The sequence below is a fragment of the Neltuma alba genome, unplaced genomic scaffold, assembly GCF_004799145.2.
Source record: "Neltuma alba isolate B1F8T4 unplaced genomic scaffold, ASM479914v2 tig00012143_pilon, whole genome shotgun sequence".
In the NCBI taxonomy this organism is placed as follows: domain Eukaryota; kingdom Viridiplantae; phylum Streptophyta; class Magnoliopsida; order Fabales; family Fabaceae; genus Neltuma; species Neltuma alba.
In genome coordinates, this window is record NW_021636692.1 from 70,986 (window position 1) to 212,090 (window position 141,105).

Genomic DNA, 141,105 nt, shown 5'->3' on the forward strand with positions numbered 1-141,105 from the left:
TGTCGAGTATTAAATGTGAACACATCTCCCAATAGAAATTCGAATCTTGGTTCGCAATATTGCCAGGAACTATCCCTTTTATTAGACCCAATCCATGTTGATTCTTTCCCCTTTTTTTTTAACAAACAAGTTTTATTATTTCTAAAGGTCCCTGGGGGCCCAACCAATTTGGAATGGGCCGAATCGAAGTCTTGTTGATTCAATGCGGCTTGCCTTCTCGTTGAAATTTCATGTTGTATATTTCTCTTTCTTCGGAACGGAATGGACGACTTGATTGGATGGTGTCAATTGTGGGAAATAAATGTAAAAACAATCAACTAGCTCTAAAATATATTTGTGGACTTGTTCATGATATTCCCGATTTTGAATTTTTCGCGTCTCTTCAAAAATTCGTTTTCACTGGAACAGCGAATGGATTTAATTAATTTATATACAAGATTGATTCAAGAGCCGGTTGGTGTAATATTTTGACCGTTTGACCATCTGTTTTAGACTTTCTTTGTTCTCTTTGTCCCCACATTAATTCATATTAAAAAAATATAGCCGTTGCTATAACGACGACTTCAAACATTAAGAACCTATAAGGTTGAAACTTGCGTTTACTCGTCAAGGAATGCGTATGGAAAAAGTGAGTTCGCTATTTATCTGTAGAATTTGGTTTGAAAATTACCGGAGAATGTTGTTTTCTTTGATATTAACAACCAGAGAAAACTATTAATTAAGTGATTACAAATTGTTGCATGCATGCATATATATATATATATATATATATATAAAGAATCTTCAAAAACGTCAATTCTGTGTTGGGATTTGAAAAATAATAATGGAATAACGCGGAAGCAGCTGCAAGTTACATTCGTCTTGGTTTGTTTTCTTACTATACTTAAATGGAAGGATGTGAACTTATGGTAATGTTTCTAAATAATTGGCTCACCAACATGTCAGGCCCGTCGCTTTTACTTGACAAGAAGCTAAGGGATTTCTCTCTTTCTCTGTCTCTCTACTGGTAATGGGGAATTAAAAGAAAAAGAAAAAGAAGGAAGGAAGGAGATATACTCATGAGTATCTCATTTTCAAGGTATTCTCCCAGGAGTTGAATGACAAGATACTAGAAGAGAAGAGAGGACAATGTAAGTGACCCAGACAACTAAAGGCCAAAAGCAAATCCGCTGAAAGAATGAGACCACACATATATATAAACTAAGAGGCAACAAGAAGTAGGGTATATATTGTATAATTTAGAACAAACTACACAGAGAACTCCAAGGGCTATATGCCCTTGTTTGTTATTAACAAGAGCAGGTTGTTACCTAATCAATTTCAATATTTCATATACAAGAGCCAAAAGGGTGTAGGCCAGGCATCAATTAAAGTGGAACTAGTAGTGGTACTTTTGTTGGATGATGACTCTGGTTGCCAGTGACGGATGACATAAAGATGTAGGGATGTGTTGCCACTATCTAATTGCGAGAACAAAATAAGGACAAGTACAAACTACAAATGGCATGTTCGTGTTCACTCGCTTCACATGTTCCTGCACGAAGGTTCCTCCATGTTTCCTGTGCAAGATACTATTACCATGCGTGAACTTGTTAACTAATTCCCTTATAGCTAGCTTACAATTTCTGTAGTTTCCGATATAAAAACTAATACGTTAAGGGTCGCCTCGGTGAGTCTGATTGTGAATGAGATATGCATGCGTCATGCCTAGACAAAATCTACGTGGCCACCTTTTTTGACTGTGTGTTTGATTGGTTAATTAGTATATATATATATGTGTGCAGTATATATTCAGGCATGACCCTCAAGAGGCAAAGAATTTAATTGGAACTCCTGATTGTGCAGTAAATTTTGATTATCTCGCATATATAAATATGAAGATTGCCATTTGCCTAATTGGAAGCTAATTGGATTTCCTGAGGGGTCTTTGCTTAATTTTAATCCTTTTGGAGCTGGTCAGGGCTGTAACTTTTTAATGAAACCAATTTCGATGCTCATCCATTTGATGAGCACTGTAAGCTCATCAGATTTGAATCGTTCATATCTTATTTGAACGGTTCAGATTTAAAATCTTTAATTAATTATTTTTAAATAGAGTAAATTATTTTTTGAAAGAATGATAGTTAAGAGATCATCACTATTTTAGATTCTATATATTAAAATAATTATTTTGAATAAATAAAAATGAAAATGAAATCAAATCTGAACCACCCAAATGAGATATATATGGACAGTTCAGATCTGATTAGCTTATAGTGCTCATCAAATGGACGAGCACCGAAACTGGTTCCCTTTTTAATGGCTGCATAATTGGCCAGATCAAGAATTAGGGAGCGTCTTGGTTATTATTATTATTATTGTAATTTATTACCGTATGGCTTCACCGTAAATTATGGAACAATCGTACCAAAGAATTCCCAAATCTGGTGGTTTATGTTTCCAACCAAACCATTAAATGTCATCTGAAATTCAAAACGAACTGAGAAGAGGACTCCTATGTATCTAAAATAATATTAGTCAAAGAATGATGTTAGCTGGCACATATCCTGATTAAATAGTTAAATGGAAATGCATTGTATAGTCTATCTCTGATCTAGTGGGCTTATGGATGTTTCCGGCAGATAAAAGTTTTTTCCCTTTATTTTTGAAATTTAAACGTGGAAAAGTTGATTGATTTCCATCATCAACTCACAAAACATATTTGCCAAGCCTACGGCTTATACAGAACTTTCGAAAGATTTGATCAGGGTACAAAGTAAACTTAGATAATTTGATTCCACTGACATATGTTAATTCCATGAGTGTACATATAATCTGGTTTCTAAAGTTGAATGAATATATCCTTTAATTTTGTTTCACATTTATTATTGTATTCTTAAAATATAATTTATTACCGCGTACAACTCGTGTTAATGACGTACGTAAAACTTGTCTGGAAATATAGAGGATATTTACGAAGAGCGTAAGTGACAAGGAAGAGAAGATGGAGAGAGGAGATTAAGAAAGGATAGTGGAAAGATAAAGCCACAAGATCCCAAGCGGGGGACAAATCACAATAAAGAATAGCGATATAAAAATTATTTGCGAGATAGAACAGCCGGCTGACAGAATACCTGTGGTCGCAAACTCGTGAAATTTTCTACTTTCCCTCTTGACTCTCCTTAGGTATTGACTATGTGCTTTATCTGTCTCTTGCTCAAGCCTTCTGCCTCTATAATACCCTCCGATCCTCGCTCTATGCCCACATCAAAATTCACTCTCATGGAATTCAGAAACCTAGAAGAGTCCAGGAGTTCCAGCGAGGAAACCGATGATACGATGGGGATTGGAAGATCCTACGAGTGCGTGTTTTGCAAGAGAGGCTTCACTAGCGCACAAGCTTTGGGAGGACACATGAATATACACAGGAAGGATAGAGCCAAACCCAAACCCAGTCCTTGGTCCTTCATCTTCAAGCAAACTTGGATCTCGGTTTCTGCTCTGCACGTCCTGGAAATAACTATTTAACACCTACTCCTGAGGTAGATAGTAATTACCCTCAATTCTATGATCCCAGTACAATCAGATCGTCTTCCCATGTACAGTTTGAAGATCGGGACGTGTTTGGACCAGATTGGAGGGCTCCAAGCTTGAGCTTGTATACTAATCCATTCTGCGTACGCGACAAGATACAAGACAATATACCGGAGGATGGGCTGGATTTGGAGCTTCGACTGGGCTATCAACCGTAGCGGCAGCTTTATCCACTGGTTTTAATATATGATATATTCAAGAGCTTAACTACATATATAGATGTCCGCTCGTGTCCTTATGTATTGTCCGTCGTACAGCTAGGAATTTGTCAGACACATGTTTCATTTCTGGTTCAGAAAGAGTACTGCCGAATCAACCTGATATATATTTATATATGTATGATGTTCATGATCATCCCGAGGATGTCTTCCTTTAGTATTATTCCTTTTTCCTATGTAAGTACATGCGGGCGCGCATATAGCATGGAATTGGATGCAGATGGAAGCTTGGAAGATGGTGGAAGCGGAAGGTAAAATAAAGTCCAAGGCTGGGGTTTATTTGGAAGCAAGGAAGATGATCGAGGACATACAATATCTGGATTCCAGGCTTGGATGAAGGTACTCAATGTTTCTTCTTTGCTACTCATCATTTTTGTATGCAGCTTCCTGCCTTCTGGCAATAAAAATTCGGTTATCTTTGTATGTAAATATTTATTATTTTATCTGTTTTTTTTTCACTATTTGTTAATTACGTGCAAGGATTTAAATCTCAATGAATCCCAAAAATGTGTCCATGACCAGAATGGCGAATCGCGTGATTCGTCATGCCTCTTGTCTGCGGATTAGAAGTGTGTAGCTGCAGAAACCAATATGAATTGCTATAAAATCACGGAAGATATAAAATGATTGATTAGGGAGAGAGTGCACCATGAGAGATTATAATTATTAGGCTAGGGTGGCAATATCCGATCCATCAACTGCCAATGGAAGACTAAATTCTGCTATCATATACACACGCTAGTGGTTAGTAGTAGTTACGGGTGCAGCCGCTGGTTGAAGATTACGCCCACTTAAAAAATGGCACTGTTTTGACAGTTGGGTAATTAGCATTTGACATAGCTCGTACTAGCGTCCAGCACTCGGAAAAACAATTTAGCATGATGATCCTTTTTCTCGGCGATCTATATGGGGCCGAGATTCTGTGCATCTGAAATGAATTCAATAGTACAGTTTTGAAACAAGCTTAATTATATATGTGTGTGCCTCTACTCACACTCAGGTTGGTTTGATGGATTTCCCGCACTTGTTTTATTCGATATCTCCGCCGATAAGGCTCTGAAATACCTTAATTAGGGAGCGAAGCAGACTTGACATATATCTGTGTGTGTATCGAAGTTATATGCTGCATCCTGGAGAGTGATGAATGATCCTCCTGTCGTGGGAAGCCTGCTCTCTTTGGTTTTAGATGTAGAATCATGAATTCAATCCTCTGATTATCTATATATAGGGCTTGCCTTCCATCATAGAATTGTTTATAGATTAATATCTGGTTGCGTTTTTCATTACTCATTTTAAAGTAGGTTTCCCAGCCATTTTTTAATTCTTGTCCAATTTAACATACCAGGCTTGGACAGACTACACACAGGTATTTTGCTCTCTCTTCTCTCTCTACGGACACACACGCACAGATATGAAAGATATATGCCCTTATTAATTATAAAGTGGTATAGATTGCTCGAGGTGCCTGCGTGTTATATATATTTATGAAACGTTCAAAGGGATAGTGGGCATATAAATATATTTAAAGGAAGATTGAACACTGAAGAGTGAAAAGGAAGATGCAGATGTGGTTCACCCTCTGCATATTATAGGAGAAATTGAGCAGGCTATGGCCGGACCTTGTGGTTGACTTGGTCATCAACGCAGGAAAATTTCACAGAATTTGTCGGGGCCAATTATGCCTTATATACTCCGTAATATTCTCCATACAACTTACACCTACAAGTAGCATGCGTGCATAAAATCTCTAAAGATATTTCATTTTCTCCGCACATTCTTGTGAGAATGAAAAATTTAGGAGCAGATGGACCGACACATATAATGGAAAAGGCACGTGAACATAAAAAATGGTATCATCAGAAAAGTGAACTGTTCATGACTTGCCTGACAAAATAATGCTAGAAATCCGTTTATCGTTTGGACTTGCGACGCAACTTCGGAACATCATATATACTGTCTGGCCGAGCCAATCAAATAGCACGAGTGGTGTAGTGCTGGAATGTTCGGTATATTGAGACTTGAGAGTTGATTCCCCGCCCCTCTTTTGGGTTTGAAACTTTAGCCCACAAGAGTATGAAAGCCCCCACGACAAATGAAAGAGCACTCGCACTCATACTCTTGTGATTCACATTTGGTTCCGCTTAAAGGTCAATGTCCTATTTGTTTGGACTTTCCTCATCATGTGAATCACCAAGCATAAACATACTACAGTTCTCTCCACCTCACAAATCCCCTGATTAATCTCAAGTAACATCAATACATTAACAAGTTACTATTATAGTTAGTACAATTTTTTCCCTAATTTTATACAACATACGAGATTGGGATCTAATCAAGTCAGTATGGATTGGTCAGATTGCGATAAGAAGATCCTGAAATAAGCATACCAAGAATCCGTCATTGCGAGGAGCGGCCATTGGCCGACGGTTCTAGTTTCATTGAAGTGGGCCAGGGCCCTGGGTTTTTTGGTGGACTTTTTTCTGAAAGCGGCATCGGCATCGGCATCGGCATCGTTGTATTTTATTATTCTTTTAAGATTTATTTTTATCAATTTAAAACACACATTCTTTCCATTTACCAATCATATTATTAGAGATTAAGCTGTATTCAGTATTTTAAAATATTTTTTCAGATGATTCAACACCCAAAAGTATTTTGTAGTGCATCCAGTGTCTGAAGTATCTTTTAGGTGCATCCAACACTCTGAATTTTTTTTTTTTTAAATCTTAGTGCTAGATGCACCTAAAAAATATTTTAAGGTATTGGATGCATAAAAAAAATACTTCATGGTACTGGATGCATTTAAAGAAGTACTTCAAGGTGCTGAATATACCACAAAATATTTTAGGGTATTGGATGCACGTGAAAAAATACTTCAAGATGCTGGATCTACCTTAACCCTATTATTCAAACTCAATTTCTTTTTATATTTTAATCTAACTTTATCTCCACTTTTTATTTCAAAAATATAAATTGTAAAATTTATGTTATTTTTTGATATCTCAAATAAATGTAAACTATAAATAGGTCCTTGTTTCCAAATTCCACTGTAACTTACCTCTCTAACGGTGGTTCATCTTCCCTTACAGAATAACATGCGCCCCTCCCATGGTTTCTCAAAACCCGGCTAAAACGATAAAATCCTTCTCTCCGTTTTCTGCTATGTGAAAATCCTCTCGCTCGCCGTCTCATGCAGTAACTTCATGCACGGATCATCGTCAACGGTCTTCGGAAAGAGGTCCTCTACGGTTCCACCATCACCAATGCCTATGTCGAATCGGGCTCTCTTCTGTAAGCCTCGAAAGCTTTTCTTCAAAACACGGCCAAGAACCTTTATTCCTGGAATACCCTCATCTCCGGCTACTTCAAGTTCAAATTTTATGACGATGTTTTATATCTTTTTAGTCGGATGCGAAGTGGGTTCTCTGGAAGCTTTATTCCTCGAAAGCTTCGAGAGATGCACGCCGAACTGCCCACAAGTTATTTGAACAATTTTCTCACAGAAGTTCTGTCATTTGGGTTTTGACGATCAAAGTGTATTTGGAGTTTTCTCAAGAGCCCAAAATGTTTGTGTTATGCTTTAATATGACTCATCATCCTAATTTTCCAAGGGTACGCTTACAATGGTGGGTCTGGTTCGAGCATGTTCGCATGTCTTGGCAGGGAAAGCGAAGGGAAAGCATCTCATGGGCTGTGTATGAAGAATAATCTTTTGGCTAATGCCTGTTTGCAGTTGCAGACGTCCATTGTCCATATGTATATGAAATGTGGGTTTCTTTCGCACGCGGTCAGAGTGTTTGAAGAAGATAATGATAAGCACGTGGTGCTACGGAGCACTGTCATAGATGGTTATGCTAAAAAAGGGAGATTTTTCGAAGCTATGTCCTTGTTCAGACAGATGTTGGGAAACTGAGTCGCTCCAAATCCGGTAACCTTGTCCAGCATCCTTCGTACTTGCTCAGGTCTGGGGCTCTATTTGAAGCAAAGACAAGAATGCGCATGGTTTTGTGATTAGAAACAGGGTTGACCTGGATGTGGTAAATTATACTTCTCCGACAGACATGTATGCTAAACGTGGATGTGTTGAAGCAGCTCACAGAATCGTCCCTATGATGCCTGAAAAAAATGTAGCCTCATGGACTACAAGGATAAATGGACTTGGAATGCATGGCTTATCTTTGGAAGTTCTTAGTACTTTTGATAAAATGAGATCAGAACAATTATCTCACTTCTCTCTGCTGTTAGCTGGAATGGTTCAAATGGGATGGAGGATTTTTAATTCCATGGAGGACTATGTCATTTCTCCAACAAAGGAACGTTATGCCTGTATGATAGATCTGTTAGCTAATGCTGGTCAAATTGAGGCAGCCTCATCCAACATGCCAATAAGCCCTGCTGCTAGAGCTTGGGCAGCTCTATTGACTGCATGTAGAATACATCAACGAGATGAACTAACCGAAGAATTAGCAAAGAGGTTTTTCATTCTAGAGCCTAGTAATACGTCATCCTTGCATATTTCACTGTTAAACATACTTGTTGAAGCTCCTAATTGGGAAATGGCGGGAAATACAGTGATAAGAAAGACTGGAGAGTTGCTTCTCAAGAGTCGTGACCTGGCCTCAATTGAAGTAAAAAATAGGTTGATTCTTCTCAGTTTTGATTATATTCTTTCCTAGGGAAGCACCAAAATTTATATATACGGAATTCTCCCTGCAGTGAAATGAGATGATGAGTTGTTTTAAGGAAACAGAAAACTGCTTGCACTCCTAGTACTGCTAACTGTTGATCAATGGATATTCCTGATGCGCATCAGGGTTCTTGCTATATTCCTTCAGTATATCTCAATGATCGTTGAAAAGATCAAATGAGATTATTTTGACACTTAATTATCTAAGTATTGTCAAGTTGCACTTGTTCGTGTCAGAAGTCTTGAAAATCTGAAGAGTATGCGAGCTCTCCTCTGTTATTTGCTCTCCTAGATTATTATACCCGTTTTCTTTTGTTTGACTTCTCAAATTCTGATGACTGATTCTGACTTTGATGAAGTCAAGACTATCAAATATTACAGCCAATCATATGGTGGATTAGCAGAAATCTTGCTGGATTTAGGGTGACGCCAAATATTGATGAGAACCCCCCCCCCCCGGGGGCTAAATCCAAAAATTAGCCAGCCACTCAACTTAGGAGGGATATTTTGAAGTTGGATTTGTCAATGTTGATGAAAATCTCAATATCTACAAAAGAAATACTTTGAATTCAGAGGAAACTGCTCAAATGCTTCACCCCGCAAAACCGAGCATAGCAAGATGTTAGTTGATTAAAAGATTATAATTTCTCAGAGCCTTCGAATCTGAAATGCTTCCCAGCAAGTCATTTGCAATCGATGTTTGGACATACATCGCGACGTTTCTTCCCCCCCCCCCCCCCGGGGGTGGTTGTCAAGAAGGATGGCGTCAGATACAGGGCAGAGGGCTAAAGCAAAAACACATGTTCTGAATATAGCTACACCTGCTAAATCCCCATTCAAAATTCACTGTGTGGTGTTTTTGTTCTAGATAAATCTGCAGACTGCAGACAGGTATTACAGGGGAAATCCATAGGAACTTGACGACACATGTCCACTTATCTGGTGTAGAATGGCTTTCACATTGAACTTTGAGGTCATATTGTGATGCAGAAGCTTGTCATTGCCATACAGGTAGAAGATTTTAGGGATTTCATCAATGCACAAAATCTCATATGTGGGTTTGGGTGATATTAATTGGTGGCACAATAGATCAGAATCAGATGTTATGTCATGCGTTGGCTGATCGGATGGATATACATGAAAAATGGATGTCGCTTCCTGCCCATCACATCAATCAGGTTCGTTAATATCTCTTGGTGGAAAAGATTGCCGGTGATGAACATTTATGGGCCGCTCTTTAAGGATCAATGATGATGGCATATTAGGCTTCTCCGATGTACTTCAAATAAATGGCCAATTTTCTTAGTCAAGGATGACGGAGCAATCTCAAGGTTCAGTTTCTTTCTTCTGCTTTTATGAAGGGCCTCCGTGTAGCATATACTCCCTATGATCATGGCCTGTTGGGCTTGGGCACCGCTGCCAACTCAGAATTTTTGCTCAAGCGACCTTTTTTTTCCTTTTTTTGGGGTAACATATATGCAACCGACCTTTATTTAAGCGCAAGACATACTCGTTTATAACTTTCATTTGCTGCGTTAATTTCGATGACATATGATCTGATTTCGAGGTGTTGACTTTCGAATTCTTAGAACGGTTTTTTTTAAAAAGAAATAAACTAGTATTTTCTGTGGAAATATTAATTATACTTTTTTTTAAAGATGATCTCTATTTAAAATTGGATACAAACTCAGAGCTTCCTTGCTCGTGAATGGGAGATCAGAATTGAACATGTTCCTCGATCTTGCAACACTGCAGCTGATATTCTTGCCAAACTTGGTCTCTCAGCCCCTTTAGGTTTCCATACTTTTCGTGAGATTCACTTTTTTAGATTTTAGTTAAATTAATTAATATAATTTTTTTTAAAATACTCTAAACATTTTTTTTATTTTCTTTTTCTCTTTTTTACTTGATTATTATTAAAAGAATATCAATAGTGTTAATGTAAAAAAATTATAAAATAGATTTTATGTATAGAACTATTACAATATTTTGTAATAAATATGTCTTATGAGGAAACAAAGACTTTTTTTTAATCACACTTCTAAATTTAATAAATTTTTAAATGAGAAAACGTGACAGTATCTTCCTCTAAGGGTATGTTTGGATAGAAACCAAACCATGATTTCAGAAGTGCTTTTACGGATTACGAAGTAAATATGTGGAGGAGATTATCTCATTTTGCGGAAAAGTGCTTCTGAAACCACGGTTTGGGGATACCCAAACAGGCCCTTATTACGCGAGCACACAATCTCGTACTGAGACGATGGACGCGGCTCTGTTGTTAAAAAAAAAAAAAATCTTTTGTAAAAATAGATTGCAAAATGCTTGAAAATCCTGATAATCATAAAAGAAACCGCATATTATTAATAGTTTACTCAATTGAAGAGACACATTAATATTTCAATGTGACGAGATGGTCAGGTGCAACAAGTAGCACAGGGAAACAACTGGGGCGCCCCCCGGGGGAGGGGTGTAATTAAAATGAAATGAAATCACTATCATGACTCCCCAAACGACAGTTTAGCTGTAATTTGTTTTCCGAAAGCGCAATTAGAACAGTGATGAACAGTATTATTAAATTGAAAGAGCTCAAAATGAAATGACTGGCAGGTGGCGGTTTGTGGGACTAAGCTTCTTCAGAAAAACGACAAAGAGCAGCAGTTCCCAGGTGCGGCGTTCGGCGCTAAAATACTAATTCATTATTCATTACGCTTCCAAACAATATGCAAAACTCTATCTCTATCCCACCCCTGCTTCTCATTCTATATCTTTTCTTGTTCAAAACCATGACCTCTGCGTCTTCTTTTTCTTTTCTTGTTTTTTTTTCCCTGCCAACAAGAGACCTCTACGTTTTCACTTACGTTATATAATACTACTACTAATACCATTTCTTTATTTTTCTAGTCACAGGAAAATGATTTTTAGAATTATATTTCTTTCAGGAAATGCGATCACACTTGAGCCGGGCCAAGGCGTTAAAAAAACTAGTGGCATATTGCATTTGCCATCAATAAATGTCGCCGTGGAACCCTACACGCGAGCCTGCCGTGTCCCCTATTCTCATTTCTTTATAAGAGGCCTCCCTCTTCCTTTATGTCCCTTGTTCCCAATGTCCCACTTCCTCCTCGCCATCATCTCCTTCCCTTGTTCCTGCACCATTTTCTAGTGTGCTCGTGTGCCTAAAATTTTATTCCCACTTCTCTTTTTCGCACTCACGCGCTTTCTCTCTCATCCATGGCTTCTCCTGCCTCTGGTTCTGGTTCTCCCTGCGGGGCTTGCAAGTTCCTCCGAAGGAAGTGCGCCGCCGATTGCATATTTGCGCCCTACTTCTGCTCCGATCAAGGCCCTGCTAGATTTGCTGCCATTCATAAGGTGTTTGGGGCTAGCAATGTTTCTAAATTGCTCCTGCATCTACCAGCTCGTGATCGCTGTGAGGCCGTCGTCACTATTGCTTATGAAGCCCAGGCTCGGATTAGAGACCCTGTCTATGGCTGTGTCGCTCACATATTTGCCTTGCAGCAACAGGTACGTAGCTCTGCATGTTTAACTCTTTCAAGTATCTTTCATCTTTTTTCCCTTTTGCTTCTCGGCATACTCCAAAGCAAGCAAATGAGGTCACTCATCAACCTTACCCGTGTCCTTTTCTCATTATGCTTATGTGAAGCTCCGCGAGCCAGTCCAAGAATATTATTTGATACTATATATCATCTTCCAATATATGCAAAGTTTCTTGTCACTGATCTTATGTCATTGATTTCGGCCTCCTTCTTAAAGTTTTTTTTTTTAATTGTTTGTTGGTGAATGTAGGTGGCGTGCTTGCAGGCACAGCTGATGCAAGTGAAGGCTCAACTAGCGCAGAAGAACCTAATGGAAAGCAGGAAACTAGAGAACCTGTCGGCAGGGAATCATAACATTGTGAGCGATCAAGCAATGAATGCATACAACACGAACCCTATATCTCCTCAGAGCTCTCTCGAGTCAATTGACCACAACATCGGTGATGGAATTAACATGCAAGACATACGAAGTAGAGAGGAATTTCCATTCCCTAAAAGGAGATCTTATAACAATGATTTGGGTGAGCTCCATCAGCTTGCACTCAGGATGATGAGGAACTAGCAAGCCTCTAATTCCTATAAATAGTCTCTTTGTTTTCCTCAAGGAATGCTCTTCTCTTGATTAGTTCTGTATATACTGATGAGTGTCAACGAGGAAGCTTACCATAACTGATGTGCCTATGTCGGTAGGCAATCAAAGTAGCCTTTTCTGTTTGTGGGTTCAATCCGAGTCTAGTTAAAATTTTTGCAGACTAGCATATTCTCTCTTCCTCTATCTCTTCTTCTGAGTGAGTCGCTGTGCTTACTCAAGTGAGGACGCGGTGGTTAACTTTTGCAGAGAAGAAAAATATAGCAGTTGATTATATGTGAACTGCAATAATAGAGATAGCCAGAACCAAAAGAGGAAGCCTACAAAGTAGCTAGGGATTTTCTTAAATTAATAAAGTATTAAGCATTCTTTGCCTTGTGTCAAAGTTCAATAATGATGCATGCTTTTGAATAATGAGGTGTCCTTGTCTCTTCCCTTCTCTCCCTCCTCCGCCTCGCTCAATGGATCTTTTTCTAACAAAAACCACACGCTTCGTTGAATTTTTAAATGACAACCCCGATTGAAGGAATCTCCCTCTCTAGGTTAATTTGGACTGGTGCATTATTGCTCCTGACAAGCACAAATATATTTTATCCCATCTTAACATCCACGTTTATTTTGAGTTATTTTGGATGGAAACGATGATATTATTAACGAATTCGTCCCCAAGGGACGCTCTTCTAAAATCTAGCTGTAAACTATTTCTTCAGCTGATAAGAAGGGAAAAAAGGGGGGCATCAAGAAGAGCCTTAACTAATCATATAGCTGAAATTTTGGTCCTTTAATTTACTATTTTTCTCTTTAATGGTGCGAAAATTTGGAAACGGACGAACTGATGAAGTCAAAAGTGGACACGCTGCTCCTGTTGCTTAACATGTTTAGACTGCATTTCTCTTGGGGTTATTGATGAGACACCTTTGGTGTGATCTTACAAGGGATGCTATTATTATCATTATATGCAAGCACAATGACCTTAGGGTGAGTACCTAATGGACCCACTCTTAGCCTAGCTTTATAATTTAAGAGGCAGATTCACCTAACATTAGTTTTCTAATCTGATTGTAATATCAATACACTATGATTTTGTATCCACGAAAGTAGACAAAGTGTCCCCTGGATTGAACGCACAGGCAACATCGCCAGTTTTGATCTTCGCCATCACAAGAAATAGAGACACCTTAGCGTATATCCTATTGAGGCATATAGTGTATGTTACCCAATGCATCCTACTGATGAATGACTATGAGCGTGGAACGAGTACTTCTATAGGCAATTTTCTATACTTTTTAACGCCCTTTTGCTTTTCCAAGCTACGTTTGGAGTGCCTTGTTTTTCGGTCAAAATTTCTGATTTTCTTAATCTTTACGTAATGTCGGAGGTTTCCCCCTTGCCTTTTGGCCCCTTACTTATTAATTAATTTCCTGCCAGGCAAATCTAATTCCCTCCAACAAATTAACTGCAAGACATCAACAGTTCTGATTACTCAGTCTTGCCCAGGTTTTGAAAGCATGCTTTCGTTTGATAAATCCGTTGATGCACTAAATAAGGATCGGAGTGCATAAACATAAGTAGTTTGAAAATGATATAGTGATCATAACAATAGTAATACCAGTAATAACAACAATATAATGTGCATCAGTAGTGCTGCCGTGTCATGATCTTGTGGGAGTCGAGTACGGTGCAAGCTCCAACGTTCTTTTAGGTTTCAGTTGACTTTAAATCACTAATCAATGTTTCGTCGCATGCCTAGCTAGTGAGCTATTAATGGTTAAATAAATAATAATTTGAAGGTGGCCAGTGATCTTCGAAGGAGGCACTGTAGAAGTGAACCAGAGTTCAGGAGACAAGCTAGGAAAGAAACAAGAGCATGAATATACGCCACTGTAGATATATGCCGTGACAATAATATTATTCTCAACAATTTAATTGTTGAGTCTATAGGCCATACATTCGGGGGACCATGCATACATAGAAACCCTCAATGGGAAGCATAACAATCCTGCTACACACAGCGGATTGCTAATTATTGACCCACGCCCGCAGATCTTCAGGGTTTTCTCGCCACTTTATCTTATACATCAGAATTAAACGTATCATCTCAAGGAGGGAAAATCCTCGAAAAAAGAAATTAAACCAGGTGCGTGCCATAAAATTTCACTAGTGTGAGTGGCATTAATCATGCGTTAAGAAGTCACTTCAAAATTACTTGAAAGAGATGGACCATGAGTTATAATAACCACAGTCGAGCCATAGTTGAATTTATTGGTTAACACTACCATATAATATAATATCCTTCGAGCCCACTGCCCCGATATAGCACATAATAAAGCCATTTTAGTCAAGGGCCAAGTTATAACTGTTCCATATTTTTGTGTTATTAACATTTGCTTTATGAAAAGACACTGAGAGTTGTAGTGTTGTTCAATATTGCACGGGCCACTCTGATAATTGATTAGTGTGATTAGAGAATATAATGGGAAGAAAAGGCTTTAAAACTGTAGACTTCGATTGGTACATGTCTTCCAGTGGGCTCCTATTACTTGAATCTGAGACAGCAATCATTCCAATAAGACCTTAGTTTAATATACACTTGATGGGTGATGATTAGCTGAACGTGGTCGTGGGAGAACAAAAGCTGTCCCAGAAAGTGGAATTATAAATGGAACCGACATAAAGCACAGACAAGAAGTTTTTATGGACCTAATGGCCTTTGCTTGTTAATTAATCGCCCGGGGGGGGGGGGTGTGGAAGAACAGAGACAACATTTAAAAATAGGTAAAAAGGAGAAGATTGTGGCTATTCTCTTCACACAATGATGATCAGGATCCAGCAAGTTCTTCATTAAGCATTTCGCATGTAATATATTTTATATAGGAACAGATATATATTTAGTTTTTTTTTTTCATTTTATTTCAACTATTAACTTTATTATCGAGTTTCATTTTAAACATGTCAGTTAAATTCTTTAAATGAGCTTTTAGTCAAAGTACCAGCATATAAAATTACTACTTTGTTAGCTTTAAGAAGAGGTGCACGTGAAGGATGAAGCCAAATGGTCAATGAAGTATTAATTAACGGCCGTTCTTAATCTGTAATTAGAGAAACTGAAAGGTAAAAGGGAAAGAGGTGGGAAGGTGTGGTCAGCCTCCAACTCCACCTACACATTATGGAGCTGTGTGCATGAGTAATGAGAAAATAACTGCTCTTTTCTTCTTTTCAATCAAATTGATTTATAGACTTTTTTTTAATTAAAAAAAAGTACATTTTATGCTGTAATCGATGCTGGAAAAAAAAAAAAAACTGCCCCGTTATCCAAGTCATAATAAAATAAAAGCACATTGGCAAAAAAAAGAGAGGGTAAAATGGCCACCATATTCGGCACTTTGCAGATGTCAAGGAACCATTTGCGAGTAATAATAAACGTTCCAAGTCAACTACTTCGGCATACGGTCATCAGAGATTCAGTTTCCAACGGTAACATGCGGGGTGGGCTTGTAGTTTTTTAGGTGCATGTGGGCTTTTATTCGTGAAAGAATGTTTGAACAATGATATGGCCCAATTTATCGAGCCCAATATCCCAAAAGAACAATTGGGTCAATGGGTCTCATCGCTCAAACATTTTCTACTGCAACAGCTGTCTTTTCGTACCCCAAAAAAAAAAGGACAGCTGTCATTCTGGGATCAGTGATGTTTCCTTTTGTAATGGGAGGATGTTCCAATGTTTTTTTTTTTTTCCCCGGCTGGGGTTGAGCATGATGTCGGAGTAATTTGATGACCAGAGGTCAAATATTCACGTTAAGAGAGGGACAGGATCTCTTTGCAGAGGGGGATAAATAAACTGAGTACATCAATTTTTTTACTTTTATTCTGGAAAAATACGCACATGTGCCCTCATACCAACATATCTAGTTTTGGCCAAAAAAAAAAAGCATTTATATAACTATCTAATATATGGGATGTTGATTATTCTGGATTCAAGTATTATTATGTTCACAATAGAATGGCATTTTAGATCGATATGATTTTTTGACCTATGATCTTGCTTAAGCGAAATACATTAATTTTTTCTTCAACTTTACCGAAATAGTACTCTTTTTTTTTTAATCTCGAAATAGTACTATTTCTCCAATATGTGTGAATATAGAGGATAATATTAATATTAATTCCTCAGTCCGTCAGCGTCAGCGCTCCGGAACATTTCAACATTGCAGAGAAAACGTAAATATTCACATGGAAGCCTCCGATTATCCTGGGAGTTCGGAGTCAACAGTCAAGGCCGAGTGACCTTGGATACTCTCTCCGCTCCACAAAATACATTATCTTAGCTAATTTGTTAGAATTTTAAAAAAAAAGGAGTAGTTAACTTATTAAACCTTTTTTAAATTACTTTTTTTTTAAATTTTGTCTATATTAAATGAGATTATGAAGGAGAGAGAAAAATATAAGGAGTTACATTTGCAAGTACTAATTGTAGGAACAAAATTTATTAAATAAGTATTAATTACTTTTTAAATGACTTATATTTTGGATCAAATTATTCTTTTAGAAATGACACAGGGGGATGGGGATTAATTAATAGTGTGGGGCTATTTAATAGAATACTGTTTTATGAATTTCATAACTTATAAATAAGCCCTTCAGAACATGACACCGTCACTCTTAATTAATTCGGAGCCTCTATATGTGTGTGTGTGTATTCTCCTTTCTGAACTGTCACTAAAGATTGTTCCCTTTTCATGACCCCAATATGTAGGGTTCACAGTTGTTGACTCTCTGGATCTTGCACATAAACTCATCTCCCATATTTGTTTTTGACGATTGCATGCTGATTAAAGACGAAGGGGATCCTTTTGAGTCCTCCATAAACATTCCAATTAAAAAGCGCTTCGCTTTCAGAGTTTATTGTGTTGATGAACTTTATGGAAGCCCCATCAAAATAAGCTTATTTATTTTAAATTTAATAGTTTAAAAACAGGAAAAAAGTGCATGTAATTCAACTGGCATAAAAAATATATATATACGATCAGGGCGACAGCATATATATCCCATCATCTGTAAATCCATGAATCTCTGAAAGAAGGGGACCACAGACTCGAAATTAAATTGGAGGGTGTCAGGGAGCAGCGTCATGAAGAAGTAGAAAGCTTGGTCAATTGAAAAGGGCCCCTTCATTCCTTCGGCTTTGAAAATCTTGTTCGGACAAGGTGACTAATAAGTGACAGAATGATATTATATGTACTGTTAGGCCACTCCAGAAGAAATATAGAAGGGATGCGAGAAAGATTACAGTTGGACTGGAACAAGCCAGCTACATGCATACTCCTGGGCATGTGATTCAGCTACGTGGTGTTTAGATTTCATTTGTCAAGAAGGGTCTTCTATGAATTCGGGGCCGATCGACTTTGGCATGTTTTTGATTTGAGGATATTGCTTAAAAAAGGTTATTGCGATGGGAGTGACCACTATATACTATATCTGGCCACAGAGATTTTATTTCTGAAAAAGACTCTCCATCAGTTTTCGATTACTCCGTCACCCAGATCCCTAGCTATTCTTTAGCTTTGAATTCTACTTTAAAATGAAAATACCATATTCGTCAATCGTCATCATCCGAATGCCTCAACACATTAACAGGTGAGGATACTGGAGGATAAACGGGTAGGATAACGTAAGCAATATACCAGCTAAGCATGTCAAGAAACTCATCGCAAACTCGTTTTCTCAATATACGATAGCGCCTTGATCGGTTCATATGGTGAAAATCCTAGACCACTCATAATCTCATTCGTTAATACAATACAAGAGACATTCAGGGAATAAGATAAGCTCAATCAACAAGAAAATACTGACATGTAAAAATCACCAAAGTTGGTTTTCCCACTAATGGTAAACAAACGGTGGAGAAGTGATGATACATAAACTTTTCAGTATCACGTTTCCAAATGCTTTATATGTACATCTATTATATATTTGTGTGTGTGTCACCTGGTTTTGACCTCAGGCCCATGTCGTGTGGCTGCCCAGCCGTTAAAAAACAAATTGTGGAGTGGGGAAAGCAACATCTGCGACATATACATCATTCCCAGCAGCAAACAAGGCTCTTGCCTGCTAGCACAACTCATTCAATGGACGTTGCACCAATTAGATGTAGTCTCTAAACCATATATATGCTCCCTGGATATTGTCCTTTGTCTCTCTATCTTTAAGTATTGCTAATTATTTCAAATATAAAAGGACCTAGTTTCTGTTCTACACGATGTAATCTCTTGAATTTGTTTATCGGTAAATACTTAGGGATTTAACCACTGAACTTTTGTTATTCCTAATGTGTTTCAATCAAGAGAGGTAAGCATAGAAACACTAGGGTGTCTGTGTTTTGTTAGGTCAGAATTAAGGATCGTCCGGATTTGATCCATGAACGAACGAATTATATGTAAGCTCATACAAAACATTAGTTTCGGCTATAGCTAAGAATTACACTATTATTCTTCTAATTACCAAGATTACACTAGATTAAACAAAACAATACTATTCGTTGGGAATCCGTTCAAACTTATATGTGTATGTAGATATATATAAACATTTCTAGGCTTCCTATCTTATTTTAACCACAGATCAGGAGCAGCGCTACACGGTTATGCAGCAGCAAAATTCAAAATCAACAGAAGTCTTCACCAATTCATTCATGAAGCCGATCGACTGAAGCCAAAAGCCACTGATTGAAGGTCATCAGCTTCATGAAAGCCCCACTGCTTGCTGTTTGCTTGCACGTCATAGGACATGGAGTTAGAAGCAGTCTCATCGAAGCTAGAAAATGAGATGCTTTCTTCCAGGGTTCCTGAATTTTCATAATTCCCGGTAGGGCTTAGATTCATGAAAGGATTGCTACTGCTACTCCCATAATGTTGTATTGTTGTCGAGGAATTATTAGATATGTTAGGAAGAAACTGATGAGGCCCTGCTGTGTCGGAAGTTTCGGTCTGGAACCAACCATGAAGGTCGTGAGGGAAAGTAGTAGTAGGTTTTCCACAGTACTTTTCATTAGGGTTTTCAGTGGCAGAGGCATTAAGAAAGTTTTGAGCTGCTTGTTCCCTGAGATAAGCTAGCTGTGCTTGTAAATTGACCACCTACAAACATCAAAAGGTAAAGTTAAGGTTTAGCCTTTCAATTACAGACAGAAATTTCCAGCGTAATTCATGAGAGAGGAGTGAAACCTGCTGTTGGAGGGCGAATATATGAGAAACACAGCCATAGATAGGATCCTGGAGCCTAGCTTGAGCTTCGTAGGCGATTGTGACGGCGGCTTCGCTCCGGTCACTCACAGGGAGGTGAGCAAGGAGCTTGGAAACATTGCTTGCACCAAACACCTTATGAATGGCTGCAAAATGGGTAGCTCCTTGCTCATGGCAAAAGTAAGGTGCAAAAACACAACCTCTCACACATTTCCTCCTCAAGAATTTGCAGGCTCCACAGGGAGAACCAGAGCCAGTCATCTTGATGAAGTGGTTTCTAAGGGATTTCTCTGTTGTTTCTGGCTGATGATTTCTTCAGCTTTGTGCGAATCACAATCATTAAACACCATCTTTTTATACAGAAGGGCAAGAAGAAGGGGTGGATTAGAATAAGGAATAATTAAGTACATTAGGTTCCCTTAATGGCCTACAGTGTTCATTGTTTTTTCTCCCATATAAAACACTATCATCAACCATTCTAAAATTTTATTCTCTGATAAACGAGATTCCTCTCAGCGTCATTTCCTTAGACGACAAAAGAACTCGAATTAACCAAACGCATATCTGTTTGCTTGATGATTGGATCTATCTTCTCCTGTTCTTTGATCTCCGATCGAATTATACATGTACATTAATTAATTAGCTGTACTAGCACCTTACATGGGACACCCCACCCCAAAGTATATATTAATAGCGATGCACGTATGCTTGACAGAAATATATGAGAAAATAGAATCACATACCTGGTTCATAATTGTTTACAGATTAGTAGTTAATTGTTACAGCCTTACTGTAAGATAACTCATCATTTAATTAATAATGTATATGTTGATTTCACTCTTTTAATAACATCTTAGTATCTGCCTCACGCTTGGAAGCGACAAGATTATCCGACATCGTGTGCCAAAGGATTGTTCTAAGAATGCTCCACGTACGCATGAACGCAAGAACTTTTCTTCCTTATTGCCGCCTATCACATAATCTATGTGATCATATGATATTATTAGTTATATGTAATTCCTCTATTTCAAAATAATTGTCACTTTACAATTTTACTTTTGTTTGGAAATAGTCATCACTCATAATTTTAATAAATATTAATATTTTTGTAAAATTTTACTCTTCAGTGATATAGGTGGTTACTATAGTGTTTTGATGCAAAGACATTACTTGCTTATTGTGAAAAGGGGAAAAAGGGGCCGGACACGTGCTTAAATGCGTCCCCTAGCAGGGGCCTAAGTACATTTATACTGTATGGGTTGTCTGATTTCGTTATAAGTCACTGGTCTGGTCTTATTTATGAATTATTTTTAACATGTTTCATGCAAATCAAGAGAAATCTTAAATTTATTAATTTATTTAAAATTTAACAACTTTTTAACTTTGCTCTATTTAATATAAATTATACTTCATGTACACAAAGTCAGCACAATAATAAATGAAGGATAAAATTGTATATCTACACGAAAAATTTCTCTTACTATCCTATAAATTAAAAAAAAAAAGTCTTCTCTTTCTATCTTTAAACAACCAGAGGGGTAAACCAAAACTAGAAAAATGAGATAAAACGATTAAAAGGCTTAATTATTCTATGGGTGTTGGCGCAAATTACTATGGTACGTGGACTGACATAAAGAGCAAAGTAAATTAGGCCTACAACTTTAAGAGCAATATTGGCATCTCAGATAAACAAGTTCAACCCAATAATTATCCACTTAGACATAACTATGAAAGGAAGCTTTTAACTGCCTCTTGAAGAGAGTCTCTCGAGGAGGCTAGTGGGGATCGGTGTTTTCAGTGAACAGACACTGATAATGTTAATTAATGACATTGATTAGAAATTAAATAAGCTACAAGTTACAAAGGATCAACATTTCCGGGTGGGTTCTTGTTATGAGGATAATAATTGTCCCGTTAGCTATGTCCAGGTAATCAAATCAAAGTGCTTTTTAAATAAAAAGGAATCATCAGATTCCCAAATATCGGAAGAAACAAGGGATGAAGACACTAGTTTAGAACACGAGAGGAAGTGAGAGAGAGGGGATGGGGGGAAGGAGGGAGAGAAGATATTGTTCCCTCCACGACTAGAATTGTTTAAGCATCGGAGGTTGCAGTTTGTCGATCAATACATCAGTATAATTATTCATTAACAAATACTCAGTGTGTGTCTATACATATAAATATATATATTCTCAGTCATGACTTTCAAGTCACTTTCCAATGTCTAGTAAAAGGACCAACATGTAGACCTCACTCAAATTGTGATCAGGCCCCACCCTCGCAACCCTAGCTAATAATGATGCCCCAACCATAAAGCCCCAAAATGAAAAGGGGTTTGGACAAATAAACGGCCAGAAATATAAAAAGGGGAAAACCACTGAGAATACAGCCAAATAATTAAGGATTCGGTATTTAATTTGCATATACCAATTTAAATACTGATCTATAGACAACCGGTTAATTTGCTTGACGGAAAATGGCTCGCATGCCAGCATTATATACTCTCGTCTTCAAAATTTACAGAGGACAATTATTCCAAATCCCAACCAGATTAACAACACACACACGTGTGTGTGCATATATATATTCTACTCAATATGGTTTGCCCTAACACACACGTATCATTATATTGTCGTCTAACCTAATTTCATCTAAACAGCTTGCTGAAGGACAGCTGTTGACCCAGACCTCTAAATTGGAATTACTATCAGTGATTTCGCAAGTCTATAAATACAACCGGACCCTGACTCCTTCACCCGTATCTTGCTCAACAGTGTGACAGACTCGGATCGTGCGGGTCTCAATCATCACACTGCCACATTATATATAGATTTTGCTGGATCAGGGTCGCGTACGTCAAACATCACCGCATATAACTAAGATGAAAAATCTATCCGCAAGGCAGAAAGTGTCCAGGAAACTTGATCTCATTAGAGCTTATAGGAACCATTACGGGGCTGTCCTGTTCGTGACACTTGATGAAATAGATCCGTAAGTACAAACTCACGTTTTTAACCTTGCATGGTCTTAAAATGAAAAACCATGCATCACCTCTCCGGAATGAGAGGAAAAACTTCTGGTAATCCATGCCCTTGTTTGCCACTCACTCGTTAGCGACAAGCTATAGCAAGAGTGCCCTAGGCAAATTTACCCCATTAATTAGTCCCTGCACCATTCATTATATATGTATCTTCGTTAAACATTAACCACGGATGGTGTAAATTAATAGTACTATTGCAAGAGGGACAGCATGAAAAGTTTCTAATTACATTATATTAACCCTCACTTTGGCAAGTATAATTAATTGAGAATTCCTCGCAGAACAGTGGCACACAGCCTTTTGCCTTTGCACAGCACTAAAAGGCTTAACCAAGCGTACGTGGAAGACAAGTCGCGCTGTCCGCTTATATGCTTTTAATTAGTGGCATGTAGCCAGCTCTGCTAGTTTCGTATGGACTAATAAGCGTTTAAATCTGAGTGTTTTCTTAATTCGACGGGGAAAGATGAGCATCTTCGTCCAGCTGACATCGAATTTGATGTGGATTTCATGGTCTTCCCATTCGAGAACACATGAATTCTAAATGACTGACCAACACACTTTAACTTATTCTTCTCTTTTCAGGTGTACGATCACATGACACTGAGTGGATCATCACCACAAATCTCATTCATTTAAATATTTATTTGATTCCTCTTTTCCAATGTTGTAAATTATTCATGATAATCCTTTGTCCATTAAGACGACAAACCAACATCCCCAAAACGAAGGAGTTAAAGAATATGATATTACGGCTGTTTTTTCCCCAATTAAACGCTATATATATGATTTAATATTTACGCTAGTGGGTGATAACTCGAATAATTATATAATCTCCCTCCAATCACTACTATAAAAAACTTTCTGCGTGTTCCAATATAACAAGTTTTGTTTAGAACATTAATTTTGCCCATTTAATACCCCTAATTAATTACATAAAATAGCTAGTTATTCAAATCAAAACTTAATAAAAAAAAAGGGACCTGATGATGAGATCAGATGCTGAATAAACCTCTTAGGAATCACCTAAATTTCACAGCAATATTATAAATACCATTGATAAATATATTTATGGTAATAAAAGTACGATATATATGTGGTGAAAAATATCAGCTTTACATTTACCAGTTGCTTAAACACTTTCAAGCTCACGGTAAATTTAGCATATATAGTATAGGCCGGCTAGTTAACGTTGTTTGATAACGAAAACTAGCGATGAATAATAAACTATATATCTGAAAGCATGAGAAGGTTCTCTGACCATACGTATATGTATGTCTTTAGCTGGTACATAATGTCCCACAGGTCACCACCAATATCATTTTGTGTAGAAGACGATTTAATTTGAGACCAACTCTGGTGCATGTTCTGCAAAATTTGTACGGGTGATGAAATATAGCGAATATATATATATTTATATATATATAAGGAATTGGTGTTGAGTTATTTTGTGGACTGGCATTAATAAACTGGAAAGGAGGCAAACGTATACACTTTACAGACGAAGATGCATTCCACTACCTCCAGCTGATTTTGTTTTGGCTGTGTCCAGAGAGGCACCCCACATTTCTTCTGCGGATGAGGCACTGTTTTTTGTTGCTATTATATATAGTCAACCCACTTTAATTATTGCCACCATTATCTCTGACAATTTCTTGTCTTTCATTTCTAGTTTTTGCTCCATGAAGTTGAACACCAGTTTTTGTCATTTCTACACACTTAATTACGTGTTTCTTTTTCCCTCTATATACCCGTCCCTCCATAGCCACAGTTTCTGCAATCTGACAAGTGGATTAGATGTGAATACATACATTGGACCATATTCTAAATTATTTATCGAGTGCAATTAATTTTTCACATCACGCTCAGTGTTTTTTTATTGTAAAAACTAGATGATTTATTGATGTTGATTCGTCGGGAAGATAGAGGGCGATGAACTAATAATATATTTACAGTTTAATCAAGCTTCTTAAGTTTGAGAAAGCACTAATGATTGAGGACTGTGCTGTTCTTAACTTTGTGCCTGTGCGGCTTCCGCCCCAGATCTTCTTTATTAATGTGACTCTACAATCTAACAATCAGAATTAGAATCTTCAAAATATAAAATAAAACCAAACCTTTGTGCGTTGGTCACTGTCACGGGAGAGGATTGGGCCCTATATATAAACCGCCATGTCATTCGTGCTGTGCCTAGATTCTAAAGTAAACTAAATCATGGAGTAATCGCAACACGATAAAACAAGGGTCAGCGTATAAGTTCTTGAGTATTTGAATCACGTAACACAGCCAATCCAAAATGACAATTATAAAGAAAACGCATAATTTGAAGTAGACTCATTCTATCTACTAGTAAAAAAAAAAAAAAAGTATTGCGGTTATGAACTCGAGAATTGAGATGTGTAAATAGAAACTGCCACCTGGGTACAAACTTTTATGCAGTTTTTTCATTTCTTCGTGGTCCACTACTATGTACATGACTTCTAAAGCATAACTATTATGATCATCTATATGCACATGTGGGTGTGTGGGTGTATACTGACTGAATGCGCAGATTTAAAACAAAATCAGCATTGGTCTTCGTACTGAACCTGCCTTAAGCAGGCCAGCTTATAAATTTATCCTCCTTAAACCCAAGTTTTCAGCCGTTTTGTTTAGAGAGAAATTGAATTATTTTATGATCATAATTAATCACAAGACTCGTGGACTTATTTTTTTAAAATGATTAAGATGCCTCGAAATATTTTTTTAGGTGCATACACCATTCTGAAGTATTTTATGATGCATCTAGTATCTTAAAATTATTTTTTAGATACATTCAGTATCTTGAAGTATTCTTTTTGCCTTGTTACTAGATACACCAAAAAATATTTTTGAATGCCGGGCGCACTGAAAAAATACTTTCGGATACTGAATGCATAAAAAAAATATTTGAAGGTGCTGGACATATTTAAAAAAGTATTTCATGATCTTGGATATATCACAAAATATTTTAAGATGCTAAATTCAAAAAAAATATTTTGGGGTGCTAGTGCTTCTTAACCTTTTTTTAAAATGCTCACATCGCATGCATTATATATAAAGACAAGGTGGTTCACACAGGCAGATAATTATAGGAAAGGACCGGTGGCCTGGAGGATTAGCTCCGTGCTGATTAGTAAATACGCAATGTGGAAGTGGATTTAGAAAGCCACTGATCTTTATTATAAGTTTTAAATAATTAATTTACAGGTAATAAATAATTAGTTAAAAATAATAAATAGGTTAAAAATATATTTTTGTTTTCAAATATGTCTTTGTAATAAATGACAAAAAAAAAGGAAAGAAAATGTGTGGAAAAATGTGATAAGAGAGATTATAACAAGAGAGAGAATAAATAATTAAGAGTAAAATTAGAAAAAATGTATTGAATGCTAAGATAAATATCAAATTGAAGTTTATAAAATGAACTATATTTTTTTTTTCAATTTGAAGGTTATAAATACGATTGGAAGAGGAAGTATTTTATATTAATAAGAAGCTAGGCATGGAAGAAGAAGCTGAGGTGGAGAGGAGCAGTGAATAGATAGTGATGTTTACAGCAAGCGCGGCTTGCAGTTTGCAGAGGGAGAGCGAGGAATGGACATTGGTCGGTCAAATGGTACGTAGAAGACAAAGATGGCGGGCAGACAGACAGCGCATCACAGACGTACGTGTGTTAAGACCGGTCAAACCGACACCGAGTGGGCCCGCTGCACGTGCATGCATGAATTATTGACGCTCCTGGCTTTTATTCTTAATTTATCCCCCCGTACTTAACTCCTCCGTTAAACCTATTTTTAATGTGAGGCGTATATAATGTAATTAACCAGATTTTTGAATTCTAATAATTACAGAAACCAAGACCATATCTCCAAAAAAAAAAAGTCCGCAACGATGAGACCTAATAATACCAACTACGTACAGAAAAAACAAGAAGTTGCTGAATGATTGAGAAACATAAGCTAAAAGCTTCATTTTCAAGTTTCAAAATTAATGATAATAAAAATGAATGATATAATTATAGCGGGATACTTGAGTATTTACTATTTAAAATTTGATCGCATGTAGTCTGAAGAGGAGGCAGTTGTTCAAAGCAGAACCATGAAATAAGGACTGGTTTCATCAATTTATTAGGTATGCGACATATTTAATTAAAAGCAAAGACATTTCTTAAACAAATTAATGTAAAATAATTCTCTCTTATTTAAAACCACTGTTTATGAATCACTATAAGTTGTTGGCATTTGGTTCTTATGTTATTCTATTTTCTCGACATTTTTCTCTATATTTTTTATTATTAAAGTATAGGTATTCTCCTGTATTTTTTTAATCTCATGCATTGTGCTCCATACTTCGTTACCAGTTGTAAACAACTGATCCAACATGGGAGCGTTGTGATATTTTATTGAGAGGCCAAACGCATTTTTTTAATTTGAATATTTCAAAACCTGCATGCTTATTTTGGGGGGGGGGGGGAGGTCATTTAGTAAAAGAGAACATGCGTGAAAAAAATGTCTAGTTATCTACAAATAAGAAACTGCAAAATTGAAGTGTATAAAAAATACCCCTTTGATCATTAACATAAGACCTATTTAACTAATTTGATTAGATTAAAAAAATTAGGTAAGTTAGTTAATTATAAAAAATATGATATGTTTTTCCTAAAACATCATAATCATCTTTCTTAATATTTTTTATCCCTCTTCTACTTGATTATGGTTGAGAAAATATTCATAAGGGTAGAAAAAATTAATAAATATGAAAAATAAGTCTTATATTTAAAATCAAGATCAATACAATAATTAAATCTTATATTAACAACTAGAGAATATTTAATAAAAGAGGGATAGGGATGGGTCGCCGCCAACCGAAGAAATTTTATGAGGCAGCAAATTCACAAAACCTAATGCCCCACCCATTTTGATGATTGTACTCATCTACTCTTCAGGCACTTGCGTTACCCTATCATTCATCAACAAAAAGCAGAGGAGCTGCCATGTTGATTATAACCAATCACCCACAGTATAAGAAACCGTATTGTTTACTGTAATATACAAGCTGTGAATTGAAAGCTTTGCTGCTGCAAATCAGCCCCGCAGAATGGAAGCTTTAATTTGTGTGCGCTACGAAGCTTTAGATGATGCTGCCAGCAGATACAGACGAAATTTCCATAGCGGTAAAATATAAAAATTGCCGATTAGATCACCAAATAGGTTAGTTCCCTGCCTTTACCCAATGACCTAGGCCGGTAATGATGCTCCAAATTCCATTGTTAATACTTAATTGCCCTAGCATAACAACAAAAACATTGCCCTCAAAAGCTTTCCTTCCCTTGCTCTTTAATACCCCAGCTCTTAGTGGATCCTCCCCCCTTTTAACTTGATCCATAGGTTCTCAATAATTTATTATCCTATTCCTATTCACCCAATTCTGTAGGATTCATCAACAGCACTGAAAAGAACATGGGCCTATTTCAAGAACGGTTGTCATTTAAAAAAAAATCCTCAGGGCCGCTCAATGACAATGCAACCTCGCATTGCTTTATTCTTCCATGATTTGGTGGAGACAGATAATAATTGTAAAAAACTGTGGTAATTGAAAAGTAATTATGATGGAGATAGGGATTAGAAAAAGTATAATGTGGCACCATAAAAGAAGATATTGCATGACGGGCTACTAAAAGACATATTACAGCTGTTTTAAAAGGCTCAGGTGAGATAGACCGTCCACTTAGACACCCCTGAACCACATGGTAGAAACTTTTCTTCAATCATTTGAATTAAAAACAATTGCCATTTTGTGCAGTCAGATCACTCCATGACAAACAAGCTCAGTTCAAATCATCATCATCATTCTAGCCAAGCAAGACAAGCAAAGGTGCATTGTGAACTGTGACCGCTCAAATATATCGACATGATGATTGGTGTATCACATCAGAGGCGAATCTCACCAAATAAAGGACCGCAAGCACACTAATAACGCGCCTGGAACACTATTTTCGTGCGTCTTATAGCTTACCATTTAGCCATTCTATACAAGCTATATTTCGTTGGTACATTCCATAGCTTTATAAATTGTCTACTGTACCGTGCCCCACAGGATATTAGTAGTTAAAGCAAAAGAATAGGTACAATTATCCATTATTCTTCCTTTTTGTTCACATGAATTAATGAACTTGCTATACTATGCAGTCCTTAACACCTGATCTGATTTCTAACTACATGACAGCAAAGCCAACATCTATATTTTCAAATTTTCGCAGCATCACAATAATAAATAAATAAAAGAATATTAATAAAAAGAAAAAGTTCGTTATCCGAAAATACCTTCCTCACCACACCAAGGCAAACCTTTAAGTACATCTCGTAAAGCATAATAATGGCTGTCGCATTTGTGGTCTGAGATCAAGTTGCTTGAAAGGATTATCCTCTGGAAATGCTCGCCAGGATGCCTCTTCAGTAGGGTGAAATATTGCTTTCCGCCTTCAGTTTGGGAGGCCGTGTTCCTTTTCAGACAGTAAACCATCCCGGGTATGAATAATTCCTCAGGTACCTTAGACTCGTCTCCCCGAGTTTTCATGGCAACAGAAGTCTCCTTCTGAATCACACGGGCTCCCGGAGCAACTGGCGACTCCTTGCCCTTGGAAGCATCTGTTTACACGCAATATAGCTTACATCAGAATATCTAATTCCATAAACAACCGCAAAAACAACTTTAGTGTACATTTTTTATAATTATTGGCAATTTAAACTCAGAATGATGTTTATATAATGTAACGACAAGAAAGACTGCAGACTACTGGCTTGCAGACTATTTGAAGTTCGACTTCGACTCAGGTTTGTGATGGCAATTCTTGAGGTTAGTCACCTAGGCTTGAGGCCCTTAGCTCAATTCGCAAGTGTTGAAGCAGAGCTGGGTACGTTTCAACTTCTAGATTACCACTCTGGGAAACTCTGAGCTAGCACAGAAAGGTCAATGGCAGCTTACCAGTTAAATTTTTGTTTCTCCTGAAATTTGCATAATCAACAAATTTGCGAGCCACATCTTGAACTGACAATACGACCTGCTTCGCATTTGTAACCAAATCTATGATGCTTTTCCAGTCTTCTTTTTCAATTACACTCATCCTATACAAGACAAAGCTTGAGTAAATCATTTGTTTGCTAGCCGTAAAATACTTCTGTAAAGTGCCAGGCTGCCTGCTACAAAAACAGAACAGTTTTTTTGGCTGCCAATAAATTATACCTCTTCCTTAACGTATGGGCTATTAGTAAATGGCCCCCTTGCAAGGAAATTAATGGACCGAGAACAATAAAATTGAAGAACAGTTACATAACGAACTGAATATGATGCATCAAAGCAAAAGGCGCCTCTTTAACAACTCCCTTCTTCAGCATAACAAAATATGATTATTAAAAATTATAGGAGACGAGGAAGAACCAAATAAACCAAAAAGCTTCGGGTCCAAGTTTGAAAGTGCTAAAGACTTTTGATATATTGACAGAGGCATCCCCCACCCTCTGTTTTTCTTCTCATGCAGGCACCGGCCAGTACTTGCACAAGGAAGATAGAAAAGCTGCTATTGATTTGTATTGTTCAAGCATTATAAGCTGCAATTAATTCCTTCGAGTTTTTAGCACCTTCTCTTGGACGAAATGGAGGGAGGTCTTGCTTGTTATAAGACTAAAGTAAATTTTCCTTACCAATCAGTTTCAAGAATTTCATTTCTCAGCCTTGTTAGGGAAGCTACACTTAACCTAGGTATAATGTCGTCCTGCATATAATCAAAAACCAAGTAGTTATATACCAATGGCCAGAGATGATAAAGACAAAAACTGGGAAAAGACTCTGGACTCATATTTGTGCGTATGCATGCGCCAATGAACAAATACCCACCTGCATGACTACTGTTGTTACATAGCTAGAGCAGCTTTCGGCAAGTTCTGCAGATACGCATGGTGGAGCACCAAATCCAACGGCAGATACAATATCAGGGCTAAAACCCAGCTCCTTAGATGATCTTCTGTGCATCATTATTGCTAATAAGGAAGCTATAGCACCTCCAAGAGAATGACCCACTAGTCTTAACCTAAATCCCTGTTAAAGAGTTGGTCACACTGACTAAATTAACAGGTAAACTACAAAAGGAGCTTCAAAATTCAAAAAGAGATAATTAAATGAATTACACTAATCTTCCTGATTTTTTTTATATATGTCTTATTATATACATAAACCTCCCCAGTAATGTAATTTCACTTGTTCAAGATGATGTGGAGAAGATTAATGTATACAAATGCAGGGAATACAGGCATAGGTTTTATAAATGTCAGCAGAGAAGGTCATTGCATAATATGAAACTGGACGAAGTGTTGGTTACACAAACTCAGGGAGATCAATATAATTTTTTCAATAAAAAATCAGGACAAATCCCACCTTATGTTTCTCCAAACATTGCCGTATGGTTCCAATTTCATGATAAAGAAACCAACGAGCAGATTCAGCAGTTCCAAAGTGGGTGGAATAGCCCTCAAAGGTGACTTCACCATCACTTGAGGAAACAACATCAGTGATAAGGTCAGAAACAGTTTGGGTGCCACGGATGCAAAAAATAACAAGTTTCTTACGGGTATCAACCCCTATATAATAGCCAGGCCTCATAACACTGGAACTTTTAACAAACTTCAAGACATTACTTTCTCGGAGCATGCTGTTCCTTGCAAGACCAGCAGCATTATCCCTATAAGCACCTTTAGCCAACTCAAGATAGTATACAAGATCTTGAACCTGAAATCCAACGAAATTTCCTAATAAGAATCAAGAGTGTGTCATGCCATAACGACTTGCAATGACAAGCCAAGAGTGCAAAATAAATAGATAACTATGCCAAATAGACATATTTGCTCTCTGAAATACAGTTTTAGAAATTACTATTGATTCTGATAAGATCTGGATGCCTTTGATATCTTCGAATATATTTCCAGAAGCTTGGTGAAGATATACAAGATATAAGCCAATCGTAAGGTCACTCAAACTCCAATCCTGGATTCCGACCTTGCTTCGTTGGATTCTTGTAATTATTTCCAAAAGGGATCGGTTGCTTGGTGGAGGATTCCTTCCATTTCTATAATTTTCATCTCCTGCATATCATTAAATGTAGGCTCGGGCTTCAGTGTATAATAAAACAGATTCTCACAGACTCGACCTTTGGTATCTTCTTTTGATGTTAATCATACTGCAACTTTCATATATTGTAGAAACTAAGCCCCTCGATATTATCCCACAGGTTCCAAGTGCAAGGGGCCCAAGAAAGAAAAGAATAGTTTACATGATGCATATGATCAGTTATGTTCAATTTTACCAATATAGTAAACTAAGTGATCTGTCAGTTAAAGATTGTTCGTATTCTGCAGATTAGAAGATTGACTCAGCATTCTATAAAAAGATACCAACAAGTAGTAACTATCTGTGTCGTACAATTTCATGAGATGAAACATGCTCTACAGTTAACAGACCTGATGGCAGAGCCCACCTACACAATTGCAGAGCTGGTTCAAGTGCCTTTGTGAGCCAAGCAAGCTCTAACTTCCACTCCCTATCAGCAGGATCTTCACCATCAGAGCTGTATTTGCTAACCCAGATATTGTTGTCTACCTTCTTCTCAAGAGAAGGTTCAGGTGTTTTGTCCATTTTTTTAAGTTCACCTCCAACCTTATCTGCTATTGACCTGTACAGTTGATTCCGCTTAACGATACCGTGCATATGTTTCCAATATGGTTCCTCTTTATTGAGAAGCGCTTTAGTACAAGCTGCAAAGTGAATTTAAAAAACGTGAATATCCAGAATCCAGATAGTATTTATTAGAAGGAGAACTGTGCGCAGATAAATCATTTATATGATGGAGACTTTAGAGCTGAGTCTAGCAACTAGTCCGCGGAATATTTGGACACAATCCAATAAGGCATTCAAAGGATGCTGGTTCCTTACGAGGCCTCTCAATAAGGTATATTAGAGGATTAAGCTCAAGACAAGATTGATCATTTTAACTGCGGCAAATTATGCAAAAATTGCACTCCCGATCCGGAAAATTCTGCTGTGAAATGTGAGAATTATCAGAGCAACCCACATTGCAGCAAAAATATATAGCAAGTCGGTCAGAGAGCAGGGTGTGTAAGAAGCCAAATGACCATAAATATTAATGCCAACATGATTAAAGCGATTCTTGCAGGGAAAAGCAGCTTTCTTTCCAAAGGGGATTCATGCTTTCTAATATCAGACATGAGGTGCTTTAATCTTGCGGAATTTATCATCCGAACAACATAACCATTAATCAGGGACTCATGTTCCCGGGGGGAAAAAATAAAAGTCGGAAAAAATCCTAGTAATAAATTTGGCACCCTGTTGAAAGTTTGATCAAATCGTTGGAATTCGGAAGAAATTCAGCACATTGCTTCCCGTTTACCGGTCATGAAGATTGCTGCTGTTAATTGCAGCATTATAAATCAAAGGAACCACAATAATAAAGCGGTGGTAATACACAAGACAAGTAGGAGAAAGAGGAATGGTGTTAAAGCAGATATCAAGGAGGAAAAAAAGAAAGTTGAATAAAAGAAGGAAGGTGTTGAAGAAGGGCCCGAGGGGCAAGGAGAAAAGAAGCAGATGAACTTACATATATTATGGAGTACTCGCTTCAAGTATCGGCAACTCATTTTCAAAGAGAGGCTTTGACAATATCGGGTGTTTGTGTGAAAGTATCAGCGGACTAAAGGTGACGGCCGGGACATGGGGCGTGGCGGGTGAGCAGATTATAAGTTGGACTCATTGAACCGCCATAGCGGCGTTATAGGATAGACAGAAGCAGTAACTACACGCAAATGAACCAAATAACTCAACATATGAACAATACAGCAAATAGCCAAATACCCAGCGTCGCTCACGCAGGACGAGGGCAGAAGAACAGCAAGATTACTCAAAATATTACAGCGATTGAGCGGAGAGGACGGCCTGCCCCTGTCCCTCAGAGATGCATCTTTTTTCACCAAAAAAAAAAAAATTTGCATAAATAAATTAGGGAAAATTCCAGAAAAAGCCCTTAGAATATACCAAATCCCAAATTGGACCCTTAAATTTCGAAAATAACAGAATGGGTCATTGACCCAATTTGTCATTTGTGAAATTCAGGCGAATTGACATTTTTGCCCCTGAGCAAAAGTGAGTAGTTATTCTCTAAACAAATCTAGGTAACGCTTATACTGTTCTAGTAATTACAAGATTCGTTGTAGTCAATAATAAGGTACCTGACAATAATAAGATACCTGACTATGAAAAAGTGAGTAGTTATTCTCTACACAAATCTAGGTAATGCTTACATTGTTCTAGTGATTACAGCATTAGTTGTAGTTAATAATAAGACACCTGACTATGAAAAAGTGAATAGTTATTCGCTATACGAATTTAGGTAACACCTAAACTCTTATAGTGATTCCTTGAATCATTGTAGTGAATGAATAAATGAGGACAAAATTGTCAATTCGCCTGAATTTCACAAATGACAGATTGGGTCAATGACCCATTCTTTCATTTTCGAAATTTAAGGACCCAATCTGGCATTTCCCATATTCCAAGGACCTTTTTTGGGATTTTCCCAATAAATTATTATTATTATTATTTCTAAATTTGTCATTTATATTTTTTGAAGTTATAACGTAGGAATGTCTTTGGGTTTTGAGTGTTATAAAAATACTATTTTGAATTTATTATTGGCTTTAAAAGAAGGCGGTGACGTGATATTTAAAATTAAGATAAATGAAAATTTTTACTATCAGTTTTCCTTAAAAAAATTAATTATTTATAAATAATGTAACCTTGAACCCTTTATGCATTTTATATTTTATGCTAATTAATGTTATTGATATCGATTATTTCTGATTTTTGATCAATTACCCATACAAGCCTGGCGCTGAGCTTGAAGGCTCCCCTTTTTTATTTGGGTTCAATTACAGCGTCTGTGACAACTGGTGCCTCCGGCCCAAAAAAATGTCACGTTATCATTTTGTGATCGGATTCTCTTCGTTGTTGTGGTGGACAATACCACTTTTCTTGGCCCATAATCATTATTGGTGTTTCCATTAGGCCCAATTTCTTCTGGGCCACAATATGTCGTTGGCTTTTTGTTCCCCCTCTTGCATGCGCCTTACGGTGAATTTTTTTGGGCCAGCTTTATGGTGATCAATCTTTCTTCTTTCACTCACTTGCAGTGATAATATTACCTCTGATCCTTTATATAAAGGTTTTTTTTTTAATTTTTATTTTGATTTTAAAGATAAAATCTTAATTTATTTTTTTTCATATTTATTTTTTTAAGGTACTCTTTTTAATAATAGTAATTCTAGCCAATACACTTAATTAACAAGAATATTTCAGGAACAACAATATCTGTTTATTACAAATAACCAACTTAACTAGTTTTTTTAAACTATTCAAGTTAGTCAACTAACTCTTATATTAAGAATTGGAAGTAGTATATATATAACACATATATAATCCCCTTCTGGTTTGAATTTATTTCCTGGGCCCTGCCCTCTTTTGTACCAAAAATGAAAAATATATGTCTATAATATATAATTAAACATGATTTTTCATATATGATTCAAAATTCAAAGGATGAGTTGTATTATCAAGTGGCACCACTGACCATACATTTTATTATACTGATCTTATGGGAATTGATAGATTTTCCAATTTTAAAACACAGTTGACGTTCTGGCGATTGGACGCAGCTATGGTAATTACCAGAAAATTCGACGTCCAAAAATATACAAAGTAAATTGACTTTTATTTTTGCTGATATGATGATATTTTTACAATGTAACTATTTTTTTTTTGTTTTGGGGTAGAATCACAACACTTATTTTTTAATTCATAGTCATGCCATCATTATATTCGTTCGTACAATCATAACACGTGTATTATATAAACAAAATTATTCCACTGCCTGGGAAAAGGAAATGAGAACAACGAGGTGTGAGGATTAGGAATATAAACCGTGGCCCATAAATACATTAATATAACGTAAGTTTTGCTTTGACGTGAATTCGATTCGAGCTGGTGCTGGGAAAGATATCAATGATTAAGCAAGATCGGATCATATCCTTGGATTTTTTTAGTCATCATGAAATGGACGTAAATATAATAACACTAATTTTCATGATTCATACATTATATTGGTGGTACCCAAACATTTGATTCGTTGTATTTTTTAAGCCCTTTGCAACGTAGAAGCCTGATCAATGATTTGGTATGCATCAAGCGCAAAAGGAAACGACAAGTGGCAAGTATTGTATTGGCAGGAATCATGGTAGGGTCGCTTTTCGCGAAAGCGTCTTTTCTCTCGTAGAGTTTCCCTCGTGCGAGCGTCAAATCTCTCCGATAGCGAGAGCCGCCTCACCCTCCGGCAACAGCCGAGGACATAGGTTGTGATCTATGAAGGTTCATTGGCAGCAACCGTTTGTAGTGCAAAAAGTCTGGGGATCAGAGAACTCGATAGAATAATCCTAGAAGACATTGGTGGTATCGATATGTATGTACTGTTGAAAGATTACTTCTTGATTCGTAGAAAAACCCAACAGATAATTGGACCATTTGGCTGGAGGCTATGAAGCGACAAAACTTCCAGGTTATGTTGTGTTTATCATTTTCAATGGGAGTAACCCTAATAATGATGCTTAAAGAGCACCTGGCATGAATGTGGAAGAAGAAGACAAACATGAATTGGTGGCACATGTGACATTAATAATAACGGGAGGATCTAGAGGATACCAATGGACAAGCAACTGAAAACGATTGATAAAGAACTCACATTTAAGCAGACCCAACATTATGATGATTGGGCGCAGAATCCTTTTTATATGCACTAAAATTTATTAACACACACATGCACATATTAGTGGTGTTGGACCCCCCCGGGGGGCTCCGTCCTCTCTCTGTTCATATGGCCCCCATCCATGATTGATACTGCAATGTCGTTCTCACCGGAAAAAGCAAATATAGAATATGTAACTGATCATGATTCAAAAGGGTTTACCATATACTACCTCCGGTCCTAATTATAAGAGCTAATTAACTAATTTGAGGAAATTAAGAAAAAAAGTTAAGTTAGCTATTTGTAATAAATAGGTGTTGTCTTTCCTAAAATATCCTTGTTAATCAAGTGTATTGGCTAGAACTACCATTGTTAAAAGGACTATCTTGAAAAAAAAAACATAAATATTAGAGACAAAGTAGATTAGGGTCTTATATTTAGGACCAAAATAAAAGTTAAACGAAGTCTTATATTAAGGACTGAGGGTAGTATTATGTCCAAAACCCTCACTTATGCGTCCCACTTGAATTAATTACGTTACGTTGTCGCTTTTACTCCACACCACGTTCCAACCTCTATCTTATCTCCTCTGCTGCAACCAACAACTCTATCACAACATGGTGTCCCTTCATATTCACATCGTAACTTTCGTTTCTTTTTCTTATTTACTTCCTCTTTCTAAGTCTCGCTGCAGCAAATTAATGTGTTAACACATTAGAATCTGGCTACCTGCAAATCTGAATGTCTTCCTCTCACGAGCCCTTGCCGATAAGCTGATAGTGACAGAGCTAATCATTCAACACTATATTAACAACAGCTTCCAGGGTCTCGTCTGGCAATTCACTTTTGGCTTCGGATGCACAGGAATATAGAACCAAATTATATACACTGATGGCTAAGGTATTCTAAAAAGATTTTAGCTTACACTCAGCAGTCAAAATCTCTGCGGCATTTGCACTCGTAGTACGTAATTGGACAACACCCAGTAGTGAATGAAACATATATGCATGCCCAATGCGATGACGTGGGACGGTTATTATATATATAACTCAAGAGGTAAGTATATAGTGACTCGATACGTATTAGCGTGTAATCAAAGCTTAATTGAGGTAGCACATCTTTAACACGACAAACTGAACTGTAAAGACGGTCGTGACTTTTTTTATTTTTTTGTGGTAAATAAGACGATCGTGACTTTGATATTTAAGAAACAAGCGACACCGACATTCCTGCCCCACATGATTTTGAGCTTTCGATCGCCATCACTCCACTTTTCATGCCCGCCGTTTCATTACTACTGTGAAAGCCCCTACTTTTAAAACAGTAAAAGCGAGTTTGGGTGTCTTCATTTTGTTGGACTTGCACCTTAATATTATATCGGATCCCTTCATTAATTTTCTGACTAAAATATACCCACCGAAGGTCCTTCTCCAGTTTTTAAACACTTGGGTCATAAATGAACCCAAGTCAAAAACTCAAATGGCATTGCCTGCTTTAAGCCGCCAACATGCGCAATCACAATAATTTCATAACCACAACTGTTAAAAGTTCCTTGTGGTACGAGCGAAACCAGATTATTGTTGACCACGAAAAAAAATTACTGCACTCAGGCAAAAATCTAACAAAAGCATATCTCAAGATAATATTTTTTTTTTTTTGGGTGTAGAGATGCTTGGCTCATTAAATTACATTAAATTAGCGTCGAAAGATCGTCTCTTCAAGAGACAGGCCAAAAGTGGGTATCTCACCATGCTGGCCTGTCTTTGCAACTTTAACTGCGTTCATATCAAGATTTAGGGGCATCTGTCCTGCCATTTGTATTTTTCTCCATTCAAAGTTTGGCATCTTGTACCGTTCATTGAATGGCCTCCTACGTCTCAAATTGAAGCAAGGCCTTCTTCTCACTTATCTCAACCTGGTTTTAACATCATGGAAGTCATGCCCATGGAAGAAGACGGCGCTGCCTATTACAGAGCTAAGGAAGTGAAGGAATTTGAAGAGACCAGAGCTGGGGTTAAGGGCCTCGTGGACTCTGGAATTGAAAAGCTTCCTAGGTTCCTCATTCATCCACCGGAGTCCCTCGCAAACTCTTCCGTTGCTGATGCTGCCACTACTTGCTTCCGTGTGCCGGTGATAGATTTCCAAGGGTGTGAAAGCTCTCGCCGGACAGAGGTTATCAAGGAAATTCGTGAAGCGTCAGAAACGTGGGGCTTCTTCCAGATGGTGAATCATGGAGTCCCAGTTCCTCTTATGGACAACATGCTTAAAGCAATCAGAGAATTTCACGAACAAGAAAGGGAGGTGAAGAAGGAATGGTATTCCCGAGACAGCAAGACACGAGTAAGGTACTTCTGCAACGGAGACCTCTTCGTCTCCAAAGCCGCAAATTGGAGGGACACCTTACTCTTCGACTTCCAGGACGGTCCCCTGAACTCCGAAACCTTCCCACAAATATGCAGGTATTTAATAGCTTGTTTCATACTTTCATATGAGCCTTAGACAAGAGTTAAACGCAGATGTTTCATCATATATATTGCAGAGAAACGGTGAGCGAGTACATTGAGCATATGAGGAAACTGAGAGAGAGAGTATCGGAACTACTGTCAGAGGCACTGGGGCTAAGGGCGGATTGGCTGGGGAGCTTAGGATGCATGAAAAGGGAATCATTGGTGTGTCACTATTACCCGCCTTGTCCCCAGCCACATCTCACATTTGGCACCACCAAGCACTCGGATCCATCGTCCCTTACATTGCTTCTGCAAGATAACGTAGGTGGCCTCCAGGTTCTTCATCGAGACCAGTGGGTTGACATAAACCCCGTGCCCGGAGCACTGGTGGCCAACATCGGAGATCTCATGCAGGTACATCGGTTTTTTTTCCCCCCCGGTGAAAACGACAATTTCTTTTATTCATGATTCCCTGATACTCTTCTATCAAAGTGATAAGATTATTTATTCTTTGAATCTTACAAAACGCAGTCATCACAAACTCCAATATGAATTGATTAAAACCATAAACTAACCGGGCATTCTGAATCAATATGGGAGAATCGTAACTGTTCTTCAGTTGCAACGTGTTAAAAGTAAGATCAAAGATTTGACATGACCTTTTTTTTTTTCCTCCGACGGATTTGACATGACTATTGTTGTATGATTATTAAATTATTGGATATTATTCCATATATAAATTTTTAAAAAATACATATGAGTAGTATCTTAAAAAGAGAGTCGCTATCTGATATCAAGAAGGGAATGGAACATAAAAATAAAGATCTCGTAATAGCATATAATTAAAATTTTCATTTGTGTATTACTCTCTTGTTATTGAGCTTTTTCAAGGATTATATTTTCTATTGAAATTTCATAGTAATTTTTCCCTTTCAAAACTTCATAACTAATGAGTATGTTTATTATTAATATATATTAAGATTTTGAAAGCTTACACGTATGTGGTTTTGTCTAATGCTGCTTAGCTGATCACCAATGACAAGTTCAAGAGCGTGGAGCATAGGGTACTGGCTGGACAAGTGGGCCCCAGGGTATCGGCTGCCTGTCTGTTATATCCAAGGGAGAAATGTAGAGCATATGGACCCCTGGAGGAATTTACGTCCACCATTGACCCGCCTCTCTACAGGGAAACTACCATCAGCGAGTACCTCGCTTACTACAGATCAAAAGGCCTCGACGGCAGCAAGACCCTCCCTCATTTTAGACTATGAGGAGGAATAATGAGCTGCCACTTAACTACTTTGTCACCTTTTAATATACTCTCCATCTCTTCTTTATTCACAATCTGATGCCTTGCATTTTAACTTTTTCTTTCCGGCCAACATGCCTTAGACTCATATTAACGCTAGTTTTAAGATGCCTCAACGCATTGGTACATTTCTAATGTCAAACTCTTGAGCAAATATCATCGTCGCAATCCCACCAGCACCCAAGAAAAAAAGTTGCCATCTTTGCCTCACTATAAAGGCTCAATATTTTACATCTTGATAAGGTTTGTTTTTTCTTCTTTCTTTACCCTACCCCATCGTGCATACCCACGCAGCTTTTTTATCTTCTGGGTCACGGAGGGGGGAGGAGCAGAAGATTTCCGACGTCATTACCAAGCGCGCCAAGAAGTTTTCAAGAACCAACCAGTTATTATGCGTGCACTGTACTCTTGGACTGCAGTATTTGAACAAGCGGCCACAATATATCCAACCTGTGCACATTTCTGTTGTTTTGGCCCTGTGACAAATCACTTCTCCTTATCAACCACTTGAAAATAAGCAAATGATTACAATTGTGAGCAGTTGCCCCGAAGAAAAAAAATCATCACCATATTCTGATCCTACCTCAACCACAAAACATATCCATGTCTTCTCACTTTGAGCTTCTGTTGCACCTTTCAAAATTGTCAGGCCCAAGCTCCTTATGGCTTCTGCTATCTCCAGAAAATAGCTGCACTCCTCACAAAGCATCTGCAGCATAAGCATAATTAAGAATATGAATAACATGCTCAGCAGCTGATGATGGCTAGGCATACAGTACACTATCTCCAACTCCTTGGTTTCTCAACAGAGCAGCTTCTTCCATGACACCGAGCAATTAAATTTCAAATCAATCATTAACAATAACTCGAAATTGCAACTCAAACTCAAACATACCTCGACAAGCACATGTCCATTCTTACTAAGATTCTCCACTAATATTGAATGAACTTTCAGATGACCTCCTACTTCCATTGCCCAGCTCGAACCCTGTTCATAGCTAGAGCATCCAGGAACAGCTGATTCCAAGTGATGCGACTGCAAAATAGTTTCCCTTATGGAGTTCAGAGATGGGAATACAGCATGTGGATACATTCTCGTTTTTAATTCGATTCTTTGGATGGCGGGGAGCAAATCAACATGGAGCTTCTGATGGGTAATCATCACTCAAAAAACTTGCCATAGCAATTAAATAAAGCCATAAAATCTAATCTTGCTATCTACACTAGTAGTTACGTAAAGGCATGAAATGTTGGTGAAAACTTTAAGATGGACAAACAGACTGAAACCAATTCATTTGTAGTTTAACGATAGCCTTCAAATATCACTTCCAAATTGATGGAAAATGGTTTGTAGTAAGTTAATTTCTACCTAGCACGTGGGCCAAAAGACAAACTATTGGAAATTTGGAATTACTAGAAACAGTACCTTTGCCTTTGAACCAGTAAATTTATTTAGCTTGTCAGCATGTTTAGTAATGCTCTGCAGAAAGAGCATGTGCTTTATTGTGCGCTCCAGTAGTGAATCAATACTGCACTGTTGAAGTTGCCACAATTTATTCAGCCACATTAAAGGAACCAAAACAGTATAAAGTCAAAATTAATCTAAACAAATTTGGGAAATGTACATTAAAGGCAACTACCTTTGCTCCATTTGGCACCAATTCTCTCAACTCCTTTATACGATCTTGGATCAGTTGTCTGTCCCTTGGCCTAGGCCTACCACTTTCTCCAGGCCTAGCCCTCTTCTTGCTCTTACCAGGCTCAGAAGATCTTTCAAACCGTTCACTACATGAACTAGGACACGACGATGAAGTCAAAGAGTGGAATATGTCCTCTCTTACAAGAGAAGACTCTATTGAATAGCCTTCTGAATTAATGGCTGGGGCACTGTGCATGGAAGCTTCAGGATTTCTTTCAGATATCATTGCAGCCTGCATTAATGCAGAGTATGATAGTTCATTGTTAATGTCATTATCACTATGACAAGCATTGACTACTATTGCCTCCAAAAGATGCTCCGGACAAGATTCATGAGTCAGCCGGCTACAGCTAATCTCATCTGGTATCTCCATCATTGTAAGATCTTCATTCACCTGTCCTTCAGAATCAAAATATCCACTTCTCACAAAAGCTGGCCCAAGGGCTTCGTGTAGCTCACAGCCAGCAGGGAAATTCAACAGTGTATTTGAGGTACTCATGTAAGAAGGTGCAGTCTGGAACTCTGAACTTTCTGCATCTTTTTGGGAGCTTGCATCTGAAGATCTGCGAAGAGGCAATGCCTCTTTCTGGCTAATATTTACATAACACAACTTATCACCTTCGTAAACAACATCATGAAAGTCTGAAGGCAAGCAGGCCAAATCAGCTCCAATTGTTTCAGATGGACCTACAGAACCACTGAAGTTATTGTCCATAACTGAATTGTGTGGCACTGACGTAACATTTCTTTCCGATTCCACCCTGACATCTTTGGAGCCACTGCTTCCCTCTTCAAACTTCTCATTTAGAGGTCTCTTATCTAAAAATTTTTTATGCTCGACATTCATCATATTAGATACTGACTTGAGCAAAACCAAACTTTCATCACTGCAAAACTCAGGCCCTCCATATTTGGTCACATCAACAGCCATTTTCTGATAAACAGAAGGAGGTGTAAGGTTCTTCGCAGAGCATGGAAAGGGCATTAAAATGTCCAGTTTTTCACCCCGTGTGGTTTCCTTTGTATCAAGCAAGCAAGCAGGTCCAATTTTTGAAGACAATTTTGTTGTTGGTGCATCTGGCTGAAAAACCAAGAAATACAATATACGATGATAATTTTCAAAATATGTAGGTCAAATGATAATTATGTCATTGCATTGCTTGCCACATGGGTGTATAAACATGCACAACCACATGCACATGGTATCCCCTACAGACCAGAAGCAAAGTGAAAAATGCCTGGACATATAGGGGAGATGTGGGAGCAGAAAATTACCAGAGGAGGAGAATTCTTCACACATGATTTTATGTGATTGGGAACGTGGCCTATCAAGGAATCTTGATTGGTCAAAAAAATGTTTCTGATATGAGTTACAACTCTCATATCTTCAATTACCTGTCATCAAGGACGACAGAGGTAAAGCAAGCTATTAATTATCAATTAAATATTTTAACTAAAAATAGACTAGAATCATCTTACTTTATTTAAGGAGCCAAGCTGAAGAACTCCATGTGGGGTAATAGCCACAACAACAATTGTCTACAAGGCAAAACAGGGCTTTATTAATGAAATATCATCATGCAGATCAAATACTAAAGCAATGAAGCCAGGAAATAAACCTCCATAAGAATCATTAGTTTTCCAACACTAAGTGCACCGGAAGTCTCATCAAAATCTCCACAGATTTGCAATATCAAACTATTAACTAATGCCTAAGGATGCAGCCAAGTATGGCTCTGATCTGGTTAAAAATAACAATGAGCCACAGAGCCAGAGAACTATAATAGCTTCACTAAGCATTAGGTACTAAGCATATTAAGCACAATTTTTAAAATATTGTCAAAGTTTACGATCCTTAGTAATGTAATTCTAATTTAAAGGCAAATGTAAAGAATTCTCTCTTTCAGTACCCATTAATTTTATTAATTCAAAACCCATTAAACTTTAATAAAAGAAAAAGGAAGATTACTTACCCTAATTCCAGCATAAAACTGAGATTGCCATCCATCGGCGAACTAAAATAAAAAAAACCAAAGGAGAAGAAATGAGAATGATTGGAAAGTTGTGGACAAAGTACCAAATACCAATTAGGGCGCCTTACCTCAAAGGACGAACCAGAACTCGTAGCATGATCATCTACATAGATCCACTGATGCTTCCCAGTGAGAGCTACCTGTCCAACAATACTGTAAAGGAAAGGATCAATACAATAGGTAGATCGATTTTCTTTTCTCTTTCTTTTTTTTTGGACTGAAGGTAGATCGAATTTAACTCGGTTACAAAATATGGGATACATAATAGATAAAATTAATCTAAAGTAACACCACATTTTGTTAAATTAATTGGCCATACCCTTCCCCTATCGAATATACTTGATATGACATCTTTGAGACCACCAAGTCAAGAGGATCGTGAGGAAAATTCCCACTGTGAAACTGTTCCATGGTCTTCTGGTAGCACTCATTACCTAAAGAATCATAATGATCAGGGTTGTCATAGTAACCGTCCTCCCATGTTAGGATCCTGTGAGTAAATTCCACAACCAGAAAATAATTTAACGGAACGCTATGGTATTTAACTTTCCTACTCTGGTACTATATAACCAACAAATCAACTGACAAAATTTTGCATGAAAGACTGGATCATTACACAGGTGACTGTTATATAGCATATGCACTGCTTAAAAGATGCCAATAAAAAATGCAATCCTTGGCCCAGAAAGAGAACGCACAACAATGGAAAGCAACATAGGGAACCCTGATAAAACACAAGGACATTAGTATCCATCAAAGAGTTACTTCTAACTTCATAGTTTTCGTTGAATGGAAGTAGAAGGAACTCGAGGGCAAACACTATTTCCATATTAATCTCGATACTCAGTGTCCCCTTATATATTAATAAGCATTATATACGTTAATCATCCAGGAATCATGTTAACGAACAGATAAAACCGACGCACATAAATTACCAACTTGTAGGACAAAACAAAAAAGGACAAACATTTTCTTTGTAAAATCATTCATACAATTAACAGTTGATAAATTACCGTGGGCTCTGAGTATTAGGAAAAATCCAGCAAATATAACCAATCCTATTAAATTGTCCCGCACTTAAAATGGCCAAGTAAAATTCCCAACCAAAAAATGCAAAGCAACGTGAAACTTAAACTCCTTTTATTACGCATTGTCAGCATCCGAAATATTAAGAGATATGAATCAAAAGCAGACGCAATAGATGAGCTGGCAATGGCACCCAAAAAAAAAAAACGATGGATGAGCTAGCAAGGGAAAAGTTGACGTACATCCGATCCCCATGTTTGAGTCTCCAAAAGACGGCGTACTTCCAATCAGTATTTAAACAGAGACTTCTGAGTAATTGACGTATGTTCGTAGCCATCTTCTCAGAATTTTGACGACCCGAAGAAGCCCCGAAGAAAGGGTTATTGATTAACTAACTCTGCGAAAAAAGAAAACAACAAAGGCCCTCCAACTCCCGATAATCCCCTTGCTCTAGCTTCCCCTATAAGATCCTCTTCCAGCCTGCTTCCTCCGCAACCCAGCTCGCCGTTTTAATGGCGGTCCAACTGTTGGCCGTAGCAGACGATCCGTACCCATTACTCCCACAACAAGCACGAAGTCCAGTATCCTCAGGCTCCGAAATTTACTTGTGAAGGATTTACAATCTCGAGAGGAGAACAACAACCGCCACCTTACTGAAAATGACAACTACAGCACAGTGCTTAAGCACACAAATCTTGCAATTGCTCATGGAATGTTCCCGGAAACTCCGCAATTTTTTGAAGGCGGATTTGAAAGAAAACACCAACCGAGATTGTAACGGAAAATGAGTGTTGAAGACTCTAGCTTATATCGGACGACATGGAGGCGAGACAGAGCGCGGAAACTGAGAGTACATAATGAATTCCTCAGGTGGGATGGGAAAAAACTGAACGCAGCCGAAGAGAAAAAGGAAAAGGACTGCAAATTACGAGCTTTAGAGCGAACAAAGAGAATTGAGGTACGTATTAGTGGGAGAAAAGAATGAACGGCTTTTACACAGCTTGCTTTTTCAGAGAGAAGCAAGCCCCAAGCTTTCCAAATGCTGCTCTACCTCACTTTCTTCCGGCCGTGCAAAGGGTAGAAGAGAAGAGAGCACTATTATATATAACAAGTTATACATGCGCACTGTGTTACGCGCGGGGTGGTGTTTCAAGCACCAATACTTGCACAGGCTTCTTCCCCCGCCAATCACACTCTACCGTTCAACACACCCACACCGCGCATTTTGGCAAATTTCATCCGTTTGAGCTTTTCCCTTTGATTCTCTCTCACTCCTAACTTGACTGGGATAAAAGGGTGGGCAAAAGCCCAAGCACTAAAGTTAATGAAGTATTCGAGACCAAGCTGAGCTTCTATTTAACGCTAAGAACAACTTCCATGAGCCCAAGACCAGAAGGCGAGAAAGTTAGATAATCCGACGGGGTTATGAGTGCACTTTACAGGTGGGGTTATTTTATGGCCAACAACATCATGCTTCATGGAGCAAATGCTTCTTATCATTCCGTCAATTTTCTAACTTTCTTGTTTGTTTTATGAAATTGCAATGAACTTAACCCTCCTACTGTCCTTTTCAGCAATGATCTTATCGCTTTTTGAGTTGGGCCGCCTCCACCCTCGATTTTTCTTTACTGCCCCGCTGAAGTTTTACCTTAAGAATAATATGTGAATTTTTTATGAGTTCTCGTTTGGCTGCTAGCTACTAATTCATGTTCATTGAATAGTAGCGATGCCCTGTGCATGATATATAATTGACAGGACATCGATTCATTTATACAGGAAGCATTTAATGTGTTCCGTTAATTAAGCTACCTCTGTGTGTGTTTTCAAGACATGTAAAAACGTGTATAAGGGCATGACAGTATATTACCTCGGTCATTAAATTTGTTTCTTACCATGATCGGTCCTTCAAAATCTACATCCGTTGGTAATGACGAAGTCTATTACTCCTATATTTTAGGAGACCAAATAATATACGTACAGAACTATTCATACAGAACATTCTTAATAACTATCAATTATATATTGAAGGATAAGGAACGGGGTTCCCCTGGGGCTTGGAGAGGCATATTCGCAGCCTTGTGAAGCGGGATTCCCCTGAGGCTAATTCCCATGAGGTTAATGCTCTATAGCCAGGGGGAGGTGGAGGCATGTGTACTCTCCTACCTGGTATGTGGGCCCGTGGAGTGGGGTTAGTTTCCCTGCCCTTGGATTGGGTTGAGCCCAAACCCCTTCCTAAAATTTGTATATCAAAAAAATATATATTGAAGGATAAGGAACGCAAGTATATATTTTCCAATATTTTTGGAACTTTTTACATCATCACACCATGTGAAGAGATAAAGATAACAACTCGATTTCTACGTATCTTATGTATTTACAAGATTCAATCGGCAAATAAGTGCATAAAAAATCGTGTATATATGTGACTAGTATAGAAATCTGAAAAGTTAAAAGTTAATCGAATCGTAAATCCCCGATCCAGTGGCACCAAAATCTTCTCCGGTTACATATGGATAGGCACACACTTCAGTTCAATTGAACATGGTGGAGTAGTGATATTTGAGGACAGATATGCATCAACAGCGACAAGGGGGGAAAAAAAATCTCTTCGACCGTTTATGGTTCAGGATTTTCTTGTCCTGCCAACTTAATAAAAATAAAGCAAACTCTTGCCCCGCACCAACTCAACATCATGTTAGGAGTCCCATTATGAGTTTGAACATTGTGATCCAAAACATGATTACAGTCATTGATTTCCCTTATGTCGTCTTCTTTCTTTCTTTCTTTGGTTTGCATGCATGCGTCTTTTTCGCGAGAGTAGTCTCGGAGATTGATGCCAGGTTGGCTGAATGTAGTCACTCTTCCTCGTTCATAACAAAGGACAAAAATTACAAAGTTAGTAAAATGGTAATCATATATGCGTGTGTTTTATTGATTTGATTAACGTTAATATGAGTAAACAATGCGGGATTGGTCGTGAACGGGTTCAATTTGTGGCGAAGCAGTTAAACCTAGTCTGCCTCGATGGTTCGCTACCAATTGAAGAGGCACAATGATGATGCTGCTTGCTATAGATAATTGTTTTTTTCTCATCTATATATAATATGCAGAGAATCAATTATTTTTCTCTCTCCCTGGATTTCCTCAATGGCCGATGACGATGATCATCATGATAATGTTCCCCATCATCTCCGATGGAAAAACAAACTTCATGCAATGCAGTATTTGACTCCAACGGGTTGAAAATTTACCATACAGGTCAAAATCCAAACAGAATAATTACATAGGTCCACGAAATATGTAAAATTCTGATCATTATCATCATTGCTCTGGTCTTTGAAATCGAACGGCAGAAAATTAACGATCTGCGAGCGGCTATTTTATACATATTTTGTGTATTATTTTTTAATGTGCATTTGTCACAGGGATATATATGTGTGTATCTCGAAAGGGAAGCATTGTAAAGTCAAACTAGGCTGTGCTGAATACGCCTAACCACCTAAGCCAGTTTTATTGTAAAGCGGGGGCCGGGAGACATCGCATAGGTTATGGATTATATGTAAACTATATTACAACCGATCTTATTTATAAGACTTTATTTATAGATTATAAATAAAAACTTATAATGAGGATCGAAGGTAATATATTGAATGGAATTATATATTTAATTTTTTCGGAGCAAACAATATAGTCTATTTGGAAGCGGATTTTTTTTTTTGGGGCGAACAGATTTGGAAACGGATATAGTAGTAGTTACATACTCTCTTATATGATGATATTTAATCAAAACGTCGATTTAATTATTATGGCAAGCAGTAATTAGAAAAAGCGTAAATGCAATATTATGGTCCAGGTTTGGGACCTTCGCCTCCTAGATTCCAAGAGCCCGCAAGCTTTGATGATGTCTGTGTTGACGGTTCCTTTTGCATTGTCGCTTCTCATCTTTATCCTAGGACATGTTTGGGGCAGCCCAAATCATGTCAAGAATATCTCACAGCTGAGCTTTTTGCGGACAAGTAATCTAAGATGGATACATATGACCCCTCGGTCTTTTTAAGGCCAAGCATGTGTTTTTATTTTCCAATTTTTTTCATCATTTTAATTCCTCTATCTCTTAAATAAGTCAACACATCCATGGGGCGTGAACATCAAGAAAGAAATTAATTTTGTGAGCTGTTGGAGTCCGGTCCTGAGCCATTAATTTCATTTTTTTTTTTGCCAGCCATTAATAGTGTTAGACTCTTGTGATCTTTAATATAAGAATTATTTTATAGTGTTATTTGTTATCCGAATTCCGAAACCAAGCTGGCATCCCCTGCAAATCAAAGGCACATTTATAACCCTGGGAAGATCAATGATAACATGATATTCTCCCTCTCAGTGCTTATTATAAGTTACAAATAATTAGTCAAAAGTAATTAATTAAAGGTTAAAAATATAGTCTTGTTTTCAAATATACCCTTATAATAAATATGAAAAGTGATGAAAAATGTATTAAAAAATGTGACAAGGGAAAATAACAAATGAGATTAAATAAATAATTAAAGGCAAAATTATATTTTAAAAAAAGTATTAGATGCTTAGACAGATCTTGAATTGAATCTTATAAAGAAAGACTACACAGCTCTTCAAATTTAAAGTTTATAAATAGAATGGGAGAGTATTGTTTTAAATTTCTTTTGTCAGGGTTCTGAGCAAAGTAGTCATTAATAACCATAGCCGAAAAGCATGCAGTTCAAAATAATACTGTTGCGTGGAAAGTCGATAATTATGCGTTTTAAAATTAATATGGCTTGCTAAACCCACAAAATTAAAAGTTAACAATGATAATGGTTGCACTAGCTAGAGAAAGCAGTTCCCTTTCCCATGCACCCACCATGAAAAGGGCAGATCATTCGGCAACCGAACACGTAATTATCGCAGGATTAAGTGCTTTAATTAACCAACCTAATAGTACGCACCTTCGGAAGAGCCGTTGAGGACGCCTCAACGGCGTTGATGAATCTGTGTTGTTCGTAACAGCACTGAAAGGCGCGCTTCCAGCTCGATCGTTGTCCTCGCGTATCTATCCATCCACCATCCCTTTTACTTTAATTTCTTAATTAGCTGTCAAGATAATCAATGTGTTCAACACGTACGCCCCACATGAGAGAGGCTGAAATTATATACGTTGATTTTTTTTTTTTTGATAAAGCATGCCATCCTCCTATTAGAAGTAATCATATTCGAAGTACTGTCGGGTACTAAATATGGATACCTCTCCTATTAAGAATTCAAACTTTAGTTCACTATGCTGTGAGGAACTAGTCCCTTCTATTAGATCAAACTCCTATCAGTATTAGAGTAAAATAAACTAACACTTTCCATTCGAATTTGGGAGCCCGAAAAGAAAGCCTTTGCGAGTTTTTTTTTTTTTGGAGGGGGGTGTTTGAGGGCTTTGGCGACTCTTGCGAGTCTCGGTGTGGCAATGGGTTGCTCAGGGGTAGTAAGGTGCGAACAAAAGCCCAGGTCAAATTAAAAATGAATTGACCAAGCATTGAGGGCCTAATACAATACAAATATGTATATTCATACTTCACAGGGTAAGGAAATTGATGAAAGCTGCAAATTAATTTCTAAATGATGTGCCTTTAATATGAGGAGTCAGAGAAGCTCAACACCAGCCGTTAGGCCACCTGTTTTGAGGATCCAGGGTGGGAAGCCATCTTCTGTTACTGAGATTGGAGCCCAAGGTGGCAGTGGCAGTACTGGTCTTTTTGCTGCGGAAAAACAACAGCTTGCTGAAAAATCCAGCTTTCTTGGTGGTGGCGGTGGAGGATGCCTCCTTGAGAATGGGATGATGGGTGGCAAATATCTCATCGCGGCTACGGATGCGGTTGAGACTGGAATATTTCTGGTGCAGAGATTCCTGGGGTATATTCCTGGCTAACAGCGGCGATGATCCTCCCCAGTTGTTAGTGCCAAGGCGTGGATGCTGGGGTGTTCTAAATCCCACCCTCCCTGTTATTCTCTCTCCATCTTTCTCTTCCTTCATATCTCCATATCCACCATCCTCTTCGCCTGTCCTTTGTTATATTGGAAACCTCTCAGGCGTCTCGCTTCGTCTTCCGATAACTTCTATAAATCCCACGTACACCTCTCTTGCCGATAACTTCCACCAACCCCTATTGGATTCTTCTTCATGTACCTGTCATCTCCCAAATAATATTACTTTCTCCCCGTGTTGTTTTTAGTATAAAAATTAATTAACTAATTTGAATAAATTAAAAAAATTAATTATGTTAGCTATTTATAATAAATACTCCTCCGGTTCTTAATATAGTATCTAATTGTTAAGTTGGTTTTGATCCTAAATATAAGACATATTTCTTATATTTATCAATTTTTTCTAAATTATCCCTGTGGATACTCCCTCAACCATAATCAAGTAAAAGAGGGAGAAGGGATATTAAGAAAGATGATTACAGTATTTTAGAAAAACGTGTCACATTTCTTATAATTAACTGACTTACCTAACTTCCTTACTCTAATCAAATAAATTAAATGAGTCTTATATTAAAGATCGAAAGAGTAGATGTTATCTTTCATGAAATATCATTACTAATCAAGTGTATTGATTAGAATTATTATTATTACAATGACTACTTTGAAAAAAGAGAGAGACAAATATGAGATACAAAGTAGATTGGAGTTTTATATTTAAAACCAAAATAAAAATCAAACAGGTTCTTATATTAAAGACCGAAAGTAGTAATATACAACCTCCAATCTTAATCATAATACCTCGTTAATAGTTTATAAATAAGTTTTTATAATTAGAACCGGAAGTACAGTATATATATAAAATTTGACAACTAGTCGGCGTTCTTTGTGAGTCAGTGATGCAATCGCGCGCCTATCATGCCTGCATTAATTAATTACCTATTTGGAAAGGACCATGGCCCTGGGTGTAAAGATCCACTTTAACCGTTTCCAGATTAAACTAACTAAATTTAATAGTTTATTAACTATTGTATGTGAAAGCAACATAGTTATATATGAAATTTCATTTAAATTATCAGAAAACTGCAATAAAAAAATCTTTTCGTTGGCCAGATTTATCAAAATAAAAAGGGAAAGAATTGTGGAGCAGCACTGCAGCGCCCCCCGGGGGGGTGGTGACCGGCTTGCATGATCCGCTCATGAAAGCCTTTTTTTTTTTTAAAACCCCGCGAGGACTTGGCATCCGTTTTTAAACTATGGGCCTGAACGTATAATAGGGAAGGCGTGCCCCAAAAGTTTATCATTTTTTTTATTAGATATCCTTCTATTAAAAGTAACCCTATTTAAGATATTATTAGGTACTAAATATGAATACTTTCCTTAATAAAAATTTAAATATTAGTTTGTCATGTCATGAGGGACTAGTTTTTTTTGTTGTTAGACCCAAACTCTGGCGGACAAAAATTTATCATTTGAATGAGCCATGAACTGCCGACATTTTCCACATGGCTTGTCAAAGGCTTGTTTCATTCAATTTCTCGAATGTCAGTGCTCTGACAATCACAATGCCTTATCCTTTGTAAAAAAAGAAAAGAAAAAAGAAAAAACTCATCTTAAGCCTTGCACTTTTACTCGCTCTTCCCCGTAATAACCCAATGGCCACGGCAATATAATTTCATGCGAGATGGGTAGTGAAATGATTAAAAAAAACTGTTGTTACTTGTTAATTAAATTAATTAAGAAATAGTAGAAAATAAAGAGACACGCAGCTGTTCGGGATAAAATGTCAGCCACTGATTCTGTATATAATTATGATTGAATAAGTACTTTGGGCTGTCTTCTAAGGATGTGTTTGGGATCACGATAAGATTTCAAACTGGCTTTTTTACTGGTAAAATAGTATTTTGTTTAGGACTTATATTAGAAACGGGTTTTTTTTTTTTTTTTTTTCAGAAGCTCCTGCCTTAAGCTTCTCCACTGTGATTGGTCAAAAAAAGCTTCTCCACCACACATTTTGTGGGGCCTATGAGTGAGGGAGGAGAGAGAATGCATGATATGAGTTTTTTTTTTTAATCCAGCCAATTGGTTTTTAATATTAAAAAAAATTTGAATAATAAAATCATTTTAAAAAAATAAGTTTATTATTCTTTAAAAATAACTATTTTTATTTTTATAATTTTAATTTTAATTTTTTTCTGACAATTATCACATTATAAACATATAATATAAATATATACTATTTAATAAAGTTTATATCCTTTTCAGTTATTTTACATCTAAATTTATTTTTTTATTAATCATCCAAATAAGTTTCAATTTCTTAAACTGATAAAAAAATCAATCCAAACATAAATCACATTACACTACCTGACTTTTACCTAATCTGACTTTTACAAAAGTCAAATTGAAAAAAATAACTTCAAAAGTCATATTGAAAAAAAAGTAACTTTTCTCACCGCTAATCCAAACACATCCTAAAAATAACAGATTTATTTTTGCACATGACTAATTGTCCTCGTGAAGGAAGCTTCCAATAAACTTATTTAGCTTTTCCTTTTGAGGACTCGAACGTCATGCGAAACAAAAAGTTTAGTCTAATTTTGTATAAACTATTCTCTTATTCCATTTAACAATTATTATTTCTCAAAATAATAAATTATGATTTATATTTTTAGTATGTACAAGGATAATAAAATATAAAAATAAGAAATTATTTTAAAAATAATTTCTAATACAGGAGGTCTTTGAGTTATAAATTGTCAAATAAAATATGTTGTTTAATTTTTTAATATGCAAAGAATAAAAAAAATTTAGAGCGATTTGTATCAGAATAATATAAAAGACGAATTATAAAATATGAGTTTGTTTTATATTTTCACGTGTATAATGGTTTATATCAAAACTCATCTTTAAATTATTATTTTTTTAATGTCCCGGGAAAAATATGAGTTATTTAAATGGGATCATTTAGTTCTGTTTAGTTTCACATGGTAGATTCCTTCCTCCTCCACGCAACCAGACCTTCGCTTGGGTTGGGTCATCTTCCTCGATCACACTCGTGTCTTTCCTTTCTTGGACTATCCTGTTAGGCTGTTACCTTCAAATTCCGAATTCTTTGTCTCTCAGTAGCTTTTACCGCTGTTCTATTAGTCAATTCCATTGCTTCACCTCATTCTCCGCTTAGAGCTTCATTATCTAGGTCCTCTGGTGTTTTCGGCTTAGACCAAGGTATCATCTTTATTTGTTTCTTTGTCTGATATTCTTGTTATTCTTATTTTCCCTTAACATCTTTATTGCAAGCTGAAATTGTTTTATCATTTTTTTTTTTTTGCAATGACATGCTTGATAAGGAACTGTGGACTCGGATAGTTCCAGAAACTTTCTGATTCTTGTCTCTTGGAATTAGTTTTAGTTGCCGTAACGAGCTCATTGCTTGTCTACTTTTGCATACAAGTGACGTGCAGTTACTGCACAGAGTGATCGGTTTTGTTTTTGTTCCGCATAACTAACGTTTCTTTGGGGAGTCGCACTTTAATGCGCGCGGAGTTATCCAATTAAATGGTGATATGTTTTATTGCAATTCATTGTTTTTATTTTGGTGTTGCAGAAGGAGAGTTCACGTGGCTGTACAGATTGATCTTGATGTTCGGTCAAGGGGGAGGCTGAGTTCAACAGCTGCATAATGCATTCCATTCCACTGCATTCGTTGATGTACCTAGCTAGTTGATTGTTTACCAATCTTGACTTTTTCATGTTGAACCTTTTCATATCCAACTAAGTCCTTGGGGCATGGACTGGCTATTTATGCCCCTGTACAATGTTTAGCAGACCAAGAGGCACCAGTGCTTTTGGTATATTCAAATAAAAAATTCAAGGCGAATCATCACTGACATCAGGTTTGCTTCTGGATGTTCCCCCCCGGGATCGAGTTGTCTGACTACAAAAGGATCCCAAGTCTAGGTAGTGAGAGCCCTTCGGGCCTTCTTACTGGTGAGAGCTTAAATGTGGAGCCAATTGTTGATTTGGATCTCTTCTTCGAAAGGCTTTACAGTTACTACTGTGAGAAAGGGCTTTGGTGCATCATTGTAAAGTGGATTGTTGAACTTTTGAGTCTAGGCTTTACCATATGTTTTTCTGGATTTTTTTTACTATATGTTGATTGGAATGGGCTTCGTAATGCGAAGTGTGGGATGGATGCAGTTGAATCTGGAATCAAACCCTGTGATCTAGCAAAAGAAGCTCTTTGGCAACACCCCTTAACCCCACTGACACTTACTAAGGCTATTATTGTTGGATACTTGGGAATATTTTCCATCTATTGGATATTTTGTTTCTTGAGGTTCTTTACTCAACTAAAAGACACTCTGGAAATCCGTCAGTTTTACTACAATAGGTATGTGTAGATAATAAACAAAGCTGAAGCAAATGATAACTTTTGCTTGATAAGATTTTTTTTGGGGCAATGATTAACCGTGTTTTCCTTACAGTCTTTGTGTAACCGACAATGAAATTCAAACCATGCCTTGGGCAACAATCCTTGAAAAGGTTGTTTCAATACAAAGCTCGCAACAGCTCTGTTTGGTTAAGGATCTTTCTGCTCATGACATGGTGATGAGATTGATGCGGAAGGAAAACTACTTGATTGGAATGCTTAACAAGGGGGTGCTTGCATTTCCCATTTCTCATTGGGTTCCTGGTGCTGGCCCTACAGTAAAATCTTGCCCGAACGGAAAACAATGTCGTCTAATACTTACCAAGACACTTGAGTGGACTTTGAATTGGTGCATCTTATATAGCATGTTTGATCGGTATACTTGAATTTTCCTTGAACTAACTTTTTCTTTTTTTCTTTTTGGAAATTTTATTTCATGTGAATTGATATAGACCGACTCATGCGGTTTTGCAGTTAGGTAATATGATTAAGAACGTTATTTTGCTGTCTAGGCTATATCCAAGATTGATGACGTTCTCCTTTGAACATGCTTTCTTTGCAGAAACTTTTGTGTTAAGAGGGACTTTATGTCTAATCCAAAGACACTAAAGAAAAGGCTTATGATTGTTGGGCTTGCCATGCTTTTGCTTTCTCCATTTCTTGTCATATTCATGCTCGTGTATCTCTTTCTGAGGCATGCTGAACAAATTTATAATCATCCAAGTACAGCTTCATCTCGAAGATGGTCAAATTTGTCTAGGTGGATGTTTAGGGACTTCAATGAGGTATCATCGTTGTTTTTTGGTCAATAATTTTTATTGCATCTCACCTGTGTCCCTTTTGTCATATGTATAATATTACCAATTATGTCACTTGTGTTCCAGGTGGACCATCTCTTCAAGCATCGGATTAATAACAGTGTAATACATGCTTCGGAGTACCTGAAGCAGTTTCCTTCACCTATTATATCTATAATTGCAAAGTTCATCTCTTTTGTATCGGGTGGTTTTGCTGCAATTCTGATCATCATTGCTTTTCTTGAGGAATCATTGCTAGAGGGCCATGTAATGTATTTCTACTTATGTAGCCTAAAATAAGTTACACCAAGAAACACCATGACAGTTACTAATGATAGATTTCTTCAATATTGCAGATATTTGGTCGAAACTTATTTTGGTATGGTGCTGTTTTTGGAACAATAACTGCAATTAGCAAGGCTATAATTGCAAATGATCTTCTGGTCTTAGATCCTGAGGGAGCGATGTCGTTGGTGGTTCAACATACTCATTATATGCCAAAGAAATGGCGAGGCAAAGAAAATACTGAAATGGTACGCCTTGAGTTTGAAACATTGTTTCAGGTACTCTCTCCGAGGTATTGGTTTCATGCATATTCATGATAGCATAGGATTTGATATTGCTTCCTCTCATGCTGTTATGTTTTTGTGCATTTTAGTATACAGGGATGATGTTGCTTGAGGAGATGACCTCAATTTTTCTCACTCCTTATTTACTTATGTTTATCGTCCCAAAGGTCACTTCCATACTTGGACATAATCTCTGATTTGATTATTTTCCATTTATTGTAATGTCCTAATTGCTTGTTTTGTTCATTTTGCAGCGGGTCAATGATATTTTGCAGTTCATTGTGGATTTCACAGTGAATGTTGACGGTGTTGGCCATGTTTGCAGGTTAGTGTATAATTTAATGACTTATGATTGACATCCTTTTTTAATTTGCATCTGCCTGTTGTTTTGGGTGTCTTTTATGAAATTCTCCTTTGCTTCCACTTTCCAGTTTTTGTTGTCTGAATAGCAGATGATTTTGGTTGTTTTGTTGTATTCTCTTTATTGTTGCAGTTTCAGTGTCTTTGACTTTCGAGAGCATGGAAATAGCAATTATGGTTCCCCACACAATGCAATTCGCAGTCAGAGGAGTTCTCAGGGGAAGATGGAGAAATCATTTTTGAGGTATGTTCCATGTAAGCGTTTGTCAAATGCACAAAAACTGACTCAACGTAGTGCTGTTACATTTCATATCTATTCTGGTTAATATTATGAGCCTATTGGGTGTCAGATCCAGATATTTAGAAATGGCTCTAGCTGCTTTGCTTAATTTTCTTGCCTTCGAGCCATGAAAGCAGTCGTTATATTATCGAGGATGCATGCATGTGCAATGCCTCTTAGCTTCCATGGAGCCTTTTTCATTTATTATTTTTAGGTTAAAGGTTTACAAGAAGCCTTTACCACTGCTGTAATGAAACAAGATTTTCATTCTGCCCATCTAACACTTTGTTTTCCGTTTTTTCATTGCTGTCTGAAAGCAATTATTTTTCAGACATGCAATCCAATTCTGAATGTCAATAACTCAATAATAAACGGGGAAAATCACTGTCGTTGTTGTTGCAGCTTTCAGAGTAGTTATCCATCATGGCCACCAAATTCTCAGGGGAAGCAATTTTTGCTAAATCTTAGAACCTTCAGAGAGCAAAATTTGCAAGGACATGGAAACAGACATGCATTCCCTCCTACTAGGTTGTGCAAGGGTATTTCCAATACTAGGAGCTGTGGAAGCAGAAACAGGTTTGCGTCCTGGGAAATGCCATGTGTATTTGGCAATCACTTGTGTTCGTTGTGGCTGATTGATGCCAACCAAAATAATCATCCTTATCTTCTAGATTGGTATTATACATCTCGATCTCATGATGCAACTATGAGAGAAGTTGCAACAGAACCGTTTGGAAAAACCGAGTTTCATTTGGGAGAGTATCCACTGTCCTCCAACTCGACTAGGAATGTACCTTACTATGAAGAATATCGTGAAGATCGATTGGCATCTCATCTTGGGGCTTCTACTTTGGCTCCCATCTTTAAGGAAAACCTAATTCAAGATCATAATTTTACAGATCAGTCCCACTCTATCAGAAATCACTGGTGGGCGAGAAGTGGCCCACAGGTTGGACAAGCTCAGACGAGCTTTTTTGAGCCTCCAGAATTTAATTACCGAACATCATGGAATTATCATGATAAATTTTCTGAGAGAAGCTTAGAGGATCCAGAACAAGACTTGGACTGGAGAGACTATCAAAGATTAGCTAAAACAACTTGCCCCGCTGACTTAGAGACAGGGGACTTTAAATTTCATTTTGATGATATCTATGGCAAACCTCCACAAACGGACACCGTTAGTCCAAACACTGCAAGCTTTTGATTGAAGCTTCAGAAGTTTCTGGCTTCCCTCCGGCATCTGGAATGCATGAGTTTCTTAGTTGTAGTTGTCCCTTCTTCCTTTTCAAATGAATCCTGTGTATTCTTTTCTGTGTATAGATAGATACTTTGTTATGATGTCTAGTTGTTACTGAGCCTCAGCTTGAATTTGGAATGTCAGAGGGGTTTGAGGGGCCCTGAGCTGCCTTCCAAGTGTGAAAACAACCCCAAAAATGTATTCATATTGTTCCGTGTTCTAATTTATCCGTCTCGTTCATTTTTCACGTTTTTTCCCTCTTTAGTTGGATTCATTAGGCTTCTCTAACTTAACTGGCAATGCTATTTATACAGTTATATTTTTCCTTTTTAATATGTACAAAATACTGCACACTGATTTGAGTATGTATTGTACCTCTTTCACGGGAGCGGCTTTCTGTGCGACATTTGAATATGCCATAATCATTGATCTTTCTTACACCAATTAGTTTATGCATTTTTCAACAATGTGGACTGCTTGACATGGGAAATTTATGGGTTATCTTGAATCACCTTCAGGGCAAGGAAACCTAGAGTGAGGCTTTTGTTTATGACTGCTTAATTTTCGTTTCAGTCTAAGAAGTTAAGTTTGACTTATCAAACTTCCGTATTTAGCCAGGTTGTGAAATGAGATTATTGGATGAGATATATTGTTAGTGCTGGAATTATTGACTGGATTATAAAATTTGCAAGGAAAAAAGTAGGATATGAACGTTCATTGTGCGTCTTACAGTGGCGAAGAACCCCACCTCTTAGCTGTTATACCGCATTTTCCCATATCCATATGATAGCTCAGAGACAAAAAGAAGGTAGAGATGATTTCCTAGAAAGAGACAGTTCTCATTCATGCTGCTGCTACTCATGGCTTCTCATTATCTTGTGGGTGGGTCCCTCTGCTCTGTATTCTCTTCCTAAATACACATGACAGGAACATGGAAGCAATCATTCGCATTCACTGTGAATGAAGACATGCACCTTCAAATTTAAGCAAATGACACTAAAAAGCAATGCGCCTCTATTCCACCGTCTGACTCACTTCACCATTCCCTATCATTACAAAAGCACTCTATTGTTTTCTGTGCCACTCCTTTCGATTCTAATCCTCCACTTTGAAGATATTAACATTAACAACTGGAAATTAAGAAACAACCAGAAAAAAAAAAAAGGAAACAAAAATATGTTACATCAGACCTCATTCTCCAGAGGAAGTACTGCGTTTTTGGATCCACGACCATAACGAAATGGAAAGAAAGACCTTCGACCTCTGCTGTGAACGTTACTGTCTTCACTCCCACTAGCGTCATTTTGATGCCTATTCGGCTGCTGTGTAATGGCTTGAACTTCCAAGTAAATTTGCCTATCATTTGCAGAATCCATGGAGAAAGATCTCCTAAGTGGCTGAATACAGAACTGTTCATCTTTCTCCCTCGTATCAATGCACTCGTCTCCCATGATGGACACATGCTGCCACTTCCTCGATTTCAGGTGCCCGAGCTTCTGCTGCATCTTCCTCGTGGAGTGACTTCTACTCTGTGCCAGGCTTCCCCCGCTCGACTGGTTTCGTTCATGTTGCCTCAATGACAGCGATCCCCCATCTTCTCCCCACAATTCAATTACCACAAAGTCTTCATCACTGCCCATATTGGAGAGTATTTGAGAATCTTGAGGAGAAGAGCTCGGTGCTATGATATGGTCCAATGGAGGACGCGTGGTGCCAGAAATGCATGATCTGCAAAGAGGACAATTTGCGTTGCTCTGAAGCCAAATATCGATACAGTCCAAGTGAAAAGCATGGCTGCATTTGGGCAGAACTTTGAGCATGTCCTGTTGCTGAAACTCACTCAAACAGACCACACACCCGTACACAGTACTACCACCATGATCCTCACCTTTGACGAACTGGAACGTGGGTATTTCTCGAATGATGGATTCATCAAGGCCACGATTCCACGTGGTGGGGGAGAGAGCTATGAAGGGTTCTTCGCTGTGTCTGGGACGCAGAATGGAAAGCCATGTGAGGGGGTTGAGGTGGTGCCAGTAAGAGCAGCACTTGGCGACGAAAGTGAAGTAGCCGATGAGCAACAGAGCCGTGGCCATGATGCTGAGCACAACGATGGCGAATACGGGAAAAGCAGAGTCCGAGGCAGCCATAAAAGCCAGAGTTCGTGAACGGGAATGCTTCAGGCTTCGATGAACGGGATAAATAACAGGTTTGACTAACGAGTCACACAGATCTTGGTGTGTGAAGACAGTTCTAAAACCAAATTAAATCTTAAGTAAAGCAGTATTATATTATATTATTAGTAAGCGGCATGATCTTTAAGAAGGCTTGCGAGTTGCGGCACAGCCATCAAACGATCACGAATCAGATTAGGAAACGGAAGAGCACGTGGGGTCAGGATTTGACTTTGTGTGGCTTTTCATCTTTCTTTTTCTCATGTTACTTGTCCCTGCCTGATTTTGACTATTCCGCATGAATCGGCTCTTTATCTTATTCTGCAGTTTGAATTATAACAATCTTACAAAATTTAGTGTCACATCTGCGGCCCACCCCCCACCTTACCAAGCACGCTCTGAGATTTATCTTTTTTTTTTCCCCCAGATAATCCTGTTTAAAGCACTATTATCACTAAACGCAGGCACTAAATTTAAACCCTTTCGTTCTGTGTTATGGTCATGGCTCGGTTTTTAGTAAATAAATCAATATGGTTTGTTATACGAATCATATGTCTCTGGCTTAGCTAATTTACTTGTAAATTGATCCTACTGGAATGCCCCGGATAAAAAATAAAACAAAATAAATTGTGGTGTGTCTTTCTGTAGAATGATTATTAAATGTGCAACGCAAGAGATGAAATTATGAGAAATCCATGAACGCACGTGCTGTGGCGTGTGGGAAAAATGTTGGTGTCTAGTGGGTCTTAACTAGCCAGGAGAACGAAACTCATCAACAGTAACAAAGCCAATTAAATTCAAAATATCTGCAAATTAACATGATTTGAAGGAAATTAAATGGGGGAATATAATGCGGAAGAGGGGAGGGTAGTAGTGGAGTGAAGAATGCAAATGAATGTTATTAGCAAAGCTAAGGGTAGCACTCAAGTGATTTAATTCCTCATGGTACAACATGTTGGGACCACAATCTACTCCTTCATTATGCGTGAGGAGTGCTCCCCCATTAAGTACTTTCAGCTTCATTATTTTTGGTTCTGCCAACATTGATGGTATTTGCAAAATGGTTAGAGAAGATGGAAGACGAAGGAACAGGAAAGAGCATGGCTGGTACTGGCCCGTTGCAACATTATACTATAAGCAACTAGAGAAGCCCGCATTTCAACTTATATAACTATAATATATATATGTGTATATATATATGACTGAGTTCAAAACCTGAAATAATGTATCGTAAGCGAAAAGCCATGAAAAGTAAGCTTTGGACAAAGATGAGGAAAATGCAGCGAGGACGAGGAGCTCTGAGTTAGCACTGTTGGAGTTGGTATGGATGGATTGGGTGAAATAAGTAAGCACATATTCCTGAAATGAAATGCTCCACGCCTCGTACTTCTTGATCTGTGCTCCCTTACTATCTTTAATATTCGATTCGACTGCTGTGTATCATATATGGACAAGCTCTGGATTATTTTTGTTCATATAACATTATGAAAGTAATCTCAACGTACCGTAAGTAATTCTAGATGAAGTTGAGATTGTGAGTTAACATGAGAGCAGCAGCATTACTTGTAAGTACACATGTGAGGCTGCCTAAACATGTGTAAATTGTAGTTGATCTTAAAAGTCTGATATAAGATAAAATTAGGGCTCATGATAAAATCTAAAATTTCTGAATCATTTTTGCTGCGTGGGATGAGGATGAAGCGGGACCAGACCAACAAATGAATGCATATCTACTAAATGGGTCATCTGGTGTTGGGCCTGCATGGATCATAGTGAGTCCCATTCTCATCCACATCCAAGGGAGTGTTTGGATAGAAACCAAACCATGATTTCAGAAGTGTTTTTACGGATTACGAAGTAAGTATGTGGAGGAAATTATCTCGTTTTGCGGAAAAGTGCTTCTGAAACCACGGTTTTGGAGCACCCAAACAAGCCCCAAACCACTAATACAAGCACCAACTCTCTTTTACTTTTGTTTGCCCAAAAGCTCATATTGCCAATGGAATTCTAATTATCAACTCAGCCATTCACACACGTGGCATTCCCCCAGGTTATTCGGTTTGCAGTTTATAAATAAATTTTTATAATTAAAATGGAAAGCAATATTATTCTAGAAAACACGGTAGGCGCAGCGTTTCTTTTTCTTTTTCTTTTTAGGATAAACGATAGGTACAATGTTCGCAAAATATATCACCACGGAACTTATTGCCGATGACGCATTGAACAAATCAGCAGAGAAAGAAAAAAGAAACAGCAAACTGATAACAAATCTGCAAAACAAAATAATGTTTCACTGAGGAAAGTGAGGATGGCCGTGACCTTGTTGGAGGAGTTCATCCAGCAAGTTGTTGTCCAAGTATTCCAACTCTACGGCGCCGTCGGCGTCGGGTGGCGGGATTCTCGAAGACGAAGAGGAAGAAGAAGAAGAAGGCAGAGGCAGAGGCAGTGAAGAAGTGGGAGGATGAAGGGAGTGATGGTCGTTGGGGAAATTGAGAATAGCTCGGTGACCCCTGAAATGGAAGGCGGCGGCGTCGTAAGCCCTGGCAGCCTCCTCGGCGGTGTCGAAGGTTCCGAGCCAAATGCGAGTCCCTTTGCGGGTCGGGTCACGGATCTCAGCGGCAAACTTACCCCACGGCCTCCTCCGTATGCCTCTGTATCTCACCTCTCCATTACCATTCTTATTCCCACTCCTCATCCCCTCTTCCATTGATTATATTAATTCTCTGTGATTGTTACGTTAGCTTTGCCTGCGGGTAACACTCAGACGGCAACACCTGGTGTCTGTATATGTATATATAGGGGCCACCTTGTCTTTGCGAGACGTATAAATGGGCCATATAGGTTGACCAGAGGAGGACGGTCGTATCTGACGGTTTGAATTTCAACTGCTAACCAATTGTATACTATTATTGTGGATTGAAGTGCGTTGAATTGGAGCGCTTGCAGAGATTCGACGGGGCATTAAACAAAATATTTAAGGAGGAAAGATGGCCCCACTGGGGCTATGGCCCTTGTCTCTATCCCTTTCTTCGTTTTTCTTGCAATCGAAGGCTCAACGTGCACATCGTCAAAACTATTTACAAATGATAGTGATTGGACCAAACCACGAAATAATAAAAGGATAATAAGGCAATCATAGATAACTGGTTTCAATGCTCGTAGTATTCATCAAATCTCAAGTTTAATATAAATAGTTAAAATTTAATATTTAATATTTTTATTTTTTAATAGTTATATGATCTAAAATAAATGTAATATCTTTTTTTCAGACTGAAAAATGAATGTAATATCTTAACTGTAAGTTTTTTAAAAAAATAATTTTTTTATTTAAAACCACTAGTTAAAAATTTTAAATCTATACTGTTAAAACTGATTTTAAATGGTTTAGGTTTTACTGTAGTAATGAGTATCATAGTGCTTATTACTGTGATAAGTACTGAAACTAAGTATGTTTTGAATAAGCAATGAATGCAGTTTCGCCTTCAGTAATCAATAATCAATAGTCACAGCTAAAATAAAGAAGCAAAACACAAGCATGAGATCGATCGGAAGCTCCAACCTATTGATTTGCTGTTCAGTTCCCTCTGGAACTTATGATATGGATATGAACAACCAGGCGTTTCGGTCATGGAAGTTACGGCGAATTCATACCTTAATTTCATGAGCTCAATAAAGTGTGTCTCATGACCTTGTAAAATAAAAAGTCCTCCTTCAATCTTTACTGTAAGGCATACTTAACTAAGTTGATTAGATTAAGAAAATTAGATAAATTAGTTAAGTATAAAAATATAACATGTTTTTTTTTAAACACTATAATCATCTTTCTTAATATTTTCCTCGTCTCCTACTTGATTATATTTGATGGAATATCTATAAAGATAAATTAGAAAAGATTTAACATTTAGAACCAAATTCAACTCAACGATTAAATCATAAAGACATGATAGATCATACATTAAAGACAGGACGAGCATAACAAAATATACAATTCATTATATATTATTCAATGACACTTGGCGTGTGATATTGATGTGAACTTTTAGTCGCCTTCAAATTTATGAGAACTGTTTCGGACATTTTAATTAAAATTTATGTATTAATTTTCTAAACTAGAATAGGGATCCTACATTACCACTCACATAATACCGAGACATGATATTAATCACCACCACGTAGTATGAAAAATCTTGTCGTCTCGCTCTAAACCAGGACAACCATAAAAGGAAACGAAACCAGTTTTGATACCTATCACAATGATAATCACACGATACTTATCGTTTTAGTGAAATCTACACTATTTATATATAGTTTTAATAGTCTAAATTTAGAATTTTTAACTAACAATTTTTTTAAAAAAATTTACAGTTAAAATGTTGCATTTATTTTGGATTTTGTACCTATTAAAAAACCCACATTTTAGAAAATAAAAATATAATAAATTATATCTTGTCCATAGTAAATCTCAACAGTTGAGATTTGATCATGATGGTTATCACTATAACGAGCATCAAAATGAATTCCGAAAGGAGACTGATTAATTGATTATTTATTGATCTGGCAGTTTTTGTTAGCGTGCCCCGTCCTTGCAACTTCCATATTTGGGACATGTTGTTGTGCAGTTTCTCCTTCCTTCACCTTTACCACTTGCCAAGAATACTCGGGGACAGTATTATAACTCCCACAACTTTTTTTTTTTGGGGGCCAAAATAAAACATGGTCCCAACAAATATAAAAGATAATAATCAATTATATGATTAAATTACAAAACACTTATCGATGTTGATATATCCACATAAAATAGCACCTGGATATCCAGATATATATTCAATGTGCCTGACTTGACTCAATCCATCACAAAAGACAGTAGCTATTAATTTAGGAAAAAACAATCTACAAACTTTACAGTTTCATCCAATCTATAATCAAGTCCCTGTAATTTTTTAAAAATATTTATCAGTCGCCTGAAATTATGAAAACGCAATTAAAAATCTGGTGAGAGCTTAAGAAGCTCACAGAAAAAAAAATGACAGGAATCTGATTAACATTAATGAAGTGTAATGTACAAAAACTTGCGGATGAACTTTTCTATTGAGAGTTTGTATTAACGAGTAGGTGAAACCCCCCCCCCCCGGGGGGTTTGGCCTGTCATCATAGAGGCGTTGGAATGAGGTACGCGTGCCAATGCTGAAGAAATTCAAAGGCAATAAAATAGTATTTGTTTGCTGTTTAATTATTTATTTATTGCAGTCTTCATTCTTTATCCGATGACTGCTTAGGCAACCAGGGAAAACTAATTTTATCCACTCCACTTTTCTTCCTCATCTCCAAACAACTTAAAATGTTCCCCGGTTAATTGCAAATTCTAAGCGCCCAGTCAATCTGACTCGTTAATAATTGACATGTTTTAATATTCCTTTTTATCACTTACCTGATTTTGCCGCCAATAACATCCACGCAACCATGACTTCAAACTTCACGGCTCTAAAATACCTTTTCCTTTTTAGTTTTTAAATTTAAAAAAATAAAAGCAAGCTGCCAGAAAAAAGGGAAAATTCCATAATTCTCATCTTGCATTTATTCTTAAAATGTTATTTGCTTCCGCCATTCCGTTAATAGGATGCTATATCGTTGGCAAAAAAAAAAAAAAAAGATGCCATATCACTTAATTGAGTGTTTTTTGGGGACCAAATTCCCCTTGGCTTCCACAGAGATTCATTTATAGTACTACCTCCGATCCTAATTATAAGAACTGGTTGACTAATTTGAGGAGATTAAAGAAGTAAGTTGAGTTAGTTATTTGTCCTAAATAGGTGTTGTCTTTCCTAAAATATCCTTGCTAATCAAGAGTATTGACTAGAATTATTATTGTTGAAGGGCTATTTTGAAAAGATATATATAAATATGAGAGATAAAGTAGATTAAGGTTTTATATTTAGGACCAAAATAAAAGATAAAAAGGATCTTATACTAAGGACCGGAGGTAGTAATATCATACACACATATTCAGGCCTAAAAAAAAAAAGAACATATATGTTTTTATTAAAATTTTTATAAGTACGTTTTTTCAAATAGGCAGTAACTTTTTAGATCTCAATTCAGCTTGATATTTTTTTTATGTTGATTATATTTTATTTAATGATACTTTCAAACACATTTAATTGAATATTTTTATGCTCCTAGTGATTTAACATAATGTTAAATTCGAAGAATCGGATCTATTAGCGTGAAGTGCGTGTGTGTATTGTGTATAACAAAACACCTACCAAATAAATAAAACAAAGATTAATGTGGCAAAAAATTATATAACCTTGATTTTAAAAAAAAACTACCCACTAATAACCCTACTTTTACCACCAACATTCTTCCCCTCGCAGTTCCCCGAAGCTTAATATTTTTTTGGGGTTATTTTTAGGCATTATTTATTGCCTCCATTTTCCTCTGTATCACTTCAGAAAAATCAATGATCAAAATTATATCATTTAATCTGTATAGACCATAAAAAACCAATTGGTTAAAATCTAATTCTGGGGCTGGAATAGTGGAACTGGTGGACGCTTAACCCTTATTTTAAACTCATCTTCAGTTGAGATCCATTGATATACCAGTACTAAAATTATAACATGTACTAAACCACAACAGAATTAACGCTGTTTTTTTTTTTTTTTGGGTACAAAGAATTATCGATGTTGATGATACAGTGGCCTTCATGCTTTGTTCTTGCCGGGCCCCACCTAATTAATGTTCTATTTATGTGTGCGGACCCTTTTAGTGGGACCTCGCCCTTCATGACTGTCTCGCTGTCCTGCGTCTTAATTTCCGCCTGCGATGCGCCCAACAAATTTGAGAATATAATGCAGGATAATGATAGTTAGATTGCTGACATTTCTAAATGCACTGTAAATAATAATTTAAATAATTATACACAAAGAATTTAATTAAATTTCAAATGTAACCCAATAATTCGCAATTGATATGTTCCCGTTTTTAATTGTTGAAACCGATATTTATAATTATCTTTTCAAAATCAGAAACTTGGTAACTTTCATTAATTCGTTTGTCTGAGACCCAAATGTCATTCTTCCAACATACACGCACAACTTTAAAGAAATTCTACATCTATATAAAAACATTAGGTAGATTCAACATTGGTATTACATACATTGTTGAGTTCAATTACATAGAAATATTTCAATGCGACTTTGATCCACTCAAATTTTGAATCCTCCATTTTACTTTAACAGATGCATATATATATATATTTACCGAGACAACTTGAAGAATTTATTCAACTGATGATGTTTTATTAATCATCAAACTCTTATGACCAAACCCAGAAAAGGAAAAAAATTTCGAGCTCGAGGCTTGAAGTAATTCTTGTAAATCACAAAAACAATTGCGTGTAAGCCTTTCTTTCTGAAGTCTGAACAGTGAGTTAGCAGATATTTGAATGAACAAGTCACTAAAATTTAAGGACAAGTTACGATGCATTAATACTTTGCATGCATGCTCGGCCCCTAACAACTCTCGCAGTAATTACATGAAAGACAAGAGGAGAGGAATCTAGAGATATTATTCAACATGGAATCACAGTGACGTCACATGTCTTGACTTTCAACTTTGAATATATATATATATATATATATATATTATAATGTAATTAAAATCCAGACGATCTGATTGACCAACTCATATTCTTGTCCCCCACCTCCCCCCAAAAAAAAAAAAAAATTGATAAATGACCACACCGATTGAAAGTGAATTGCCAAATATCTGCCTAGTTGCAGAGGGTGCATGCATTGCCCTGCTCCTTTCTAAATAAACAATGCCCATTGCATTATTATTATTAGCCAACTTGTTCATACTTTAATCACTACTCTGTCCCGATATGCTTTCCTTTCCAGGTTTAAAGAATTCGTTCAAAGTTTTTTCTCCCTTCTCCTCCTCCTCTTCAATTATTGCGACGCCACTATTCTTTTTCTTGATTTTTTAGTTTTTTTATAAAGTTATTAATATCCATAACGACACAAAGCAAGATCGTTCTGATCGATGGAAGGCTGCGCTCTATATATATATGTATATGCTGTATGTAATTAATAATCCAAGCACATTGTTAATAAATTAGAGCGGGTCTTTGTTAATTACGAAATTTAATTATTCGTGTTTGCATGCCTATGATTAACACATGTGCGCTATGTAAAACAAAGGACTTTATCTATGAGAACTTGAAGATACTGAGGGCTTCACAGCCGGTATTCAAGCATTTATTCTTACAAGTTACATACACTTAGATGATTGAATCCATGGAAGGCTGTTATTGACGGGTTTTTTAAATCGTCTCCGTTCTCAGATCAGCGCCTGCTGCATAAGATAAGAATGGAAAAGAAAATTGGCATGGGAAAGCATTGTTTTTATGAATATTATTTTGTTATCAATTAATTAAAAGATATTGTTACGAAGACGACGATTGCAGCTTCAGTAACACACAGAATGAAGATTTTTGTGGAGAATTTGAACTTCTCGTCGTTCAATATTCTTTGGAAGTTACAGGAAGTTTAAGGGAATAATCGGTTAAGATCGGGCTGCGCTAGGTGAACTTACTTAACGAAGGTTTCATGTTCGCATTCCCGAGTGCTGGGGTAAATAACGTCAATGTTTTTTTTTTTGGGCATAAAAAAAACATTATTTGAAAATTCAGATAATGATACCAAAAATTACAATGAATAATAATTTGATACATATATTATTTCGAAAAGAAATAATCAGTACAAAGGAAAAAGAATTTATTCTAGAAGATTAACGGATTAACTATAAAATAATGGGAAGGCTGAGCGTAGGGCTTACGAATGATTCAATTCAACAGAGGCGTAAGCTTTGTAACCATTAGGAGCTGCCCACGTTGCTATAATGTTTGACTCACGTGCGAATTAATCAAGACTGTACGCTTCCATTTTTAATTGCTTCCTTCTTTATTTTGCCAACCCATAATTTTTAATTACTTCCTAATCCTAGCGTTAACGGGATTTAGCCCTCAGGTCTCGTTTCCTTTCCATTTTCGCCCATCGATGACGATCACACAAACTAAACACATCCTCCCTTGCCAATAATCACGATTTTCTCTTTCCTCTTCATTTTTTCTTTTTCATTTAATAAATCACGGGTTTCCGAGTCCAGTGACTTGGCATCGTTTTCCTAGCTTTGGGAGTGATCTGTATAAAAGGAAGTGAGTGGGTTGTGCGGTGGCTCAAGTCTAGCCACCAACATGGATTTTCTTCTGTTCCAAAACCAAGAGCCATCCCCTGTAAATTCCAATTCCTCTGTTTCCGAAGAATCATTTAGTTGGGAGGACTTCTTCACCTTCAACTCCAGTGACTACTCATCTTCCCAATCCAATTCCGTGGGAGGAATCGAATCTCAGGAAGTATCCTCTCAAGTGCAAGTCACAAATACTAAAGCATGCTCACCACCACCACCACCAAAAGAGCAAAGCAGTGGCAACAGTGGCGGCAAGAGAGAGAAGAGGCCGTACAGAGGAGTGAGGAGGAGGCCGTGGGGGAAGTTCGCGGCGGAGATAAGGGACTCGACGAGAAATGGGGTGAGAGTGTGGATCGGAACGTTTGATACGGCGGAGGCGGCGGCTTTGGCGTACGACCAGGCGGCTTTCTGCACCAAGGGATCAATGGCGGTGCTGAATTTCCCGGAGCAAGTGGTGAGGGAGTCCCTAGAGAGGATGGCGAGTAAGCCATGGGAGGAAGATTCGTCTCCTGTGCTGGCCCTCAAGAGAAAGCATACCTTGAGGCCAAGGTCGTCGTCGTCGTCGTCCTCCTCCGACCCTAAAAGACCCAGAAAGAATAACAGCTCCTCCGGGGACGCCCATGCCTCCAACAACGTGCTCGTCTTGGAGGATCTGGGGGCTGAATATTTGGACCACCTCTTGAGCTTGACCTCTTCTGAGTTTGGTTCCTAGCACTTGTTAATTTCTTTCTCACTTTCAATTCTTTCATCGCTTCTTCTGAGGGAGGCATAATGGGGCTAAACCCTGTCATTATTGCCCCAAATTCGTTAATAAAAAGCAAGTCATTTCCCCCCCTCTTTTTAACTTTTTGCATATTATTCATTACACAAACTAATTGGGTATTTAGCGGCAATGCCCCGGAACAAATTATAAGAACCGACCATACTTTTTCCTCTCATCATAAATATATTTACTCCGCTATATATTGGTGTAATATAAATCAAGTAATAAACGCCAGCGTTATAATATATTACCTCCAATTCTTAATATAAAAGTTCATTTGATTTTTATTACCTATAATCCTAAATATAAAATCCCAATCTATTATATTTATCCATTTTTCTCAACGTAGTCCTTGTAATAATAGTAGTTCTAACTAATACACTTGATTAACAAAAATATTTTAGAAAACACGACAATTATTTATTATGAATAACTAATTTAACTAATTTTTTTAATCTACTTCAATTAGTTAATTAGCTCTTATATTAAGTACCAGTAATAATATTAAACATGCTCACAATTTTTCTGGGGGAAAATTCTTCAATAATAGTAACTAAGTTTTAAATTCTCAATTGTCAAGTTAGGTCGCTAGAATACATTTGTGGCTGGGCAGATTGACATATTCAAAAGAGATTATAGCATTCATGTTACCAGCTTGGGAAGAAATTCAGTCTCTATTGTGCTTATTCAGTGGGGCCGAATATGCGCCCAGCCCCACTTGGGCCAACCAAAATTTTTCCCCGGCGGCTATTTTTGGTATCGGGGGGCGGGGGGAGCCAAAAAAGGCCAACGATAACAAAACAACGTCGCCCCCTAGACAAATATATGCTATATACATCGCACTCAATAAGAGCACTGGGGTCCATTAAGAGAAATTTGTAATCTATGAAAACCAACACCCAGATTTAAAGTATACTTTTTTTTATATATTAAAAGTATACTCATTTTGTTCTATTTATAAATTACTTGTAATGTATTTCATACAAATAAAAAAAAACTTAAATTTTATTAACTCATTTAAAAGTCAACAATTTTCTAACTTTATTCTTATATAATATACATTATATCTCATGTAAACAAAGTCAATTTAATAATAAAAAAAGTGTGAAATTGTACATACATACAAAAAATTTCTCTCAGTGTCTTATAAATAGAATCAAAAAATGATTTTTCTCTTTGCCTTATAAATAAAACTAAACGAATAACTAGCAAGTGCTCGGCACACTGTTAGAAGTTTTACTGTGAAATGGATTTAACTTGATGTGAGCAAGCAGGCAAGAAAACTATAAACTTAATTACCATTTTAACTTTTTTGGATTAAAATGTGGTGTTTTTGTTTTTGGATGCAAAACGCGGTGTTGAGCCTATTGATATGTATCTTTTTTTATTTATTATTACTGTAAGTGGTGTTAAGGATCGTGATGATAATAAGGGCTTGCTGGCAGCCCACTTAACATTTTTGTACTTTATGAGGTGAAATTTTATTCACACATATATTTGTGTTGGATAACACAATTACTTAAAATTGATCAAACTGCCCATAGTATTATTATACACACGCACACACATGACATTTCACATTGGTAATTCGTTTTTTTTTTTTTTGAATGATAACTAGAGAACACGTATCAAATACAAAATTACCATCCCAAACTAACAAGCCTTACTCTTCTTGATCACCATCCACCCCAGAAATATTGGGAGGAGGGCGATCAAAGAGGCAAAAATTGCCATCAATCCTATGAGAGTACTTGGCTAAATGATCTGCTAAAAGAATCAACTCCCTGCCTACACGAAAAAAAATGGTTCGCGAGTCTCTATTAATAAGTAGCTTGACTTCATCCACCTTTAATTAGCTGGTTCTGGTCTGCGTGTTTACCGAGGCCGATGTGTTCTGTTGTCATCCGCCAATATGGATAATAATGCGGGCTACGAATGAAACCCCCAGTTATATCAGGTTTAGATTATTTAATATTTTATTTAGATGGTTTAGATTTAATTTTTTTTTATTTTTATTTTTTTCAACACAATTATTTTAATAGCTATATAATGAAAATCATTTTTTATTTAAAAATAATTAATCAAAAAATTTAAAATCCAAACAACTCAAATGAAATCTAAATAGTACAATAAATGTAATAATTTGACATTGCTCATGAGCACTGAAACTACTGGTTCTCAATATTCAAAATTTTGAAGGATTCAAGAGAGTTGAGAAATCCGAGGTGGGTGCACTTTCGAGTTTAGGCTGGTCGCCTTAACCGAAATCACATCGTATATATGAGGCGCGGCGGGGTATATATGTGACCACAAGGTTTGTGATTTTTAAGCTGATCATCATTTATTCCAGGCAACGCCTTCGTTTGTGTTCTTTTTGAAAGGGATGGCCTCCCTGTCTGGCAGCGTTGGAATATATGCACATCATCGGACCTTATTGTTGTTTGGTAACTTTTTATTTACATTTATTGTTGTTATATGCATATATAATAACATACATACAAAATAAGTTTGTTATAAGTCTAGTTGTCAAAATGCTATATGTTTTTAATGACATAATTTGTAAAGCTATAAATGATCTGAAAATATATCAGGCTTTAGTGTTGAATAGAAAAACACAGCGACTCAACCATGAAAATATTTGTTTTTTTGGTTCAGATTGAGATGGTAATGAATTCAGTGGATAGTCCGACTAGTTGGATCCTCCAGGGGAATTCTTTGGTCACTGTATATGCATGGAAGGGAAAGGACGATCGTGGGAGGGGATGGGATGGGGATACTAGCCAATCAGAGAACGAAAGGTGGGCATATAGTGAAATGAGAGTTGCCAATTGCCATCACACCCCTCTTTTCGCACATGACCTATTCTCGAATCTTCATTTTGCAGCCAAACAACTAACTCACTCTCTCTCTCCCCAGTCTCATCCACCAAAATTACATTTCCACGAACAATCCACTGACTAAAATTCATTTATTATAAATTTATCATCCACCAAAATCAATTAGAACCCACCAAAAGCATGGGAGAGGTGTAAATTAAGGAGATTCCATATCATGGAACGAGCGAGGAGAAACGTAAGCTGGACTCTGTAATTATAATACGTAATGTGTGTTTAGTCAGGAAAGAAGATCCGCGTCAAAGGCAAGGCGGAGAACACGATAAGAAGGGGAAGAGGCGTTTGGGCATTAGTCTTAATTAAATTGAAACGAAAACAAAGTAGGAGTGGCTAATTAATAGTCTCCGTTCCCATGTGTTCCCCTTCTACACTTAATTCCCTCAACCATTTAATTATAATAATTTTAATAACTCAACTAATATATGAACTCTCTCTCTCTCTAACTTAATATTGTCCGGGGGATTTAATGATATGTGGGAAGGGACGAAGACGCGATGATTGCTGAACACATGGCAAATACTGTACTAGTAGTAAGCAGCAGTGGGAGTGGAAGGAAGCGACGTCGTAAAGGGAGGAGTGAGTGGGGCGAAGAGAGGGGGGCGAAAATGGTGGGCAGTATATGCCCGTGGAATATCTCAGGAGCTGTTCCTATGAATATAGTATGGCTTTCTATAAATGCATCCCCATTCTTCGCGCTTCTTTTCCCACCGCACCACTTTCTCTCCTCTTATACTCCACTCCTTTTGCACTCCCTTCTCTGTTTCCTCACACTCCCACCAGGTACGCACCCTCCTTTACTCTTTCCGTTTCATCTTCTCCATATATACTCGCATTCTCCCCCCCCATGCACGCCATCTGTATTCCCATGCTTGCCCTTGCATTCTATATTTATATATATATATATATGTGCCTCTTCTGTTCTTTTTCATGTATGTTTACTGGCCGGCTGTTTGTTTCTTCGGAAACGTTCAGGAGTTTTCATGATTTTTCATTTCAGTTCCCTTTCTGCTTTTCTAGCCCCGTCCTCTTGGTGGTAACATTTGGTACGAAGCAAATAAAAACGGAATACGAATTGAAATTAAGATTGAAAAAATAATATTTAGTGTAAGTATGATTAGACAGATTATATGTGTGGGATTGAGAAGGGAAGTGGTATTCTTCAATCTTATTTTTATAGATTTGTTTAATCTCATGATAAATAATTACTCATGCTAAATACTTATTTAATACTTTTTTAAAATTATAATCTCAATCCCTATTTTTTATTTTTTAATGCTTCGTACCGAAGGGGAGCTTAGTTTTCAACCGCCCCGTGTTCTTCCTTCCGCTAAAAACCACCGTCGCATTGTGTTCTGAATCTAGAAGCGTCGTGGATCATGGCATTTTCTTACCCGTTTATTAAACCATGAATTTCGGATCTTTTCCCGGTATTTACCTCAGTGATCCGTTGACACGTACATGTCAGTTGGTAATTAAATCTTTACTTCCCATTAGTCTCGGCTGATCCGCATCTACTTCTCAACGAACTCATGATTATGCAGAGAACGAAGCTCGTGACTAGAGCTGCCGATCATGGCAGGAGATGAGGCACAGGTGCTCAATGCACTGGATGTGGCGAAAACACAATGGTACCATTTCACGGCCGTCATCGTGGCTGGAATGGGCTTCTTCACCGACGCATATGATCTGTTCAGTATATCCCTGGTCACCAAGTTACTTGGCCGCGTATACTACTACGTGGAAGGTTCGCCCAAACCCGGTACTTTGCCTCCTAATGTGGCAGCCGCCGTCAACGGCGTCGCGTTCTGCGGAACCATCTCCGGTCAGCTCTTCTTTGGGTGGCTCGGGGACAAATTGGGGCGCAAAAAAGTGTACGGCATGACTCTCTTGACGATGATCGTATGCTCTATTGGTTCGGGCCTCTCTTTTGGACACACGCCAACATCTGTGATGGCCACTCTCTGCTTCTTTCGATTCTGGCTCGGTTTCGGTATTGGCGGAGACTACCCTCTTTCTGCTACCATCATGTCAGAGTATTCGAGCAAGAAGACGCGGGGCGCCTTCATTTCCGCAGTTTTTGCGATGCAGGGTTTTGGAATTCTGGCTGCTGGTATCTTCGCCATCATCTTGTCCGGTGCGTTCAAGTCCAAGTTTCCAGCTCCAACTTACGAGGTTGATCCAGCAGGTTCAACTGTCCCGCAAGCAGATTTCGTGTGGAGGATAATGTTAATGGCGGGAGCTGTGCCTGCTGTTTTGACTTTTTACTCGAGGATCAAGATGCCTGAGACTGCTCGTTACACTGCACTCGTCGCCAAGAACGCTGAGCGGGCTGCAGCTGACATGGCTAAAGTTCTTCAAGTGGAAATTGCATCGGAGCAGCCTAAGGAGGAGGAATCTAATAGGGTTAAGTCGTACGGGATGTTTTCCAAGGAATTCTTGACTCGTCATGGGCTTCATTTGCTGGGAACTACAAGCACATGGTTCTTGCTTGACATTGCATATTACAGCCAAAATCTGTTCCAGAAAGATATATTCAGTGCCGTTGGTTGGATTCCTCCGGCCAAGACCATGAATGCCCTGGCGGAGATGTTCTTTATCGCAAAGGCTCAAACACTGATCGCTCTCTGCGGTTCTGTTCCGGGGTACTGGTTTACAGTGGCGTTCATTGACAGAATAGGAAGGTTTTGGATTCAACTGGGTGGGTTCTTCTTCATGACCGTGTTTATGTTTGCTCTTGCCATTCCTTATGACCACTGGACTCATAGGGAGAATAGAATGGGGTTTGTGGTGATGTATTCCCTCACCTTCTTCTTTGCCAACTTTGGGCCTAATTCTACGACATTCGTTGTGCCGGCAGAGGTTTTCCCGGCAAGATTCCGATCCACTTGCCATGGCATATCCTCGGCGTCCGGCAAGCTGGGTGCTATTGTGGGTGCATTTGGGTTCTTGTATCTGGCACAGAGCCAGGACCCGAGCAAGACAGATGCAGGGTATCCTCCAGGGATTGGAGTGAGGAATTCGCTCATTGCGTTGGGTGTCGTTAGCGTGCTGGGATTCTTCTGTACTTTCTTGGTGCCCGAGACGAGGGGAAGATCTTTGGAGGAAATATCCGGTGAGAATGAAGACCTAGAAGCAAGCTGATAAATGCAGAGTACCGCAATAGGAGTCTTGTTATTTCGATCAACCCTTTCCGTTCTTTTTATGCCTGGCTATCCCATTTTGGCTCTGGAGATGAGAAACCCCTTGGGTCTGCAAATTTAATAAACATTTTCCCCATCACTGTTCTGTTCCCACGTGTTTTCTCTCGCAATCTTGTCTCTTTCTGCACAAATCCGCCTGGGTTAGAATGTTTTCTACATGCTCGTTTGAATCCAAGTGAGGATAAAATCAGCAAATGAAACCAAAACAGACCACTCGCTCACACTGCCTCCCACTTCATCTTGCGAGTTTTCACCCAGATATGCATACTCTTGAATCTCGGCTAACTTGAACGCGTGAAAACACATAATGGCTGCTGCAACAAATTTTTTTAATCTATTTGAGCCAGGCATGCGTTGCCTAAGAACAGGGCAAAGGGACAAGAATTAAGTTTGAGAACATAACATTTTGCACAACCAAACATGGTGCATCCCAGAAGCATTGACTAAAGAGACTTTAATATCATTTCAAGACTGCATAGACAAATAATCTCAACGGCACATTCGCAGTTTCGGCTTTTTTATTCCATCACTACTCTCAAAAGGACATATAATTGTGTTTGTGGACCCATTGCCAGTACATTCGTTGCCCCTGCTGCAAGTTTCCTCGCAAGATTCCAGTCCGCGTGCCAAAGAATTTGTTCGGCTTCATAGCAGCTAAAAGCCATGGTGCCTGAAATAGGGGTTCCGCTACAGTATTCGTGGGTTGGAATTCATTCATCGTTCAGGTTGTAATAATCTCTCGAGTTCCAATGAGCATATAGATACTACAGGACCCCCCCCCCCAAAAAAAAAAGAAAACCAAATCATTTAACATTCTGTTAGCCATTGTAGGCACTGATCTAAATTACCCAAGGACCCCTCCCATTGATTCTTAAGAGCGTTAAAGTTTTCAAGGAGTTTCAACGAAAAGTCATACGAATCATATTCTTTTCACTTCGATATGAGTCGTATGACCTGCTGTGCTCTGCAGTCATCTGACGGAGCAAAAAGGTCTTTCAATATATAGACGCTCCGCATTCTCTCAATTATTCTGAGAGTTACCACCACGTCTTATAGCTTTAAAGCCAACCTTAGTCTTCCATAAGCATCTATTGAGGGAAATAAAATTCAGATTTCTTCTTCTTTACGAGTATCTGGTCTAAACACCAGACTACTATAATATTATGCATATTATGTTCTTCAATGTTGAGTTCACTGAGAACAGTCAAGCAAGCTGTAATTTGTAGCAACAACTGAAACAAGCCCTGTGTTTCATATCTAAAGATAATCATATCCCTGCGGCTATATGGGCTATACGCTTTACACATGATAAAGCATGGAAAGTAGCTCATTGGAACAAGTAGCAAAGAAAACATAAACATTTCAATGTGCACGTTCTTTGAGCACTTCAAGATCCATTTCTGTAGGGTCAGTAGCCTGGATTTCATAGTGGACACCATCTAGTTCACGTCTAAACCTGTCCTTAGATGTGGCATACAGCATCTTGGAACGGATTCGAGAGGTTGAAGGGGACCTGATAAAATATCACGTAATTAATAACTAAGGATGATACCGCAATGACATATGCATGGAAAGGAGCTTGCAATCACAACTATAACAGGACGGGCGACCAACCCTAGTGAAATATACATATGATAACTAAAATAACCGATGTAACAAAATTTAGGAAAGTATTGGGGGTAAATAAACAAATACTACGCAGACGTCATAGACAATAATTAGTGAGAGCAGCCTTTCTAGCTGTTTCCACCAACACCTAGGTGGAAACATTTAAAACCTATACTTGACATGTAGGAATCTGACTCAAACCATAAATATTTCACTCAGGTTTCTTGGTACTCAACAGCACACATTCCAACTAATGGCCAAAGTCTTCAAATTAGGTTAGGCACAGGCCTCAAGTCCCAAGAACAAAGTAGTCATGAAGAAGTCCGTATATTAAGGGTTGTAGATGCAGCAGTTACTAATGATGCTAGTCGACAGCCCTATCTGAAATGTATATGCTTAAGTTCACACCTAAAATGCAGAAGAGAATGGTCCCGGACAAATTGATGTCGGACAACAGAAAATAAAATCAAATGGAAAGTTTCAGATGCAGAAATCATTTTTTTTTGGGGGAGTGGGGGGAAGCCTAAGTATACTGAAATAGGAAGTCATAACTTTGAAAAAACAGCATCAAACCAATAATAATATATTTAGCCCTAGATTGTGAAACTGATGAATACATGGCATCATCATCAGAAAACTTGCAAAGAATGCCAGCATAGCAAATATTGCATGGCAAGTAATTTCATCCTGCAGAGCACAACAAATATAGCCAATAGGTCATTTGTGCTGCAGGAAAATGCATTCTTTGCACAGGGAAAATGCATATTAGACCCAAATGTTAGTGGCTATTTCTCCATGACATCACTAATTACTTGTGCAGTTGGTGGCTTGGTGCGGTGCCCTTAAAAAGTTACAGTTTTCTAAAGGAAAGACAGAAAGAGAAAGGCATGTGATAAACTAACCATGCAATGAAGAAAATTTTACTCTTTTGACAGTTTTCGGAAGTCACAAAATCAAAGTCATAAACAGCATATCTGCAATCATTCTCGGGCAAGGATGCGGTGAAATCATCGTAGTTCTCAGCTGGACTACCAGTCTTCTCAACCACCACCTCTCTTTTCTTTTCGTCAACCTTAAAGATCACATATCGATATACCTTCTTCCGCTTCAATTCCATAAAGGTGTTTTTGCTGTGATCAGCTACACCCATGCCCGATGAAGCATTTGGCTGAAAGCAAAATGAATGGGTCAAAACTATAGGTAATAGGTTGATTTGTAGTAAAGCAGACAAGCAGCAAAGTTGTATGAGGAGCTGCGAGAACTATCTACTTGTTGTGGGTGGGATGTCATAAATTAATACAATTCCCGGGTCACTTCAAATTAATTTCACAAATTGCTTTCCAGCAGAAAAGTAACAACAATCAAGGAATCAATGGTCCAAACTGCGTTGAAAAACAAAGAGCATGAAACCAAAGCAATATCAAATGAAAGGTGAAAAGTAGCCCTGACAGGCTGAACTAAGAGCGAAGTTTCGAAGTTGAGCGATTTATTGTTCCATCAAAATTCTCCTAAAGGAAATCGATGCGCAATATATACAGTCTTGCAGCATTAAAAGAATCTGATGGTCGCTGGAAATCCACCTATCAATTTTCTGAGAAAGCTTAGAGTAATATCAGAACGAACAGGCTTTAATAATCGCAAATATCTCATAACAGAAAACCAAGTTATATCTCCAGAGACATGATTTGCCAGAATCAAACAACCAGCGAGCGCGACGAACTAATAAATAAAAAGTAGACATTCTTTACCCGGCTTAGCGCTCTGAAAGACATTGCTGGCAGCAAAAAATAAAAGTAGCAAAAGCTATGACGAAGAACAGAAAACTTCGAGTTGAAGATATACAGAGAAGAAGAAGAAGAAGAAAAATAAAACTCGGAGAGGTGAGGAAGCCCCCCACGAAATGACTAAAGAATACAAAGAGTCAAGGGAAGGTTTTAACTTCTATGAGAAAAACAGAGAACGAATCCGCTAGATGGTTAAATGCTGTGGAACTAGAACGCAACCAAACAAGAAAATCTAAATTGGAAATTTATCCAAAATATTAAAGAGAGGGACGGTGCGTCGTAGCAACGCAAAGCGAAATTTGATGCAGTGGAATTGAGGGATGTTGACCCCGCAATTGCTGTTATCTCTACTTTTCGTGGGTCGGTGGGGACCATCAGCCCATACCAATCAGATACGGCCACATCTATTATGACGTTCCCCATAAACGAATCTCCACCGTCCTTGGGCCCCATCCATCACCCCATGAGACGAGCCCACAACCCTTCTCCATCACGCGCTCCGAATTCCAGTCGCCGCATATCTCAACATTTTGTTTCCTTCGTTCCAATGCGTATCTCACCATTGAATGATATTAATAATTAATAACTTTTTTAAAGTCATCGATCCATATTAAGTTACTACTCCCATATACATTTAGTTTGTGGCGTGCATTTGCACAATATTTCGTATCAGCCTATCAGATGTTCTTATTCATAAAACACATATTTACGGAAATACCGTCTCTCTAAAATTAAATAAAAACACATAATGACCTTCTATGAAGCAAGTAAGAGAACTTATGTCCTGAAAATATTGAAAATTTATCAAAAAAGTAGTTTTTTTTGGGTCATGAGACTTCCCTTGCCATAAAAGAATATCTGTAAGGATGAGAGGAACAAATAAGATAGCTAATTAAAAAAAAAATGAAAAATTTGCCTCAGCACTTTAAATATTAAGGATTTTAGATCCTTTGAATAGTTTAAATTTCGATATATACATTTTTATGGTAAACTATATGTACATTTTTTTTTTAAACTATATAATTTATTTCTTGGTACAAAAGAGGGCTTAACCCAGAGTAACTCTAACTCGGGGATTAAAGGCCAGGCTATCGATGTACGCAGCCCCTCTGGGTAAACATCAAAATAAGCAGAAGTATTGATACCTTTTTTTGCTAGACCATCAGCAACGGCATTTCTATTTCTTGCAACATATCTCAATTTGACTTCCCAATTAAAGCTCAGCAAGTTGCGGATCTGCCAAGTCATGAGGTTGTAGCAATCTCTGGCATTCTTATCTATCAGCATTTCTATTAACCCTTTAGCATCAGACTTAATGATGACCTGTTTGAACCCAAAGTCCCAGGCTAAATTCAAACTCTTAAAGACAGCCCAGGTCTCCACTTCTAGCACACTGCATTCATCAGGCTGAAATGAAAAACCCCCAATCCATTTTCCAGTATAATCTCTGATTGCTCCACCACATTCAGCTTTCTTAGGCATTTTTGCTACAGTGGGCAAGATCAAGTGTTAGAAGCTTCCGGATCCCGTGTTGATAAAACTTGTATTACTGATTCTGTCACTGTACACAATTTCCTCCGGCTATAATCAGATTTGCTGGATCGCTAGGCTTGAAGAAGTTCGCAGTAAAAATTTCTTCATTTCTATATTTGAAGTCCCCAATTTTTTTTTACGGACAACCAATCTTCCAAAGCGTACTTCGTTCCCATGATATGGGCCAAAGCCCATTTTTTGCATGGACCTTGCCGCTAAATGGGCCTCAAAATATTTGGGTCACGTGCCGTGATGTGAGTGGTTGGTGGGGCTGAAAGCGAGCGGAATCAGGTGTAGAAGAACGCATCGGAACAACGCGAGAGGGATTTCAATTCCGATGAATTGATCGCGAATTTAGGGCTTTTCGCGCGGAAATGGAAACGGAAGGTAATTGCTCAATAACGGTCTTTTCCACCCTTCTCGTCTCTTGGCTTGAGCCTTCAGTTTTGTTGTTGAACGGTACCCGTAATTTTCCTTTATTTATCTTTGATGCTGCTTCAGCGCAAAAAGGAACTGCAAACCCTTCGGCAATGTTGGCTTCGTTTCTTGGTAGGAGAGCTAAGCTTCACGAGGAGCTTCGTAACATAGAAAAGCAGGCAATTCTCTACCCTCTCTATGGCTTCCCGGCCCCCTCTTATTCTTTAATTTGTTTCGGTTGCCCAAAAAAGAGAGAAAATGGTTGTGTATGAGGGTATCTTGTTTCTACACCCTTGTCAGAAAATGCTGATTTGAGAGGGTGTTAAGACAATGAGGATTTGATATAGGGAATTAAAATTAATTCAACTAACATTTTGCATTTGAGACAGGTTTATGACATGGAGACAAGTTATTTACAGGATCCGGGGCAGTGTGGCAACGTATTAAAAGGATTTGAAGGGTTCCTATCCTCATCGAAGAACACTGCTCTGTACGGAGCTGCTGCTGCTTCTTCTTCTTCATCAATACTTATTTATATTGAAGTTTTCGTCTGTTTTTTTTCCCCATCTATTGATTACTTAAACTCTTTTTTGGTTCTTAGTTTCTGATGTTGTGAAAATATTAAGAGAACATAGGGAGGTAATGCAGGCTCGTCCTAAGTGTATGACCTGTCCATTTATTCGTAAAAAATAGGATGTGTTTATTAAATTTTTTTCTTAGATTTCTTTCTTTGACGGTTGGGGAAGGCTGGATCATGACTTGTGTAATTACATTGATGAAACAAAAAAATCACCTCAGGGGATAACTTGTTGGCCACTTTTCCCGATTCATCAGTAGTTGGGTCTTACCTAGGTTTCATTTGATAAAATAGACTTGAATGAAATGCTAACAAGTGGAGTACCTAGGGTGCTGCCCTTAGCACAACAGTTATGAAAGCTCTAGTTTTAAACTTAAAAAAAAAACAAAAAGAACTTGTTGTCTTGAATGTCTTTTCATCTTTAACAGAGGACTTGTTTTTCTTTTGACAATTCTTTATAGATCAACTATGATATAGTGTCAAAGATGCGTGTGTATCGTTGCATGGCATGTGTTATCAAGTTACTTTGAATTTAGACATAATGCTTCATAATTGATTGACATCGTGTGAATCTAAATTCTTCGTGGCAGCTTGAAGCGGTCCAGAAAGTTTCAACCTGAAGATAGGCTCTTTTCATTATCTTCGGTGACCTCACCAGCGGTGTGTATTCTGTAATTTTAAATTAGCTGCAAGAAGAAAATAAGGTTGTTTGGTTATGAGTGTGACTGTGTGAGATACTAATTGTAGCTAGAAAAAAAATATTAAAAGTCTTCCTTTATGGTTCCTTGTTAAGAAAACTAGATATGGTACTTCTATGTTCTTGACTATGTTGATTCTGCTTATCACCTGGAGAGAAAAGAGCGATTGAAAACTCGCTTAACAAAAGATTACATCAACTATTTTGCCATATCGTCTTTGACTATGAGTACCTGTCTAGAACATTTTATTGTTAACTTGGGAAAAAAATCAAGATCAAAGTAGATGACTGGGGTAACTTGTTTCCGGTAATTTGGAAGCTGTCATGTAATTTTTCTTGGTTCTAGAAGTTGGCCTGTTAAACACTCGCTTAGAACACTATGAAACTGTTTTGATCCAGAGTCTGTAGGCAGAATTCAGCTGGAAAGTAAGGCAAAGAATGTGAGACTTAAGGTTGCGTTTTGAACAATTTGGAACAGATGCCATTTATAAGCATTATGGAAACAGTTCAACGATTGCAAGTTTAAAACCTTATCTTGGATAAGAGTTCTCATAGTTAGTGTTTGACATCAGAATTACCCGAGGTTAGTTTTTTTAATTCGGGCTGAAGAGAAATGTAAAGTTGTCCTCAGGAGGAGTCAGATTTTTGGATGCACTTTGTCTATGTCATCTTTGTGACTTGGTACGAAGCACTATATTATTAGAACTTTGAACATAATAGAAGCATCAAAGTCAAAGGATTGAATTAGTAATAGCAACAATCTTGGTGGCGGATAGGTTGTATCTACGTTTCGAGTTGGTAAAAGGGAGAATTATAATGAGGTCCCAATAAAGAAAAATAATTACCAACAAGCCCCAATGACAAGCTGTCATTTTTCTTAGATTATTATTGAGACTTTTTGGTAATTATGTCTTTTCTTTGGGACTTGATTGCAATTTTCCTTTGTTAAAACTAAGGATTTCAGGTGCATTGGTATTGAAATACTTTGGCTGAAATGTGAACTCAGTGACCCTCTTCTTTTATATTACTGGACCTTATCCGTCTCTTCTTTTAACTCTCTTTCTAAAAGAAAAGTTCCAATTTTTTTATTTGTTTTATTTATCTATAGAGATTTTGTGTTTTAAATATGCTTATGGGACCTTCTCGTGAAAATTTTATTTTTGAATTCTAAAGTTCTAACCTGGATTTTACATTTTCTTCAACTGTCTATTACAGGCAGAAGAGATTGCAGCTGGTAGAGATGGTGAGTTTATATATAGAAGCATACATGTCGATAATTTTCGTGTCATAAATTTGATTGTGTCTTCATCCTTTGGTGTTTATCTCAGATGGAAGGTCAGATTTTGGTCCAGGGCGTTCAAAAGGTGGAATTTATGCCAATGGGCAGTAAGTAATCCGCTGATGGATCTTTGATTATGTTCTAAAAGTCTTAACAAACACATACAGTATATATGCATTGTTTATTTGTGAGCTTAAAACGTATAACGTGACAGGGGCAAACCGAAGAAAGGAAGAGGTGGGCCGAGAGATGCAAAGAGACTTAGGGCTTCTAGTGAGCAAGATTTTGATTATGAGGACGATCCTGACTTGACATTATGATTATTAATGAGTGCTGATACAACTTTCACTTTAAACCTCTGTAATCCATGGGCCTCCCAAAAAAATTGCATGTAAACTGAATGAATGCCCGTTCTTGGTGCTCTGCGGTTGTCTGCATTGCGTTCATGTAGTGTTCAAGTCCAGATGATTATTGATGTGATTTTTCACGGTCGAAGGAAGCCCTTATGCTATGTGTTGTACCAAAGGGCCTGATACATTCTGATAATGCGGAGCTGGCATCCAGTTAATGTTTCTCTTGCGCATTTTTGTTGGTTGGCAAGTTAATGGGAGTTTACAAGACCTGTACATGTGACTGTAATTTGCTTAGGTGTTTTCTGTAATCATGTATGAAAAAGGAGAAAATGAATGGCCGGTTTGGTGAAATTTTTTGTATCCCTTTAATTGTTATTTTATTGTATCAATGGCTAATTAATATTTTTTATTTATATCCTTGACAAGTAATTTGTATGTGTTTTTTTAAAAGAGTGTAGTCACATAAGAATTGAAAAAAATGTGTATGATAAGAACAATTTAATAAAATTATATTACTAGTTAAATCATCATCAACGTCATTAAGGGTTTGTTTGGCTTAATGAGAGGAAGGTGAGGGGAGGGATTTTAATGGAGGGAAAGAGAGGAGAGGAGAGTGAAAAGATTTTAATATTATCTTGTTTGGATTTATAAAAAAAAATGGAAGAGTTTTAATATTATCTTGTTTGGTTCATGAGAAGAGGAAAGGGAAAAATCTTTTAACATGACAATTTTATCTTATTTTATTTAAGATTATTTTTTCAAAGTTTATAGAATGTTTAATAAAATAGAATTGTAAATAACATTTAATATATGGAGCAATACATATAACAAAATTCTAATATGCTCTAGAACGTGAAGTATTATTGAAAAGAAGGCTAAAGTAATATTCAGCTACAACTTGTATTATATCCCATCTTTAAATGAAATATTTGGTCATACAAATGAGAGAGTAGTGTCTAGAGACAAGAAAAAAAGATTTAGAGTAATATGGGGATATTTAAAATAAATATGGATATAATTGTCACAACATAACAAAATATTGCCTTTTCCTTCTAAATCCTCTTAATTTTGGAGGGGAGGTTGAGGAAGGGAGGGGAGAAAAATTTTTCTCTTTCAAATCCCTCATACCAAACACACTCTAAGAAGCTAGTGTGGTTTGTCCTTCATCACTAATCACTGTATCATGGTTAGCCACCACCTTATGATGTATTGGGGATAATTTTAGGGTTAAGGTGTGTGCAACACCCCGAATTATTTTTCTAGTGTGCCTAGTGTCCTAAAGTAATTTTCAGTGTATCCAATGTCCCAAACTAATTAAAACGGTGCGTCCATATCCCAGGCTAATAGAAAAGTTAGGTTTGACCGTTACCTTGTTGACTCAGTCGAAGGTTGACTGAAAAATCCTACATGGCGGATGCACAGGCGTCTAATGTGTATTATTTTAACTGGTTAAGGTGCGCCTAGCATCCCGAACTATTTTTCCAGGTATATCCAGTGCCCTAAAGTAATTTTTGGTGCATGTAATGTCCCAAACTAATTAAAATGATGCATCTATATTTTAGGCTACAGAAAAGTTAAGTTTGGCCACTAACTTGCTAACTCAGCTGAAAATTGACCGAAAAATCATACATGGCAGACGCGTAGGCATTTGATATGTATTACTTTGACTGAAAATTCAATTTATTTTCTCCTCTTCTAACGTTTATCTTCTGCCAGCTTTTAAACTTAAAAAAAGAAAGAAAGACCACCGATCTACCCTCTTAAATCCTGATACATATACCATCCATTTAATCACATCCTCTTTTTTAACATTTTTTTCCACCACTCCGATTTGAAACCGCAACTACCGTCACAGCATAATTCCATCTCTGTCTTTGTCAACTCCTCATTTGACTTGCATTTGCTTTCCTCCTTGCAGAACACAGTAAACTTCCCTTTGGTCACTTAGTTGACGTTGTCGTCACCTCCCGAGAAAACACCCGCCATCATCGAGCTCGTCTCGGGAGCTTCCGTCAAAATAATACACATCAGACGCCTGTGTGTCCGCCATGTAGGATTTTTCAGTTAACCTTCAGTTGAGTCAGCAAGGTAATGGTCAAACATAACTTTTCTGTTAGTTTGGGATATGGACGCACCATTTTAATTAGTTTGGGACACTAGATACACAAAAATTACTTTAGACACTGGACGTACCTGAAAAAATAATTCTAGGTGCTGGGTACACCTTAACCCGTCAAAATAACACACATCAGACTCCTGTGTGTCTGTCATGTAGGATTTTCGGTTAACATTCGGCTGAATCAGCAAGATAACAGTCAAACTTAACTTTTCTGTTAGCCTGGGATATTGACACATTGTTTTAATTAGTTTAGGACAGTGGATGCACTGAAAATTATTTTAGGACATTAAGTGCATCTGGAAAAATAGTTTGAGGTGTTGGGCGCACCTTAACCCTAATATTTAAAAGTACTTACAAGTATGTTTTATCTCGGTCGAGACAAAATTCCTCTTATATATTTACTTCATATTTTATAAATTATGATTAAAAAATTATTTATAACTTATTTTAAACGGATCTTAATATCCTTGACCAAACAGTCAATTTCGGCCACCAAAATTCACAACCGTTTTCAGAAATCACCCGAAATGGAAAAAACAATGAAATACAGCCACCGGAGGTGAAGTCGGAGAAGATGCGCAAGCGAATGCGTGAAGGATGTTTTTGAAGATGTAGTTCTCATGGCGGCTGAGATCATGAATGTAGGAGGAATGGCAATGACGGATAACGTGGGCGGGGTTTGGTGCCATCCAAATCTAATAGCAGTACGTAGACAATCACACGTAACAATTTGAAGATTATCATTATTTTTTAATATAAAAATAAAAGATACTAAAGATCGCTTGGTCAAAACAAAAAGTGATACTAAAGATCCAGATTTGCCTCTCATTCGCACTTCCGATGACTAGTTGGCGTGCTGAACATCAACGTGTTTCCAACTAGGATGGCTCACACCGCCGTCCGGTTTTAAATGCCGTCTATCATCATCCGACGTCGTTTTATTATAGCCGTCCTTCTCTTCTCTATTCCTCCTCCTCCGTCTGCTATCCCGCTTGTGACAAGGTGCTCTACCAGTGGGGAAGGCCTCGTCTGTTGTCCATGAGTATCGAGATTTCATTTTTGTCTTGAAAAAGCCGCGCTTGGGAACAACATAAATTGTCACCAGCAATTCCTCTTCATGGATTTGCTGGTGTGTGCCTTATCTCTCGCTGGTTTTCATTATCTTGTATCATTTTCCTGGCTCAATCTATGTTGATTTTCTTTTCTATCTTGAAATAAAAAAATAGGACATGCTTAAGCGCAAGAAGAAGCCGGACAAAGAACCTCAACTTCCTGTATTCTGGTTCGAAACATCTAATTCCGTTTGTCGCCGGTTCCAGTTTGAACCCGATGGCCCACTCTCTGTACGGTTTCCATTCTCCTAATTTCTTTTGTTCATTTATTTAGGTACAAGGAGATGAATCTCGATGAGGACCTCGGGATTTGACTTTCTTTAGTTTTACTTTTGAGGAAGGAGAATGTCGTCATATTTCTCGTCATTCTAGAATCGGAATCTATTAAATCAACAAGAAATATTCCCAACTGGTTTTGTTTGTCTTAGTCTTGGAAGGTCCATCTCTGGGAAAACGTTTTTTATCTCATGCATTGTGAAATCTGTTCCCGTATTGAGTTCCATTTGAAGTTCGCATAAGCTGTACATGTTCCTTTTCTTTATGCACGATGAAGTGCCTTTCTAATGTATATTATCTTCGGAAATATCGCTGTTGTATCAATAATCGCAATCTTTCTCAAGTAGAGGCTCATTGGAAGTGAGAACAATTCATATGAGATGTTAACTTTCCCTAAATTTGAGTTGTTGGAAAATTTAATTGACATCCTGCTGGGTTCTTTGTATCTTATCAGTTCTTTCCGGTTTTACTCTGGTGAATGAAGTACCCAGAAAGGTGGCACCGATTATTTGATATGTTATTTCAACATTTCAGCAGCTTCAATTCTGTTTTAGGAGCTTCACTTCTGAATCAAGCTTCAAGTGTTTTCGTTAATCATGAAATTACACTGCTACACCATCATTGCTCATATTTGGATTTTTAGTTTTCATGAGTGTTTGTTCAACTAGTTCTTTGCATTCATTGCCCTGACAGATGTTTTGTTTTCCCTTTAGGTAAAGCTTGTAGATGACTCTAGACCAATATATCACAGGATGGTGGAGTCTTTCCTAAATAAATTTTTCCCCTCAGGATATCCATATAGGTTGTTATCTTTCCTAATAAGATGTATTCGATTGGGATGGGCCAGATGGCTCAGACAAGGAAGTCTGATCTGGTGACTCAAACTTTTGGTGTTTTCTTTGCAGTGTGAATGAGGGCTTCCTTAGATATACACAGTTTCGAGCACTTCAGCATGTTACCAGTGCAGCACTATCGGTGCTGTCAACTCAGGTCTTCTGATGACTACAAAATATATAACTAGAGATAATTTTACAGCACTTGCCTAAGCAGACAAGTTATTATTATCTTTGTTTGTACTTGGTTTATTCCTTTTTTGTGAAAATTTTGTTCCTTTTTTATTTGTATGAATAAGAATGATCTTAATAACATAATAGATATGAAGTGGTTATCCTTGTGTATGCTGATTCTTCTGCAGTCACTGCTATTTGCTGCAGGCTTGCAGCCCACCCCTGCTCAGTCAACTGCTGTTAGTTGGGTAATTTGATATCCCTGTGCAATTAACAATTCTGAGACTGGTAATGACAGCATCCATTTAAGATATGTTTTCTTTGTGTTGCTCTGACGTACAGATTTTAAAGGATGGAATGCAACATGTAGGGAAGCTAATATGTAGTAATTTGGGTGCACGAATGGATTCAGAGCCTAAACGTTGGAGAATTTTTGGTTTGCGTCTCGGCCAGAGCTTTTCTTCTTATTTTAGTTCATATTCGCTCAATCGCAGGGTGTCTGACTATAATAACCTTTGCATCTTACAGCTGATGTGCTCTATGATTTAGGCACCGGCTTGGAAGTGCTGTCTCCTTTATGCCCGCATCTTTTTCTTGAAATGGCAGGCCTAGGTAATTTCGCAAAGGTATGTTATCATAGAGGACCTTTATGTCCCATTTGGTGAAAGATTTGTTATTTTCCTATTTGATACAGGGACTGGGGTCTCACTAATTAGTTGACTGTAAACTTTTGCCCCCACCTTTCATTATTATTTCGGAGTTGGCAGGGGATGGCAGTTGTTGCAGCAAGAGCGACTAGGTTGCCTATTTATTCTTCATTTGCCAAAGAAGGAAACCTTAGTGATCTATTTGCTAAAGGGGAGGCTATTTCAACTCTCTTTAATGTTATTGGAATTGGTGTTGGAATTCAGTTAGCATCTACTGTCTGTACTTCAATGCAAGGGAAGGTATATATCATATAATTTTTCCTGAGCATTATTGTTTATAGGCATTCGTTCAGTTTTTCTTACCCATGTTAGGTTTGTACTAACAAGCTATTTAATGACTTTCTGAATAATACTTAAAAGATGAAAATTGTAGCGACATGGAAACTTGGAAAGAAATAGTAGGAGCTTACTGTAGAGATTTTATGGGATTAGACCATATATCTGGACACCACAATCTCGAAAAACAGAGCAATATACTCCCCCAGAAACGAGACATTGTTTGTCGTCATATATGGAAGTGGCAATATTATCAAAAGAAAAAAAAAAGTATATTGAAGTGATAAAATTATCAAAATATATACATATATATTGAAGTGGCAAGATTGTGAAATCATATGTCTCTTTGGAGTCATGCCTCAGGGCATAGGTCGTAGGGATTGTTTTATTCCTTTAGTTACAATCAGAACCCTTACTTTTTATCACAGAAGCAAATATCCCAGTTTAATTTTATCTTTAAGAGATCTATTGAATCTTGTAACTCGTTTTACACGAAGTATTAATCTTATTGATGATTCCCAACTGATGGATTCTGAAGCATTTGTTATTAGTTGGTTGTGGGGCCTCTCCTTTCAATTTTACATGTATACAGCGTGGTTGAAGAAATGAAAGCTACTCCTGTCAATACCTTGAATCCACAAAGAACCGCAATGGTTGTGGCCGATTTTCTTCAGGTCTGGAATCTGGATTACACTACTTTAACATGTGAATGCTCCCTTGTTTTCTTTTTCTTATTCGTGCGAGAGAAATGACGTCTGGCTGACTGCATTGAGTTCAATTTAAATCAGGCAGGGAATGTATCCAGTCCTGCTGATATTAGATACAGAGAAGATCTGTTATTTCCTGGGCGACTCATAGAAGGCGCCGGAAATGTTAGAGTGGGTAGGACTTTGCACAAGGCCGTTAAGCCTTCAAAGCTCCGTGAAATAAAACAATTATTCCCTGAGGAGAAGTTTCTCTTAAATGGTGGAGATAAATGCATTGACATGGTGTTGGAGCATGATGCTAGTGGGGAGGATGCATTGAGAGGCTGGTTGGTTGCGGCATATGCTGCACAGATGACCAAGTCCTCTCGAGATCTCGGTGCCAGAACCCTGCAAGAGGCCTATGACAAAATGAACGATGTATTCCCTGTATTTCTAAGAGCGTTACAGAACAGAGGATGGCATACTGATCGTTTTCTGGATGGTGCTGGGAGTCGCTTTTCATTGTAGCGATAATGCTATGTTTGCCTTCAGGTTTCACCCATTTCTGTGGCTGCATCTGAATATGATGCGTGGCGGTAGGTGTAGACTCTCAACAGTGTTTTGCGCGGATTAAAGAGATAGGAAAACATTTTTGGTAGCTGATCTTTTTTTTAACATCCCAGATTAAGGCATAGATTTTTTTGCCCCCCAGTATTTCTGATTGAAGCAATTAAGAGCTTCTTTGGTCCCTAAAGTTTCCTTGAATGTTGGGGAACAATTAATAATTAATTATTTTAGTGGAGAATATATACTGTTTATGAGAGATGAGGTGACGAGGCATAATTCTAAGCTGCCTTCTTGTGCATTTAAGAATATGGAAATGTCACCCAGATCCGTACAATATTTGATTATACTAGTATGATTATCAATGGCTTGCTCTTGCGATATTCTTTCTTTGGAACAGGAGAACGATAAAAAAGGACAGCCTTAAACCTTGTAAACAAAATTGCCATCATCTTCCACCACCTCCATAGGGTGATGGGTGAGCAAAACCAACATCATCAATGAGAAGATCATGAGCTTTCCTAATGAGGATGTCTTCACTTTTGTTTGCCAAAACAAAATTAACAGAACTTTCCAACATCTATGACACATGACGAACAACATCTACCTATTAAAATTTGTTAAAAAAAAATTATATTATCCATAAATTAGAAATACTATGACTCATTTTAAACAATGTAACAATTTATTCATAAATTCCATTCCTATGGTTCTTGTTCGTTTTTGAAAGTGTAGTCCTCAGGTTAATTGATGAAAATTTGTTGAGCTGGTGTTAATACCTGATGTATTTTTTAATTAATAGCTAATCGTCTGACCCTCAGAACCACAGCACGTTGAATTTAAAATTATTCTTCTATCAAACATAATGGAAGAGAATCATGGCATCCATAGCAGAAACCAAACAGAATGTCACATTAAGGCTGAGCAAATTATGAGCATGTAGTTTATAGTGATAAAATCATGCGCGAAAAGTTAGCAGGTTGAAGCATGGAGGAGGACAGGAGCAGTTGAGCATCAAGATCTGAAAATACAAAGTAAGATCCATTTTCTGATATTCTCCTTTAGAATTATAATAAATAAATAAATATAGATGTCATTCCATGGCGAAGTGCCAGATTCGTAAATCGAAATCTGAATACTTTTCCTTGATAAAGCTATCAGAAAAAGATTGAAATGTGATTCATATTAATACTACCTGAAGGCCATGAGAAGCTGTACAAAGCCGGACACACAAAGCAAGCAGCCAGGATTAGCACAGTAAAAGATAATGTTAAGGTGGCAAAGCAAGGGGGCTTTTACTGAGTCATAATTAGGTCTTAATACATTTAACGAAAAGAAAAAGGGGCAATTCAAAGTATGAAGGGCTACTGTATGGCATAATTGAAATAATCAAATGCTTGTGCTGGCTTAAAAGTCAAACAAGAACCCGGTCCCAAAAGATTTAATGAGGAAAAGTACCTCCCTAGATTTCTGAATTTTAACCTTTTTTTTTTTAACCCGTAACTTCTTCTTTTTTTTTTGGGGGGTAGTTTTCCATGAAAAAAAACTACAAACGCTAAAAATAAAGCATGATTAAAGACAAAGTATATAAGAAAGCAAAGTGGTAATTTTTTTCCTTAAAAAAGGATTAAGTCAGCATTTGAGTTGAATCATTCAAGTGTTTGCAGTTTTCTTCTCTGTCTTTCTGGTGTTATTTACGAATAATGGAGTGTAATGTTGGTAGAAGTGGGGTTAGATCGATTTGTTGCGTATATTTAAGTCATTGAAACGTATTAATTTATGGATATTAGAGAAAGCGTGGTCAAGTATCTTGAAAGCGTGCTCCCGCCTGCCATGCTTTTCACCTAATTACTAATTAAGTGACATCATCTCTGACAATAGCCAATGCTTTTTCAGTTTTTCTTCTCTTCCATCAAATAGATATTCTCCTAAGAAAGTCTAATTTACACACACACACACACATCTGCATATAATAGACAATCCGTCCATTGTTTTCTGAGCATGGTGGTGTGATTTTACTATAATTTTCATGCAAGCTAAGTCACGGGTCATATGATCATGTATATATTGAGTTTATCAGATTTTATTCCGTATTTGGTGGCATTTGGAATGATAATTTTTTTAGAATACTAAAGTCCTGAGGCTTTGATTTGTTTGTTCACCAAGAACGACTGCTTTTCAATTTATATGTTTCTTTAGGCTTGTTCTTTTCAAAAATAAGACTTGGGCTGCTGACTTTGGCACTAGCCTCTTTCTTTGACCTCTCTTGAGCTACTTGATGCTGAGGCATTAACAAAGCATAGCACGACTTGAAGTTATTTTTCTAATTTGTGAAATAGTATTTCTAATTACAAAGTTCGCCGTATTTTGATGATTTTTTTATTATTTGGTTTTGATCAGCAGTGCTTTTGTAGACTGGAGAATTTTTTTTTGGGGTGTTCTTGTAATGTTGTAAAGGAAAATTTAATTTAATTTAATTTTCCGCCAACCTAATTAATATTTTCAGGTGTTTTTTTAATAAAAATAATCATGTATAAATGTTACGGCCTTTATTTCAAAATGAAGTGCGCGACATGTCACTTAAGGTCTGAAGCACAAGCTAAAGGAAGCTATATTAATAACCAGCCTACATTGTGGGCAAAATTTGACATTATTTTGTTAAAATATCCTTGACAAAATCAAGAAAAAAGAGACAGCATTTGAAATGCTTTGATTTATTCTTATTTTTAAAATATTATTTGACTTTGAATTATTACTGCTAGTGTTGAAGTGATGAACTTAAAAAAATACCGAATACCCGTCAAAAGTTCTAAAGTGATAATTATTGTTTTAGGAAAAAAAATCCAAAACTACAAGTGATGAAGGGATAGATATATAGTAAAGCTGACTTGGTAAAGTACAGCTTTTTGAAAAATAAAAGGATAAAGTGGGCTAAATACTTCAAAAACATCCACAAAAAAGTATCTAACACTTGAAAGTTTTTTCATTTCTTATACTTATGAAAACTTTATTTTGTAGCATTTTTATTTAAAGCGTTGTTTTGTTAAGTTTGATCACTAAAGACACCGATTAAACTTTATAATTTAACAATCAAACTTAATAGCGAATGACGACTAAGATATTTTTGTTACGAAAATAAATTTTTAGAGTATTAAAAGCCAAAAATAATTTTCAAGTGCTAGGTATTCTTTTGTAGATATTTTCGGAATATTAATATTATTATTCGTTAGCTTAGCTTGATGTGTGCGACAATGAAAGACTCTTGTTATTTAAGGGGTTTAAATCGTAATTCTGATGTCATCAGCGTATATAATAGCCTGGTCGAGAGAGTTCAGAAGAAATTTATCCTTTATACTTGTATGCTCCTCAGCTTAAAAAAATAATCACTTTAGTATTGTTTTACGAAATAAAAAAAATTAAAGATCCTATCGCTGAAAAAGAGACATGGTGATCGTGCGGAGATCTGGTGAGAGGCGGCGAAAACGTGGCAATACCCCTCGGCTTAATATAAGAGAGAGAATGATTGATAAGTACTAATTTAAAAATTATCAAAAAATTCAATTAAACTGATTATCTTTCACAAATATATATTTACATACTTAAATTATTATTTTTAATTATGTGCATTAAATAATTAAAATTATTCTTAATAAATCAATAAAAATATTTTTAAGAGAGTGTTTAAGTAAAAATAAAATTATAGTTTTAAAAATATTTTCATGATAAACGAAATGAATATATAAAAAAATTTGTTTCAATCGCGGAAAAATATTTTTATGAGGTTAGCCAAACACTCTCTAATATCCAAAATCATCAGTTAGGCAATTTGCACGTTTTGTTTGACCCCTCACATAAAGTTTCCGTGAGAGCACGACCCCTGCAACAGCAAGTGCCGCTGGCCACCCCCCGCACGTGTCAGCTTTCAACCCCGGTGGCTTGCTGCTGAATGCTTTTGTTTGTTTATAAAATTATAAATAGCGCATAGGCCTGCGTGTCTGTGTTCGCGTTTGAGAGTGAAGAAGAATAAGAAGAAGAACAAAGAAAATGGGGAGAGCTCCGTGCTGTGAGAAAATGGGGCTGAAGAAAGGGCCTTGGTCTGCAGAAGAAGATCAGACACTCATCACTTATATCCAATCACACGGTCATGGCAATTGGCGAGCCCTTCCCAAACAAGCTGGTAATAATTATTCACCACCCACCCACTTCCTTCATTTAATTTCTTCATTCCTTCTCCAGCAAATTAAAACCAGATAGATCCGAAATCAGCTTCTCTGTTTGTACATACTGCGTGTAGGGCTTTTAAGGTGTGGCAAGAGTTGCAGACTACGATGGACCAACTATCTGAGGCCTGATATCAAACGCGGTAACTTCACCCCTGAAGAAGAGCAAACCATCTTCCAGCTTCACCATCTCCTGGGAAACAGGTCTTCCGATCCTCTCTCACTACCACACTTTACTTCCAACGCAAACCCAGTAACCAAACCCCTTTACACTGATGAGTTGTTTCATACTTAGCATAAACAACAGACATATATCCTTCCGAATGCATGCTTCCCATGATTAACCTCACTCTTTTCCTATAGGCACGAACAACCCTCATTATTCTCTTTTTCTTCTGAAATAGTGAAATTATATGGTTAAACTGTTCTTTTGATGTTGAGTTGGACCCAAAAGCACACTTGGTTGTGTATCTTATCTTGATAGCAGCAAAATCATCACGATATGGATACGTCGGCTGCTGCAGAGATTCTTCTTTCTCTTGAGCTGCAGCATCTTCACGTGCTCCTTCTTAAGAAAATGATCACCCCTTTTTCTTTCCCATTAAACTAAAATTATTAAAAAAGGACGAATGATGAAAGGCTGGCACGTTGGTTAGTGCACAACGTTATTATTACGGAAGTAGCCAAGTGCTCTATATGTTTAAACATTAAGCATGTGTTTTTTTTTTTTTTTAATTGATGCAGGTGGTCAGCAATTGCAGCGAGATTACCGGGACGCACAGACAACGAAATAAAAAATGTGTGGCACACCCACTTGAAGAAGAGGCTCCCACAAAACCAACAAAACCTCCCCACAAATCGGAACCCTAAACACAAAAAACAAAACCCCGTGAGTTCTTCCGCAGCCGACGATGATGATCAAGACGTGATCCAAACCCAGATCAAACAGCACTGTGCCCCACAGTCTCCCCCACAATGTTCTATCAGTGCCAGTGATGCCTCCACCCTCACTAACAGTGTTGAACGTCACAGTAACGACATGTCCACAAATGATGTCGAGACGCTAACACAGAATATAGAGGCTTTGGACGAGGATTTCTGGTCGGAAGTCTTGTCGGCTGATAATTCTGGGGAAAGCAGCGAACTTGCAGGAGTGGGTGCTTATGCTGCTGACCCACACTTCCAATTCCCATTCTCTCCACTCACGGGTGAACCAAGCATCTGCGATGGGTTTAATATCGACTTTTGGGGCGATAATGTTTACGCCAGAACCCACGAGTTAACAGAGTTATTACCACAATTATGATGTTCATTTGTAATCTGCTCATTCGTTAATATCACGCAACAAGACGAGCTTGTTTGTTCCCCTCTCTTTCTCACCTGCGATCTAGTTGATTTGAAAAGCAACAAAACAAAACAAAAAGAAGATTACAGATTTTAAATTTTGACTGAGAGCGAGCGGGGGAGGATCCATGATTCAACTTTGGATGTAGAGCCTTGTACAACGGGACTCACGTAGGGGAGGGGAGTTTCATTTTTTTATTTCTTTTATATTTCTTCTCTTGAAATTTATTAGTTAACCCCTTGGCTTTTCAAAACTTCATTAATTGGCTCTTCACGGTTTTTAATATATATACATGTTAACTACAATTAGGATCAGTTGTGGCATATGATATATATAGGAGTACTACTTGATGCGAAATTAAATCATTAAATGCACGTCTAGGATCTACTCCACTTGAGATATAATCCGCAATTAATCAAGCTGCATGTTAGAATAATTCATGATTTTAGTTATTAGTTAACAAGTAAGAACCCGTTTGTGCCGTAAAACTTGGCCCTGAATGAAGTATGATAATGTCTTTTTAATTTTTGTTTCAATTTTCTTTATATTAACCCGAGTTATTAACGACAAAGGCTGACTCAAATCTTGTATCCGACAAAATTATCCAGCAACAAGAAGACAAGCATTTAAGATTATTTCACTTAAACTTTTAATTATATTGTCTGACCTCACAATAAATAGTTGAATCCGCCATGTGCAGTGGTGGTGGAGGTAGGAACGACCTCCGAGGGCTTATGGCACCCAATATATATTTTTTAATATTATGTAAATATTAGTACATGTTTAATTTGTCAAAATTTTCTGAATTTTAAAATTTTGGCTCCGCCTCTGCAATTCTGCATTCGGTAAATTCATTAAAAGAAGAAAAAAATTTGGTGCCCACAATCACTGTTGTCAAACTCGCGAGTTGAGTCTCTGAGTTTAATGTTTGTACATTTTCAACTGACAAAATTGTGTCGATTCACTCTTAAACTCATAATAATTGTAAACTCGGTTAAACTTATAAATTTATTTACCTAGTTTACCATTTTTATGTTTTTAGCTTACAAATTCATGTTAACTCGTTCTTAAACTCGTACTAAATTTTTTTATTTAATTATGTTTAGTGACGTTATATATGAATTTTATAAAAATTTCTTTGTTAAATGTGATAAATTATGAACATCCATAAATATCATTTTAATTATTTAAATTTAAAATATATTTAAATAAAATTGTTCTTATTTTTTATATATTAATTATTTGATTATATACTTTTAATATCAGTTTATTAATAAAAGTAAAATCTTACGAGTTTAGGATCTGAGTTTATATCATTATTATGAGTTTGTTTAAATTTGTGAGATTGACAATCTTACCCACAACGCACCCGTCTCATTTGTCTTGTTGACGTTGTATTGTCGGTTCTGTTATATGTGCAAATCAGAATAAATCATTTTAATATCATTGGACAATTTACAATTAAGCCCGAGAATCAAATCGCAAGAAAGGAAGTTATACGTAATTCTTTTTTTATGCATTTTGTGTTCGTAAGAATTATAATTAGAACGTGATAAAAATATATTAGCATTTAAGATTAAGTCTATATGATCCTTAAAATTACGTATTACAGGATTAATGCTTCAGAATGTTTTGCACATTATAACTATGGATTGAATAAAATAGTTGCAAGAATATTAAAGACATAAGAAACTGCCATATCAAGTCTAATCACACAATATTAATTAAGAGTAACTGGAGGGGCTTTTGCTTGAGGGTCAAGCATCGAGCTGCTCAATATAATTAACAAAAACAGCTGTTGGTATTCAGAGTTTCAGAAACATTCATTAAAGGTATGAAAATAAAAATGATATGAACTTTGACTTTACAACCTAATACTACCTCAGGTCCTAATTATAAGACCTCATTTGCAGTTATAATTAGGACCGGAGGTAGTAAGTAATAATCCATGCCAATGTATCTGTAAGTGCTGTTTGATGTTTCATTTTTTTTGGGTGCGAGCAAGTACAGTGTACTTATGTGCTGTTTTCTTAATCAACATAAAGTGTAACGCGATAATAATGAATTTTTAAAGAATATTTGTTAATAATGCGGATAATATTTTGAAAGAAGTTGCCAAATGGTCGGGCTAATTAAAGCACATTGTGTTTTGTGATCGGGAGAGTGGAGAGAAGGAGTGAGAAGAGAATAAGATCAGAAGACGAAGAAGTAGAAAAGTAGGATGGGAGATGACTCGTTTTTCAACTGTGGAATCACGAGCAAAACAAGCAGTGTGATCTCTTCGCATTTTCAGATTTTGAAAATAACAATGAATTCAAAGAAAGAAAGAAAAGAATAATCCGTGGCATTTTGTGGTCTCTTCGTCATCGTCGACGGCCCTCCCTCGCACTTCCCGGTACACTATGGTTGCAGAAGGATTTTGTCTTTATTGGCGAGCGTTGAGCCTATGATGCCGATGCTACTTGCTGGAGCTGGCTTTCTTCCACTGCTTCACCAGGCCCGACGGCTCTGCTTGTCACAGGCGTATTTTCAGCATTTTTTTCTTTTGGTGTTTCCTTTCGTCCTCTTTCTTCATTTTGGGAATTTTCAAAGCCAAAAAACTTACTCATTATAAAAGGGCATATAACGGCATCCTTTCAGATATTATTAGAAAGAATTGCTATAAAATCAGTTAAAAAAACATAATTATTAAGAAGGCCCAATAACAACAGAACAGGCTGTAACAATAAATTTCAAGATAATAAATAACAAGCGCTCACTTGTCATTAAAACTTACTGATAATTATTTTCTTTTATTAGGACCTCATTGTAGTTCTTCTATACTACTATAAAAAAATTGAGAACATTGATAATTTTAAGACAATAATTGAGAACATTGATAACAACAGAACAGGCTGTAACAATAAAATCATCGTTCGAATATGAAAGGCAATAATTATACAACAGCCTCTGCAGGCTTTTAATAGAGTATTAGGGGGGAAAAAGAAGCTAGATGAGGGCTCGGATTCCTTGCTGTTGCATCTCTCTTAGTCTCCACATCAAGTAAATGCAATCTTCTCCTCGATCTTCTGGTTCCATTTGTTGTAAAGCCCAAGCATAATAAACTGTGTGGATTGTGTCCTGTAACAGAAAAATGAATGATAATCGGGAAACAAAGTTGTGTTTTAGTCACCTCATCCAAATGGTACATCACTTGTGGTAAAAGCAACATCACTTACCTTGCCTCCTTCTGCAATTGACCCATTCCTGTCACGTACACAATAGATTTGCTGTGTTTGAAACTGAAAATTTATTAAACAAAAAACCATCATGACAAGCTCTTGTTTTCATCACCAAATATAAATTTTGTGAACCAGCAAAATACTCTAAGAAGTGAATGTTTATATACCATTACGATGATTAAGGGAGAGGGCCCCATCATCTTGGTCTCTCTCACTTCAACCTCGGATACATGCAAAATCTGCATTACACATCAAACGTTACAAAGGCACTATATCTTGAAAAGTTGCTTGTAGTGTGTTTCTCGTTGTTTAAAGTGTATGTGTTACTCTAGGTGAGCTTGAACATTCCTAGATGACAAGAGCAAAGGTAGAATTTCGTCATTTATGAGAAGCACCAACAAGAAGATATGGTGGTTGGAACCCGAACTGATCTAATAGGCCTAACATATCTTACTTGCATTAGCGTGATTACAAATTACCTTGTGTGAGACTAAGGAGAAAAGGATAAGACAAATAATAACTACAACTTGCAAAAGCACAAAAACACATTCACGCTCTGTTATGAGCATCAGTTGTTAAATTTTATTTTCTCATCTTCCTGCACTTGGAAGCCATGTTTACCTAACATCATCTCTATCATGCTGACCGCATTGGACCTAGGTTCAAGCAAGATTAGAGTCGCGCTTCATTTAACCCTATCAGCTCTACCACACAAGTTCAAAGTTAAATGATAAGCAAACAAATAAATATACTTAATATATCATCAGGTATTATGAACTCAGATCCAAAGCAAATAATTTGAACAAGAAAAATAAAAGATCCATGAAATTGGCAATCTCACCTTGTTATCAAAGAAGATACCATTACTTTGATATGCGGCATGCTCTGCTTTACAGCGTTCAATGAGCTCAGGACAACAATACTTTTTCAAAACTTCAACATCTCCCTGCACAAGAATATCTATAATTCATCAAGAAAAAGGGATGAATCCACCATCACCTTGATTATGAATAGATTTTATAATATTCAAAAATGAACTGCAATACAAAAGGCACGTCAAAGAATTAGAATTCCAACATTTCTGCAAAAGTTTAGCACTGACCTTGATGTAAGCATTAAGCACTGGTTTTATTGCCTCCTGAACTTCCACCACGAATTCTGGTAATGAGAAATAACTAATCCATGCAACACACAACAAAAGGAAGACGTTAACAAGAAGACTTGGCAAATTATCAGTGGCCACAATGAAAACAGAAGGCATGAGACATACGGATCTCTTTGACGAATTTCCTTGTATGATAGTGCGGCATCTGACTCTTGAAACATGCTATCATTGATACTGTAATAGGGTAATGGTAAATTAGCACTTAACCTATTTTGGAATATAACCAGTCACACAGTCTTTCTTAGCACAAAGAGGGTGAAAGAGAAACCCGAGCTTACTCTTGTATTTTGTGAATAATGGGGTTGTCGCTGGTCTCATATCTTTCACGCAAGTCTTCTACAATCTGTCAATTTTAGCACACGAATAAATGATGACTTCAGAATCAAGCGTGGACATCTTTTAATAAAATGTGAATGTCAATTATCTCTCGAGGCACAACTCCTAAGCTTCCAAATACAAAATTACAGAGAAAAGTAACATGGGGAAAAAAACAGAATTATTATCACATAAGAATGAACATCAGAAGCACAACACACCTCCTGGCCCTTTGACTTCACAGGGTCACTATACTGAACAAATCGCTTGGACATAGGATGGCCCTTCGCCTAAATAGAAGGCAAAGAAATAAATTGATGGAAACATTTTTTAAGATTATCCACTAAACAAAGCACTGCCTAACAGGTTACCTTCTCTTTAAATTGATCAAACTTCTTAGCCCACCATGACTGTTGTGAGGGCATGACAACCAGCTCTGTTCTTGTACTCGTTTCCCCGCTTGATTTGAAAGGAACATGCCTTCTCTTTGTCGGATTACTACTTAGCTCCTCCCTCACAATATCATATCCTTTTTTGGCTATGTTGACTATCTTCACGTCCTTCAATTTATGGAAGGCCGTAGAAACATTTGGGGAAGAAATGGTTGACTTAAATTTGCCAAAGAATGAGTCTGCAGCATTACTAGACCCAAATTGCTGGTGTTTCCCATCCTCGGATGAGGCCTGGCTTGCTTGTTTTGCATCAGCGTCCTGCTCACATGAAGAACCAGAAGACCCTGAAGAATCCTGCTTCCCAATCCCGAAGGTTTCTTTCACCTGAGTTAAACAATGAATACGGTCAACAAGCCATCAAGAGTCAACCCTTGCCACTTCCTCGCCGATTAAAAAATTTCAAACAAACCTCCTCAGTAGCAGATGCAATCTTTTCTTTCATGTTTTCAGAAACCTGCAAAAAGAATTATTACCAATCGAAATTTTGGAAATTAGAAACTTATCAGTTTACTTATAATGGATAAGGGAACTAAGTCACGAGTCCCAGAACTGATAATGATATAACGTTAAGGTAATATATTGCAGCATAAACAGGGGCAAAATCATGTAGGACAAGGGGACAGAGAGGGATAAAAGAGGAGAATGGAGGGGGGAAGCAGAGAAAATGGGGGAGTGTGCGACGACAAAATATTTTCAACAGACAAAACATATCTTAGGGCTATTCATACTACCCAGGTACAAACAATATCGGCCTTTTTGAAAGATGATTATTATCCATTTCTGAATCACTTATAATGAGCACGTGAGAACTTCAAGATGAACTGTGATTATACCTTCTTTGCGGCAACTTCAGCATCTGTCCAAACTTCATCGACCTGTTTGTACAGCTGCTCAGTTTTCTGCTTTGTTCTGCATTCGCCATTTCACCATCTCAGGCCCTCCATTGAAGTGTCCACCCAGCCTTGACATACAACAGTATGTCTCAGCCTATTAAGAACTGAAAAATAATACATTGCAATATGGCAGCTACAATGTAAGATTTACCTTTCTTTAAGCCCCTCTTTTACCCCTCTCAGCTCATCTGCTTTCTCATTCAGCTCCTTCATAGACTGCTGGAATTCTGGATTACTACGACCATGGAAAGAAAAGTAAACACAAACGGCAGCCAGATATTCACGAAAGAGAAAGGAGAAAAAACCTCGTGGATTGTCAAATGAAGAAGAGATAGTACAGGCATTCACTTTTACCCAAAAGAAATAAATAACTCTACTGTCGCAGTTCATATCTTGCCACCATTGCAATGCATTGACAGAGAAACGATTGTAAATTCTAAGACGTACCCGCCGGGCACAGAATTAGCAGGGAAGAATGAATGGCTAAACACAGTGAATTACCTATCAGCTTCGCCTTTTAGCTTCTTAGAGAATTCATTGAATACACTATATCCGCGAAGACTCGAATGCCTATCCGCAGAAAGCAAACGCAACCTCGCGTTTGAAGCCTGTGAAATTGGAAATCCCGGCTGGACGAAATGGTCGGTGAACAAACACAGAATGATCGCCAAGGATATCAGGAACAAAAATATATTTCTTAACTGAATGTGTAAACGAACAAACCTGCCGAGACGTTAATTGAACAAGAGATCGCTTGGACAGTAACAAGTCACGAACCAGCTTTCTGCCAGCCATTTGAAGGGCTGAACTTTGAGGAAATTGTCGATCTTTTTATTCTCGGGAAAATTCGGGTCTATTAGGTTGCCCCCAGTATCGACTACTGTTACGTTAGCTGATATTTATAAATTTCTAATTCTAATTTGTGAATTATTAATTTCCCATCTTGAGGAAGAAGAAAGGAGCGTGGACGGTAGAAGAAAGGAAGCGAGGCAAGCAAGCTTTGCCACACAGTAAAGATCTTCGTGCTCTAGGGTTGCTCCGTTCAGAGCCACTTGCCCCTCCACGGCTCCTTCCCCAGAAAGTGCATCTGCCCTGGCCCATTAGCATACCATTTCATGAATTAGAATAAGCCATCAACAGGACCAAATTCAACTAGCCCATTAACCAGCTTCAAATGGATCGTTCGTATATCATTTAGACTTACTCAGGATGCGTACGTGATTCGTATGCCCCATTAGTAAGCCCAAAGACCTTGAAGATGCTGAAAAATGGAGCCTTAACCTTTGAAAGAAGGAAAATCCCCGCGCTGATTTTTTTTCCCCCCCGCAGAAAGCATATAATAAATTACCATTTTTATTTAAGCATTTAAGATTTTGAAATATATCAGGTGACTGAGTCAAAAGTTCACACCCCTATAAATGGTTAGGAATCACATTACGGACAAGTATTTTTCGCTCTTCAGAAATTATCAAACAAGTCATTTATCACTTTAAGTTTTTATTATTTTTATAGAATTCTAATGTGAATATTTATGCATTTTGTATGCTGGTAACTGGTTCCCAAGTCTGTTCTTTCACCTCTTTCCAGGTAAATAGAAAGACTTTCAAAATATATATGGTGGACGCAATACTTTTTGATTGAGTCGAAATATAGTGGCCTGCGCATTTCATGCTTTCATCAGGGGGAGGAAAAACAAAATTGCGGAATCCAAGAGCTAAATTCCAGTTCTAAAATCAATTTCGACAATGTTTCCTTAAAAAAATTATCAAATTTTACCTATGTTAGAAGCTATTGACATCCAATACTTGTTAGCAGCATTTTCCGTCGTATATCGTGGCCCTGCCTAATAATTTTCAAATTGGCAATGCATTTTATTTACAGAGAATAAACGTCATGATAATGTTGACTGGAAAAGAAAAAGGTTATGATACTGACAGCATAGGCTCGGACGAGTTCCTCATAAAAGCTTTAAATATCGGTGACGAGAAGGAGGAGAAACAAAAGCAGAAAGAAGAAACAATTTCAAGATTCGACTGATGACTGAAACGAGTACAAAAGTGAAAGTCACTACCAGTAAGTACTGTAGAATACAATGGATCAACATCAAGATCACACCACACCAATAAGAGAATTGATTGAAGAGTGTGAGGTAATGGGATTGATAGGATCAATCACAAGCGAGATTAGCCGATGAGAAGCGCTTCGCTTGAGACGAAGCTGCGGCCTCCGACACCAGTGCTTGAATGAGCAGGGTCTTGACCTGCCAAGGTCTGTACGGATACCCCTCTCTAGTGTACGAGTTAAGCAGCGCCGCGGTTGCCTCCTTCACCAGCCTTCCGAACGCGTTCTCCTCGTCGTTCCTCGCAGTCGCCTCCGCCAATGTCAGATCCCAACTGTACCGTTCATAAGTCCTGGAACCGAACACCTTCCACACCGTCGATGACTCCGGAACCATCCTCGGCCACTTCTCCCTCCGTCCGCTCCAGAACCTTCACTTTAACACATCAGGTGATTTGACTAACATAATACGAATGTTCATAATTGTGTTGAAATGTGGAGAGAAGAGATCTTACTGTGGAGTACATCTTCCTCTGGTCCTGGTAAAAAGGAAGCCAGGCCTCTCTCCTCTAGCTGCAGCTATTTGCGAATCTGAGAATAGCAACAGACAAAATAGAAGAAGAACACTCATCTTGCAGGACCCTGACCCCTCAACTTGGACTTCCATTTGTGAATCAATCCTCCATTTTGCGCTCTCCGAGACGTCAGTTCTGAGATTGCTTCTTCAGTTCTTCTTTATGGATTCGGATTTCAAACATTAGCGTCTCGTCACCAGTCTCCACTCCACTTTATCCAAACTAGTGAAAATTAATAACTTGTTTGTTTGCTGGTCGCCTGTTTCTTTTTTTGGACATTTTTACCCTTCAGAGTTAGAGATAGGGGTGTTAGATCCGCGCTCCCATGGAGTGGTACTGACGCAGCATAGGGGCAAAACTCTTTTTTTTTTTAATTAATCAAGTTTTTGATTCAAGGGCAATTTTGTCTTCTTAGTTACCTACTAGGATGGGCTTTTGACCCGAAACACAACGTGTCACGGTTAAAACCCAGCCCGGGTTTGCTAACTGTCTGCGGGATTAGTTTCCCCAGCGGAACGCTAACTCCCATTTCAAGTTAAGGGACAGCCCTACTTATTGATTAATGAGGCGATATAGAATCAGTTTTGTAACTGTACCTCATGTCCTAATTATAAGAGCTAATTAACTAATTTGAGTAGATTAAAAAATAATTTAAATTAGTTATTTATAATAAATAGATATTATTTTTCTAAAATATTTTTACTAATCAAGTTTATTAGCTAGAACTATTATTATTAGAAAGATTATCTTGAAAAAATAGATAAATATAATAAACATAATGAATTGAAATATTATATTTATGATCAAAATAAAAGTCAAATAAGATTTTATATTAAAGATAAAAAATAATAGTAATTTGCAAAAATACGACATAAATATGTAAAAATAATAATATCATGAAAATGCTTATAAATACGTAAATCCAAACAAGGTCTGACATCCCCCCTCGAAGCCTATAGTTTTAAGACCAGTGCTCTTGTACTATTCTAGCCAACTTAAACCAATGCAATTAAACCCCTAGTAAGTCCCAGGGGAGCAGCTTTTACGCATCTGACCTAGAACCGCCAACGGGAACGAATGATGATAGCAGATTCTCATTTATCAAAGTAAAAAAAATTTGTCCCTCCAAACCATTCCCCCACTCATTTAAAATGAGTTCCTTAGTAATCGCTGAAATCTGGTGTCACCGTCACACCGCATCAACTTTCGCTACATCCTCATCGGCACCGGGGAACAACATATTTGAACCAATGCGGACCGCTGTTTCGTACATTTTTTCAAGATTCTCTCCCTCTTAGGCTTCTCCAGGGCCGATTCATTTAACCAAGTAAACTAACAATCAAATTTTCACAAAATCTTCACAGGCCCCATATGCCAACATGGTCAGAAATTTCATCGCGGAGATAATACTCAACTACAGGAATATTGGTTGCATGGCAGAGACAAATCAAGATCAAATACATTTCAACGGCAAAGCACGCTCATCGGCCATCTAGCTATTGCGTTTTGCATTGATTGAACTTCTGGTGGCATAGAGCATCCTCCGTAAGAAAATCGTATTTACAAAATAAGTGAAACTGACAAGGCAACTTAAATCAGTGTCAGGAGTGAGGCTGCGACATTGATCAGAGTGCGAGTATATACAAGAGAAGAATGCAGCTAAGCTATGTATACAACAGGTTGATGATCCATTGCAGCCTATCCATGAAGTTTAGGACTCACGGTATTTGGTCAGGTCAAATGTCAGAGTTCTCGAACAGCTGTAGAAAGCAAATTAAGTGCACCACATCAACTTGGAGGATCATTTGGATTTATGACATCAATGTAGTGACAAGAAGCAAAAGTGATGCAAGTTATATTCAACAATCGTCAAGCTTACCTTCTCTCTGAGTCACGGTAAACACCAACCAATGCTTCAGCTTTGTCATAAAAGCTATCTTTCAAGGATATCACAATGCTTTGAAAGCCATTGCCACCATCAGCATCTTGACTAGCCCTTGCTCCCTCACAAGATTTGGAACGAATGAATCCAGCAACCTTCGCAACATTTAAGTTGTCCAATGCAGCATCAACTTCGTCCAATATGAAAAAAGGTGAAGGCTTGTAACTGAGACAATAAAAAAGTATGGTTAACGAAACTCAACAAGCAGATCAAATATACAATAGAGCGTGCCTGCTAGAGCCAGCCCCAGACGTATCAAGTATTTACCTTACAACAACTCATGTTTAAAAATAAAAAAGGCAGAAATAACTAATATACACAAGACATTGCAGTTCAGATGAAGCTTGGAAAATAATGAGTCAAAAAGTGCTTGAGATATGGATCTATATATTCATGATGTTTACCTGTGGATGGAGAATAGCAAAGCAAGTGCAGCAACAGTCTTCTCCCCGCCAGATAGCTGCTCCATATCACGAAAGCGCTTTGTTGGGGGCATAGCAGTGTACTTGATGCCATGCAGAAATGGATCATCTTCATTTTCCAAGTTTAAGTATGCTGTTCCACCCAGCGGATGTGTGTTGCTCTTTGTAAGCTGTTTGTATATTTTATCTATATTACCGGATATGTGGCTGAAAGCATCCATGAACAGCTCATACCTGCATTGTATTAAATGAACCTGGCTTCACCAGAGGATAGATGCGATGCACAAACAGATACAAGAAAAGTTCAAATGAGCTCCATAACAGTAAATAGTAAATAGTACTTGAAAACTTTTTTCTTTTTGACCTGGAAATCGTACTTGGAACTTGAGATGCATATTTTTGCATTTTCATCAGATTTGGCAAATAACCACCCCAACTTCGGTGTTTCAGAGTAGGAACAACAAATATGACCAAAACGTTTTTCACCTCTTGATTCATAAATACTTTTTTCTCATAAACAACCATATATGAAAAAGTCATTTATAACATTAGGAACAACTTAACCCGCACATGCTATACAAAAAAAGCTCTTCTCACATATAGATGGCATTAAAAAGATTACCAAACTGCCTTTTCCCGGTCAACAAAGATTGAAAGATGTAAGCAGGGCAATCTGTTTACCCTATTTGCCAAACCAGATACCCCAGTCAGTCCAGAATCATTTTCCGCACGTTTTCGCAATCTATACTGATATCTTTTCATCAAATTTGTACTATAAAAACAACTGGTTAAACACACAACATGTAATAGCATAAAAATACCTCTTCTGCTTAACTGCATTGAACCTATCAGCCTTCTCTTTCTCCTCTTTCCTAACGGCTTCAAACTCTTCGGTTACAGCTCTTTCCTTTTCCAGCAGAGCCTCATATTGATCTAATGCCTTCAAATTTGGTGCTGTTCGTTCAATTTCAGATGTCAGGGAATCCATTTTTTGCCTAAACTCAGCCTCAATTTTGTCTCTGTTGGAATTCCTCCTGTCCTTCAGAGCTCTACTTAGTTGGTCAAAGTCAAAAACTGGGCCTGGTATTGAAGTACCAGTATCCATTGGATCTTCTATAATTGGCAGGCTAAGCTGTTCTAGTTCACACTTGTCTACAATTTCTTGCTTCTGGACAATTAACTGCTCAATCTGGGCCTCCTGTTTATGACCATAAAGATGCGTTCATCAGTGTATAAATTATACTTGCAAGTTGCATAAATGAACAAATTTACGGTCATCCTAACCTTTGAGTTCATCTGACGATTAAGTTTAGATATGCTTGTTGTGGCTGAAGAAGCACGCTTCTTCCAGTCTTGGATATCCTTCTCACAATCTTCTGACTTCAATTTCCACTCTACAAGAACAAAGTGATCAGATGCACAGAGAAAAACAACTGGATAGGAAATGGGTGCATTTCAGCTCCTAACAAGACCAATGAAACTGTGATACTATCAACTTCAAAAGAGAACAGAAGACAACCAGCTTATTTCAGCCTCAGGTAACCAAGGCCCCCCCGGTCATAGTATAAAACCTCCACCAAATATATTGTAATGTATTATATCTAGGTAATATCGTAATGCAAAACCAAGGGTCACCCAATATACCCTGAACTTCGTCCTTCAGCTGGTTAATGTCTTCGGTAGCTTTCTCAGCTGCTAACTTTGTTTCAGCCTCTTTGTGCTGTACCTGTTCTAAATCATGTTCAAGAGCACTCAAAGAAGATTCCAGTTCTCTAATTCGTGTAGTCATATCCCGATTTTGTTCATACTCCAACCTGATAGTTATTTGAAAAACAGAATATTAATAAATGAATGCATTATTAATTAATTTAAAAGCAACTAAACAGACAGCGACTAAAGTTAAAACAAACACCTCAATTCAAACATGACTTTTTAATCTATACTTTTTAAAGAAACTCCATCATCTTTTGAGCATGAAAAGGGGATACACACAGAAAAAGCTTCAGCAATTGCAACTATAACACATGCACAAACAACAACGTCCATTTCAATAGCAGCAAGAAAATAAAAATAATAGCAGGAAAAGGCTCAAGTCAAAAAAAATACTAATATTGAATCCGAGAAATAACAACACGACATTTGTCACAAAAGTGCTTCCATCACTTCACATTCAAAGATATAAATATAAAATTGCAGAGTTCTCTTTGAACTACAGCTACATTGAATCCCCCCTTGCACTATTTTTTATGATAGATTATATATTCCAAAGCCACCAGGCAGATGTTTCCTGACAATCCACCTAATTATGTTATTCACAGAATAAGATCTCAGACAGGAAAACGAAGATGCCTATCAAGATTTTTCCTTTGTACAATTTCATAATTAAGTACATATCCAAGTTGATACAGCTTCAATTCAGCACTCTGGCATCGAAACACACTTGCAGTGAAGCATAACAGAAGTAGGTTGCAAGCTCAAATAATGTTAATAGAACACCTCCCAGAGTTTAGGTGAAAAGAACAAGGGGGGGAGGGGGGGGAACGCACTGATATTTTAACTTTGATAGCTGGCTGCTCAAGCTTAGCCTCTCCTCTGCTACATTCTGAGCAGATTTGAGTTGATTTTCTTCATACTCACGAATGTTAGAAACCCCAACCGACTTGCTGAAATCTTTGTAAATCCTATCAGTAATTTCATTTATCCTCTTCTCCAGCTTACGTATGTCCGCATTCCTCTTATCAATAGTGCCATTTAACTGCAAAGCGTAAACAATAGGTAACCAGTTAGGTATACAAATGCATAATCGTATGACTGAACCAAGTCATCACAAATGTCACGTTACCTTCTGCAGTTCTGGACTTATCCGTTCAATTTCTTCTTTGATTGTATCTTTCTCTCGCTTCAAATTTGAAAGTTTGTCTACAATGCTTTTCTGGAAAAATAGAAACATAATAAGAGATGAAATAGTTTCAATTCCATTAGCAGAGGCAACAAAAAAGTCACCAGTGTTACGAATATTCTAATAAATTAACGAACCAAGACAGGCACTTGTCCGTCTATTTTTGAGTGTCTGTGTTCTGAGTGGGTGAATTACCTCCTCAATTTCATCATAATGAAGTTTCTTTAGAAGTCCACTAATTTTTCCCGATGCTTCAGACTCCTTAAGGTGCATATCTCTCATTGATCCTACCTCTTCCAACTCCGATTCATACTGCTCTTTCTTCTTCTTAAGGCCTGAAAAACAGTGTGGTTATTGCTAGAACAAATTGCCTTGAATCATATTTTAACAAAAAGAAAACAAACCTTCAATCTTTTTGTCATCCCACTGTTTTGACCTAGCCTCCATTCCACCACTAGTGCCACCAGTCATTGTGCCAGATTTTGTCAGCAGTATTCCATCCACAGTCACAACTAGTCAAAGGACATTTTACAAAGTTTAGCTGTTGGCATTTTGACAAGCAAAACTATATTATAACAAACCAGTATGTCGTCCTATATCCATAAAGTCAGTAAAGTTAACAACCTCCCGAGAGAAGAAATATTACTCTCTCCGATTCAAAATAAAAGTTTCAAATCTTTGAAAGGGTTCAGCTTTTTTTTATAAACTTCAATTTGAATTTGTCCGATCACCAAACCATTTATTCTATTTTTAACCCTAATTAATTATACGTCTCTCTCGTCTCTTTTTTTCACTTATTCTCTCTTATCTTTTTTTCCACTCATTCTCTCTCTCCCACTCACCCTCTCCATAAATAAGGGTGTTTTAGAAAAATAAGTTGCATTTTTTATATATTTATTCTCTTTAACCAATTTTAGACAACTTTTTCAGTTGCGCAATTTAGTTATTTGATCTTTATATTTTGAACTGGAGGGAGTACCAGATAAAAAGAAAAATAAATAAATAAATGTATAAAGAACACAGAATCAATAAGTCAACAAGTAATAAAAAAAATTTGACTTCTCAAGAAGAAAGTACAATAAGAAACTAGACTGAAAAGATTATAGAGAAAAATAGAAACATTAAATCACTTATTTATATTAGGTCCTAGCGATGACAATACTGAGAAGACGTATAATAGGAGAAAGGAGGGAAAGAGAGGGAGAATTAGAGAAGAACAAGAATCAGAGGGGTCACAGGAGAGAAAACAGGGAAACAAGAGAGAACAGAGACTGAATATTGCTGTTATTCATAGGAGGCAAAATCATTCATCTGATTTTTGTATAGTGTATTTATATAAGCAGTGGAGTAGGTTACAACAATAATGGCTAGTAACCACCACTAGCCGACGGCTTCTTTACCTATCCTAGCCTTGTCTCAAAATCACACACACACACACACATATATATAACTAACAGAAAGCATGCTTACCTTTGAACCTCTCACCACTCCAGCTCAAAACTTTGGCCTCCTCAAGATCGTCACAAACAAGAGTATTGCCGACAGCAAAGAGAATTGCCTTCTCCAAGGCGGGATCAAACTTGCACTAGTTAAGTTGAAAAGCTTAAAGCACTTTTTCACTCCATTAAAGGCACATAATTTTACTTGAACAGAAAATATGTATATATTTTATTGACAAGTGATAAGCACAGGAAAAAAGAATCAAAGATGCGTGATGGTTTGCAACAACCTACAGAATTACAAGAGATAATGCATGAACGACTATTAAAAAAAAAAAGAAAAAAAAAACAAATTGCAACAGGATCTGCAAAGCAGTCATTAGTCAAAAAGGATATTGAATAACATCAAAAACCAGCTTTGCTGTGCCACCTAATGTGCGCAATCTTTCAATAATTGGCTTCACACGAACTGATTGCAAAGGAATAAATGTCTGCGGAGGAAGCCTCTGATCTTTCAAATACTGTAGAGAAGCAAATGATCAAACTCCCAATTAATACAAATAATTAATATAAATTTCTAACCAACTAAATGAAGGCTATCATTATACAACAAACAGTCAACTTTGTCATGTTATTACAAATATTCCTCAGTTATAATGAGCAAAATGCGATTCATAAACTCAACTCCAATAAGCTGAGAGAAAGATGCAATGTTTTTTGCTGCTATACTAACGCATTTGTCTTCCCTGTCAAAAGCTTAACCCATCAAGCAGAGGCCCATGAACAACTAAATCACAATACCCTCACGTGAAGCTTTAAGCATAAAGAAAGCATATTTTACTCATACTTCATGCTCAAACTTAATTTTAATTAGAGGAGTGAGGGGTAGAAAGGATCAAACTCTTGACAACTTGGTCACAAAGGCTCTAAAGCCTGGCGACCATTTTAAATCAGAAGTTTAGACTATTTAATGAAAGCCCCTGAATAATTTCATTACAATCTCTAACAAACCAAATAAAGAAAACACAGGTAAAAGCACCAGCGTTAAATTTAAGCTTTCAACAGCAAAATAAAGTTGTACTCTAAAAGTTGACTGACTGAATCATTCAAAAGAGATGAAATCATCCAGGACCTAACCCACCTAAACTCTTTTGTACTAAAAAAAAAAAAAACAAAAGAGATGAAAGCCCAAGGGAAGAACAAATGCAATTTAAAAAAATCACATTAGCACCTTAATGCATTCCTTTCCAGTCTTTTCATCCTCAACTACAACCGCATCCATAAATTTACCCATAGCAACAGTAACAGCTAGGTTATACTTCTTCTGCGTTGGCCTACAAAGATCAGTCATGCGACCATGGACTCCTTGAAACAGGCGTTTGAGGCTCTCCACAGCTTGAGACAGTTTTGCATCTCTCTCATTTTCATATCGATCAGCCCTCAGTTCACGAAGTTGGTTTTCTATTTCACCAATTTTCAACTTCAAATTTTCATGTTTCTTCCTGCATGTGAAAATTAAGATAAAGCTCTAAAAATTCAGAAATACATCACAAGAAAAGTATAACAAATATCAACAGCAGATACCATTTTATAAAGCATAGGCACAACAAAGCCCGCAAAATTGTATGCCCTAACAACCCCTAACCACCCAGTACTAGCTCCTCCTTTTTTGTCAAAAGAGAAGCATATACATTTTTAACCTATTAGGACCTTTAGAGGTACTATGAAGTAATGTAGGTTCTACCCTCTAGCCAATATAAAGTCAAGTAAATGAAAGAATAAGTTAAATTACCTGGAATCTCGATGTTTGTCCTGCATCACAGACCTTTCTTTCTCCAATTTCGCACGGTCATCCTTATTTTTTGAAGTATTATCACGAATTTTTTTCAGCCTAGTTCGCATCTGTTCTTCTTGCGAATTCAATTCAGACTCCCTATTCCTTAATTGTTGAAGATTTTCATCCAAATTTTTTTGAGCTTCACTATCTGCATGTTGTTGCCTATCCAGAAGTTCTTTCTCCTCCCTAAGCTTTGCAGTTTTCATCCCAGCTTCCTCTTTGCTGTGACAGCAACGTTTTCATCATGAATTCCAAAAACAGAAAAAGAAAAATCATAATAAAGGAAAAGCGATACTGTGACCTGTTAAAGACTTCAGTCAATGGAACTTCCTCTTTGACATTAACAAAACATTTCACAATTTTTCTTTTTTTCTTTTTACCTGACAAAACATTTCACAATTTAAACACAAAGGACTTGTCTCAAATAAGATACATTTATATGAATCGACAAAATTGCTTTGCTCAATGCTCTTAACACAATCATCGCCAAAACCAGCGCATTCAAGCATCAACCAATTAAAAACAGCCAGGCTAGTTTTGATGCACACTACAAAAAGGTAATCTGGATTTCACAAGAAATCCTGAGCTAAATATTGAAAAAATTGAATTTCAGTTACGGCTTGACAGCATAATCCAAATAGTACAATAATATTGTCCGACAGAGAGTAGGCTACAAGGTTACAGGTAATATATACTCACATTCGAAAATATTCTTCCAAGTCACAGCCATCTAGCTTTAGTTCATCACCAACATCTCGACTCTTTTCCTGTAGATCTTCCAATTTGGCAGTGAGATCTCGGATACCCCTCTGTAGCTCTGTTATATCATTAGCATGTTTTCTCCGTTCTTCCCTTTTTCTGCCTAGCTCTTTCTTCCCTTTTTTTATTTTTGAGTTAATACGAGCCATCTCCTCTTTCAACTTCAGAAGATCAGGTTGCTGCAAGCAGGGCAGCAAAGCCAGGGAACAAATTTATTAAAAAAAACGAGGAAAGAAAAAATGAAGATTTATTTGAATCCATTCTCAAGAGATCAATATGAATACACAGAGTCTATACACCGGGACCCTCAGATAACATGTGTGAGACCACATATTGGGCTTAGCAAACATGCAGAAAGGAATTTCATCATGACAGGCATATCTTGTAGATGCTTCTTTATTCTATAAATACTTGCTTCAACCCAGGCATGTGACAGTAAAAGTGCCAAAAACCATCTTAACATAACCCTTCCACCCCAAAGTAAAAGAGAACTCACATTCCTGTCAAGTTTGTTGCTTTTCTCACCAATTCTCTTTTCGCATTGTGCAATTTCTTTGAGATATTTTGCCTGTTCTTTCTTCTTCTTACTGGCTTCAGCTTCAAATTTTTCCAGTTCTTCCATGACACCTTCACGACTTCTTTTCTCATCCTCAAGATCATCAGTTGTCTTTTCAATATCTCTTTCTATATTGAATAATTGCCACAAGCAATGCTCTTTCTTTATAGTTTTCTGCAAAAAAGAAAACAAATAACTTTCAGGAGATTATAATGAGAAGTCTGTTTAAAATGTAAATTGAAGAGAGAAAATTAAAGGAAATGCAGAGTTAAAAAACATTTTAAAAAATAAATCCCAATTGAAGCTGAAAACACTGTTCAACAAACCATTTGTCTTTAAACAGCGTTTTTGGCTTCAATTAGAAATTGACCTGACACAGTTTCCCTGTGTTTGTTCTCAAATATCTTTTAGTTTGGAATGAGATGAATGTATCACGCGGTTGAGTGTTTGGTAGTTGGTTCTTACTTCCTATCAGTGAAGAATGAAACAGAGCTGCGTCATAACAAAACAGTCTATCGGAAAAGGAACCACGAAAGATGAGAAGTTAACAAAACACAGATTGGACATAGCTGGAAACTACTTCTACATCAGTATATGCACTAAACGCACCAGAAAAACATCACTGAGACAGATATATTTACCAGCTGATCCTGCAACCGAATATGCTTCTCTGCTTCTTCCTTTTGCTCCTTCTTCTGCTTTCTCTCCATAACTACAGTCTTCTTCTTCTGGTAAACAAGGGCTGATTTTTCTTCAGCTGTGGCTTTTTCTTCTTCAAATCGTTCATAGTCTCTTTTGAGCTCATCAGAGCCAGATATCTGCTCGAGAAGGGCAGTAAGCTCTTTAGGATTCTTCGATGCAATGGATTCCACATCACCCTATATAAGGAAGTTGATTGTTGTGCGTCAGTAAGTAATTAGGTACCACCATTCAAGAATTGCAATCATGTAGACCACCTAAGAAACATGCCATGATCGGGGCATGAACAATGACACAACATAGCGCATTCTGATATTTCAGACTCCGCATTCCCATTACATTATGGTTTACAAAGCATCCAGTGGATGAATAGACGTTAAATTTATTAGTCAAATCAGTTGTGCGCAACTATAATCATTATGAAATAATTACAATAGGTTTCTCGTCTCTCATTCTGCTTGTTCTCCTGCCGCTTAACCTTTTTAATTTTTTTGGCGCATGTCCACGCTAAAAAAGTAATAATTTTCACACCCCGCGAGTATTCTCATGTCCAGGAGATCCTGACGCTGGGAGATGTTGAAATAGGACATAGGAGTTCGTGGAGCCATAACTCCACGCTCGGCGAGTCCCTCTCTCTCGGGCTCTAAACATAAGAGAATCTCGACTCTGTAGCCTACCACCAATAGAGGGGTCGCAATAGCAAGAAGTTAAGATAACCAGCGGCATCTTTACTACCAGAGGCTGAAATAGAGACCATAGCAAAACATTCGTGTTTTATACATTACCTGAAATACGAGGAAATTGCGAGCTTTGACAAGAATGCCAAGTGACTTTAGTTTAGCATTATACACATCCCACGTTACGGTGCTCCCGTCAATCCGGTACTCGCTGACGCCAGCGCTCGTGATAGTCCTGGTGAACTGAATCTCCGACCCATTGCCCAGCTGATAAACCAAACGAACGAATGCCCTCCGTCCCTTCTGCTCCTTTTCCTTGTCGTCGTACGCGTAGATTAAGTCCTTGAGTTGAGCACCACGCAGCTGGCCTGTCCTTACCCCGAGCACAAAGCTAATGGCGTCCATAAGGTTGGACTTGCCCGCACCATTGGGGCCAATAATCGCGGTGAAGTCGTAGAAGGGACCAATAACTTGAAGCCCCTTGTAAGACTTGAAATTTTCCATCTCCAAGCGATGGATTTTCCCAGGAGTAATCAGGGACGGCATGATTCGGTTGAACGAAACCCTAACTTTAGTGCTGAGACTTATGCGCGGAATTGAAACAAAATCTCCAGGTAAATCAAAGATGTGTCTCAGCAACAGCAAGAGAGTCCAGGTATGAATTGAGGATTAACTGTTCGTGAAGTAGAAGAAGTTTCAAAGAAAATGAGCGGTCGATTAATAGCAGAGAAAGTCAGGGAGAGAAATTGGGGATTGTCCGAGGAAGAAAGCGGAAGAGAGAGAATCAGAAGGGTTCGACTGGATTGAAGAGTGGAATTGAGAGAGAATAGAAGTGGAGAATTCAGAGAGGGAGACAGGAAAGATTCGAAGAATTGGCGGGAGGATTTTGGCCATTGAGACACATTTTCGGGGCTCTGCTAGTGCGGAGTGCTAGCATCCCACTGTTGCTAACTGTAACGCTCTTACGCGACCAACGCGGGATCAATGGCTCTCAAATCTGAATATTTAGGAAGTGTTAGGATTAATTTTTGAAGTGATTTTACAAATAAAAATACTTTTTTAAGTGTTTGTAGGGGTAATTAAAACATCAAAAGTTATGTTATGCTTTTTTTTTTTTGGTTGGCTTCATAACAGATTATATTAGTACCAATCAACGAAATGCTTTTTTGAAACAGATACAATTTCTATATCTATAAGGAGACTAACAATAATATGCATTTGGAGAGTTAATAATGAAAAAACGAAATTTGTAAATAAGTCGTGGTAATGTTAAATATAAGAATTTTGATAATGATAATAATATTACTGAGTAATTACAACATATGAGTAATATAATTTATTGAAAAAATAACGTTTAAGAAATGGATTTTGGGCTGGCAGAGAAAAGAATAAAAATAAATAAATGAATTTTGCTGTCCTTGGTCAGCTAATTAAAGAAAATAAAAATATGATGACTTCTCTCCTAAAAACTAGGGAAAATGACATTGAGGTCCCATGCAACACAAAATACTATAAAAAGGTCCCAGGAAATTTGGTAATGATTCTGAAGTCCCAAAGGGACTTCAGTGCAATTTGATGAATTGCAAAATGACGCCTCTGCCCCTGGTGAAATGCCCTGTTTTTCAGTCTGAAAATGAACACTCTGTACGCAGGAAACAAGAGAGAAAAAACCCAAACTTCATTCTGCTTCTTCCCCCATTCCCATCTGAAAATCTCATCCACTCTATTAATGTCAATCATTGGCAAAAATCGCTTGTGTTTTTGGTTTGGTGTGTGTTTGGTCATTCAAGTTGGGGTTTTATTATAGGTGGGTAGGGTGATTATGGGTGTTCTGTTTCTGGGTATATTGTGGGTGGATTGAAGGTGGGTTTGCTCTGTCTGGGCATAGTTTAGGGGGAACTGATGAGAAAGATGAAGGTTGGTGTGATTAGAAACCCTTACTGCGAAATAGGAAAATATGTTGTCAATAGGGCCGCGACAGTTGTCAATATAGCTCCTTGACTTGTCAATAATAACAGCATTGTACAGATTTACATTAACTGATTTTTTAAATTTTTTACACAAAGGCCATGACCTTCTGTACCCTTGACTCATTGGTAGAGATCACAAAAAGAGGAAGAAGAGGCAACAAAGAAGGGTGAGTAGTTACATGAGGCAAAACAAAAAAAAAAGCCACTTTGATCCTAGACAAATGATGGCAAAAGAATTTTTTCATAAATAGAAGTGACATAAATTTTTTTGGTAGATGTCACAGCACACAAATAATTAGTTTAATACTGGATACATGCAACTATTTGTTTTTTTTAATGGGGTTATAAAATCAGTGTAATTACATGTATATGAAGTTGTAAATGAAAGTTAACTGTGTATTACATTCTGATACATAATTAGTTGTCATTATCCGCACCCTTTATTGTCAATATATATTTCGTCACTTGTCACTCACTGCACCATCAGTTGTCAATTAATGTACTGATATAAATTTAAAAAAATATGATTTTCGTTACATAATGTTATACAATGTCATACAATATCACTAATTCCTCAAAACTAATCCATTTTTTATAATGTGATATAGAATAGTTATTAAAAGTCAATTATCACTGATATGAAGTCATAAAATCACTTGTCATGAACAACAAATTCACTTGTTAATGGTTTTGCTCTGTGCTGACGTTAGTTTAGTAGCAAAGGAAGAAAAAGATGAATGTTAGTGTGGGTAGAAACTCTTAGCACGAAATGGGATATTGTGTTGTCAATCAGGCCGTGATAGTTGTCAATGTGTGCCACGACAGTTGTCAACGTAGCTCCTTAACTTGTCAATAGCAGTTGCATGATTCTTGATGCAGGTTTAAATTACTGATGACGAATACATCTGAAAAGCATCCATTTTGCTTTGTTCACATAGAGATAAAGTTTATAAGTGATAGAGAAGATGATATGAGATATGTGGGAGGTAGTGTAAGAACAACAATATAAAGGAGGGAACAAGTTATGAAGAATTGAAGGAAATTATATCATCAATTGCTAGAAAAGAAAGTGACTCATTTCTTTTGAAATTCTCAGTTGTGTATAGCTCAACAGCATCCGACGTAGAAATTAACAACCTAAGTTATCCAAAATAACAAGTAATATAACAGAAGTTAATAACAAGTGATATAACAGTTTTATAACAAATGAATGTGTGAATATTAATAATTAATGTTCAAAATTTTTATAACTGAAGGTGTCATTTATTTATAATGTTAAGTGATATTTGCATTAAAATATAATTATTAAGAAGAAGGTGTTACTCAGATTTATGTTCAATTGACAAAAGAAAGTGCCTACATTAACAAGTCACAGTACTCTATTGGCAAGTTATAGTGCCACCATTGGCAAGTTAGTGTGCCACCATTGACAACTAATAATCCGCTGCAGCGTCTGACCATATCTGTCGCGGCACCCCCATCTGTCCCAAGGAGTTGCCATTCTGTGTAAGGCACCGGGGCACCTAATCATATCCGCCGCAGTGCCCAAACCTTTCGAGAAGTTATTTGGTGAACAACAAGTCACAGTGCTACCATTGACAAGTCAGTGTGCTACCATTCATAAGTCATAGTGCCACCATTGATAAATCATAGTGTTTCCATTGACAAGTCATAGTGCTATCATTAACACTTCATTAATAATAATTATATATGACAATATAATCAAAATATAATATGACAGAGTAATTAAAAATATCATATGATACTAAAACAGGTTATGTAACTTGAATTCATATTGTTGACAACTTATATCAGCAAATTAATTGACAAGTTATAATAGGTCTAATAACAATGTAGGGTGCGAATAATGACAATTGAAATGACAGCAGAATCTAACATGCCAAGTTACACTGAAACCATTAACAAGTGAATATGTTGTTTATGACAAGTGATTTTATGATTTCATATCAATGATGATTGACTTTTAATAGCTATTCTATATCATATTATAAAAAATATATTAGTTTTGAGGAATTAGTGATATTGTATGACGTTGTATAACATTATGTAATAAAAATCATATTTTTTTAAAATTTATATCAGTACATTAATTGACAACTGATGGTGCAGTGAGTGACAAGTGACGAAGCATGTATTGACAATGAAGGGTGCGGATAATGACAACAAACTATGTATCAGAATGTAATACACAGTTAACTTTCATTTACAACTTCATATACATGTAATTACACTGATTTTATAACCCCATTAAAAAAAACAAATAGTTGCATGTATCCAGTATTAAGCTAATTATTTGTGTGTGTTGTGACATCTACCAAAAAAATTTATGTCACTTCTATTTATGAAAAAATTCTTTTGCCATCATTTGTCTAGGATCAAAGTGGCTTTTTTTTTTTTTTGCCTCATGTAACTACTCACCCTTCTTTGTTGCCTCTTCTTCCTCTTTTTGTGACCTCTACCAATGAGTCAAGGGTACAGAAGGTCATGGCCTTTGTGTAAAAAATTTAAAAAATCAGTTAATGTAAATCTGTACAATGCTGTTACTATTGACAAGTCAAGGAGTTCTATTGACAACTGTCGCGGCCCTATTGACAACATATTTTCCTATTTCGCAATAAGGGTTTCTAATCACACCAACTTTCATCTTTCTCATCAGTTCCCCCTGAAACTATGCCCAAACAGAGCAAGCCCACCTTCAACCCACCCACAATATACCCAGAAACAGAACACCCATAATCACCTTACCCACCCATAATAAAACCCCAATTTGAATGACCAAACACACACCAAACCAAAAACACAAGCAATTTTTGCCAATGATTGACATTAATAGAGTGGATGAGATTTTCATATGGGAATGGGGGAAGAAGCAGAATGAAGTTTGGGTTTTTTCTCTCTTGCTTCCTGCGTACAAAGTGTTCATTTTCAGACTGAAAAACAGGGCATTTCACCAGGGGCAGAGGCGTCATTTTGCAATTCATCAAATTGCACTGAAGTCCCTTTAGGACTTCAGAATCATTACCAAATTTCCTGGGACCTTTTTGTAGTATTTTGTGTTGCATGGGACCTCAATGTCATTTTCCCTAAAAACTATACCCAGTTGCTACGGATCCATGTCCAGCCCAAGCGAGGACCATCCAAAGTTTGTTGTCGCTTTGTAGCCAAAAAAAAAGTTTTTTGTCGCGCCTTTTTTGTTTTTGTTGGCGTGGGCCAATAATAACGTTTGTCGCCATCATCCCTCAAAAAAAAAAATATACGGGAGGGTCTCTTATGAATTGAGTATGGAATCTGCTGGTTCAACTAAATGGACGGTCGTCGTTGAATGCCGAGTTTTCTTCGCAAGCAATGTTGCCAGCTGCACATCGCCCCAGTCACTATAGGGGGTGGTATGAAGGATCCCAAAGGCTCATGGAGATGTAACGTCTGTCGTTTTTTTTTTTCAAAAAAAAAAAAGATAAGACAGGGATAGAAATGCCATGAGAATAAACATTTACAGCATGTAAAGGTAAAAAAAAAAAAAATTCAGATGTTGTGTGCTTCTTCTTCAATATTTTGGGGGGTATTTAAAGAAACATGATTTTTGCCTTTCTGAATAGATATTTCTTTTGCCATTGAGTTGACCGTCGTTCACTGTTTCTTTGACTAGGCCCGCAAGCTTTTCTTCGGCCCACGACAGGCCGGCAATCTGAAATTTAACTGTCATTTTCCTTTCCACCACCTTATGTGAACTGTTATCCACTCCAGTCTCCAGTGATCTAAGGCCCAAATTTCACACAGTAATAAGTACAATGGCCCTTCTGAGAGATTTATGGACCTTCAGACCCAAAAGAAGAGAATATACAATTGTTAGCATCTCCTAGAATAATCGCTGTTTTTTAGATGTAAACAATTTAAATTTAAAGAAGTGTTATTAAATCAAAGTCAATATTTCTTTGGTCTTTAATACTACCTCCGGTCCTAATTATAAGAGCCAATTGACTAATTTGAGGAGATTAAGAAAGTAAGTTGAGTTAGTTATTTGTCCTAAATAGTTGTTGTCTTTTCTAAAATATTATTGCTAATCAAGTGTATTAACTATAACTATAATTATTAGAAGGACTATCTTGGAAAAAATTGAGCAAATATGAGAGACAAAGTGGATTGGGATCTTATATTTAGGACCAAAATAAAAGTCAAACAGGGTCTTATATTAAGAATTGGAGGTAGTATAAAGCTTAATTAATTAATTAAAGTAGATTAAAAATGTTAGTTAAACTAGTTAATATGATATATTTTTTTTCTAAAATACCCTAAGCATCTTTCTTAGTTCTCCCTCTCTTTCTTACTTAATTATCGTTGGATGAGTATCAATAAGATTAATTTGGACAAAAATTGATAAACAAGTTAAATGAATTTTATATATATAACCAATATCAACTCATTAATTAGATCATAAATTAAGAACGGGAGGAATACAAGACATCTGGGATGAGGCAGATAGGAAAGATAAAAAGGAATTGGAGAAAGATAGAGTAATCTTTCATTTACTTTAAGCTTCCAATTAATCAATACATGTCCATTGTTTGTACACCATAAGTTATATAGAAAATCCCAAAAAGGCGTTGCAATATTTATAACAAACAGATAAACAAAATCAATCTGAAGCGGGAGTTCACTAAAAATGGGGGGAAACGTCACATTTAAGGATTTAACTATTTTATCAATGTTTTTAAGGATTCAAAAAAAATAATTTTTTCGAGAAAAGAAATAATTTTTCAAGTCGAACTTGTTGTCTCAGAGTAAAAAACAATCTGAGAATATCTCAGCTATAATTTATTCACATCAGGTATCTTCGGTCAAATATAAAAATGAAGTACTGCATTATTGGCTATTTCTTCCGGCTTCCCATTCCGGGGACCGTACGTGGCCCGGAATTGAGTAGTTGAACCGCATTTATCTGTACCATGGATGACTCTTCTGGTGATTAACATATTATGCTCATTTTGCCAACTGACCCGCGTGTTGGAACTGGAACTGGATGCTAATAAACGAGACGTCAAAAAGTCTCAAAGCCAAAACCTATATAAATCCAGGCAAGCAATAATTTGGTTTCGTGCATCAGATGAAGCTCTTGTACATATACCCTATACTGTAAGCAGTAGTTGATATTGGAAAAAGCAGTTGTCAACCACGGAGATGGACCCAATAATTCATAAGTACCATATGATGCACTCTTTAAATCTCATATCAACATGTTCCCTTATGCAAACTAGCTTGCAAAGCTACTTTTTGGATTCACAGAGATCAAATCAGGATACGTGGGAGAGAAAGAGAGCGGCATGGATGTGGCATTCATTCACATATAGGTGAATCTCATTAGGTTGTCTCTCCCTCCAACAGATTCTACCAGATTAGCTGGACAGGATTTATTAGCATGAAAATCTTGCAGCTACTGTCGGCCAAGGCCTAGATGGAATATGGCGTGAACAACTAGGGTGAAATTTGCATATAATATTCCTTGTGGTGCTTATAACTGAATTGTAGCTATCAGGTTATCTTTCACAGTGTGTGAGCCAAACAAGTGGAATATCAGCTTGTCAATTGCTTGCCATCACGTGTACGTAATCATACCCATACCTAAATACTAGGCGACTAACGAGACTCCTTAGTAAAGGAAATGTCAAAAGCGATTCTCGGATAATGTCTGGTGGTGTGGTGGGTTGAGAATGAGATTCAGAAGAAGGTGCCTCTCATTTAAAATGCAGTGTCCCTTTTCACTTTTCCGCGGATACTACAGCACATGCCGACGGCTCGCTTCCAAGATTAAGAAGTCTACTTGTCAGCAAAAGAATATTCATATGCATGCGCAAGCGGACCTCAATTGAAAAATTTAGCCAACGAACAGATTAGTATCTCAGGATTTGTGTATGTGATATAATCAAATATTTCACACAAATTCAACAAGACTCGACTTGAACGATAAAAAGGTGTTTGGATAGAAACCAAACCATGGTTTCAGAAGTGTTTTTACAGTTTACGAAATAAATATGTAGAAGAGTTTGCCTCGTTTTGTGAAAAAGTGTTTCGGAGAAATAATTTTGAGAGTTGCCAAACACCCCCTTGGTCTTTATAAGCCAGCGAGCTGTTTATAGTATTAACCCCTAAAAAATGATCGAGCGACGAGTCATCCACGTCTCTAGTCCCTGTGCTTCTGGTAATGAAATGAAGGCGTATTAACGTATACGGCGAATGTATGAAAATTGACAGTTCAAGAAGCATGATGAAAATCTAACTTGCTGACTTCTGAGATTTTGTTAGGTATGGTGGAAACTGAGAATGCAAGACTTATTTTTATAAAAACAATAATAAAAATAAAAATGTGGGGTTTTGTGGGAAATGATGTTTCTTGTTGAATAGATGTATCATCAAACAGAAGGATGCTTAGAATTTCACTGGCATAAATGAGCACGGCAGCAAATAGTAACAAACATGTAGCTAGCCAGTGTTGCCCAATAATTCATGCATCCAATCGACCCGCAAAAGCAATTGACAAGACTACTATTAAACCATGCAAAACAACAAAAATCACACATTTGATCGTCCAATGAGAGGATCAAAGGTCACAAGTACTGGTGTTACGATCTGTTTGCCTAGTCTAAATGTTGAATAAGTAAGACGCCAACCATATTTACTGGCCTTAAAATTAATTGCACTTTATTGATATCCATCTCGAGGGAAAAGGATGCACTTGTAGAAAACGTCATGGAATTGTGTCAGGCTTATTCACAGGAGTGCCAAAAACGACGGACACAGGTCTGCATTTAGTTGTGTTCTTCACAGGTACAAAGTGCTTGCTTTCACAGCAATCAGTGCTACCAAATATACTAGCGAATGATGTTCACTGGAACTCTTCATCACAGTAAATTAAAGTAGCCGTCCTATCCCCGGATAAATCTGTTTGATGGCCAACCCAGCCAGCCCCTCCGTCAGCAGGTGAATTTTCCCTAGTTTTCACCACTGTCACACGGCTTTTCGCAGAAAAGGGAAGAAAACACAGCCTGATTTTGTGTTTTAGTAGGACATTGGATTCGAAATATTAGGTAAATGGAATCATTTTTTTTTAACCCCGACAAGTCCCAAGTGTTTTTGTGATACCAATATTTTAAGGATATTATTAGGCCTCTTTATTGACAGTTGAAAGACGAAATACTTCCACTGTTAATCCCCTTATTTGTTTTGTTGGGATGCTTGTATAAATTAAAGTGGGGCTTTGTAGATGAAAATGCAGAGGAATCCAAACCTGAGATTTTTCACAGGATATGTAGATCCCAGGTTCACACTCATAATACCCTCATGCTCTTCAATTCTTTTCTGGTTACTCTCTCAGCAGGTTTGCTCAAAATGAGAACTAACCTGTATTATCTAATAAGACGACGCTTCTGGCTTGCTTACTGTTAATGGTATGCCACTATTCGCCACCGCGATATGAAAGTATATAGAAAATAATTACTAAAAACAAGGCAAGGAGAATTATTGCTACTATCTCGTGTCTCTTGTTAATTCGTACATGTTCAAGACTAGTTGCTAGCAACTCTGAGGGGAAAGAGAGATGCTGCTACGTACTGCTCTATCTCATATTAATATGCCACGAGAATAAAACTCGACTGAAAATGAAGCTCATCGTCATCTTCTCTGATGGTTAACTTGGCTGAACTTTCAGGTCTTTGTTTCTGTTTGAAACCGAAAAAGTTTTCCTGTCAAGGATATACTCTGCGCTGCATTCTTCCCCTTCCACGCGCGCACCTCCTCCTTTTTCCAGTCCGGAATAATTTAGCATAAAATTCTAACCCCTCCCCGGGGATCTGTTTAATGCAAGATCTAATCGCACAGGAAAAGATGGGACAATTCAATAACCCAGACCGAAGATGAACACTACTACCTTCTTTCTTAAGCATGGTCTCAGGTAGAAAGGCTAATTAATGTGCTATACATATTCATGCAGGCACAGCAGCTTCTGAGTCATCTCGGTGATGAGAGAGAAGAAGCTGCAGGGAAGGCAAATTGCCCTCCTTTTAGTTTCTAACTAGTGATAGTTTAATTTCTTTCTTCTTCCTAACTCTTTTTAAGAACCTTCAGGAGTTTCTTCCTTATCTTGAATGTTTTTTAACCTAAATATGCATCATTTATTTGTGCAATGGTGGCGAGCTTATCTCTTCTTCCTGGTGGCTCGTTTAGGGCTGTTTTTCAAGTACAGATCTCATAACGCGAGTCCACCACTCCCCCACCCCAAAAAAAAAAAGAGAGTTCCTGTTACGGAATTTCATGGCCTCTTGTTGTTCTACTGCGATGTGTAGGTTAGGAGGTAGGTCGTAGTATGGGACTACATTCTGAAGCTCAAGGTTAGGAAAATGCCAAATAAAAAAGAGGTGGTATTGGAGCTGTAAAGGATATGGTCCCAGGTCAAAGGCGTACGTAAGCTATGTATAGAATCTTTGGGATCTACCTTTCACTTGATTGTCTTGTTCTGCCATTTAAATCTCTTGTTCTTGGCCTTCGTGCATCGCTCTTCTCCGTAAATTGAAATAAACTCATCCATGTATTTATTTCGTAAACTGTAAAATCACTTTTAAAATTATGGTTTGATTTCCATCCAAACACCCCCTTAATTAATAATGATGGCTGTAGCAATCGAGAGTTAATTCACTTAGTAAGAAGTTAGTTTATAACTTATAAGATTATGAGTTTAAATCCTGTTACCGATATAAAAACCTTATTAGTAAGCAATTTGTAAGTATTTTTATAAACACTGTCTGAATCTGAAAGCATGTTTTGGTTTTAATGAATTTTTGGGACTCAACTCATTCAAATTTTTTTGTAAAAAAATATGAGGATCGCTGTTGGGGATTTGAGGGCTGATTTGAACGAGTGACGACGTGCTTTGAAACAAAAATGAACTCTTTCATTTTTCTTAGAAAACTTACAATCTTAGAGCAATCAATTTTTTCAGGCCAGGACAAAACAAACATTGATATTTTTTAAAAGCCCAGTGCGCTGGCTCCACTCGTAAGCCAGGAAAAGACCCAAGATTACTTCTAAAATAGTGTTTAGATTGCTGAATAATCACTTTTAAACAAATATTTTTTATAAATTGAGGTAAATTCCTTCACACATTTATTTCGTATGCTGTAAAAACACTTTTAAAATTATAATTTTATTTTTATCCAAACACCCTCTAAACAACTTGTCAACCTGTGATTGTTTTGGGTCGGTCTATGATAAATCGTATTGTTTGTATTTTATAAATCATTTGATGTTTAGATTGTTAATCAGAGCATAAATCGAGAATTCTTGGGAGGTACTACAAATTGAGATTATTTGAGCGTGATGTTGGGACTTAGGAGAGGGTGTGTCGGGGAGGAGATAGAGGGGTGGCCCACTGTTGCATGGCTCACGTCAACACGAGTACGTATGGCCACTTCTGGGGTCAGAGTCACGTCTTGTTTTGTTTTGCTCAACAGCTCAAAAAGCAGACAGCAAGGCTGTTCGCCTGTTCCGACTTCCGAAAGCCATCGATCCAACTAAAAATACTTAGTTGTAAAATATTAAATATTCACTCTCATATTATCGTATAGTACGTGGACTTTCATTCATCTTATAAATTTTAATTTAAAATTTATCTAAATATTTAATGTATCTTTATTTTTATTCTTAATTATTTATCTATCTCATTTGTCATATTTTTTTATCACATTTTTTCTTATATATTTTTTCATTTGTTATAAAAGCATATTTAAAAATAAAACTATATTTTAACCTATTTATTATTTTTAACTAATTTTAATTATGTGCTTATTATTTATAAGTGAATTAGTTATTTAAAATTTATAATAAGAATAAAAAGGAGAATAAAAATAACTCGTTCCATGTTAATTATATACTACTTCTGATCATAATTATAAGAACTAGTTGACTAATTTGAGGAAATTAAGAAAGTAAGTTGAATTAGTTATCTGTCCTAAATAAGTGTTGTCTTTCCTAAAATATCCTTACTAATCAAGTGTATTGACTAGAACTATCATTGTTAGAAAGGCTACTTTGAAAAAATATATATAAATATTAGAGATAAAGTGAATTAGAGTCTTATATTTAGAATCAAAATAAAAATCAAACATAATCTTATACTAAAAACAAAAAGGTAGTATGTGATTGTGAGTTAGTCGTACAACTTGGAGTTGGACTTGGACATATAATTATGTAATTATGCGGAGATATGGCAGGTCAGGTCAGGAAAATGCGGGCAGGATTATATGGCTGCCCGCCCAGAACTGCCTCGATCCGCAAGTTACAAAACGGACCCATCCGACTTCTCTCGCTGATACTTTGATTTATTTTACATGACCACCACTGGCATATCAAGCCTTTTCTTTTTTTAATATTTTTCTATTACAATTCGGTCCTAATTTATAGTATAATTTGCATTGACACGTTAAAAAAATGGTCATATTTATAAATAAAAAAAAAGAAAGGAATAATTAGGCTTTGTGTGCGGGTTTTCTGATTTTGCCCGTTGGGCACCCAGATGCACAGATAGCTGGTGGGTGATGGACGGGAGAGGGCCTTCTCTGCCTGTCTAGATCCACGCATTGATTTGATGGCCTTCTCAGACTCTTCGCAACCAAACAAATAAAACAATACTTGGACCCACCTGTGTGAATTCTCAACTGTGGAGCTCTCTTTATATAATCATAATAAGTATTTATAAATAAATTTTAAATTAATATAATTTTTAGTCTCTTAAATTTATTTTTATTTTGGTTTTAATTTCTCAAATTTCAAACTATAAATTTTATTTTATTTAAAATATTAGTTTTTATAATCTAATAAAAATATGGACTATTTTACTTTTGACGGATCAAAATTTATAATGTAAAGCTTGATACACTAAAATCAAAATAAAAATAAAGTTAAGAGATCAAAAATTATATTTACTCATAAATTAATATAAAAATTTTCTTATATATTTAACCAGTATTTCATGAATCATAATTAAATTTTGCTAAGAATGTTATTCGTCAATCCCGACGATCTAGTTTTAAAAAAAAAAATCCAAAGCACTGACACAAATAAACATAAAAACTCTAAACTATATTTTATTTTTCACAAAAAGTATATTTTCAATCACACATTTATCCCTGATTAATTAAAGTTTCGCACCTAATAGTTACTGATCAGCATTTATGAACCGTCGCTGTCTGCCCGCGCATAGGTAGGCACAGGTATGCCCATTTTTATACTAATTGAGTCACAATTCAACAACAGTAACGAATAGAGTGGGGCGTCAAAACACCTTGCTTTGCTGAAATATGGATTCTCTTTATATATTGTGAGTTAGAATTTTTTATTTTCAATCAAATTTAATGAATTAATTATCTTCCATGAATAAATTATCTATTTCTCATTCTGTTAAATGGTTAGAGAGATATTATGTAAAAAATGTTTGGAAACACTGAAAAATGTTTGTTAGAAGTATTTTTTTAATAAAACGAAACAAATTTCTCTACATATTAATTTTGCACACGCAAAAAACACTCTACACACATGCCGTGTATTTATGGAGGGAGTGAAAGAAACCCAAGGATTACATCAAATATGCTTGCATTCTGAGCAGGAACTGGTTTTGTGAGTAGAGAGGCTGCTCGTCTCTTTTTGAGCTGTATGCTTATTCTAATTTTAATCGATTTTAAACTCAACTCATTTAAATTTTTTTATATATTTTTTTTTTTAAAAAAAGAAAGAAGCACGGATTGGCTACTAGACTGAAAGCTCAAAACATGCGTTAGATTCTATGCTTTGAGTAGAACGGTCCATGTATATAGTTGGCTAGCTGCAATTAGAGGGCCTTTGCTAGCTGGGTACGATATATATAAGATATGGCACGAAAAATGAGGTGTCCCTATGCATAATTTTATATTCAATATGAAGACGTAGGACACATAATAAACAGTGATAAGATTTGAATGGGAGCAGAGGGTAATTAATCAAGGCCAATCAATGGGAAGTGTCGTGGGTTAAGCAGGGATGCGATGTCCTATTGGAAATTAATCATGATTATATTTAATAAATGGAATCTAATATATTATGGTTTACAGATGAGATGGATAGGGGCTGGAGCAGAAGAGGACAGCACAAGATCTTGTCACAGACAACCCAACAATAATTAAAGAAGCTAATCGGCCACGCAAATTTCCTTCTCCGGTGATCAATTATTCAAATCGCCTCCCCTTCCATCGGGGTTCATGCACTACCCCTGAATCCATCTTGTCAATCCCTCTCTCTCCCCCTCCCGTACAATTATTAATTATATATGCCCGTACAATTATTAATTATATATGCAAAAATCTCACTTCCATATGACATGGCTTTTTTTTTTTAAATAAAAACTGTATTCCACCAAAATCAGAACCAAACAGCAAAAGGAGACCTAGGCCCCATCATCATACTCCTCCTCTTCTCGCATAAAGGGAGGCGGATATGACATGGCTTTAACTACCATACCTTAACCCCATCGTTTTAATTTTATTTATTATTTAAATTGTACTCTGTTTTGGCATGTTAAAAAAATATTAAATTGATAAAAAAAACGTACCCATATTAATTGCGTAAGCACGCGCATTTAACATTGGAGCCTGATCACGAAAGTTGGGGAAGCTCTTAGATTTTTTCCCCCAGACATATTTTATTACCCACCCTCCCTCTCACTGCAAATCTGAATTTCCTTCAATAGGCCTGGAAAATGGAATACTCATCCCTCCACCGTAATTCCATGCAGAACTCTAAATTCGTACCGTGCGGGTTTTTTGATAAAAAAGCTGCTCCCCCTCTTTAATACGAGTAAGGTTTATTAAAAGATATTATAAAAATTAATTAATTACAATAAATATAACTAATTTTTTCTAAAATAAATTAGTTTAAAAAAATAATAAACGTGAGAAATAAATTCGATTCATGCTATCTCCGATTCCTAATATACTAATTTGAGTTTATTAAAAAAATTTGTTTCATTAATTATTTATAATAAATATGTGTTATCTTTCCTAAAATATCTTTACTAATCATGTTATTAGCTGGAACTATAATTTGATGAAACATTTAATATATAAACTATTACTGGGACTGTTTTGACAAAAAAAAAAAAAGAATAAACATGAGAGACAATATGGACTTACGTCTAATGTTTATGACCAAATTAAATATTAAACTACTTTTTATATTAAGAATTGGGAGTAATACCTTATATTTAGAACTAAATGCTATTATTAACTAGCTCCAGTATTAAATACATGTAGATTATATGTGTGGTAGATCTGTCTGTATACATATATTGAATGCTTATAATATGATATACATAGGCTAAAGTATTGTCCTCTGCATGAAAATAACTAAATAAACCTTCGACTTTCCAAAAATCATATTCTGAAGTTCAAAAGCTGTCCGAATTTGTCCACGATCCTGTAATTAATGATAAATTTTGGTGATCCCTGCACAAAAGCTCATAATCATTTTTCATTATGCGGGAGAATGCTTGTGTATCCCCACAGACACGCCCACTTCATTATACACACATGAAGTGCTCGAATTTTGTCTTTATCGTGAGATCGCCTTTTGAAATTGTTGTCTGATCACGAAATGTTTAATATGATCGCCTTGAAAATAATAGAATAAAATGGGGAAAAGTCTAAGCCACACCAACTCTCGGCGTAGAATATATCTTTAATAATCTGTATGTACGAAATAAACGATTAATTAATTGATAACAAGATTTTACCTTTCTTCGCGGGTAATTAAATCATTTTACAAGTGAAGGGTCGGTATTAATCAGTCACCGATCAGCCATCAATCTAATAATCAGATCCACTCACATTCGAGTCAAGAACAGTAAACATATGCTCATACGTGAAGTGATTTGGGAAGTATCATAATATTACTGTGCTGTGATGTGAAGAAATTTAACCTGTTAGTGGTTTGTCAAAGTGCAATAATTAATATGATTAACTGGTCTTACTTATATATATACACATATCAAAGAAAGTATATATGTATATTAAATAAAAATAAAGCTAAAGAATTAATAAATTTTAAGGCGACGTTAACGATATTTAAGGTTTTAATTATTTTTACTAAAATATATCAGAAATGTTTTATAAATGAAATAAGGCAAGAAAAAAATGATAGCGAAATTCAATAATAATAATAATAACAGCAACGAAAAAGAAACGGAGGGGGACAAATATTTAATTTGGGTGTGGTAATTGAAGTATGATCTTTTCGTTAAAGGGGGAAAAGTGAAAAAAGAGGGGGAAATGAACAGGGACATTCTGGGCCGTGAGAAAGGAACTGTCATTCAAAACTACATGGTCAGGAAGCAGAATCATGTTACTCCCTTAATTTTACCCTCCAACCTTTATTCTTGTCGGGAAATGCTCATCGCATAAATATATCTCTGCATCTCACCCATTTTCTTTTCTCGACACTCATATCTCTTTAAATAATCAAACATTTGTTTTTATCCTCCAAACAAGTAGAGTAAAATATGCTATTTTCAACCCAAAAAAACAAATAACACCAGCTGGGATATTAAGAATAAAAAAGAAACAATTCTTTCTCCGGTCTCAAACCTGCCCACGAAAAAGCCCTAAGCCTTCCCCGTCTTTCTCTCTCTATCAGGAGAAGGAAGAATAAGAAGAATGGATGAGTGAGAGTGGAGGGTTTGCTCCACCCTTTTAAGGAAAAAATCGAATCCATTGGCGATCTCAGAAATCAAAGCTACCAAAAGAACCACACAAGTGCTGATGAGCAGCTTCCTCGTAATGCAGCAAACAGAAAAATAAAGAGGAGAAGTCCACTCACTCTGATCCCATCAATCTCATCACACTTCCTTGATCTCCTCCTCCTCCACATCATAACTCATCAACCCTTTCTCTGTCTCTCCCAAGAATTGTATGTAATCAATTACCGATCTCTCCTTTTATTTTCTCCCCATGTTTCTTTTCTCTTTCTCTCTTTTTCCCAAGGTTGTCGATTCATTAACGGTAATTCCTGAAAGTGTGTGCGCGCGGGTCTCTCTCTGTATGCAGCAACCTTCGTGTTCATCCCAAATTACGAGGTTATAGTATATAGATACATAGCAATATGAATACATGTTATTGTAAGACGGATACTAATTTTGAATCCCCATACTCTCTACCTCTCAGCTCGATCTGGAGGCAGTGAGTGTGTCGTGGCTGTACTCAGGAAACCTAGCTGCTAGATCAACACGTCGGATAGATATGAACTTCATTGAGGCCATGAGACGAGAAGGCGATCCCCCCACCACTACCTTCGATCTCCAAACCCAAACCCTTAAGTTTCCTATGGACTCCCTCCAACAATTTATGGACACTTCTTGTCACTCCGAAAACAAACTTCCCACCACCACCATCGCCGCCCCAACCGGCGCCGCCACCTCCTCCACCACCGCGAGCAGCAGCAGCCGCTACGAGAACCAAAAGCGCCGCGACTGGAATACCTTCGGTCAGTACCTCAAGAACCACCGTCCCCCGCTCTCCCTCTCCAGATGTAGCGGTGCACACGTACTTGAATTTCTTAGGTAGGTATAACCTTTTGAATATATACATACGCTATAAGTACCGTCTTTTGGATACAACCTCTCTTTTATGCATACGAAGTTTTAGAGGAATTAATAGTGATGGGGTGTTGGATGTCACGGTTGAATTGTGTGGTTTTTTTAGGTACCTGGACCAATTTGGTAAGACCAAAGTGCACATACCGATGTGTCCATTTTACGGGCACCCGAACCCTCCGGCATCATGCCCGTGCCCTCTCCGCCAAGCGTGGGGCAGTCTGGATGCGCTCATCGGCCGGCTGCGAGCGGCTTTCGAGGAGAATGGAGGGAAGCCAGAAGCTAACCCGTTTGGAGCTCGAGCTGTGAGGCTGTACCTGCGTGAAGTTCGCGATCTGCAGTCAAAGGCAAGAGGTATTAGCTACGAAAAGAAGAAGCGAAAGCGTCTTCCTCCTCCTCAACAACAGCATCAGCATCAGCAGCAACAAATGTCTATGTTTCCACCTCCAGGTGCAACTCATCATCAGTAATCAAATTAATTTGTTTAATTCAACCCAATACTCTGCTGCTTCTTGCTGCTCTCTTTCTCTTAATTCTTTTTCGTCTTCTTCTTCTTCAGTACTTGTTTGAATCTGCTTTTGATAGTAGTAGACTGCTAGTTTGTGTGTATGGGGGTACTCAAAATGGTATTGGGAGTTTAAGAGATTGACTGTGCATGGAGCTTGGCCTTCGTATCCTTGCTAGCAACAGAAAGAATATGTGCCATTGTTATTTATATATATACTTCTATGTACTTCAATATCATCTCTGTCAATTTGGACATGGTGGAGATTAATTAAGATTTCTGCGTCTTTAACATATCCTTTTTTGTTGTTGCCATTTTTGTATAGTCGTTCATGTCTCATTATATTTTTGCAACTTCTGCTTAACTGAATGATGATGTTCAGTTTTTCACGCATATCCATCTACCCAACTGGTTCTCTTTTCCCGTTTCCTTTGTCTCCGCCAGTTTCACTTTTACTTCCCACGCTTTCCACCTTCAAATTTATTAATATATGCATGGAGAAACGATGATAGAATTCTCAAGCTTAATGATAACATATGATTCGTTTCAGATCGAACTGAAAAGTTTTTCGGCTTATCAAAATCAACGCGAACTGCTGACTGCTGTTAACTTCTCGTGTTGGTTTTGATGACATGTTTTTTCTTGCAGTCGTGCTGTCATTTCATTGCAGGAAGAAACCGAAAATTAATAATGGCAAATAGTTGATGCAATTAATCTCCAACCTGCCTCTTAAACAGTTGGTTATGGTCCTAATTAATCTCATTTCTCTAGGAATAATAGTAATTTCCAAAATTGCAAATTTTCTTCTGGATGGGAATCTCTAGTGTATGATTTATCACATTAATTTCCTTCTTCTATTTGAGGATTGCCACTTGACCCGAGTTAAATGGTGAGTGGTAAGATCTAGTGATAATTTCACTCAGCCTTTAATCTGAGAGATGATTGTACATGGGATATAGTGGTCATTAGTTTTTTGACCTTCACGTGCGAAGTAGATTAGAAAAGCTCGTCTTACCCAGTAGGAGAGTGCCTAAAAAAAAAAAAAGGTAATCGCAGAATGAGAAGTAGGAAAAGGAATGGGATGTAACATTGTGTGATCAAACTAGAGAAAGTTCGGAGACAGATAGTCAGTATGAAGTGATATGAAGTTATCTTAATCAATTCGGCCGACAACCCTGCTAGTGATTGGATATATAGTAAGGTTCATCCCCTATTGGACTTTTTGTGATCACTTTGGCGAAAAAAAGGAAGAATTTTTTCGGCAATCAATTCCTCTATTCATCAAGAGGGCCATTTGTTCATAGGAAAATACCCAATGGCACACATGATAGGTGCCTGAGAGGTTAACGAACAATCCCCATTTTCCCTTTTCAAGAGATTCTAGTGGGGCGTATCGAGACTACCACTTTGAGAGGTCGGGTATATATTCCTCCTCTCCCAATCCTCAAGGTATATAATAAATTTGGACTCTTCGCAGTACTTTTATTTTTCCTTATTAATAGTGTTGGTTAATAAGCTCCCTTGACATACCTAGGATGTGAAACACACAATTGAAGCAGTAGCTTCTGTATATATTGCCATCATTATTTAACGTATCAGTCAACATAAACCGATGCTGTGTTAGCATCATACTAGACTTGTAAGTGAAAGTAGCTAGAATACTTTATCATTTTATCAGAGGCCTTTGGCTATTCACTTGCAGCTTTCTCCATATATGGTACGAGATAACCTCGAGCGAAAATGTTTTTATATGTTTTTAAAGACAAGCAAATCTTTCAACATGAAATCCAATCAGCTGGTTGTATTTATATCTCTCTGCCTTCCTTTCTTGTGGCGACTATATGCATGCAAAAGCCATGTGTGTGTGTGTGTGTATAGATTGATGCTTAAGGATGTATTCCTCTAGTAACTTTAATTTGTTTCTTATGCACGTGTTTGCTGAGATGGGTTTAAACTGACGCATAACTAATTAATTATTCCTCAAGTTTTCTTCATTTTGTCCGAGTATCTTGTATTTGTAAAGAGATGTAGAGGTGTTCGTGTTCCATTTAAGCGCAATACACACACACACACACACACACACACACAGTTTCTGCTTTAGTTTATTTCCAGGAACACTCACACATGCAAATGAGTGACATATTATGAGACTTCTCTTAGTATATAGTACAAGGAAGTGATGCCTCTGAATGGAGGCAAATATGGCTACATTTATTTTGCAGTTTTGTTTTTGTGAGATTACACTTAGAAGGAGAGGGGGCATATATCTTGTGCGAATGGTAGGGCAGTTCATGATCCAAAGAAAGATACGGCACTTTATCAAGCCGAAGATGGTTAAAAAAAAAAAAAAAACCTCGTTTATATTTTGCCGTTTAAAACTCAAACAATAAATTTTAAGAAAGAAAAACTACTTACCGTGCAATTACGTACACCTATTATTCATCATCGATGTCGATATAGGTTTTTATTGTTTTTGCGTGTTTTGTGCATTCATGCAAATTTTAATTCCCATTAATATTCATAATTTAATATATCGTTCAATCTATAAATGAAACCTTATAATTAGTATAAAAGGAAGTACATATTTGATTTCTAGTTGAAAACCAACTGTTTCCGCCCAAAACGTTTATAGTCCTAACTCCAACATTTGTCAATAGAAAATCAATCGCGCTCTTAATGTTTATATATGCTTGCAGGTGAGCTTTTGAAAGCCCGACTTCCAATCAACGAGCCGGAATAGTTTTTACATCGTCAATCATCTCGCACAATTCATATATTTTATATATCAATCACAAACACACATTTCACAAGTTGACAGTAATATTATTTAATTTACCAGCAAATTTCACGTATCCGGTGATTATTCAGAAAGATTCATATATTCTATATACATGGAAGGCTCAGCTGATGTGCACACGATGGACTCACATCACAGATAAAATAATATTTGAAAAACAAAATTAATACGATTTAGATCTCAGAATACTAGGAGGATTTTGATACCCACTCACTATTTAGGAGAATCTATGGATCGTAACGCCTAAAATAATAATAAAACCTTTAGTTGAAAAATATCAATACATGCAATATAAAGATTTCAAGGGACTTTTAAATTTTATGCGAAGGGTAACATGAAACTATTTGTTTTTTCTTTCAACACGTCATAAAGTCTGAATTTTCCGTACTCATATTCCGATGCAGTTAATCAGTGCGCAGTCTAATCAAATCAAAGCCATAACTTCCTATTTTTTCCCTCTTGGATTAATTTGCCGAAAATAATTGGCTGTAGTTATCAAGGGAAGGCCGACAGAAGTGGAAGGGGGGGACCTATCTTTTTCAAGCAACATAAGAAAAACTCAATCTAACAAATCTTTTGGAAATGACAGGATACAATAATTTGCACTCACTGTGTAGTGATATCCTCAAATTTATCTTAAACCTCAGCCGTTAATAATGGAAGAAAATCATGGCCCTTTGTATAAACTAAGACGACCTAGGATTCGCTAAAGCTAAAGCCGCCCATCTCACCGAAAAAGTAACGCACACGAACATGAGACTGACCATTAGTACGTTGCAAGGTAGTACTAAATTTCTAGAGAAAATTACAATTAGATCCCATCTAAAGAAATTAAATAAAAAAAATCTTTTGAAATCATGAAATTATTCTGAAGTCTCAAAGGATAGTTGTCAATCCAGCCGTGATAATTGTCAATCTTATATTCTAAGTTATCAACCACTGCTCTTTCAGTTGTCAATATATTTTAAAAAAAAAAAAATAATTTGGTAATTAAACAAATAAAATTTATTACAAAAAGATTTTTAGACTCAGAATAATTTTATAATTTTAAAAAATTTTTATTTAATTCTTTTAAATGAGACTTAATTGTAATTCTTTCAAATTCTAACTAAAATTTAGCCTAGGGTAGATAATGTTGGAATGCGCTCCTACGAAAGAAGAGATTCAAACGATCAAATCTTTGTTTGGATCATTTATGAGGAGTATCTCCAAGGCAACTTTGACTAGAATCCCTATCCTAAATGCGATGTGAGAGATATGGTAGGGTTAATTAATCAGCCAGACTGCCTCTTCAGTTATTACAAGAGGCGGTAAAAAAAAGTCATTCCATGTCTGCACGATAGTCGATAGATGAGTCTGTCCCGGCTCTTCAATTTTAGAATTACTACCATCTGCGTTACTTAGTTCAAAGTCTCTTTCAACCGTTAGTATAAAATATTGGATAAATAATATTCACCGTCCCAAAATATTTTTACAGATACATTTAATATCTTAAAATATTTTATGATATATATAACACTTTGAATTATTTTTTGTTATGTCTAGTATCTTAAAATATTTTTTAGTATATTTAGTATTTTAAAGTTTTTTTTAGTTACGTCTAATACCAGAAAATATTTTTTTATGCTAAAAAATATTTTAGGATGTTGGGTTCTCTTAAAAAATATTTTGAAGTGCTGAATGTACCACAAAATACACCTAAAAAAAATATTTCTAAGTGCTAGATGTACTTTAATTCTAAAATATTTAGAGCTTTACTGTAGAGAACTCCTTCTAAAGTTATTGGGATCCTTTCACAGTGGCATTGATTTGAAGTGCATATCCGAGCAGAAACTTTGTGCCCAAGACGCAACATTTCTAACTCCAAGAGCCGACGATCACAGTCGTGTGACTGCTTAGTAATTACTCGAACGAACGAAACAAACAATGCCCGGGTAAAGGAAAGCCGTTGGGGTTTCTTGGCTGGCTCCCTCTGAGACTGTAGAACGAGACGACGTCGTTGCAGGCAAAGCACACGAAAAGGGAAGAGAGTAAAGCTGCAGAAAGGTTTGGGGTTTCCCGTAAGTGCGTGATTAGGGCTAGTGACTGCCATTTCTGAAGGAAAGGAGAGGTCCCTCCACTGTGCCCCTGAACTCTGAACCCTCCCCCACGCTATCAACAGTACTTCCCAGATCCAAGTGCACACAACACCACTTCCCTCAATTATTGCACCACTATCTGTCTCAAGTCTGAACTCCAGATAACTCCTTTCCCTCACAAAAGCCACATGGTCTAAGTCTCATAAAGCATGCATGCCTATTTCACATCGTCACGTCATCTAAGAAAACTAAGAACGAACTATATATATTTAGAGATAAGTTTCTGCGAAATATTGGAAGGTAGTTTTGATAATTAATAATTCTGAGGGAATAAAGTTATCTTCTAAAGTAGGTGATTTTTTCCCTGTAAAAAAACATACTGCT

General features: G+C 37.1%; 17 protein-coding genes and 1 pseudogene across 18 annotated transcripts; 9 read left to right on the forward strand and 9 right to left on the reverse strand.

Moving 5' to 3' along the window:
- The first annotated feature begins 11,600 nt into the window (after positions 1 to 11,600).
- On the forward strand, positions 11,601 to 12,898 carry LOC114723510 (LOB domain-containing protein 16). Its single transcript, XM_028909690.1, has 2 exons — positions 11,601 to 12,003; positions 12,286 to 12,898. Exons 1-2 carry the CDS (start codon positions 11,713 to 11,715, stop codon positions 12,595 to 12,597), a joined length of 603 nt encoding a protein of 200 aa, XP_028765523.1. The 5' UTR covers positions 11,601 to 11,712; the 3' UTR covers positions 12,598 to 12,898.
- A 6,232-nt stretch (positions 12,899 to 19,130) lies between these two features.
- On the reverse strand, positions 19,131 to 20,117 carry LOC114723464 (LOB domain-containing protein 29-like). Its single transcript, XM_028909642.1, has 2 exons — positions 19,839 to 20,117; positions 19,131 to 19,751 (listed from the first exon to the last, which is right to left on the reverse strand). The coding sequence occupies exons 1-2, from the start codon at positions 20,115 to 20,117 to the stop codon at positions 19,308 to 19,310; spliced, it is 723 nt and encodes a 240-aa protein (XP_028765475.1). The 3' UTR covers positions 19,131 to 19,307.
- An 8,789-nt stretch (positions 20,118 to 28,906) lies between these two features.
- LOC114723487 (uncharacterized) lies at positions 28,907 to 33,855 on the reverse strand. The gene is made up of 9 exons (XM_028909670.1): positions 33,578 to 33,855; positions 32,424 to 32,717; positions 31,840 to 32,048; positions 31,345 to 31,695; positions 30,808 to 31,008; positions 30,615 to 30,685; positions 29,899 to 30,038; positions 29,183 to 29,561; positions 28,907 to 29,141 (listed from the first exon to the last, which is right to left on the reverse strand). The coding sequence occupies exons 1-8, from the start codon at positions 33,615 to 33,617 to the stop codon at positions 29,224 to 29,226; spliced, it is 1,644 nt and encodes a 547-aa protein (XP_028765503.1). The 5' UTR covers positions 33,618 to 33,855; the 3' UTR covers positions 28,907 to 29,141; positions 29,183 to 29,223.
- A 4,646-nt stretch (positions 33,856 to 38,501) lies between these two features.
- Positions 38,502 to 40,487, forward strand: LOC114723488 (1-aminocyclopropane-1-carboxylate oxidase homolog 1-like). The gene is made up of 3 exons (XM_028909671.1): positions 38,502 to 39,228; positions 39,309 to 39,630; positions 40,242 to 40,487. Exons 1-3 carry the CDS (start codon positions 38,699 to 38,701, stop codon positions 40,485 to 40,487), a joined length of 1,098 nt encoding a protein of 365 aa, XP_028765504.1. The 5' UTR covers positions 38,502 to 38,698.
- Positions 40,488 to 40,684: 197 nt separating this feature from the next.
- LOC114723486 (transcription factor EMB1444) lies at positions 40,685 to 46,571 on the reverse strand. Its single transcript, XM_028909669.1, has 11 exons — positions 45,526 to 46,571; positions 44,577 to 44,747; positions 44,326 to 44,410; positions 44,198 to 44,239; positions 43,704 to 43,763; positions 43,500 to 43,619; positions 42,166 to 43,305; positions 41,952 to 42,059; positions 41,421 to 41,561; positions 41,109 to 41,234; positions 40,685 to 41,001 (listed from the first exon to the last, which is right to left on the reverse strand). The coding sequence occupies exons 1-11, from the start codon at positions 45,618 to 45,620 to the stop codon at positions 40,915 to 40,917; spliced, it is 2,175 nt and encodes a 724-aa protein (XP_028765502.1). The 5' UTR covers positions 45,621 to 46,571; the 3' UTR covers positions 40,685 to 40,914.
- Positions 46,572 to 55,082: 8,511 nt separating this feature from the next.
- On the forward strand, positions 55,083 to 59,305 carry LOC114723500 (autophagy-related protein 9-like; annotated as a pseudogene).
- Positions 59,306 to 59,474: 169 nt separating this feature from the next.
- Positions 59,475 to 61,218, reverse strand: LOC114723491 (RING-H2 finger protein ATL1-like). Its single transcript, XM_028909675.1, has one exon. It carries the CDS (start codon positions 61,088 to 61,090, stop codon positions 60,125 to 60,127), a length of 966 nt encoding a protein of 321 aa, XP_028765508.1. The 5' UTR covers positions 61,091 to 61,218; the 3' UTR covers positions 59,475 to 60,124.
- Positions 61,219 to 63,228: 2,010 nt separating this feature from the next.
- On the reverse strand, positions 63,229 to 63,863 carry LOC114723497 (ethylene-responsive transcription factor ERF098-like). Its single transcript, XM_028909680.1, has one exon. The coding sequence runs from the start codon at positions 63,819 to 63,821 to the stop codon at positions 63,405 to 63,407; it is 417 nt and encodes a 138-aa protein (XP_028765513.1). The 5' UTR covers positions 63,822 to 63,863; the 3' UTR covers positions 63,229 to 63,404.
- A 6,441-nt stretch (positions 63,864 to 70,304) lies between these two features.
- On the forward strand, positions 70,305 to 71,210 carry LOC114723495 (ethylene-responsive transcription factor ERF094-like). The gene has a single exon (XM_028909679.1). It carries the CDS (start codon positions 70,374 to 70,376, stop codon positions 71,076 to 71,078), a length of 705 nt encoding a protein of 234 aa, XP_028765512.1. The 5' UTR covers positions 70,305 to 70,373; the 3' UTR covers positions 71,079 to 71,210.
- Positions 71,211 to 75,504: 4,294 nt separating this feature from the next.
- On the forward strand, positions 75,505 to 77,308 carry LOC114723489 (inorganic phosphate transporter 1-4-like). Its single transcript, XM_028909673.1, has one exon. The coding sequence runs from the start codon at positions 75,596 to 75,598 to the stop codon at positions 77,162 to 77,164; it is 1,569 nt and encodes a 522-aa protein (XP_028765506.1). The 5' UTR covers positions 75,505 to 75,595; the 3' UTR covers positions 77,165 to 77,308.
- A 1,006-nt stretch (positions 77,309 to 78,314) lies between these two features.
- On the reverse strand, positions 78,315 to 80,786 carry LOC114723490 (actin-depolymerizing factor). Its single transcript, XM_028909674.1, has 3 exons — positions 80,580 to 80,786; positions 79,734 to 79,999; positions 78,315 to 78,736 (listed from the first exon to the last, which is right to left on the reverse strand). Exons 1-3 carry the CDS (start codon positions 80,601 to 80,603, stop codon positions 78,586 to 78,588), a joined length of 441 nt encoding a protein of 146 aa, XP_028765507.1. The 5' UTR covers positions 80,604 to 80,786; the 3' UTR covers positions 78,315 to 78,585.
- Positions 80,787 to 82,468: 1,682 nt separating this feature from the next.
- On the forward strand, positions 82,469 to 85,884 carry LOC114723485 (chromatin modification-related protein MEAF6). The gene is made up of 7 exons (XM_028909668.1): positions 82,469 to 82,535; positions 82,650 to 82,744; positions 82,955 to 83,055; positions 83,733 to 83,802; positions 85,055 to 85,082; positions 85,168 to 85,225; positions 85,333 to 85,884. Exons 1-7 carry the CDS (start codon positions 82,523 to 82,525, stop codon positions 85,436 to 85,438), a joined length of 471 nt encoding a protein of 156 aa, XP_028765501.1. The 5' UTR covers positions 82,469 to 82,522; the 3' UTR covers positions 85,439 to 85,884.
- A 2,633-nt stretch (positions 85,885 to 88,517) lies between these two features.
- On the forward strand, positions 88,518 to 92,521 carry LOC114723484 (protein root UVB sensitive 2, chloroplastic). The gene is made up of 10 exons (XM_028909667.1): positions 88,518 to 88,719; positions 88,817 to 88,933; positions 89,692 to 89,780; positions 89,884 to 89,968; positions 90,174 to 90,233; positions 90,328 to 90,421; positions 90,514 to 90,611; positions 90,753 to 90,932; positions 91,520 to 91,642; positions 91,757 to 92,521. Exons 1-10 carry the CDS (start codon positions 88,708 to 88,710, stop codon positions 92,180 to 92,182), a joined length of 1,284 nt encoding a protein of 427 aa, XP_028765500.1. The 5' UTR covers positions 88,518 to 88,707; the 3' UTR covers positions 92,183 to 92,521.
- Positions 92,522 to 96,226: 3,705 nt separating this feature from the next.
- LOC114723493 (transcription factor MYB13-like) lies at positions 96,227 to 97,808 on the forward strand. Its single transcript, XM_028909677.1, has 3 exons — positions 96,227 to 96,395; positions 96,513 to 96,642; positions 97,183 to 97,808. The coding sequence occupies exons 1-3, from the start codon at positions 96,263 to 96,265 to the stop codon at positions 97,742 to 97,744; spliced, it is 825 nt and encodes a 274-aa protein (XP_028765510.1). The 5' UTR covers positions 96,227 to 96,262; the 3' UTR covers positions 97,745 to 97,808.
- Positions 97,809 to 100,695: 2,887 nt separating this feature from the next.
- On the reverse strand, positions 100,696 to 104,866 carry LOC114723470 (mitochondrial import inner membrane translocase subunit TIM44-2). Of its 2 annotated transcripts, none has more exons than XM_028909649.1 (14): positions 104,553 to 104,866; positions 104,331 to 104,437; positions 103,981 to 104,064; positions 103,770 to 103,845; positions 103,346 to 103,390; positions 102,856 to 103,260; positions 102,706 to 102,774; positions 102,448 to 102,512; positions 102,275 to 102,343; positions 102,107 to 102,179; positions 101,846 to 101,950; positions 101,172 to 101,243; positions 101,002 to 101,064; positions 100,696 to 100,903 (listed from the first exon to the last, which is right to left on the reverse strand). In XM_028909649.1, exons 1-14 carry the CDS (start codon positions 104,622 to 104,624, stop codon positions 100,772 to 100,774), a joined length of 1,437 nt encoding a protein of 478 aa, XP_028765482.1. In that variant the 5' UTR covers positions 104,625 to 104,866; the 3' UTR covers positions 100,696 to 100,771. The 2 variants fall into 2 exon arrangements, with proteins under 2 accessions (XP_028765482.1, XP_028765481.1); XM_028909648.1 differs by having other exon boundaries at positions 104,331 to 104,458.
- Positions 104,867 to 105,825: 959 nt separating this feature from the next.
- Positions 105,826 to 106,671, reverse strand: LOC114723513 (uncharacterized). The gene is made up of 2 exons (XM_028909693.1): positions 106,403 to 106,671; positions 105,826 to 106,318 (listed from the first exon to the last, which is right to left on the reverse strand). The coding sequence occupies exons 1-2, from the start codon at positions 106,552 to 106,554 to the stop codon at positions 105,997 to 105,999; spliced, it is 474 nt and encodes a 157-aa protein (XP_028765526.1). The 5' UTR covers positions 106,555 to 106,671; the 3' UTR covers positions 105,826 to 105,996.
- A 1,346-nt stretch (positions 106,672 to 108,017) lies between these two features.
- Positions 108,018 to 118,622, reverse strand: LOC114723479 (structural maintenance of chromosomes protein 1). Its single transcript, XM_028909660.1, has 18 exons — positions 117,801 to 118,622; positions 116,958 to 117,194; positions 116,257 to 116,490; positions 115,701 to 115,939; positions 114,957 to 115,223; positions 114,396 to 114,666; positions 113,561 to 113,685; positions 113,196 to 113,305; positions 112,130 to 112,237; positions 111,921 to 112,060; positions 111,669 to 111,758; positions 111,373 to 111,581; positions 110,471 to 110,640; positions 110,111 to 110,220; positions 109,648 to 110,024; positions 108,809 to 109,060; positions 108,342 to 108,569; positions 108,018 to 108,222 (listed from the first exon to the last, which is right to left on the reverse strand). Exons 1-18 carry the CDS (start codon positions 118,236 to 118,238, stop codon positions 108,174 to 108,176), a joined length of 3,654 nt encoding a protein of 1,217 aa, XP_028765493.1. The 5' UTR covers positions 118,239 to 118,622; the 3' UTR covers positions 108,018 to 108,173.
- A 16,044-nt stretch (positions 118,623 to 134,666) lies between these two features.
- Positions 134,667 to 135,888, forward strand: LOC114723469 (protein LIGHT-DEPENDENT SHORT HYPOCOTYLS 4). Its single transcript, XM_028909647.1, has 2 exons — positions 134,667 to 135,308; positions 135,451 to 135,888. The coding sequence occupies exons 1-2, from the start codon at positions 134,989 to 134,991 to the stop codon at positions 135,809 to 135,811; spliced, it is 681 nt and encodes a 226-aa protein (XP_028765480.1). The 5' UTR covers positions 134,667 to 134,988; the 3' UTR covers positions 135,812 to 135,888.
- Positions 135,889 to 141,105: the final 5,217 nt, after the last annotated feature.

Bases quoted from the DNA above. Each gene is read 5' to 3' on its own strand.
- LOC114723510 (XM_028909690.1), top strand. From the start codon at position 11,713: ATGGCTTCTCCTGCCTCTGGTTCTGGTTCTCCCTGCGGGGCTTGCAAG. The intron at 12,004-12,285 runs GTACGTAGCTCT...TGGTGAATGTAG, and splicing joins TATTTGCCTTGCAGCAACAG to GTGGCGTGCTTGCAGGCACA.
- LOC114723464 (XM_028909642.1), bottom strand. From the start codon at position 20,117: ATGACTGGCTCTGGTTCTCCCTGTGGAGCCTGCAAATTCTTGAGGAGG. The intron at 19,752-19,838 runs GTTTCACTCCTC...TGATGTTTGTAG, and splicing joins TATTCGCCCTCCAACAGCAG to GTGGTCAATTTACAAGCACA.
- LOC114723487 (XM_028909670.1), bottom strand. From the start codon at position 33,617: ATGAGTTGCCGATACTTGAAGCGAGTACTCCATAATATAT. The intron at 30,039-30,614 runs GTAAGGAAAATT...TGTCTTGTATAG, and splicing joins GAAATTCTTGAAACTGATTG to GATGAGTGTAATTGAAAAAG. The intron at 29,562-29,898 runs GTAAGCTGCCAT...GCGTGTAAACAG, and splicing joins GAGAAACAAAAATTTAACTG to ATGCTTCCAAGGGCAAGGAG.
- LOC114723488 (XM_028909671.1), top strand. From the start codon at position 38,699: ATGGAAGTCATGCCCATGGAAGAAGACGGCGCTGCCTATTACAGAGCT. The intron at 39,229-39,308 runs GTATTTAATAGC...TATATATTGCAG, and splicing joins ACCTTCCCACAAATATGCAG to AGAAACGGTGAGCGAGTACA. The intron at 39,631-40,241 runs GTACATCGGTTT...AATGCTGCTTAG, and splicing joins ACATCGGAGATCTCATGCAG to CTGATCACCAATGACAAGTT.
- LOC114723486 (XM_028909669.1), bottom strand. From the start codon at position 45,620: ATGGCTACGAACATACGTCAATTACTCAGAAGTCTCTGTTTAAATACT. The intron at 44,748-45,525 runs GTACGTCAACTT...ATTTACTCACAG, and splicing joins CTCAAACATGGGGATCGGAT to GATCCTAACATGGGAGGACG. The intron at 42,060-42,165 runs GTAGTTGCCTTT...CAACTTCAACAG, and splicing joins TGGTGCCAAATGGAGCAAAG to TGCAGTATTGATTCACTACT.
- LOC114723491 (XM_028909675.1), bottom strand. From the start codon at position 61,090: ATGGCTGCCTCGGACTCTGCTTTTCCCGTATTCGCCATCGTTGTGCTC.
- LOC114723497 (XM_028909680.1), bottom strand. From the start codon at position 63,821: ATGGAAGAGGGGATGAGGAGTGGGAATAAGAATGGTAATGGAGAGGTG.
- LOC114723495 (XM_028909679.1), top strand. From the start codon at position 70,374: ATGGATTTTCTTCTGTTCCAAAACCAAGAGCCATCCCCTGTAAATTCC.
- LOC114723489 (XM_028909673.1), top strand. From the start codon at position 75,596: ATGGCAGGAGATGAGGCACAGGTGCTCAATGCACTGGATGTGGCGAAA.
- LOC114723490 (XM_028909674.1), bottom strand. From the start codon at position 80,603: ATGTCTTTCAGAGCGCTAAGCCGG. The intron at 80,000-80,579 runs GTAAAGAATGTC...TTTTGCTTTCAG, and splicing joins CTTTCAGAGCGCTAAGCCGG to CCAAATGCTTCATCGGGCAT. The intron at 78,737-79,733 runs GTTAGTTTATCA...ATATTTTATCAG, and splicing joins AAAATTTTCTTCATTGCATG to GTCCCCTTCAACCTCTCGAA.
- LOC114723485 (XM_028909668.1), top strand. The intron at 83,056-83,732 runs GTACGGAGCTGC...TCTTCGTGGCAG, and splicing joins TCATCGAAGAACACTGCTCT to CTTGAAGCGGTCCAGAAAGT. The intron at 85,226-85,332 runs GTAAGTAATCCG...ATAACGTGACAG, and splicing joins GGAATTTATGCCAATGGGCA to GGGCAAACCGAAGAAAGGAA.
- LOC114723484 (XM_028909667.1), top strand. The intron at 88,934-89,691 runs GTACGGTTTCCA...TTTTCCCTTTAG, and splicing joins AACCCGATGGCCCACTCTCT to GTAAAGCTTGTAGATGACTC. The intron at 89,781-89,883 runs GTTGTTATCTTT...TTTTCTTTGCAG, and splicing joins CCCTCAGGATATCCATATAG to TGTGAATGAGGGCTTCCTTA.
- LOC114723493 (XM_028909677.1), top strand. From the start codon at position 96,263: ATGGGGAGAGCTCCGTGCTGTGAGAAAATGGGGCTGAAGAAAGGGCCT. The intron at 96,396-96,512 runs GTAATAATTATT...TACTGCGTGTAG, and splicing joins AGCCCTTCCCAAACAAGCTG to GGCTTTTAAGGTGTGGCAAG. The intron at 96,643-97,182 runs GTCTTCCGATCC...TAATTGATGCAG, and splicing joins CACCATCTCCTGGGAAACAG to GTGGTCAGCAATTGCAGCGA.
- LOC114723470 (XM_028909648.1), bottom strand. From the start codon at position 104,624: ATGGCTGGCAGAAAGCTGGTTCGTGACTTGTTACTGTCCAAGCGATCT. The intron at 103,846-103,980 runs GTAAATCTTACA...TGGCGAATGCAG, and splicing joins AAAGAGGGGCTTAAAGAAAG to AACAAAGCAGAAAACTGAGC. The intron at 101,951-102,106 runs GTCAGTGCTAAA...ATTCTTGTGCAG, and splicing joins TGCTTAATGCTTACATCAAG to GGAGATGTTGAAGTTTTGAA.
- LOC114723513 (XM_028909693.1), bottom strand. From the start codon at position 106,554: ATGGAAGTCCAAGTTGAGGGGTCAGGGTCCTGCAAGATGAGTGTTCTT. The intron at 106,319-106,402 runs GTAAGATCTCTT...GTTAAAGTGAAG, and splicing joins AGAGGAAGATGTACTCCACA to GTTCTGGAGCGGACGGAGGG.
- LOC114723479 (XM_028909660.1), bottom strand. From the start codon at position 118,238: ATGCCGTCCCTGATTACTCCTGGGAAAATCCATCGCTTGGAGATGGAA. The intron at 115,940-116,256 runs GTGAGTTCTCTT...CCCTGCTTGCAG, and splicing joins GCAACAAACTTGACAGGAAT to CAACCTGATCTTCTGAAGTT. The intron at 114,667-114,956 runs GTAATTTAACTT...TTTCACATGCAG, and splicing joins GACAAACATCGAGATTCCAG to GAAGAAACATGAAAATTTGA.
- LOC114723469 (XM_028909647.1), top strand. From the start codon at position 134,989: ATGAACTTCATTGAGGCCATGAGACGAGAAGGCGATCCCCCCACCACT. The intron at 135,309-135,450 runs GTAGGTATAACC...TGGTTTTTTTAG, and splicing joins CACGTACTTGAATTTCTTAG to GTACCTGGACCAATTTGGTA.